Below are 141900 nucleotides of genomic sequence, written 5' to 3'. Positions count from 1 at the left end.
TGTTAGCTCAGGGCTAAGCTTCCTCAAAAAAAAAAAGAAAAAGAAAAAAGAAAGTCCATGTCAGATTTTCTGTAAAATTAACTTGCCCAGAGAGATTGCACATTCTAAAGATCAATTTCCTTGTGTGTCTCCTAGCATTGAGTTTAAAAACGGAGTTTTGGTGCCCAGGCTCTCTGAGGTGAGCTCACCTGTCCTGGAGCTGTGGATTTCCGTGGCTGCCTCCTCCCTGACCCCTGCTCCCCATCCAGAGCCAGGTCTAACTTTGACATTCGAGGCCCCTGTCCTGCCCTCCTTGGGAAATCCTCAGCTCAGGTGCTTGGTTTCTCCGATTTCTGCGGAAGCTCCCTTGTGCCTTGCCTCCAGGGGCCAGTTTCCGGAGAGCATCCCAGGAGGCAGGTCTGTACAGACTTATTCCAGTCTGTGCTTCAGGCCCGGAGTCTGATTCCAGCTCCTCATCTCTCCAATGCCCCCGGGTCTCTGTGACCCCAGGAGCCCACCCCAGGCCCCCAGTGGCCTCAGGGCAGGAGTTCTTCTCATTCAGGCTGTGGCCACGATGGCCAGTCGCTGAGCACTTTGTCCACTGTCTGCCCCACTGAAGGTGTTGATCGTTTTTTCAGCCCGGGTCGTTTTGTTTTCTCTTTCCATATGCTGTGGGTTATCCCTGTGTGTTTTGAAACAATGAAAAAGTTTCAAGGTACCAGACACTGTAGCAGCATCTGTTTTCTTCCGATATTTCTACAACATTTAAACTATTTGCAAACATGTAACTGCTCATTTATTATCAGAAAAGATATCCAAAACACAAACTGGGGAGGAGGGACACGGGCAGCTGTCATCTGACTTGACCCTTAGCAGCACTGGACACAATGACCATAACTGGTCACGCCCTCTGTGACGCAGTTTCTCCCCGGTTTTCACGGCCCCACCTGTGTAGTCTGCTCAGGCTGCTGTAACAAGGAATTGCAGCCCGGGCAGCTTGAACAACAGCGGTTCATTTGCTCACAGCTGTGGAGGCTGCAATCAGACCTTTCTCCTGCAGCCTCTCTCCTTGGCTTGCAGACGGCTGCCTTCTCGCCATGTCCATTCATGGTCGTCCCTCTGTGCACGTGCTCCCCTTGTGTCTCTCTGGATGTCAGCTTCTCCTTATAAAGAGGCCGTCAGATAGGATTAGGGCTCACCCTGACGGCCTCCTTTACCTGAGTCATCTCTTTAAAGGCCCTGGCTCCAAATGCAGTCACATTCTGTGCTACGGGGGGGGTGGGGGGGGGGGGGGGGGGGGTTAGGACTTCAACAAATGGATTTGGGGGGACATGATCCAGCCCATGACACCACCCTGGTTTTCCTCCCGCCCATCCCAGCGTTCTCTGCTGTCCCCCAGGGCTCCATTGGGAGCTCCCTTCTCAGGCCTCACCCCTTGGTGATCCCATCCAACCACAGGCTTTAGATGCGTCCCTCTCCACTTCTATGTACGAGGAACTCCCCCATTTCCACCCCCTGTGCAGACTTCTCTCCCCAGCCCCACACTCAGGTACTCCCATCCCTCTCTGATGTCTCGCCCATTTGGGTGTCAAGTACGCATCGCAGATTTAACTTGTCTAAACCTGATCTGATCATCTCCCCATAGACTCGCCCCTTCTCCTCTAGGCTGATGACAACCCCATCCTTCCAACTGGTCAGGCCCAAACCCCTGGAGTTGTAAACACCTGACTCCTGTTCCTTCTCACTAATAATTAGAGAAAGACAATGAGAAACGAGTGCCTTTCTTCCTAGCGACCAGATGAGGCTGCCAATAAATCAAGGCACAGGGGCCTGTAATCGCAGGTGGCACACGTGGGTCTGAGCTTGGTCCTGTCTCTCCCATCACCTGCAGGAGCTGAGGCCAGAGGGCTTGCAGGGGTCCAGGGGGAGGCCTTCCTGGCTGGTCCATGCTGGCTCGGTGTCTGTCCTCTGGCAACAAGTTCAGCACGTCCCAGCCCTGCAGGGAGGACAGGCATGGTCCCGGAGCTTCTCCGTGGAGCGCAGAGCAGGATCTAACTGGAAGCTAATGAAGTAGAAGCCTTGCAGCCCTGGGAGGGTGCTCACGAGGTCATCACATTTTGCAAATGTTGCATAATAAGGTATTTTAACTGCAGTCCTATGGACGGCTGTCTCTCTGCTCACACTTCTCCACTTCCATCCTGTTGGTGATGCTGCGGCAGCCATGGGCGTATTTGGGTGGGTGCCGTGGGGAAGCTGCCTTGGGGATGCATCTCCGTGGGGATGAGGAATTTCTGTGCTGTCTGCCATCATGTGGAGGTAATTTGTTGTTAAGTGTGAGGTATGGGAAGGGCTGCCGGGAACGTTCCTACCACCCACAGTGCCTGCTGGGGTGCAAGGATGCAGGGCTGGGCATCTCCCCACAATACAAGAGTGTCCTATGGTGCCCGGCACCCTATGTTTTCAGGGAGTGAAATAGAGAGAAGGTTCTAGGTGTGTGAAGCCAAAAGGTACCAGTGTATGGAAAGGCTGAAGTGTCCTTGCATCCTCTCAATAGACATTCTGTGTTTTAATTGTTGTCATAAGAAGTAAACAAAGAGTGTGCACCCTAAATGTAGTTAAAAAGATATAGAATTAATCCAACTTTTGTGTCATTTTTTCTGGATTCGTGATATTGTGGTACTGTTAGCTGTTTAATTTATAATTTATTATGGTTTCTTTTCTCATTTAAAAAACAATGTCTGCTTTGGATCTGCTCTTGTATTTAGAATTTTCTATCTTATTTCTTTTTTTTTAATTAAGATTATGATAGATTACAACCTTGTGAGATTTCAGTTGTACATTATTGTTAGTCATGTTGTGGGTACACCACTTCCCCCTTTGTGCCCTCCTGCCACCCCCACCTTTTTCCCTGGTAACCACCGCTCAGTTCTCCTTGTTTATATGTTAACTTCCACCTATGAGTGGAGTCATATAGAGTTCGTCTTTCTCTGTCTGGCTTATTTCACTTAACATAATACCCTCGAGGTCCATCCATGTTGATGTGAATGGAACAATTTTGTCCTTTTTTATGGCTGAGTAGTATTCCATTGTGTATATATACCATATCTTCTTTATCCAATCACCAGTTTCTGGGCATTTAGGTTGGTTCCATGTCTTGGCTATTGTAAATAACGCTGCGATGAACATAGGGGTGCAAGGGACTCTTGGGATTGCTGATTTCAGGTTCTTAGGATAGATACCCAGTAGTGGTCTATCTTATTTCTTAAAGAGGGCCCTCCAAATCATATGAGCTGCAGCATCCACAAAATATGGGTCTGTCCCTCGTGGGACCTCTTGCAGATCTGCGTCACCCTCTGCCAGCAGCACGCACTGGCCAGGTCTGGATTAAATAGCCGGTCGGTTTGGCCACTGTTGACGCAGGAGAAGAGCTTGAATGAGCCGATACCGAAGAAAACCTGGTCCCACCTCTTGCGGCCCGTTTGGGTTGTGGTTTTATGTTTGGTTCTGTGAATTCGTTTAGTGCTTCTTCTCTTTTCAAACCACCTTCAGATGCATCATTCCCTGGGACACTGATGCAGTGAGGTGGGACAGGCAGATCTCCATTACAAAGTCCCTGCCGTACAGAGGGGGCCACCTGCTGAGGCCGGGGGCTCAGGCGTTCTCGGGTGGCCACCCTGCTGGAAACTGGGGGCCTGGAACCCAAACCCAGATTTCCTGGTAGCTCCAGTCCCTTCCTGGATGCATACGTGTCTAGTGAGAGAGGTCGTCTGAAATTTCCAGTGAGTCAAGATGTGTGCAAGGAAATGTTCTCTCCTCTGGGCCCAGAAAAAAGATGCTCATGAGCCCCAGGGGTTAATGCACCTCTGTAGGTGTTTCTGGTCCAACTGGAAAAACCAGGCAGGCCCAGCTCTGGGTGACTGAAGGCCGGCCAGTGGGAAGAGGAGAAATGTTTCCCCATGCAAGTAGTGAGGGAAAAAGGAAGAAAATAAGCTGACTCATTCAGCAATAAACACAAACCTCCCAGATCCTGGCTGGTGAAAGGACAGGAATGGGTCCTGGGGGGCGGTGTGAGCCCCTCACACAGAGCACCCCAGCTGTGGCCGTGGCCGTGTGGGTCCCAGACAAAGGAGGGTCAGGACTCACGCCAGTCCCTGTCTTCTCTCCTTCTCACGGAGGCTCCAACATCTGCCAGTTCCCCCAAGCTCATCATCGTGTCTCCCAGCTACCAACCCAACCCCCAAATAGGGCAGACGAAAGCGCTTCTTCTAACAGCAGGACCAGCCCTCCCCCCCGAGGCCTAGAAATAAACCTAGAGATGTGAGAACCTGACTGCCCCCCGCCCGTGCTGGGCTGTCTGGGTGCCACTGGACCGCCTCTAGGGCTCACGACCAGGCACAACTTTGCCGCCACCATCTCTGGGGAAGAGGGTGTTGGCCCAGACTGGCACCTCCCCCACGGCGACAGCAGTCCCCTGGGCACATGGCTGCCCAGCTCGACTACAAGATGACACTGAGGGACATACAGTGGACATGGATCCACTCCCGCCCCTCTTCCGAATCCTGGCCCAGCTCCTGATCACCGTGCAGCTCTGAACAACAAGCTCAAACTCTGTGCCTCGTCTATCAGGGAGGGCTAATAACACCTGGCTCCCGGGGTTATTCCCAGAACCTGAGGAGATCACATTCAGGAAGTGCTCTCAAAGCAGCGAGTGCAGGGTAGACCCTCTTTAAACTGAAAAAAAATTAAACCTATTGTCTTGGTCCCTTTAGGCTGCTATAGCAAAAATGTCATAGACTGGATGGCTCAATCAACAAACATTTCTCCCAGTTCTGGAAGCTGGGAAGACCAAGCTCAAGTTGCCTTCATATTTGGTGTCTGGTGAGAACCTGCTTCCTGGTTCATAGATGCTGTCTTCCTGCTGTATCCTCACTTGGAGGAGGGAGCTCTCTGGCGTCTCTTTTATAAGGGTACTAATGTTATTTACGAGGGCTCCACCCTCATGACCTAATCACCTCCCAAAGGTCCCACCTCCTCAAACCATCACATTGGGATTAGGATTTCAACATATGAATTTATCGGCAACACAGACATGCAGTCTCCAGCACCTGTGTTATAATTCCATTATAAATACAGTCATGCACCACGTAACGATGTTTCCGTCAACGATGCACTGAATATGGGATGATGGATAACACTAGTCCTTAGACCCTAGGTGTGTAGCAGGCTGTGCCATCCAGGTTTATGTAAGTACGCTCTGTGACGTTTGCACAAAAGGGAACTCATGATGCATTTCTCAAAACCTCTCCCTGTAGGTAAGTGATGCATGACTGTAATGAAAGTTTTAATTTGAATATTTATGGCAATTTTAATAGGATCAGTATCACAGATTACATTTTCCAAAATTATTGACCCACAAACTCTCCTTTATAAAGTATTTTTCCTGTTGCTTTGGGTGCCATTTTTTTTGCTGCCACTGAACAAGAACCAACATAGCACCAGGAAATTCATTTATCCCCCTCAACTCCTCCCTGATAAAATGGTGCCTAGTTAACATCTTCCTATAGGAAATTACCCCAGCCGAGGATATGCAAAGAGCAATAACGCACGTGGTTTTCCTCTCGCCACCTCTTCATCACGTTTCAGGAGGAGGGAAGACATTTTGCACCTAGAAGTCGAGCTAGTGTGCAGGCGTCAAGCTGTATGTCTACAACACCAACGTCCCGCTGAAATGATGAGTTTAACGTTTATAAAGGACCGGGCAAAAATGCCCAGGTTCTGACACTTGGACACAGACTTCTTTCCCAAGACCTGGCCTTTGGTGTTTCGACTCACTCCCTCTCTTTGGTTCTGTCAAGTTGTCTTCGCTGTTATTCTCTGAAGGCGGAAAGACCCTTTCCCCGTCTCTCCATCTTCTTGGGTGACCTGGGGCCTGGAGGGCACATGCAGAAGAATTTTGACAACTGTCCGGTGCTGTCCAAGTTGGATGACAGAGGGGGCTCATTCAGAATCTAGCAAGCACGGTGCTGTTGCTTTCACGTACCCGGTGTCCTTCAATCCTTCCGATAACCCTATGGGGTAGGTACTGGTTGCCCCATATCGTGAATGAGGTAACTAAGGCTGCGAGAGTTAAGTAACTTTTTGAGATTACGCATCTCACAGATGATGGTGCCAGGGTATAAAACCAGCTGACTTGAAAAATCAGTATTTAACCAGCTGGAACTGAAGGCACGGTTCAACCAGCCCCTCTTTATGGAGCACCCACTTGTCTCAAGTACTAAGTTCATTACTGGGATCAGGAGGTGTCAAGGGGCCACGGTATCTGGCCTTATGGAGCTTCCAGCTCCAGCAAAACTGTCTCCAGGGTAAGGAACTGAGAAATCGTCCTGGTCATTCGCTTTTCCCCCTGCCTCTCTTCCAGCCTTCCACTTCTCTAGCCGACACCACCTCCTGCACTGGGAGGTGCCGCGATGCATTCTCCTCCCATCCCCTCCCCAAGCACCCTCCAAATGCTCTCTGCTGCCCGTCACCCTGCCATGTCCCCCAGCCCCCTTAAACTTTCCACCACTCTCCCCCCACATGCCATCCAGCCACGTGGCCCCGGCGAGACCTCTGGGATTCCCCGCTCCATGCTTCCTCATCTGCGGCATTTCAAAGGAGAATCCAGTTGGTTTTCACTATGACTTGTAAAATAGAAGCCGGGTTGTCAGCTGTGGATGTGGACCCTTTGACTGTTTGCCCAAGGGACTCAATCTAAATCCACTCCTCTTTTTGTCTCCATCCTAAGGGCATATCAGGGACAGCAGGCTGGGGATGAAGTGGGGAGCTTCGACAAGATACTGCTCCATGACTAGAAATTTAAACTTACCATCACAGTATTAGTGTAAAAGCCAGGCTGCAAAGGAGTTGACTTGAACACGTCATTTTTTCCCCAGTTATTTAAAAATTTAAATTAATAAAAGAAAACCAGCAGGACAAATGGGCTCTGGGGCGTGTATTATCCAGGTGGTCCCCCCAGAGGATGGAAGATGCCCCCTAGTGAAGTCACAATGCAGAGCTGGCCCTTACCTTTCCAGGTGAGACCCCACTAGAGGTAACACCCCGTCAGGGGCAGCCTCACAATCCTCAAGCCCAGAGACTACCGCGTGAGGGGTACAGAGTGGGTTCTGGACCACCAGCATCAGCTTCACCCCTGAACCACTGACTCCGGCTCTCCGAGGCCAGGCTCACAAATCTGCGTTGATTAAGAAGCCTTTTTGGGTGATTCTTATATAGAATGAAGTTCGAGAGTTCCTGGAGATATCACACACTCATGCATACATATGACCTCCGAGATGGCATTTTCCTAATCTTCCATGACCAACCCCTCTTCTGGCAGCCCCTTTTTCTGGTTCGTTTATTTGTTTCAGCTGTTTTTATGCTATCAATCAAATTAAGATAAATTGACGCTGGTATCGAGCTATTTATTCTCTTAAATGTAGCATTCAATGCCTACACTCTGTTCCGTGGTGAATTGGCTTCTACAGCTTTATTTCACTATTTTCAAGTTCTTGGGTTGCCTCCTTGTCGTTCCATGGAAGACAACAAATGCTTTTATTTTTTCAGTCCTGTTTTCACTTAACCTCACTGTTAGACACAAGCTGGGGTGGTCACCTAGTCCCGCACAGCGGGGTTATTAATGGCTTCGTATGTGGCTGGGCAGTGGCAGATACGAATTCCTATCTTCTGCTTGCACTTTCCCCCCACCTCCCTTGTTCAGAAGGGAGCCGGCTCTGGACTTTCTTAGGAGATGGAAGTGGCCGGTGGAGGGAAGTGATCAGAAGTGAGTCTTTCTGGCTTTTTGAATCCCAAAGCCTACAGCCTTGGGAGGATTTTTCAAGGAGTATGTTTTTTAGGGAGGCTGTAAAATGAAGAAAAGAGAGAAACGAAGCAGGGGGCCTTTGGGTCTGCAGTGCCCCTTTCTAACCAGGGATTAATTGTTTCAACTTCCTCTTCCTTTTACAGACTGCTGATCTCCTTCCCCCGGGGGAATTTAAATTTACCTGCAGATGCTCCTGCTTCTGCCCTTGACCAGCTGGGACCTCATCTCGGCCCTGCAAGGCCAAGGGAGGCCGCTAACATCATCTCCCACTTTTCTTTGCATTTGTGCCTCTGTCTAAGCTGCTGCCTGGTATCCATTTTTCAATTGACCTGAGTAGATTCATTTGTTTTGAAAATCTAAGAACTGAATGTAGTCGTCCTGATAACTAAACGTGGCTTGAAAAAAGAAATCCAGGGTTAGGACAATTCAAACTGACAATGGTATCCGTGCTGGAAGACCCGGGAGAAAGGAACAGGTGTTTTGTTTGCTGGGATGGATGTATACGCAGCCCGTCTCAAACGCTCGATGCAAGCTTACGAAAGAAAAATGAAAGACCTAAACAATAAGGTGACAAAAATGCAAACAAACAGGAGAGAAGGATAAAGAGGAAGCAAAATGAAGCACGCGGACGCTGGAGCTGAGCCCCGGGCTGTGACAGTGATAAATTTGTTTCTGAGCTTCCTGGGAACCAGGGGCGTGGATGGGGGAAGCAAGCACTCCAGGTCATTGAGAGAGGGAAGCACAGACGTTCGCCGTGGGAAATGATGCTCCTTTCCAGAAGGACCAGATTCTGCACTGCAATCCCCCGCCCGGGCATGGCCAGGACTGCATGTGAGAAGGGCATGAGCATGTAGTGAAAGCCAACAGCAGAGGCAATTTTCCAGGCTGGATTTTCCTTCTATCAATAATATAGGGGGCATCCTCGTTCCTGACTGGCCTTAATATTGCGCCTTAAAAGAGCACGCAGTGTCACCTTCTTCTCTTTCACTCTCTTGACTCCCCAGCAACAAGGCTTTTGTCCCCAGTGTGCCTCTGGAATTGTCCTCACCTGGTCTCTGGATCAAGTCAGGGTCCAGTCTAATCCAACCTCGCATCACAGGCCGGCTGCTTCCTCCCTTGGTTCCCCCATCTCGGGCTGAGCCCACCCATTCTCCCTCCCCAGGTTCTTCTCCTTCCTCATCTCGGGGTCGCGCCCCTGGAGCTCTATCCGTGGTGTGCTCTCTTCCTGGCTATCAACAGCATCTCTCTGCTGGTGACCCCCAGGTTTGTGTCTCCATTCCCTCACCTCCCACTGCGAACTCACCTTCTCCACTTCAGAGGTTTAACTGGCATCTGTGTTAGTTTCCTAGGGCTGCCCTAACTCAAAACCACAGACGGGGGCTTAGATGGCAAATTCTTCTTCTCACAGTTCTGGAGGCCGGAAGTCCAAGACCAAGGTCTCGGCGGGGTTGGTTTCTCTTGAGGCCTCACTGCTTGGCTGGCAGTGGGCTGTCTTCTCCTGTATCCTCACCTGGTCTTTCCTCTGCGTGCGCACACCCGTGTCTCTCTGAGTGTCCAATGCTGCTGCTTATAAGGACATCAGTCATGTGGGATTAGGGCCCACCCTAATGGTCCCATTTTGCCTGAGTCACCTGTTTAAGGGACCTGTCTCCAAATACTGTCACAATCTGACGTCCTGGGGTTAGGACTTTGACATGAATTTGGAGGAGATACAATTCAGCCCATAACAGCATCCTAAACCAAATTTGCCTAAGACCCAGTTCTTGACTTTACCCCCTAAAACTGCCTTCCTCACGTCAGTAAATGGCACCTCCAGTCCTCTAGTTGTTCAGACTAAAACCCTGGGGTCCACTCTGACTTCCCACTTTCTCTCCTCCCCATCCAATTTGCTGGTGCAAATCCTTGCAGCTCCGCCACCTGTCCCCAGCTGCCGTGACGCTCTTGGCACCTATAACGCGCCTTCTCCGGGGACCTCCCTGGTCTGCATGGCTCCCCAGCGATTCAGTTGTAACACAGCAGAGAGCAGAGCGCTCCTTCCCAAACGTAAACCAGTCCAGCTGATTTCTCTGCTCCCTTTCAACACAGAATAAAATCCAGAATTCTTTTCATTGCCCTGAGGCCTTCCATAACCCGCCCCGCTCCCCCTGCCTTCCTTTCTCCTCTCGTATCTTCTTCTTCCTTCTCCCACACAGGGCCCTAGGCTGCTCCTCGGGGCCCCGCCTGCTCCTGCAAGGGCCTCTGCCTGGAGAGCTCTCCCTCCACCGGGTGCACCTGTTGCCTCTCTTGCCTCACTTGGGGGCTTCCCGGACTCCTGTATGAGGAGACCCCTCCTATCATCGCCCTGTCCCCTCATCCCAGTTTTCTTTTTCCTTTTAGCACTTAGCATCATCTGACGCTCCGTATTTCTGGTTTATTTGCTTCTCCCTTCTCTAGTGGGACAGAAGCTACAGGAGGACTCGCAGTCTGTGCTCCCTGAGACCCCGGCACATGGCCTAGCGGGCTACAGGTGTTCCGTCAACATGTGGGGCCTCCCCACAGAGCAGAGGCAGGGCTGTGGGAGTGGGGTCTCCTCTGTTGTTTGCCTCACCGCCTGTAAGCCATGGAAATTAGGAGGGGGGGGGAGCAGAGAGGAAGGAGCAGAGAGGCTGCATCTGCTTGGCCGAAGCTTCTGACCGCAGCCTTCCAGCTGAACACGCTGCTGGGATCCGGCATTGACTGGACCCTTCTGGAACAGCTCGTACAGTGGTATTCAGTCCCAAACATGCCAGGGCCGGCCCCTGGGATGCCTACAGGGCTGCTGAGGCCGTCCTTGCTCCATCTTGCGATGCCCAGTCAGCCAGATCTCCCAAGTTTTAAAGAGAAGCTGGAAAGCTGGATTTTATGTGAAGTCTACCGATTCTGAAATGTTGGTTCAAATGTTTTTCAAATTCTGTGTGTTTCTAGTAAGACATGTTGCCCCTGGTTTGGCCACTGCAACCAATTAAGAACTTCGTTCTAGATCAATCTAATGTGGCTTGACACATTTTTAAAAGTGATTGATGCTTTTGCCTCTGGCCTCTAGCCATATGTTGAAGTCAAAGAACAATTAAGACACAAAACTGTGATTCAATTTTACAACCAAGTATAGGAGAGCAGTGCCCCAGGGTTAGATCTCGTATCTTACAAGATAGAGCAGGAACAGGCAGCCTCTCCCAGAGCTTGTTCAGCACTTTCATATAAACTAGAATAAATCACCCTTTCCTCAAGACATTTTCTGGCATCTGCTGGAAAACTGTCATGTTAATTATTATACACATCCCTCACATCCGCAAATGTGAAAAGCTCCCCCTAGAGTTGTGCAGTACACAACCTGCACAGCCACACGTGACATCCCCAGGTATGGATGTCTCTGTCCAGCCCATGCCAGGCCAAGATTGGTTTGAGAGCTGTCTGAATTCTCCACTCCTTGGGAAAGATGATACCTTGCTATTTGCCCAGCGCTTTCTAGTTTTCAAAGTCTCTCCCCATTCATTGGCAAATTTAATCCTGCCTGATCCAGATATAGGTTATTATGCCTATTTTAGGGATAAAGAGATTAGTTCTCAGAAAAGTTGAGCCATTTGCCTATGAGACTGCAGAGGTAATTAGAGGTGGAGTGGAAGGAGAATCTGAGTACTCTGAGCTGAGGGGTCTCTGGAGGACCCCAGGCTCCGCCGTCAGAGCGCGGCTCTGAACATCTTCTCCCTTAGCCTTTGGGCAGGTTAGTGCTCCCACTTCCACCCCAGCACCCAGAGCCTGCCCTGGGGGTGACCTCCAGTCCATCCCAGAGCACTGCCTGGGGCTCCTGGGAACCACTGTTGCCCGTGAGCAGTCCTGTTTGAAGGACATCGTTGGTAAGGGAGAAGGTTGATTTTTGTCCTCTTCCTTCTCTAGAGCAGAATAATTTCCTGTTTTACAGTAGCCATTTTGTATCCAGGATTTACAACTGGGGACATGACCACTGCCTTATTTCCTTTGTTAGCTTTGCTGAGTAATTTATCACTGTCTTGTTGACATTAAAATTGATCCCTTGTTTTCAGGTGCAGGCTCCCCAGATAACCGATGACACACCACGACAAAGCCAGTTTATTAGTCATGGCGATAAGGCTGGGTTGGCAGTATCTGGGAGAGGGGGCCAGGTGGGATATGCTGGGGCCTGGAATTTGGGGTTAAGGAGGGGCTTTTAGGGGGCAGAGGGCTGGGCGTGGGGAGGGGTTGGTTAGGATCGTCTGTGGATCGTTCCACGACAGCCAGCCGGCATTTTGGAAGCAGCCAGGCAAGGAGTTTGAGGCAAAAGATTCAAAGAGTCTTAGGGTGTAAACTATTGACGCTTTCCCCTGAAGCAGGAGTGGGCTTTTTTTGAGGTTTCTGTAATAAATGGTGAGTCATTGCCTGGCCTCTGAAATAATAAAGTCATGCCAATGAAGATAGTGGAAAACAGTGAGCTGTTTTCGGTATCGGCGCATGGGTGGTTTCAGTTCTTATTTTTTGAAGGATAGTCACTAAAGCAGGTATGGTTCCTAAAAATCAGGGAAAAAAAGGAATTCTGGGTATTTGAATCTTAAAAATATATCTATAGACACATACATATACATAGAGTATATATGCACACACATAGATGTGCACGGGCACATGTGTGTACATATAGGCACATGTGTGTGTATATTTAAATTGTACTTAGTACGTCATACATCCCAAATGAATTGAACTAGAGACATTCAGGTCAAGATGAACTATGCTGCTTATTGATCTGTTACAGTCATTTCTTGAGTGGACACTGGCGGTGACAGTCAAGGACAGTCGCAATGGGGAGCATCCTCGTGCCTGAAGAAACGGAAGGAGGACCAGCGAGGTCACTGCGAGCTGCCGGCCACCCCCGAGTCATTCTTGTTAAGCTCTGCAGTGCGTCGCCCCCATCCCAGCAAAGCTGCCCCCTCGCTTACATTCTGCGCAGGCTCTCACCGGATGGACGTTGTGTTTCTCTGGGAAGAAAGAGACTCAAGGATTTTAGGAACCTTGCCATTAAAAAAACAGAAGACAGGTGCAGCTCCCTAAGTTGACTTCCTGACCCAGAGCCTCGGGGTTTGGGGGGCGGGAGGGGCTGGGGGTGTGGTGGTAAATTCAGCAGCACTACCAAGGTCTGGCTGTTGAGGCTTGGGGGCATCCGTAAGACCAGCAAGCTGGCTTAACCTTGTTTGAAAAAAAGTTGCTTGCGTGGAATTTTAGCCAGAAAAAACCAATCATGTATAAGCAAGAAAAAAAAATACATTTTATGATGAGAAATAGTTGTGAAACAACTTTGAATTTTACATTTTTCAGAACTTATGATGAATGGAATAATATTTCTAATTGTTCTTTTTTCAAGGAAAAAAAGTTATCCAGATCATCGACACCACTGAAAAGACTTGTCTTGGTTGGGTGGGGGTGGCAGGAGGGCAAAGACCCAGGGCTCCCCTGAGGGGTTCAGGGGGGCGCATTGCCTCAGAGGAAGTTTCCAAGAAATACAACTGCATTTCTTAATACAGTATTTCATCTGCACTTGATAGAGCGTAGGTAACATTCATTCTGAAACAAATGATAAAAACTGTGCTACTCATTTAGAAATACATTTTAATAAAGTGCTAAAAATAGAAGTGGAAGATTATTTGCTACCCAAATGAAGCTTAAAATTAGTGCCCTGGGCGTCCGACCACAGCCACGCTGAGCACCTTGCCCTGTACGCCCGTCGCCCTACCTGCTGTGCAGGCAGAAGGAAGGAGGCAGAAACCCGAGGAGCAAATTCATCTCATCTCCCCTCTTAAACCCGCAAGGATGCGCCTGCACTGAGGCCTGACCAAACTCTTCGAATGGGTCTTGGAGGTCTCCAAGGTCTGACCCAGCCCACCTGCAAATGTTTTCAAGCAGCAACATATGCTCTACCAGTGAAATCTTGCATGCCCTCTGCAAAATGGCCCCAAGCAGAGGTGGACAAGGGAGAGCACTGAGACCTGCCTGTGCCTGCCCCACTTGGCCCCCACCCCAGGCATCTCCTCCATGCCCCATGGGACCTGCCCTACCCCGTGCTGCTCCTCCAGCTCCTCTGAGCCCGTGCAAAGTTAGGTTACAGGTCTCCCTGTGTGTGTGTGTTGGGGGGAGCCAGGAAAAGCTGCTCCTTTATGTTCTCTCTGTCCCACACCAGAGCCACGTGCTGCCTGCCTCCTCCCTCACCTTGCCGAGGCTGCCGGCTTGACCTCAGACATACCCCTGGTCCAGGGAACTCCCAGCCCCTGGGAGCAGAGTCCTCATGGGACAGGAAGAGCTGCAGGGCTGCTGGGCCTTGCTCTCCTAGAAAGCATGAAGCTTGAATGGATTCGGGACAGCCATCCCACCTTGCAAAGTAGCCCCTTTGTGCCTCACCGGTCCTGACTTATGTAACCTTTCATTCAAAGGGGTGCTTTTCAGAAAGTCCAGGATGTGGGCTCGAAATATAACTCTGGAGGCTGACCTTTAGCACAGTTTGTTAACAAGAATTTGTTACTGTCGGAGCCGGCGCTGCATCTCTTACACAGTTTAAAGGGTGTGGCAGGTGCCCATATATGCCTAGCACTGGCCCAATGACACTGCCTTTATTGTCTAAAAATGTTGGCATCCAGCAACGTCAAGAAAATTAGTCTTGACATGGTGAAAAAAAGTGTTCCATTCAATAAGGCAGAGGGAACACAACCCATTTGGTTCCTGGGGGAGGGCAGGTACTGGGGGATCTGGTGACAACCGTCATGGATGCTCTGAAATACGAACATGGTTTGACAAGAGACAGGGTTTGAAGTCACCAGGGCGAGGTTGATGATTCATCCATGAAGAGGGGAATTCTAGAATGGATTAAGTCGCATGTGCAGGAAGCGAACCATTTAATATAACTAATTTATATTAAATTAGCTTTAATTTATGGTTCCTGGAGCCTGGGTGCCCTCCTGAAGGTCTAGAATACGTCACCTGAAGGATGTGGGTCGGAGTCAGGCTGGGCGCTCTGCTGGAGCTGCGACGGGTCATGTTTTAGGAGGGGGGTTGTGCTGAGTACTAGTACCACCAGTAGGAATGGTAATAACTGGGTACTAGTAACCCTTTTCTAAACCTTTTATATGTAGTAACTCATTTAATCCCAACTCCATCTCTGTGAGCCTCTACAAAGGAGGAGGGCATGAGACGGGCAGTAACTTCCGTCCTGTGTCAGGGTCCCTGGGAGGCAGGAGGTCTCTGGAGTGTGAAGCGGGGTCAGTCCTTTGGGGAGTGAGGAGGCAGAGCTGGGCAGAGGAAGCTCTGAGCTGTGGTGCAGTCACCACAGAGGCCTCAGCCACCGCCTGGGGAGCTCCGGCTCTGAGAGGGGGCCCTTCTCAGTTGTCCCAAATTGGAAGAGGGGGAGCCCGGGGGGATGGAGGGACGGCTCCCTCCAGGGCAACTAGGGAGTTTTGTAGGTCCGCATGGGGGGTAACCAGGGGCTGGGGTTAGGACTCAGGTGGTGGGTGCGGTGGTGCATTAGTGCCGAAGGCTGGTGTTCGTGTGGTGGGCAGCTAGCAGCTGACTGCGGTGTAATGGAAGAGCCCGCGTTCTTGGAGGCACAGGTTCCATCATGGTCCCTTCACCCCTGTTAGAGGGAAACAGCGTGGCTGACGAATGAGCCTTTTGGCTCAGGAATTCATCATCTCTAGAGGAGAAAGAACACTAAGCAAGAAAAAAGGCAGAAAATCGTAAAAGGCTAGCGCATAGTGTGTCCCCCTGCCCTGGCTGGGACAGGGTGTGGGGGTCTCCAGGGAGGCGGGGGACCTCTTCTGAGTACCGTTCGCTCTCTGTGACAGGGCATTGGCTGGTAAGAGCCCACTGGGCCAGGCCTGAGTCGGGCGGCTGGGATCTTGTCTGACCAGAGCTCTGGGGACAGAAACCAGCTCCCGGGCAGCCTGCCATGGACCTGGAGACTGCACGGCCAGAGAAGCCCTGGCTGGCACAGACAAGGCTGTACTCCCTCCACCCCTGACCGGACCAAGTCGGCCGAGGGCAGAGCTGGGGCCACCAGGACCCCTCAGGACAGTGGGGCAGGGAGTCCTGGTGCTGCCTGCTGGACGGGGTGTGAGGGAAGGCCAGGTGACCACCGTGTGCTGCTTCCGCTCCTCCTCCTTTGCAAGCGGAAGTTTTCTGGCAGTTACCCTGCTCTCCCTCCATCATTATGAATCGAGTGGGTTGGGGACAAAGCTATAACTTGGCCTCCAGAGCCAGGCTTAAGGAGACGGCTGATCTTGGTGAGGGCACAACAGCCAGCACCTGTCCCAGGTCCCTCTCCATGGGGCATCTCCCGTGGAGGAGGACGAGGTCGGATGCACGGGACTCAGGGTGTTGGAGGAAGTCGCGAGAGGGGAGCAGGAGGCCAGAGTGGTCCTCCCTCACTGCCAGCTCCTGTTGGCCCTCCCCACACCCCCCGGCATGCCTGTCCCCCTGCAAATGCTGCCCTCTGTCTGGAGCCAAGGGGCCTATCAGACTGGTCCCTGGGGACAGACCAGGAGCAGAACAGCCTCCCTGCAGGGGACCTTTCCCAAGTCCTGGTACCGAGAGCCCTGGTGCCCAGTTCCAGCCCAGCTGTCCATGAGACGGCCGAGCCCAGAGACCCAGCCCTGGTCTCGGCCCCACCTGTGTGACCCAGGCAGCCCGCCCGGAGCCCCAGTCCTCAGCCATAAAATGGGGAAATCAATGTACCCATCTCTCAATGAGGTTGTTTAAACTCAAGCGTGGTGACTGGCACAGTAAATGTTTAATAAAAGGTAATTGTTATTTTTACAGAGCCAGAGGCCCGGGACATGCTGAGCCTTGGAACCAAGCCTTATAACTTGCTTCAACCATGAAAAAAAATAAATATTGAAAATGTTTTCCTTGTTTAAACAGCCGAGATCTGAATCCACCCGGAGGGCTTGCTGAAGCGTGGCGATTGCATGAAGAGGCTCACGGAGGACCCTCGGTCCCAGCAGGGACATTTGGCTACGGGGCCTCGTCCGTCTCGTAAGGGCACCCCCGAGGCCCTGAGCCCACTCAGAGATGGTTTCAAATGGCTTCTTAAAATGAAAGCGCGGAACACTCCTACGTCATCTTGGCTAGGAATAAATTCTCTGAATCCTGCCTTCAAGGGACTTGTTAATTCTCTTTTGCTCCTTCTGACTGTGGGCACCTGTGGGGCTCCTGGAGCTGGTTAACCTCAAAACTAAAGTATCGAATTACCTTCCGCATCTTAAGCAGTGTGGGGCCAAAGGTTGTCTAATTACTGGCAGAATATGAATTACTCCCATCAAGGGACTAGTTTTCAGGTACATGCATTTTAAAACCAGTTAGTTTACTGGTTATACATACGTCATTTTTTAAGTGATGAAATATCCCATACATACAACAGAATATATAATGCAAAAAGAAGGTATAAAGAAAAAGTAAAGCGAACTCCTATGTAGTCACTGTCCAGGTTAAGAAATAGATTGTCATGGACACCATTACGTCCAGTCCCCCCAGTTTGCATCCTCCTCCCATTGCACCCCCATCCATTCCCATCAGGGGAAACCACAACACTAAATTTTGTGCTTATCCATTTCTGTCTCTTTTTCACAGCTTTACTATATATGTGTAGACCTCTAGACAGCATAGTAATTGATGTCGAAAGTTTAGAATTCTGAATAAATGGAATCATCTGTACGTGTCCCTCTGCAACTTACGTTTTTGCTCAGCAGTGTGGAAGATTCATCCATGGTAATGGGGATAGCTGTGGTCGACCCATTTTCATTGCTGTATTGTATTCCATCATATGAATATACCACAACATATTTATCTCTTTTCCTATTAGAAGGAACAAACAGGACTTTTCTGCCACGATTGTTTTTTTTCCCAGGTTTTTTGCAATAGAAATAGTGTTTCTGTGAACATTCTTGCGGAAGTTTCTGGGCACATCGCAAGAGTTTCTTTAGGGCACGTATTTAGGAGTGGAATTTCTGAGGGAAAGTTTTGCCCATCTTTAACATTACTGCACAATACCAAAAAGGTTTTCAGAGTGGTGGTACCAATTTGCACCGTCCAATTTTGGCCATACATGGTACTGAGTAACTAATTTTTCCAGTCTGGTGTATGTCTCATTTTTGGTTCCAGGTTTTTGGGTGGTAAAATATATATTATATAGAATTTACCATTTTAACCATTTTTTAAGTGCACAGTTCAGTGGCATTAAGCACGATCGCATTGTTGTGCAACCATCCCCACCATCCATTTCCAGAACTCTCCATCCTCCCCAAGTGAAACTCTGTCCCCATTGAACACTGTCTCCATTCCTCCTCCCCCAGCCCCCGGGCGCCCCCCATCTCCTCCTGTCTCTGTGAATTTGATGGCTCTAAGCGTCTCACATGAGTGGAATCATAGAGGATTTGTCCTTTTGTGACTGGCTTATTTCACTCTGCATAATGTCCTCGAGGTGCATCCATGTTGGAGCATGCACTCACTTGTTCTGTGTTCTGCGTACTGTAATGGTGTGCGTCTGTGTATTTTTAAAGGGGTTGGTTAGGAGATTTGACCCCGTGCAGCTGAGGGAGCTACCTGACCAGCCTTTGTGAGGCTCTCGTCTTCACAGCTGATGCTGAAGTTTGAAGGCCACAGACCAGAGAAGGATGCTGTCTCGCGATGCTGTAACAAAGCACGACAGACTGGGGGCTTAACCAGCTAATGTATTTCAAAGATGCAGAAAATATCAAAGATTAGTACAATGAATGGATGTACAACCTTCTCCCAGACCCGACAGGTATGAACGTTTTCCCATATACGGTTTTATCTTGATGAGCCATTTGAAATTAAGTTGCAGACGTCAGGACACTTCACCCCTGGCTATTTCCACAGGCCTTTTCTACGAATGACATTCTCCTACAGAACTACACCACCAACAACACAGTAAACGATACATTTAAAAATTGCATTTCCCAATAAAACTGAAGAAAACCCCCCAAAATTGCATTTCCACTGGTCAGTTGGTGGTAGGAGCATGCAAATTATTTTTGTATACTGCCTCTGTATCTATCAAATATAGATAAACTTTCTTAATAATTCTAATGCTTTTCTCTTGATTCTTTGAGGTTTTGAAGGTACACAGTCATATCATCTTCAAATAATGACTGACTTATCTCTTGCTTTGTAATTCTCCTTAGTTTAATTTCTTTTTCTCATCTGCAACCCTGGCTGAAACATTCAGTACAGTGTTGAGTAGAAGTGATGCTACCAGTAATCCTGTCCATTTCACCATTAAGGATGATATTTTTCAAGATTTTTAGATATCTTTTATCTGGTAAGAAAGTTTCCTTTTACTTCATCTTTGCAAAGGACTTTTATCGTGGACTTGTGTTGAATTTTATTGAATGCTCTTTTTAAATATATTAAGATGGTTTCATGATTTTTTTGTTTTAATATGTTACTGTGTTGAACTATGCTGATAGCTTTTCTAATGTTAAAGCAATATTAGTCTTGTGATAAACCCAAATTGGTCATAATATTTTTAAAATATTGTTGGATTCATTTCCTAATATTTGCTTAGGATTTCACATTTATATTCACGAATTAGATTGGCTTGTAATTTTTCCTTGAACTATCTTTGCTGGTTTAGGCATGGGTGAGTTGGAGAATTTTTGAAAGACCGGAATAATGTGTTGCTTAACCGTTTCTAAGAATTAACCTGGAAAGCCATCTGGCCAATCATTTGGTGGAGGCGTTTACATATGCCCATTAATAATGTTTGCTCATTGTGTTTTTCAAATCTTCTATATTTTTACTGATTTTGTTTGTTTGTTTGCTTGCTTGACCTCTCATGACTAAGAGAGATGATGGTAGATTTGTAGACATCTACTCGTAATTCTATAAATGTTTCCTTTATACATTTTGGAGACTATGCTGTTAGGAATATTCAAATTCACAGCTGTTATATTTTCCAAGTGATTTGTTTATTACGTCATTATAAATGACTCTCCTTATTCTCAGTAAAGCCTTTTATTCTAAAGTTTATTTTGTCCATATTAATATAACCAAACCAGCTTACTTTTACATATGTCTATCACACATATAGCATATGGCTGCCTTAAAAAATTAGACAATTGGATGATCTATGCTTTTAAAAAGAATCCATTCATATTAACCAGACAGTTTGGAGCATTTACATGTATTATGATTACTGATGTATTTGTATATATTTCTACCTTGATATTTTGAGATTTTTATTTGTCTTATTTTTTTCTGGGTTCAGTTTTACTCCTGTTCCTCCCTTCATCCTTTTTTTCCTTATTTTGTTTGGTTTCATGGAGTTTTTCTCCTTTATCTGATTTTTTCTTCTTTGGTTTGGACACTATCAATTTATACTCTATTTTAATTCTTTTTTTTTTTTTATAGATTGGCACCTGAGCTAACAATTGTTGTCAATCTTCTTTTTTTGCTTTTTCTCCCCAAATCCCCCCAATACATAGTTGTATATCTTAGTTGTGGGTCCTTCTGATTGTGGCATGTGGGACGCTACCTCAACGTGGCCTGACGAGTGATTCCATGTCTGCGCCCAGGATCCGAACCAGTGAAACCCTGGGCCGCCAAAGTGCAGCACTCCAACTCAGCTACACAGCCACGGGGCCAGCCCCTCATTCTTTCTTTAATTATCCTTTTAACAAGCATACTCAACAAAGTCTATAGTTGCTCAATGTGTTTATTCTCCTCCAGAAGAGCACAGTCATTATAGTCCTTTAATTCTGTTCTGCCCACTTATGTGCTATTATTTTCCAATATTTCAGTTCTACTTTTTGTTGATGTTGTGGGTTCTTTACCTTTACAAGCTAAACATTATTGGTGGCGTTATTTTATGCTGTCCATACTTGTTTATATTTACCCATATTTTTATCATTTCTTCGACTCACCACTTCCTCTCACATGTCAGACTTTCTTTCTGGGGTTATTTTTCTTCTTGAAACGACAGCCTTTTCGAGTTTCTTTGTTGTGGTCAACACTGTCTTGATTTGCCTGGAAACGTTTTTCCCTCTGCTGTGAAGGATATTTTTACAGGATATAAAATTCTAGGTTGAAAGTCACTTTTTCTCAACCATGAATATTTTATTTCACCATATTCTGCTTTTATTTGGGGGCTAAGTTTTTTGTTTCAGGATGTTTTTTAGATCTTTATTTTAGGAGTTCTACAATTTTGCTATATTATGCTTAACTATGGATTCCTCTTGTTTCTGCTTGGAATTTGTTGTGTTTTAATAATCTAAGGATTTGTGACTTTTATCACTTTTGGAAAATTTGCAATCATTATTGCTTCATACCTTGCTTCCACCTTGTTCTCTCTATTATCACATTTTGGAGGTCTAATTAGACATATTTTTAAATCTTTTTACTCTACTGTCCATATCACTTAGCTTCTTTTTCATGTTTAAAAAAAGGACTTTGTTCCTCTATGTGAATTGTGCATAATTTCTTCAGATCTATATTCCACATCACTGATTCCCTTTTCAGCTATTGAAAATTTACATTGTTTGTTTGTTTGTTTCTAGAAGTTCTTTTTAGTATTTCCCCCTAATTCTGCTAGGTAATTTTAAACAATCTTCCCTTCTTATTCATTTTTAGATTCTCGCTTTTATTTTTTTAACATAGCAAACATACTTATTCTGTCATCTGCATCTAATAATGCCAGTATCTATGGTCTGATTCTATAGTTTGTTGTTCCTGTTTACTTTTTAAATAATTTCTTATTTTAACTGTTTTTAATTAAGTTAAAGCTTACTTTTTTTTTTTGAGGAAGATTAGCCATGAGCTAACTACTGCCAATCCTCCTCTTTTTGCTGAGGAAGAGTGGCCCTGAGCTAACATCCGTGACCATCTTCCTCTACTTTATATGTGAGATGCCTACCACAGCATGGCTCGCCAAGCGATGCCATGTCTGTACCCGGGATTGGAACTGGTGAACCCTGGGCTGCCAAGAAGTGGAATGTGTGGACTTAATCGCTGTGCCACCAGGCCGGCCCCCTAAAGCTCATTTTAATTGTGACTGTGTGGGAGTTTTTCCTGAACTGAAGGGAGTATTAGTCAGGATTCTCCAGAGGAAACAGAACCAGTAGGATATATATATATATATATAAATGTGTGTGTGTATTTGTTTATTATAGGAATTGGCTCACATGATTGTGGAGGCCAAGAAGCCCCACAATATGCCATCTGCAAGCTGGAGACCCAGGAAAGACAGCGGTGTAATTTAGTGTGAGTTCAAAGGTCTGGGAATCAGGAGCATGGGTGTTGGGGGGCAGGAGAAGATGGATGTCCCAGGTCAGGCAGAGAGCAATTCACCTTCCTCTGTCTTTTTGTTCTACTCAGGCCCTCAAAGGATTGGATGATGCCCATCCACTCTGATGAGGGCAGATCTTTCTTACCAGACTATTGACTTAAACGCTAAGTCTTCCTGAGCCACCTTCACAAACACACCCAGAATTAATGTTTTACCAGCTATCGGGGCCCAGTCGAGTTGGCACGTACAATTAACCGTCATAAGCCACATTCCCCTAGAGAGGATTTGAGCTTGCTTCTGCCTTGGGCTTGGGGCGTTACCCATCTGGGACCACTTTTAGATTACATTCTTGGCTTGACATTTTTCTCATCACAAAGGAAGTGGGAATTTGGGTTCAAAACCTAAATTCTCACATGAGGGATTGCTTGTAGCTATCAATTCTCAGGAGAGTGTTCCTTCTCCATTGAGAGCCAAGACTAAGATACAGACAAGCTTACTGGTCATCACCCTTCAGTGGGGTGGATATAAACTAAAAAAAAAAAAAAAAAATTCATTCTTTTCCTGAAAATAGAGCTTTTTGGATGCTGACTCAATGTGGCGGTAGCCTAGCCAATTGCCCCCTTCTGAAGCCCTCGGCTTGGTTCTCCATCCCTACTCCCTCCCACAAAACTCCGCACTACTAGAAGCAGCTGGACGACAGCAGCTGGTGCCTGTCAGTTTGACTCCTTCCTTACTTCCCTGGATAGATGCACCCACTTCACTTTTGTGTCTGAGAATTTCCCAAGTTTTCCTGCAAATTCAGCTGTAATTTGGAAAGATATCGACGATATATACTTTACAAGCCTTTTTGGCTGTTTTGCAGTGTGAACATTATTTCAGGATACTTAGCCAGTCATACTGCTATGAACAGAACTTTACCGCATATTTTTAATATATAATAATATTGTTTTGTTTTCTTTGGATCACAGCTACTCCCCTTGGTACACAATTCTGATTTTCCACTTGTATTTGTGAAAACAGTCATAACAGAGGCTTAACTTCAAAGATGGCTTGATTCAGGGGCTCAATGATGCCATCAGAAATTGGGCTTCTCGTCATCTCTATGCTGTGGTTTTGGATGGAGGGGCTATCTTTATCCTGGCACTAGCTCCCTGGTGATGGAAAACGGCTATCTGCAATTCCTGGTACGGCTTGCTTCTTCCTGCCTCCAAGCACAAGGAAGAGGGTCTCTGGAAACTCCTTTAGAAGGGTAAGAAAATATCACCCACCATGGAGGTAGGAACCTCTCTTCCACTCACTGGGCAGAAGTGGGTTGGGTGTTCATCCCTGAAGCCAGAATTTGGGCAGAGAGTGGAATTAAGCCGCCGAGCCAGAGACTGACCACATGCCCCCCTCTAGCACTTGGATGGCGCTGGCTCCCGAAGCTGGCGGTCCGCTCCTGGGAGGTGTGTATACATCAACAAAAATTCCAGAAAGTTGCCAAGGGAAGGGGAAATGAATGTTGAGAATAGCCATCTACAAGAGGGCTGAATGTCAAGCCACACATCCTACCTGGTGGGGAGGTGAACATTAGGGGTTTGGTGGAACGATGATGTCATTCCTAGAGGGCTCCCAAGACGTTCTTCAAAACAGAAATAAGTGAGTCGCTAGCAGAAGACATCCCGACCCGACCCATTTGCTGGAGATGGTCCTCAAGGGTCTTCTACTAGAGACAACCTGGACAGCACTCACATTTGAGAGATGGGTAGGACCAACACATATTCCCGAGGGTTCCCCTGTCGTGGATCTAAGGGTGGGAGCCAGAAGAGAGGACGGAAGAACTTCCTAGGATGGTCCAGCTCCCAGGGAGACCCGCCCAGGAAGGAGCGCTGAGCCAAAGCAGCACGGGACTCAGAACGAATTAGACTTTCTTCTGCCTCCACCTGGGTGTAAAGCCATCCACGTTAGCAATTTGTGTAGTGCAGATGGCATTGGAAAGAGCTTCTTAAGGACAGGGGGAAAGCCAGGCTTCTGGACTAAAGTTTCTCTCATCCCTTTTCCTCACCCCTGTCCCTTGCTTTTAGTGGGTAAGAAGTCCTCACGCCGCTCCTGGGGACGTTCCGAGGCAGGGGGGTAGGGACTGGACCCGAGGGCAGAGAAAGGGCGCACAGGAGGACTGGGGAGGGTCCTCAGCGCGCGGCGGGGCGTCCTCTGGCTCTAGTGCCTGGGCCAGCGGTCCCGGGAGCCGACTCCTGGGTCCTCGCCTTGGGCATAGAAGTTATGGAGGTCCCGGGGGGCCAGAGCCGGGTTGGCCGCCGACAGGGGCTCGGAAAGCAGCACCTCATGGGGCTCACACGCGGACTCCATCAGCGCTTCTCAAAATCCCCCTCCTTAATCCAAACTCAGTCCTCTGACCGCGAAGTAACCTCGACGGGCGCGGAGCAGGAGATGTGGGGAGGGAGACGCCCTCCTCCCCAGCCCTAAACTGCCCACCAGGGGACGAGGCCCGGGGAATGCCCCGAGTTCCCTCCGGGTCCCACCGTGGGCGGGGGTCAGGTGCGCGTGCCGGGCTTTCCCTGGGGAAACTCCTCCTCCCGCGGCCCCTGCCTCCGCCTCGCCCCGCCCCTCCCCCTCCTCGAGGTGACCCGGGACTAACGCTTGGGGGTGTCGCCCTGAGCACTCGGACACCGCCTCCCGGGATTAAAGCGAGAGCAGGGGAGGGTCGGGAACTCCTGCGGGGGGGAAGAGGAAGGCGCGAGCTCGGTAAGAGGCCGAAGAGGAGAAAGAGAAGGAAGAGGAAGGGCGAGGAGCGGGGAGCGCCAGGCCCCGGAGTGCTGCAGGTAAGCGGCGCGCGGCCGGTTCTCTGTGCGGGGTCCGGGGTGAGGGTCCCGGGCGCGAGAGGGAGGGCCTGGGCGCCGGGAACGACCTAAGCGCCCCTGGGAGGAGAAGCCAGGTGTGAGCAGCGCAAGCGCGGCAGGTGGGTCCTCCGGACGCGCGGGGCTGAGCCAGGCAAAGTGGCCTCCGTGGGGGCTGGGAGGGTGTCGCGCGCCAGGGGCCCGTTGGTGCGCCGTTCCGAGGCACTGGCCGCCCCGCTGGCCCCCTGGATGGGGAAGGTTGCCCTGCGAGTCCCTGGCCAATTGGTCGGAGAAGAGGGTGCCTTGGCGACCCTCGGGGTGGGTCTTCTCGGCCGGAGCCGGCTCCTGGTCCACCTGTCCTCTATGGCCCAGAGCTGGGGACTAAGGGTGCACCTTTTCCCTTTGGGGATGAGGAAGAAGGAGGGTTGTCGATCCCTTCTTTGTTTCGGGAAAATCTCTGCAGCCTCGGAGTGTTACCTGAACTCCTTCTGCTTCTTGGTTCCCTCCCTAAGTGGGGAGAAACTGGAAACTCGCTGAGATGCCGGGAGAGATAGGGCTGGCGCGGCGGGGACGGCGGGGACAGGCTCCTGGAGGGCCCCCGGGAGAGGCGCGAATGGCTCGGCGGCCCCGGGGAGGGACTGCCCGCAGCCCTAGCCCCGGCAGTGGCGATCAGCGCCGGGCCGCCTGGGCACCGGGCACCTGCAGGAACCGGCCAAGAGGAGCGGTCCTTGTCCTGGGCACGCGCTCCCTGTCGGCAGCAAGGTTGGGCTCCCGGGCACTTCCGTCCACCGCATGCCGTCTGGCTGGACTCGGGACGGTGGCTGGGCGCACCAGCCTGGCAGTGGGCGCCCTGCCCGCGGGCCCACAGGCCCTGAGGAAGACGTGCCTTACCGCCCGAAAGTTCAGGCGTCTATGCTCCGGAGGGCCTGGTTGCGGGTGGCCGCTGGCTCTGGCTCGTGCCCGGGCGTTTGCGCGCCCAGAGCCCGGAGCCCGTGCGGCTGAGGGCCCACCCCGCCCGAGAGCGCTGCGCGGTGATCCGAATCCCGTTTGGAACGCACAGGCAGCGGGCCTGGTCAAGAGGAATCCTAGTGGCTCGTTTGGGGGGGAAAGGATACCTCGGAGACCCAAGGTTTGCCTGGTGGGCCGGGGTCACCCAGGGCTCGGCCTCGAGGTTGAGCACCCCTCATTCAAACTCGTGCGGTAGACCTGGGCTAAGATAAGGGGCACACGGGCACGCGCTGATCCTCGCCGTCCTGGCGCGCTCACAGCCTTCGAGAGCCAACCAAATAATGGAAAATTACAAAGGCTGCGAAGTGGAGTTCCAAGGTGTTTAGAAAACCTAAAGTGAGGGGAGGATTGTTGACTTAGCCTGGGAGGTCGGAGAAGGTCCTCCAGATAGTGAGGATGGAGCCAACCTCCCTTGGACAAAACGTGGGGGCTGGCAGTGTGGCGCAGAGTTTCCCCCGAGGCGGAGGAACCCGGTGGTGCCCAAGCTCCTGCGCGCTGCAACTGTGAGTGAAGTGAAGGGAGGCTGGTGCGCTAGGTGATGGCGAGCCCCCAGGAAGGCATGGGGGTGCTGCCCACCAGTGTCCCAGCTTTACCAGACGTGCGCCCTGCCTCTGCCGACCAGCAGAACTTACTGGACCGATGAGGGCAGCTGGAGCAAGCACACCCTAGACACAAGAGTTGGGGGCATCCCCATGGACAGGGCCCTCTGCTTACAGAAAGGTCATTCAACACCTCAGTCTGTTTTTTAGAAAATATCAACTGGTGAGCAGCATGGGCCTCTGTTCTTAGCTTGGACATCTGTTTGGTTCCCAGCAACTTCTGTCTTATTAATACCCCCAAGGTCAGCCGCCGCCTGTCAAGGTTATGTGGTGGCTGGAGCCACCTTAGAGCTCTGCCGCCTCCAACCCTTGGTGGCTCGGCCCTGGGCTCCCTCACCTTAACTGTAGCAGCAAATTTGTCCACACTGGTATTATCATAACAGCAAATGTGGATGTGGCACTTTCTTCCAGCCAGGTGTTGTGTCAAGTTCTTAATAATGTATTTAACTCAATTGTAAGGAAACTGAGGCAGAGAAGCGTGGCAGCTTGCCCACGGTCCTGTAACCTGTGGGGAGAACTGGGGATGAAAGCAGACCGCTGGGCTCCGTGGGGCTTTGGGACGTGGTGTCTGCCCCCTCTCCTTCCTCCGTGGCTCCTCCGGGAGGTTTGAATGTCAGGGGCATAGACTGTTACCAGTGGGGAGAGGGAGAGAGGGAAGCTGAGAACAGCCAGGGATCCTCCTGGGAAGGGGGCTTGCTCCTGGGCCAGGCTAGTTCCTCCCTAACCTGACAGTGGAGCCCCTGCCAGCAGCCCCACCTGGGCTCTGTGCTACCCCCACCCGGTGTGACCTGGACGAGAGTGCCAGGGAGGTCTCAGTGGGGCGGTGTGGAGGACTGACCTCCCTGAGAGATGGGGGCATTGAGGGACAAGACACTGGAGAAATGTCCTGTAGCCTGTGGACGATGAAGTGCATTATGCCAGTAATAATCGTCGTCATCATATGTGTGCTGGCCCCTACTCTGGGCCCAGCCTATGGTGTGGGTCTACCAGGAAGTGTGAGCCAGAAATCCAGGCTGGTGGCTCTCACTCTTTTCCTCCTAAACCTGTCGCAGGAGCCCCCAGGGACCCTTGTCTTGATAAGGGGTCGTTGCCCTGGTTCCAGTTGCTGCATCCGATTCTGGGGGTGGGGCTGGGGAAGTCTATTTTTGTAAGCCCTCCAGAAAACTCCGGATTTGGGAACCAGGGATCAAATCTAAGCCTTGGGCTTGCAAGCAGAAAGGAAAGATGACTGAGTCAATTTAGCCACCGAAGTTGACCCTGCTGCTGAAGAGGGTGGAGGAGGAGCCTGGAAGCACGGGAAAGAGTCCTAGCCAAGAGAAGGGGCATCAAGGCCCCATGCACCTTCCCACCCTCTGCTGCTCCCACTGCTCTGGATCCCCCTGGGTGGTCCCACTGCCCACAATTGCTGAGCCCTTGTCTCTCTTCCTGGCCCCTCCTTGCTTTCCAGGGCGCCTGCCAGGGACCCCCTAGGTGGCCTCTGGGGATGGGGTGCACGGGCATGCTATACCTGAGCGCTGAGATCTGAGTTGGTGAGTCCCTTCCTGGTTTGGTGTTGGGGAGCCCTGAAGGCCATCTGGGGGAGCCCTGGCTTGCAAGCCCCCAGGGGCATGGGCCTGGGTGTGGGGAAGGGGGCCGTCACTGCCCCCGTGCCGTTGACTATCCTGGCCCCAACCGCACGTGGAATCTCAGGGAGTAGCAGAGGGCTCCGCTGAGCACATCCCAGGTTCTGGGGGACAATCTGGAAGTGGAACTTGAGGTCAGGAAGGAAGAAGAGCTGACCCGGGACTTGGTTTGTCCTGGCCTCTGGACAGTGGTCAGAAGAAGAGGAACTGAGACAAGTGGAAGACATCCGAGTCAGCTGTAGAGGTGTCGAGGGAGAAAGGCAAGACACCCATCTTCTCGGGGCGGGGGACAGTCCCTTGGATTGTAAACAGTGTGGACTCTGGGAAGGAAGTGACTCAAAGATGTGCTTTTCACTCTTGTTAGAAGTGAGTCAGGGAGAAGGAGGAAGGCCTTGCTCTGGGTGAAGACTCCAGGTTTTTGTTTGTGGGTACAGAGGCATCCCTGGGGGGGCGGTGTGGGAGAGTGGGTGAGGGCGCAGAAATGTGAGAAGCAACCAGGGCACGTGTGACGGGCACCATGTGTCCGCGGCTGTGGCGCCTGAAGTCTGGAAGTCCGTGCGAGGGTGGAACAGACGGAAGAACTGGGAGCTGGAGGGCGGCAGGACCGAGAAGAGAGGCCGTGGTCGTCGAGCAGGGGATGAGAAAAATATTGACAAGTGAGAGCTGCCTGGGAAGATGAAACTAATCCAGGCTTTGTGGTTGCTTGTTTGCTTGTGGCAACAGACCTAGTGTCAGAGTCCCTCCAAGGTCGTTGCTTTCCAGGGACGCTTCCTGGCACCTGACCTCATCTGAGCCCCAAATCTGAACTCAGGGCGAGCCCGAGCCTGTGTTTTCTAGGGATGACCGGTTCAGAGTTCATTCTTCGAGGTTCTGACCGCGGAAAATAAAACACCATCATGTCTGGCCTAATGGCTAAAGCCCAATTTTGTTCTGGAATGTGCTTGAGAAAACGATCTTCACGTATTGAATCAAACATTTTTCGGTTTGAGTAATTCTGTTCTTCCCAAGGCAACCCGGTCCGTGTTAAACTTTTTCTTTGCTGGAAACTTGGTTTCCTTGGGTTGAGTTAAAGCTGCCTTTCTGCTCTTTCTGTCCGTTTTGATCCTGGTTTCGTCCTTTGGATTTGCAGAGACGAAGCTGAGGCCCTTTTCCACGTAGCAGTCCCTTAGGCTCTGGCGGGTAAATCTTAGCTGCGATCACTGTGTTATTACTGAGTGCTCACGTGTTGGGCACACTGCAGGAAACTCACCCTTAATTCCTGCAACTACCCTATTCATTTATTACCCTTATTTCACAGATCGACTTGGCCGAGGTCTTTAAACTTTCACCAGTGGCCTTTGCTTGGTATCAAGGACTCCTCCCTTCTGGAGGGACCCAGGGGCCTCTCTGGCCCGCCTGCCAGGTTAGATGTGCTGTCAGTTTTGTGCATCTGGACCTGTGAGGTCACCCACATCCTCAACTTGGTGGCTGGTTTTGTCCAGGTGCAGACTTTCCAGCTCTCTCTCTCTCTCTCGCTCCCTCTTAAATTTCGTCTTACTCATTTGGCCTTTGGAATTCAAAAAATATTGGAACACTTTCTTTGTGAGATACAAAGCTAGATTTAAAAAAATAAAAAGAGACCAGACCCAATTCCTGCCCTACAAAGTTTGTGATCTCGTTGGGACAATGAGGCATTCATAGAAAAAGAGACTTGGATGCTGTGGGCAATTCCTCTCCTGAGGTGATCTCTCTCCCTCTCTCTCTTTCATTCATGTGTCAGTTACTGTGCATGCCACTTGTCTGACTGTCTTACGCTTGTTGATGGTGAACTGTTCCTTACATCCACCACGGCCTGTTAACCTTCCTCTGATGGTGCGTTCTATCCTCAGCAGGAGACGAGAGCAGTTTTTCATATAATGGGAGTTTATGCAGAGGGTGAGGCACCAGAGGTTCTCACTGATCATTTATTCACTGGGTACGAAGTGTCTATTGGTGTTGCTTGCTTTGGAGTTTGAAGAAGGGGTGCAGAATCTTTCGGTCAAGGAAGATGGGGCCTCGTCGGCCTGTCACACCTCTAGCATCTCGAAGGCACCCAGTGGGGCTCGCTGAAGGAGCACATGCATGAATGGGGGTGCATGGAGAAGTCTGTGGAGCCTTCATTCTAGGGAACACCCCTGACCCCCGAGATGGGAGTCAGTGTCTGTGAGACAGACCTCATTTGCACTGGTTTGGTGGTTTTCAAAATAAATCTCCAGCAATTGTGTTCTGAGATCTCCAGCGGAAAGACACTCCAAGAAGAGACTGTTTCTGTTTGGAAATAGTTCATTATGTCATGGGATGCAGATAGGACACCACGGAGTCATCCTGTTCTGCAGGTGACTCGAGGCATGACTCAGCTCTCTGAAAGGAAAGCCCAGAGTGGACCAAAACAGCCTCGTTCTGTGGGGTGACTCAAGGGGACGAGGTTGGACCGGGAGCTGGCCGAGAACAAATGGGGGTTTAGGAACTTCCTTGAATGTTTACTCTTTTGTCACTTAAAGGAAAAGTGCTTTATTATATCTGGCTTTCCAGAATGGAGAACAATCATCCGTGCCTTTAAATGACAGGAAAGGACATTCGAGAAACAATGTTGTCTCTCGCCATCTAAGTTCTGTATTGCTCCTTTCAGAAACCAAAAAGATGGACTATCTTGTGTGGGCTTGGAAATGCCTGTCCCGAAGGTGGACCGGACCGAGCGTGGCATCTTCATCCTCCTGGAGAGCAGTGCGTCTCCTTTCAGATCCATTTCTAGAGTGGAACCTCTCCTCCTTCCTTCCTTTGCAGCCAGGGAGGATTATAGGCGGTCCACTCTTGTCTTTTATTCCATAGCCCATCGTAGCAGATCTTCACGCAGTTGGCGTTTCTGGTTCTCAGGTTTTGTGGGTCGTGGGATCGCTGGATGAGAACGGATTATGCTGTGATTACATCTGGGTCCTGTGGCTTTTATGGCCAATTCATGGCCGTGGCCACCTGCAGCCCTTCTTTTCCCAGCTTCCTTGTCTCTCACTGTTAGGGATCTTGAATGAACAGGAAGCATGGATTTCGAGCTCCGATCCGTCACTCCCTTCAGAGGGCTCTTAAGCTGGGAAAGCCGCCAGTAGGATCGAATTTTCATTTCCTGAAACTTCAACCAAACTTATAACTGGTGAGATAGCTCAGAGGCACAGGGAGTCGCTGCCATTGAGAGCAGAGAAACCAGAGAGGCGAGAATGTCTGCTGGGGAAGGACGCTTTTGAAAGTAATCCGAGGAAGGTGCTGAGTTTTCCCCCCGCTTAGACTGGAGGGCGGTGGAGGATGTTGATCTCAGGACGCTCCCTCTTTACAGAGCGGACGTAGAAAAGCTATATTAATGTGTGATAATCATATCACTTAAAGGTTGAAATGTTAAACATGTTCTATAGGGTGACCCCTCCCACCTGTATACTGGTCAGTTTTCTTTCCTCATACCCGGAAAGGTGTTGATTTTTTCATTGTAACTTGAGAGATCTCAAAGCTATCAATAGGAGTGGTTCTTACATTTTATCTTTACACAAAGAGTAAATAAATGATCCTGTGCGGTTTTATTGTGACCTGTTCAATGAGGTTTCCCAAGATTAAAAAGCTGGACTCAACATTTTGATTTATAGCAATTTAATGTTTTGAGTTTTTTTTTTTTAAGTTCAATGGGTCAAATCATCATTATGCTTAGGAGATAGAAAGGCAGCGGGGTGCCGGAGCTGGCTCCGCTGCTGCTCCGCTGGTTTTTCAGAGCGGGTGGTAGCTCGGGAGCACTGCCCAGATGCAAATCTGCAAATCTGTAGACGCCACGCATCAGCCCCCTCGCTCCCGGGCGGGCTCTTCAACTTTCATCGGTTTTAGGATCACTTGTATTTAACAGAGATGGACGTAGCGCTTACCGATGCCAGGCACTGATTAGTTCCTCAGTGTCACCCTGTAGCGGGGCTCTCGTCATCTCCTGTGAACAGCTGTGGGGAAACGTGGAGAAGGTGAAGGCCAAGGTCAACAGGCCAAGCAGTGCTTTGTTCTGGAGAGAGGCACCTCTCGCCTAGAATGCCTTCTAGTTCTTTCTCGATTTATCTTCTAATAACTAACTGGTATGGAAATTTTACAGCCTGGCCATTCTTTCTTCTAGGTCATCTCCAACCTTCCAAATACCTGCCATTACCTGATGCTGCTGATCCAGTCGGCATGGCCTTAAACTCAGTAAGTGGTTAATTATCACTGTCCTGGCCTTTTCTTCCCTTGTTCCTTCTATTGCCCGAGGTGCACGCGGGTCAGCATTTTCAGAGCTGCCTGCAGGGAATGTGTGCGCCCTGTGGATGTTGGTCAAGTCATCTCCAGGTTACAGGTGGGAAGAAGGGGGCAGAGCGCGGCCACCCAGCGTTTGCACAGCTGAGTCTCAGAGCCGTTGGTTGCAGGTGGGGAGAGGTGCATTCTCACCTCGGCCTGGTCTCCTCCTGCTCTGACAGTGGGGGTGGGCAGGGGATGAGGGCGAGGCGTGGGGACAGATAGAGGCAGGATGTTGTTAAGGGGAGTAAATCCTTGGGAAGAAAGAGTGTGCGGGTTACCATCGGCCAGCAGACCATTGTGCAGCCTAGCTTCCTAATGAACTGGGGTGGGTCGTGATTGAATGAGGCACTGGGCTGACCATCCCTCTGCCTGGAAACACCCCCACCGCACTTTGGGGAAAGGTGCAGTATCTTTGTTCCCATCGTATCTCACGGATTCAGCATTCTTTTTTCTTTTTCTCCCCAAATCCCCCCAGTACATAGTTGTATATTTTAGTCATGGGTCCTTCTAGTTGTGGCATACGGGATGCCACCTCAGCATGGCCTGATGAGCCGTGCCATGTCTGCACCCAGGATCCGAACTGACGAAACCCTGGGCCGCCAAAGGGGAGCAGGCAAACTTAACCACTCGGCCACGTGGCCGGCCCCACAGATTCAGTTTATTCCTGGGAATAAGTGCCTTCAGTAAAGAGTTGTGGTTAATAACAAAAATGTTCTCTATCTGAAAAATACACCTTTTGCTTTCTCCACCCTTTATTTGTTACTGGTGCTTATTTTCACTGGATCCGTTTTCAATTTCAAATCTGCTGCGCAGGAGTTCACCGGGACAAGCAACTTGCTGCAGCCTTTCCTAGGTGGGGTGGCATGTTCTGAGGTGTCTCAGATAGAGGTCAGCCATGTGTGCTCCTTTTTTTGCCTCTGGTACCCCGTTTAGATTAAAGATTACGTTCGGTTTTCCTTTTCTGGCTATTGCTCTGGCTTAGAGTTAGAATCTTTGGACTTTTGGAGGAGGACACTGGTGATTTATTAAGCAGAGGTTAACTCTGGGAGCCCGCGTTTGCTCACTGCCTGCTAATCACCTTCCCTGGAGGCCCCATTTACAATTCTCAGCATTAAGTTGCCTCTGCTCAGAACGCTGCTCCCCTCTGAGGTTGCAATCAACAAGAAACAGGTGGCAGAAACTAAAGAGTGGGAAGAAGTTTTGCATGGGGACCTCAGACGCTGGCAAGAGGACAAATGCGGCTCCCCAGAGTGGCCCAGCCAGTGGCAATTGAGGAGAAGGTCACAGGCTGGTGGGGCCTACAGTGGCCTGGTGGGGGTGGGTCTTGCAGAAGTAGGCCTTGAGACGGCAATTTTTAAGTAGAAAGAGGATGAGGAGAAGGGCATTGTAAGAAGACAGAAACCAGCTGAAGTTTGGAGCTGGGAATAAAATGCTATGGCTGGAGCAGTACCCACCAATGGATCTAGAACTTCCTCTCACGGGGATGTAAATACAGAAATCTACACACTTTTCACAAAAATGCACGTGCCGTATAAGGATACTCATTGCCACAGAATGCTAGCAGCCCCCGAGGGTAGACCATTTAGTTGTCTGTTAATAAGAGACGGTGAGTAAATCATGATACATCTCCCTAAGGGAAGAGGAGATAGAAATGGAATTTTCAGAATAACGTGTATGGATGATCCTGTAGCTAAATTTCTTAGCCTCTATGCCTCACGTTCCTCTCTGCAAGACGGGCTTATAAGTCATCCCTCTACCGTCTTAGGGGGTTCCATCAGGTTTCAAAGAGGGCCTGAATGCAGACGCCTGGCAGCACGTGAGTTCTCAAATGTTAGCTGTTGCTATTCTCGTTATAATTGTGATATCGCTGGTTCATAACTTTGCACCCCCATTCTCAAGGTAGACAGTAATGACTCATTCCCAGACTTGTACACATTTTTCCTTTAATTTTTTAATTAGATCTCCAAGTCACTCATTTCCTTTTTCTTTATTTTAAGCAGTGAATAGTAAACAAACAAAAACAAAATCTATTGACAACTAATTGAAAATTCTGGCTGGTTTTTATTCCAGGTTAAGTTCAGTGTTTGGCATGATTATAGGCGCCCTGAAGAAGCAGGAGCACCATTTCACTGTCTTGTCTGAGTGTGATGGGATGGATGTTGAACCTTTAGGGTAATTAGGATTTTACATTATTCATCTTCTTTTGAATTGTCTAGGGATCACCACCAGGTGTTGGACCTTACTACGAAAACCATGGATACCAACCAGAAAGCTTCTATTCCCGGCAGCCCCCTGTGGCCCCTGGTGCCTACGGAGCGTATGAGGCCGAGTACTACCCACCCACGGTACCCCAGTACTCCCCGAGGGTTCTGACGCAGGCTTCGACACCCGTCAACCACACCCAGCCCAAACTCTTATCGGAGACAGTGTGCACCTCGAGTAGGACCCTTTTTGCATTATTTCCTATAATGGAACTTGAGTTTGGGGTCTGCCTTCTCTAGTGGGCTCTCTGTTCACACCAACTCTGTCACTGGTTATCCTCATCTGCTGGGGCTGGTCTGTCTTAGCTTGTCTTTCTCTTCTGCATCCGGGTCAAGGCTATTGGGTGCCGGGTCTCACCTCCTGTCCAGGGCCTCGCCAGGACCTCCGGGCTGCAGAGACCTTCCCTCTTCCGTTAACTCTCCAGTTACCAGCTTTGCCTGAACCGCCCACGGTGGTCTTTCAAGCCAGGCTTCTCTGTACTATTTCTTGCCTGTGTGGTGTATTGATGTAGCAACTTGAATAAACGGTAAGCTCCCGATGCAGGGTAAATGATCGAAGCTTTCTTTGCCATACAGTTGCCCAGATACAGCAAGCCATGTTGCAGACGCTCAGTGAGTGTTTTGTGGCTCGTGGATGAAGTGGCCGGTGTGCTTATTGCCCAGAAGCTCTTGGCTCTAACAATCTTGTGGAGCTTGTGTGTCCTTCGATCCCGCATCTTTCTTACCCTCTCATTCATCTCTTCTTTGCATTTGGTCTCCTTCCTCTCCAGACCCCCTCTCGGCTTTTCATGCAGGCTAGTTTAAGTGTTAAGAGCTACCTGGTACAATTGGGACACCAGTGGACTTGTACAACCAGTGCTGGAACCAGGACAGTGGCTGTACCGATGAACATTTTCATTGATAATGTTTTTATTTGATTTTGTGAGATATGCGTACATGTAAATACAACTTGTGCAGTTAAAGATTAATATTGAAGTGAATTTCCCTGTGCCCACCACCACATCATAAATAATCGAGATGAATGACACCGGCACTACGTCTGCCCCTCCCCAGACCTTGCCCGCTCTGAACTAGAGCTATGACTCTCATAATTCTGCCCCAATGCTTGCCTCTGCCTCCCTCACCCTTCAAAAGTGGCTCGTCCATCCTTCCTTCTCTCCATCAGCTGCCTCTGCTCATGTAATACATATGCATCTTAAAGTTTGGGTTTAAGAACTGAAGGTCAACAACCTGTGATGCAAATAGTTGACACTCGAAACTGCAGGGCCGAATCAACAACAGACTACGTTGATAATGAGGAAGGTAAATGAATAGCAAGTTATAATTAAACTCAACGACAGCAGCGATTGAAAACCAGGACCAAGGTCTGGACTGACCCGAGGCTGCTGACAAATGCCCGTCCACCGAAGGTCAGGTCGGGGCTTCCCACTGCCCACGTGCTAGTGGACAGTGAGAGCTGGGCAGACTGCCACACACTGAGCGAGGGGTTAAGATACCGAATTCAATATCCCTTAGCTCACCAGGAAAATTATTTTATCTTAGGTTTAATGACATACAGGGAAGTCACTCAAAGGAAGAAACTGTCCTTAGCTAATGGGTCCAATTGGTTGTTCGAAATTTCCCCTGTGGGAGCTGCCTCTGCAACTCCACCTTGCCCATGGGAAGACATAATCATCTGAGGCCAAGTTCTGATAAGGTGGTTCGGGCGGCATGTGGCTCTGCTCAGACAAGTGGCCTTGGCCTCACCTGTGAGCCTGTGAGAATGGCAGATCCCTCCCTCTTGCCCAACAGAATCAGCATCTCAGGTGCTGGGGCCGGGAAACGGGTCATCAGGCGCCCCGGGTGATTCCCAAGCCTGTTACAGTTTGAGAACAGACTGTGGAACTTGTAGAATGCGATAACCAAATGAAGGCGTGGCTTTGAGCCCCGATGAGCTGGGGCAGCTCTGGTCTGTCTGACTCCAGAAGCTGAACTTCTTGCCCTGCTTGACTTCCAGAAGCCCAAGTGCACCTGTGTGTACAGGTGTCCCTCCCTACACACTCTACCTCTCCAGCCTGGGCGGCCTTCTGTCTAGGCTGAGGGGGTTGGAGGGTCTGTTTAAATGCCTTCTCCTCCCCTCTCCACCTTTCTTCCGAGGAAAGCTCCCAGGAGCGCCTGTGCCTCGGGCTGTGCTCTGCATAGGACTGCTGCAATGGTGGCATCTGGTGCTGTCCTCTGAAACTTGATACAACTTTTGGCTCACGCTCTGACCGACAGCCTATTGGTTTGTTTTGACTGGAGAACACTGGTGACCTTTTCCGAATGCCTTTATTCTCAGCTGAAATGTGAGCCCAGTGTTCCTGTCCTCAGACCAAAGGGCCAATGTCAATGTTGCCCAATAGAGCTTTCCGCAGTGATGACAGTGTTGTACATCTGCGCTGTCCAGTACAGTAGCCACTGGCCCCGTGCGACTGTTGAGCACTTGAATTTACATAACTTTGTCTAATTGCATTTAATGATAATTAATTGAAGTGCACATAGCCACCTGTGGCCAGTGGCTGTCACACAAGACAGTGTGGGCGTACAGCATCCGTCGCTAAACCGCCTTGAGTAAGACCATTGATTCTTCTATCTTGAGTACCACCGACATGGAGGTGATCTTTTTGAGGACCTTAAGTTTTGCTCACACTTGTAATTACTGAAACAGGGTACTTTTCCTTTTTTAGCCAATTTGTTACGTTAATCATTTATTTGACTATTTTTTTTTAAGAGTTCACTTTAGTGTTTGTTGCTTCCTATCATTTTGTCCTTGATTTTGTTCTCCAAAAAGCATAAAGTTTACTGTTACAGAATAAGACAGACCTCCCAGGATACGTTCTCAAAAGTCCCATTTTTAAGTGTTTAAGGAATTATTTCCCCATGTGCCATACTTTAAAAGCAGTGGATAAAATTGGAGAGCGTAACTTCTAAAAGACTCTGCAGCTAAGCCGTATGCTCACCTCTTCTCCCGCAGAGACTAAGAAAGTGCTGTGCATCCTCCTCAACCTGGGGCTCCTGCTCGTGGCGCTCGTGGTGGCCGCCATCCTGCTCTGGAAGTTCGGTAAGTTCAGAGCAGCCGCCCGAAGCACAAGGGCGAAGTCGCAGCGTGCTGGGCATGCCGTGGTCCTGCTCCCTGGGCTGGGGGACCACCCACCGTCCTTCCTGAAGTCTCTCTTTCTGAACGAGCTGGCTTCTCCTGCCTTCCGTTGGGTCGTGGTGAAGCGTGGATAACCATTCTTGGAAGCAGTGGGTTAAATCTCGCCTGCGCGCTTCCTCAATCTGTGGGTTGTCAGAATCCGTGCCATTTGGGTAGTACCCACACACGGCGGGAGAAGCATTTGCAGTTTACCAAGTGCTTTGGGGCACTAGGTGCCACCTGGCACTCGTGAGCATGAGTTCCCCAACTTGGGGCCACACCTGGTCCCCTGTATCTGGGTTACCGCAGTGGCTGCTGCGGGCCAGGGTGTGCGTGCCGTCCCGTGCCACCTCCTGTGATCACAGCCCAGGCTTTTCCATCAGCCGGAGGCAGTGCTGGCTCACGATGTTTATGGATCACAGAAGTCGCTTGTGTGGTGAGGAGGAAATAGGAGTGCTGCCCCACGCCACGCTGGGAGTCCTTCCCACTGGCCCCCCGAAGTAATGTACCCCGGGGGTTCTCTGTCGCTGACTGCCAGCCCTGTTTCCTTTGATATATGTTGGTGGCAAGGACGCATCCCCTCCTTGTTAAAATGAAGGGGGAAAAGGGTTCTTTCTTCTTGTTCCATGGCGCTCGGAGGGTGGACCATGACCTCCTGCTGGGCACCGGGAGGTTTTCTTGGTCTCTCAGCCTGACTGGTATCTCCCTCCTGTCTCTGCAAGTGGAGAACAAGTGCTTGGGGTCCCGGATAGAGTGTGGCAACTCAGGAATCTGCATCAGCGCCTCCCAGTGGTGTGACGGGATCCTGCACTGCCCCAACGGGGAGGACGAGAACCGGTGTGGTGAGTGGCAGGACTGCGCACGCGGGGCTGTGCACCCGGCCTTGGAAGGTGCCCGCTCTACGCGTATGTGGGGCCTGACAGTGCCAGGCCTTTGTCTGGCAGGTCAATCCATTACGTCATTGAATCCCTACCTAGAGGGTGAGCCTCGGGTCTAACCCCAATTTTCAGATAATGAGGCTCAGAGGGGATGCGCTCCTGACCCGGCGTCACACAGCAGGTGGGAAGGAGACAACAGGGTCAGGGGTCAGTTGGACGTGTGTGCTTCCAACTGCCACAAGACATCACCGCACGGCAATTCACATGAGCAAACTGTTTAACATGTGGAGTTGGAAGGCGTTATGTTACTTTCAAAACAAACCGCCTTTAAAGTTAAATGTATCTATGGTCACAGAGCGGGCACCGGACTTGCTTTTTGTATGTTCTATTAAATTTTGAAGGTGATTTCAAGGGTAGTAAAGGGGCAGTAACAACAAAAATGATGCTTGACTATGAGAGCGATGCTGGCATCTCTCACCCCCGCACCCCTGTCGTATCCTCTGTGAGCTGATAACTTTTGATACAGTTGATGCTGGAGAAAGACAGTGTGCTGCTTCCTGGTGACCCTTCTCTGCGGGTCATCTTGGGGAGGTTTCTTTGCCGGCTCGTCCTCATTTCCAGGTCGTGGCACCTGTGTCTGTTGTGGGTCCCGGCTCGTGGGATCCTGGGGGAGGAAGCCGGGGCCCCGGTCTCCACCTGCGCCTCTGTGGTCGATGCTTGCTGTCTGTCCCATGGGCTCCCAGGGCCCAGCCTCTCGTGTGTCCCTGGAGTGTTTGCACTTGGAAGTGACTCACTCACTCTTTAAACTTTCCACATCATGCCTTGCCTTTATTTTGGTCATGATATATTTGTCACTATTTTCTTAAATAAAGTAGGCAGTTTTTGAAGCTGAGCAGGTGTGCTTAAGATATCAGATGGAATGGCTTTTAATGCAAAGAATAAACTCCAGCAAGACAAACTCGTTATGGTACCTGGAGAGTCTCTCTCTCTCTCTTTCTTCTTAACATTTAAGTTGTGTTTATTCAAATACCTTAAGAGTTAATATACTCAAATAGAAGAACATTCAGGAAGTACTGAAGGGTATGCAGTGAAAAATCTCACCTCCTCCACTGCACTGACACACACACACTCTCATGTACACACTCACACCACACACACTCACGTACTGTGAGATAGAAAATACATCTTGGTCTCCACCCCCGTTCCTGGCGCAGAGCTCCTGAAACCCATGGAATTTCCTGGGTGACAGGACCGTCTTTTGTTCTAATGAGGCGACTCTGGGTGGGCTCCTGGGTGGCTCCTGGTTGGGGGCTTGTCACCAGAAAGAACAAGCCACGATTAGAAGCTTGGAATTTTTGGCCCCTCCCCCCATGATGTTGAAAAAGAAGGGCTGAAAATGGAGTTAATGATCCATCCTGCCCACATGATGGGGCCTCCATAAATCCCAGTAGGATAGGGTTCAGAGAGCTTCTGGGCTGGTGAACAGGTGGAGGTGCTGGGAGAGCAGCCGGAGAGGACGTGGAAGCTCCGCCCCCTGCCCACATGCCTCGCCCCACACACCTCTTCCCTCTGGGTGCTCACCTGTATCCTCTATCCCCTCCTTTCATTAAAAACTGGTGAACAGTAAACGGTTTTACCGAGCTCTGCAAATCGCTCATGCGAATTCAGTGGACCTGGGGAGGGAGTTGTGGGAACTCTGATCTATAGCTGGTCCGTCAGAAGCACAGGTGACAACCTGGACGTGTGACTGGCGTCTGACGTGGGATGGGAGCAGCCCTGTGGGGCTGAGCCCTTAACCTGTGGGATCTGACGCTAGCTCCAGGTAAAGAGCGTCAGAATTAAATTGTAGGACACCGAGCTGGTGTCGTGGAGAATTGCTTGGTGTGAGGAAAACCCCCACACATTTGGTGACCAGAAGTGTCAGAAGTGAAGTGTTCTGTGTGAGAGTAACGGAGACACACAAGAAACAAAGACGGAGAGGAGGAAAGAACTGGGTTGTTTTTCTAACTCACACGCATGCACATGCACACACTCATATATACACTCACACACATGCACACTCATACACACCACACAGACTCTCATATACACATCCCTCCCACACACTGTCATACCACATACACATCCATGCACACTCATACACACACACACCACACACACTCATACACACACACGCCTCTTCACCAGCCAATCACGTTTTTTTTTTAGGGGCAAATAATATGAGTTTCTTGCTTCTCCTTCCAGAGAGTTTTTGCATAAAAAACAAATATGTGTTTGCGTTCTTAATCCTCCATTACCCAATGGTCATCATCCGGGTGACTCCACAGGCTCGATGACATATCCTGGAAGTCATCTCCTGTGGGGACACCATCTTCTCCCCCTTTCCCTCTGCTTCACACTCGGTGCCCCTCTGTGTGGACGTGCCGTTGTTGAACCAGCCCCTTCTTGGGGCACATTCAGGCTCTGCCCACTGTTGGCTGTAACACACATGCTCCAAGCACGTGAGCAAATCAGTAGGAAATGTTCCAGAAGGAAAACCGCTGGGTCAGAGGCTTTGTGACTTTGTGGTTTGCTAGTCCGTCCGCAATTTCGTATCATCTAATTTCAACACTGGTGGTTCACACGAAACAAAGCAGATGAACATGACATTGTGTGTGTATTCTGTATCGGATCAGAGCACACGTGGGATGTGCTTTTAATTTGTCCACCTTGTCGAGTGGAAATTATTTTCCATTGAAATGCATAGCTTCTGACGCTAGTGATCGTTGCCTGTCCTATGGAAAGCGTTCAAGAATGTGTGTAGAGCTTTCTTCCCAAGGGTACATGTCTATTCTTAACCTTCGTTCACTTCCTACATCCATTGTTATGCTTTCTGTGGCCGCTTGAGGAGACGCAGTTAACGTACTGTCTTGTACACTTGAAATTTGCTAAGAGGGCAGAGCTTGAGTGTTCTCACCACACACAAAAAAATGGAAAGAAAAGAAAATGCTAACTATGTGAGGTGATGGATATGTTAATCAGCTTGATTGTGGTGATCATTTCACAATGTAAACATACCTCAAAGCACCAAGTTGTCCACCTTAAATATATACAATTTTTACTTGTCACTTATACCTCAATAAAGCTGAAAAAATTTCCTAACACACACACAAAAAAAGAACTGCGTGAGACCGTTTCCAGCTCTCTGGGCCATCCACCCTCACCTTTTCCTCATTAGCACTTGACTGCACGTAGTTGGAAGGAAAAGAAATCCCTAAAATTATCCACAAATCAAGAAGGAAATGTTTCCCTCCCTCTCTACCACGTCACAGTGTCAGTTTTATCTTTGGGAATACTTTGATTACAGTTACTTTAAAAAATGTAATAAGCTTTATTTTTTAGACGCACAGAAAATCGAGCAGACAGTACGGAGTTCCCATCCCCCCCCCCCCAGTGGTCCCTATTTTTATCATCTTAAATTAGGTGTGGCACATTCATTACAATTGATGAGCTGATATTGATACATTATTATTAACTAAAGTCCTTAAGTGACATTAGGGTTCACGCTTGGTGTTGTGGAAAAATGTATAAGATGTTTGCATGTGGACGGTAGGTTTGGACAAATGTATAATGTAGCCATCATTCTAAGATCGTGGAGAGGAATTTCATTGCCCTAAAAGTCCTCTGTCCTCTGCCTATTCAGCCCTCCAGCCCCAGCCCTGGCAAGCCCTGGGCTTTTACTGTCTCCAGAATCTTGCTTTTTCCAGAATGTCATAGAGATGGAATCATACAGTATGTAGCCTTTTCAGACTGACTTCTTTCACTTCGTCACATGCATTTAAGGTTCCTGCATGCCTCTGCCTGGCTTGATAGCTCACTTCTTTCTAGCGCTAATAGCCCATTATTTGGATGGACCGCAGTTTGTTTATCCCCGCACCGAACACATGGCCAGCTCACGTGGAGTCACTCATCGCAGAAGCATCAGGAAGTAACCAGACCAAGGCTGGTCATTTCATGGAGGAACGAGCCCCGAGATGTTTGGCAAACCGTCCAGTGACTCAGGGGCCACAGATGGGAGGTGACACTGAGGTCTGAGATAACCAGGTCCTCATTTTAAAATTTAAGCCACGTGTATTCCCCCAAAAACCACAGAGCACGGTTTTGCATACTTTTAGACTTTACGGAAGTGATGTCACATGGAACACAACACTTAGCAATTTGCCCTCTTTTATGCAACGCTGTTTTCAAGATGGTTCATGTTAACACATGACCCTCTGGTTAATCCTCCAGTTGGATAGGATTCCGCTCTGTGAGTACGCCGCTCGATGCGTTCTCCCATAGGGTGAAGTTCTCAGAATTCTGGACTGTGGTTACCTCAAGGGAGAGAGAGAAACAGACAGGCTAGGCAGGGGGCTTAAACTATATTCATAAAGTTCTATCTCTTTAAACACAACGGCTGGGGTTGTTTGGGCAAAATGTTGATACTTTCAGTGGCAGAGTCTACACCAGGGGACCTGCCCTGTCTCTGGGCGCTCTGCCAGGACCCAGGCTTTGGGCAAGAGAGGGTCACAAAGTAATTGATTTTTTGTTGTTTTGTGTGTGTGTGAGGAAGAGCGGCCCTGAGCTAACATCTGTTGCCAATCTTCCTCCTTTTGCTTGAGGAAGACTGTCGCTGAGCTAACATCTGTGCCAATCTTCCTCTATTTTATGTGGGACGCCAGCACAGTGTGGCTTGATGAGCAGTGCTAGGTCCATGCCTGGGATCTGAACCCGCGAACCCTGGGCTGCCGAAGCAGAGTGCATGAACTCAACCACTATGCCACTAGGCTGGCCCCACAAAGTGATTGGTTCAGGAGCATTTTTCCAAAAATCGTTTATCTTATTCATCTATTTTTTCTAAAATACTTGTATTGAGATATAATTCACATACGGTAAAATTCATCTTTTTAAAGTGTACACTTCGATGGTTTTTGTATGTTCACAGATACGTGCAGCCATCACCACAGTCACTTTCAGAATATTTGCATCGCATCATAAGGAAATCCTGAGCCATGGCCCCCTCACCCCTCCTTCCGCACCCCCTCACCCCAGGCCCTAAGTAACCACTGTTCTATTTTCTGTCTCTGTGGGATTCCTACTCCAGACGTTTCATGGAAATGGGACTATGCAGGATGTGGGCCTCGTGTCTGGCGTCTTTCACTCAGTGTGGCGTCTTCGAGGCTCACGTGTGTCATAGTGTGTCAGGACTTCATCCCCTCTTACGGCAGAATAACATCCCGTTGTGTGGATAGACCATACCTTGTTCATTTGTCTGTTGCTGGGCTTCTGGGTTGTTCCCACCTTTCGGCTATTGTGAGTAACGCTGCTAAGGAACGTCTGTGTACAGGTGTTTGTCTGAACACCTGTTTTCAATTCTTTGGGGTAAAGAGCACTTTTTATAGGAGAAAGAATAGATTTGCAGCATCCCTCGTGTGGGGTCGGTGCTCGTGGGGAAGAGGGAACCTGGGGCCGCCACCTCCCGAGCCCTGGTGTCCTGGGGCAGGGGGGTTCCAGAGCAAGTGGAACGACCCCGGAGACTCACGGAACCTCTCCCTCCTGCAGTTCGCCTGTATGGACCGAACTTCATCCTCCAGGTGTACTCGTCTCAGAGGAAGTCCTGGCACCCCGTGTGTGAAGACGACTGGAGCGAGAGCTACGGGAGGGCCGCATGCCGTGACATGGGCTATGGGTGAGTTTGGAGCCCTGTGACCCCGGGGGTGGGGCTGCACGCGAACACCTCGGACAGCTCTCCTTCCCTATGGAGATGAGGAAACCAGCAGGTGCAGCTCGTGCCCACCATATTCCCCCCACCGGCTCGCTCCCGGGTGTCTAGTGTGTGTGGCCAGCCGCCGCCCAGCCCTGCCTCCTCCTGGGCCTCCATCCACTCCTGGTTACTCGGGACTGTCCAGTGCCTTGATCACCAGCATCCAGGGTGCTGGCTGAGGGCCTTGAGTGGCTCTTCTCCTGCGGGGCCTCCAGGCAGGGTTGAAGCCTTCACGCCACTGCCCTCCCTGGGTGGGGCTGGGGCTGGCGGGGAGTGGGGAGGACCGGGGAAGGTCAGAGGGATCAGATCCTGCACAGCCTCCTCTGCCCGCGTGCGGGAGGCGCTGAGGGCTTTTGAAGGAGACACTTTATCGTCAGATTTATATGTAAGGGAATTCATTCCTGCCTGCGGCCACAGCATCAGTGCGAGAGGCAGGTAGGACCGTCCCTTCAGTGAGTCCCACCCCGGGGCTCACCAGAGCACCTCTGGGGAGAGCTTGGCAGCCCTCTGGCCTCATGGGGAAAGGCCGTGTGACTTTACCGCCACCTTCTCTTCCTTGGAGTGCCCCCATGTGACTTCTGTGCACTTCTAGAATGCTCTCTCTATAGGCCAGTTTTCAAAATGAATTACCACTTGATAAGACAGTTGGCATCTTAGCTGTATTTTACAACTGGGGCATCTTAACATCTGTAAATTTTGTTAGATGCTACGTGCTGGCACATCCCTATCCTCATCGTTTCTTTATCCTAACCCAAACTAGATTAGAAACCCCACTGACAGAGGACTTTTACCTGACACTTTCGGGTTATCGGATTGAGAAATGATTATAACACAGCGTCGCTTGATTAGAATTTGGGATTTTGTTTTCCAAAATGCTAAGGTGTCCCTCTTAACCTGAACGTCATTGATGAGAAGCGTTATGAGATGGCAGACGATTTGTGATTGCTTATGGCTTAACCATTGTTTTAAATAAGATTTTCTGTCTTTTTAGGAATAGTTTTTATTCCAGCCAAGGAATAAAGGATGACAGCGGGGCCACAAGCTTTATGAAGCTGAACACAAGTGCTGACAATATCGATCTCTATAAAAAACTGTACCATAGGTATTTACTGATTTTCTTTTTTCCTTTGAAAAGTTTTATGATGAGAATGAGTAGGAGACAGAGTGGGGAATCACCATCCCAAGTGGGAGGAGCCTGGGTGCTGAGCAGGACTCATTGCTCTGAGCAGCTCGGGGTTCATTCTCGGAAAGCAGCTGAGGATTATCTGCCATTTCGGTTGTGCCCTCTGCCCGTGCCCTCGATGGCACTGGATGACGCTGCAACATTGAGATCCACTTTATGGGTTTTTCTTTACTCTTCAGACATAGAGATGTACCTACTGTGTGTCAGAGTGTGTCTCTAGGAATCCAAGAGAGCTTTGTGGTCCCAACCGGGGTGACCAACCATCCTGGTTGCCCGGGACTTAGTTTCAGCACTGGAAATTCTGCTTCCCAGGAGCCCCCTCAGTCCCAGGCAGCCAGGATGCTTGGTCCCTCTGCCCCAGGACGTAGTATCAGATGATGCCGTGCGAGGGGTGGGCAGCGTTCCGGCGGCCTGGCAGCGACCGGCTAGTTCAGTTCAGCTGACATTTCTTGTACTTTGAAGCCAAGTTGCAGCCCTGGGCGGGTCACTGTGTGTCCAGTGTGTGGAAATGAACCAGAACAACAGGTCCCAGGGTTGAGGGCTTAACTGGTTCGGAGGCTGGGGAGAGCGGTGGGCTGACACTCCTCGTTTGCTTTGCATGCGTTTAAAATGTTTGCAGTCTCCCTTGGATCATTATTATCATCTGAATGTTCTTTAATGTGAAAGACACACAGTGTCCTTCTCGAAAAGGCTTCCTCAGCTCCCAGGTCCCTGTCACTCATCTGCAGGTGGCCGGCCCGGCCATCACCTCGCTGCCGTGGGCCAGGTGCCAGGTGCTGCTTTTTAGGGGAGGATGAGCTCACCATGCCGCCCCTCCTTTCCTGTGAGTGGGAGGCCGGAAGCAGGATTGCATTCCTGGTGGCCGCCAGCTGAGGTCTCTGGGGGGCTGACTTCTGCCCAGCCGCCACGGAGCCTGGCTGTCCCCAGGAATGTGATGGGGTGAGCCCAGGAGGAGGGGCGTGCACAGCCAGGTGTGCCCATCAAAACAGCCGGGCTGTGGTTGGCCCGCTGGGAAGCTAAACACAGCTGCCCAGGCTCTCGGTCAACGCTGAGTATTTCTCCGTCTTTCTGGGTTACACGGGGAGGGGAGGCTGCCGTCTCTGGCAAGGGCCTTAGGAACTCACAAGGTGGCTGCAGGGTTTGGAGGCCATTGCCTCGCACGTGGGGTCCTGTGTACATGGTGGGGGTAGAGGGGGCGGGAAGACTTCTTTCCTTTTTGCTTCCAGAAGTTGCCCTTTGATACCTAAATCTCTCGGCTCCTCTTGGGCTCCTCTGAGTGACCTCTGGGTGCCCGGGAGCTGGTGACTGCACACTGGCGCCTCCATGTAGAGAACTGACTTTCTTAGAAAACATCTTTTCTTAGTGGGACATGTCTTCTCTTGGCATTGCCCATGCCCCTCAGCCAAAGACCACCAGGACACACCATGTCCTTGGAACCGTGGGGCATCTCAGTACGAGGGTGTCGGAAGGGACTTCTTATAGGACTTGGGCTCATGTAGCATCATTTGGGGGAAGATTCAGGGAAGCAGGGCGTTGCTCCAGACTGGATGCTGTCAGGAAGCGAGGGTGAGCCGTGACTGGGGTCTTAATGCTTTTTTTCTAGAAGGCGGGCTGGGTGAAGCCAGGCTGCAGTGGTGACGAGCAAAGAAGCCGTGGTCCCTCATGTTGGCCAGCAGAGGGGGCTGTTGGGCACCGTGGGGTTCGGACAGACTCCTGCAGTGGGCTTGTTGGTGTCCTGCTCCATCATGTAACAGGGGTCTGGCCCAGTGTGGATGCTCTGTGACATTGTTTGTGCTCCACAGAGCGCATGGCCAACTGTGAATGCCAGGATGTCAGGGGTTGCTTCCCTCCTCCTCAGTATATTAGGGGAAAATCTGCTCTACAACAGCTCGCATTGGTTATTTTCTTTTTCATCCATAATTTCGAATGTTTATGTCCCAAATGAGTAAATTTTCTTTTCTTCTGCTCTGCAGCAAATGAATGATTGTATCATTTTCTGTGCAATAAATGGAAAGCAGTCACAGGAAACCGAAAGTGTACAAAGGGCTTCCTTACAAAATTAGAGGATGATTTTAAATGCCAAGAATAAAAACAGTAGCTGACATTATTGTGTCCTTACTCTCACAACCACCCTATGAGGTAGTGCTTTTATTAGCCCATTCTACAGATGGGGAAACTGAAGCACAGAGAGGTTAAGTAACTTGCCGAAGGTCACCCAGCTGGGATTTGAACCCTGTACTCTGACTCAGTGTCTTCTCTTTACCACCGTCCCCATATAGATTTACTCTACTTATTCGAGTCTTCAGTCATGGACCCTTCAACATCTGGGGAGGCAGGGGAATGAGAACACTAGAATGAAATACTCATTTCTAAGTATTTTGAGAGTTGAGCCTCCTTCATGTCTTGTGACCGGAATTTTCCCTCTTTTTTTATAGTGATGTCTGTTCTTCAAAAAAAGTGGTTTCTTTACGCTGTATAGGTAAGTGATTCTCGGTTCTCCTTTTTGTGTTTCTAAATAGGAAGCATTCTGTACCTTCAGCAGCGCATCCCCCTGTGTCTCTGGGGGATGTGGAGAGAGAAGGAGGTGGGATGGGTTGTGCCCAAAGGCCTCGTGCCCTCTCGGTACCCCAGCCCTGCCCAAGGAGCTCCTTTCCTCAATTTGATGTACTTGAGACACCTTCACCCTTGGGTCCAAGAAGCAGCCGTCCCATTGAGGACAGGCAGGCTCAAGAAACTGACGGGGCTCCACTCTTGGGCTCCCCCCTCAGGTGGAGCTGGAGGCCCTGTGGGTGTCCCCATCCCTGTGTTTGGGTAGCTCAGTTTGCAAACCTTTTATCAATATGGAAAGCATCGTCCCTGTGCTCCCTTCTCTGGACGGACGGCCCCGTCTTGTTCCCATAAAGATCTTGGTCCTGAAGCTCAGCTTTTCAGTTTGAAGAGGGGAAACTAGCAGACGCTCCCGGGTGGGGTCCCGCAGTAGCTTCCCAACCAGGCTCCATTCCAGCTTCTTTAGGCACCAAGACAGGGTGATGCCCGCCCCGCCTTCTGACCCACACCTCCCACCTCGTGGGGGGTGAGACCAGCACACAGGAGGAAAGCCCTCCTTTCCTTCGTTCAGGAATCTTAGGGCCCCTGAGCATTCAGTCCCTCCAGGACTCACGGACATCCCGGGGCCTTGTTATCCAGGACCCGCACCTGGGGATCTGGAATCACACCGTGCCAGCAGGAGTGGTGCTTCCTGGGGGCCTGAGGCGGGGTGGGGTGGGCAGGGCAGAGGAGCATCCTCTCCTCCCCTCAGCCGAAGAGAGACCAGACCCCAAACAGACAGGAACAACAGGTAGCTACAGTCGCCCACCAGCCTGGTGGGACCTCTGGGCAAAAGCCAGCCTGGGCAGATGCTGCGGGCAGGCGCGGGGCGGGCCGCTCTTCTTCTGCTCACGGTTGCGCCTGTCGCCTTCAGAGTGTGGGGTCTCCTCGAAACAACAGAGCCGGATTGTGGGCGGGGCGAACGCGGCCCTGGGGGAGTGGCCCTGGCAGGTCAGTCTGCACGTCCAGGATGTCCACGTCTGCGGAGGCTCCATCATCACCCCCGAGTGGATCGTGACCGCCGCCCACTGCGTGGAGCCGTAAGTCCACGGGGTGGGTGAGGGTGCTGGGGGGCGAGGGCTCCTGGGCTTGGAGGGGGCTGTGTGGCCAAGGTGACATGGAGCCAAGTCTTTGAGCTCTTCAAGCTCCGGTTGCCTTGGGTGTAAGTAGGGATTCTAATGGCACCCACTTCAGGTGAGCTAACACTGGTGAAGTGCAGCCAAGACCCTTCTCCAGCCGGCATGCATTTGGCATCCACTGCATGCAGGGTTCTGGGCACAGGGATGCAGTGTGGACTGGGGGGTTGCTGTGAGCAGAATTCCTTCTGGCTCGCTGTCTTCTCAGCTCAGTCCTACCCCTCTTGGAGCCCCTGCCATCTTGGGAGTTCTGGTCCCTCCTGGATGCTTGTCCTTGGAGATAGCACACACATACACGCTCAGGGACCTCACCCTGTCCTAGCAGAAGGTTCTCTGTGGCCCTAGCTAAGTGTCCTCGGCCACAGGGTTGCCCACACAGACGAGGAGGGAGGGATGGGGGAAGCCATTATTTACAGCCTTGGCTTTTGTGGAAGATACCGTCTCCCCTCCTTTTTTCTTAAACGTAGAGTGTTTGGGTCACATACCTGCTTTGGAGGAAACCACACTGATCAGAGCTATTTTTTCTGGGTTAGAGTGCGGCCGGGCCTGGCTCGGCTCCTGGCCCCGCCCTTCCCCGGCTGTGTGGCTTCCGACAGTGCATTCAAGGTGTCTGACGGTGGTGTTTGCACCTGTCGGCCAGGTGTGCCTGCCCCTCCCGAGGGGGCCTGTGAAGGCAGAAGGAAGCGGTGTTTGTTCCCCAAGGGGGCTCCCTTCCCTCCATCCACCCCCTCTGACAGCTTGAGGATTGGGGATCCTCTTAAAGGGAAACACCCAGATAAGGCGACGCCTTGATGGCTGTTAGACCTGGTCTGTTCATCACTGCACATTTATTAAGCACCTACTGTGTGCCAGGAAATGCTCCAGCATATAGTGGTAAGTAAGACAGACCCAGTCCTGCCAGAAAAGGGTTTGAAACCTCAGGGAGGCATTGAGGCCCAAGAAAACGTGTTCCTGGAACTGTGAGGGCTTGTGGGCTGGCGCAGAAGCATAGGAGGGGCGGGATTCAAAGCATGAGCTGGGCAGAGGGCTGGGGGGGATGAGGCCACGGTGAGAGAGGGAGAGAGAAGAGCCTGAGCCACGTCCTCACCAGTCTTGCCGTGTGGCTCCTGGTGAGTCGTGTCACCTCCGGGACCTGTGGCTCCGTCTTAGTTCCTTTGAAGATGATCGGAATGAGTGTTTTGTGTTTGTGGCTCAGAGACGCTGAGTGGGGCTCACCTTTGTCTTCCAGGCCGCTTAACAGCCCCCAGTACTGGACAGCCTTCGCAGGCATTTTGAGCCAATCTTTAATGTTCTACGGAAATGGACACCGAGTGGGAAAAGTGATTGCTCATCCGAATTACGATTCCAAGACCAAGAACAATGACATCGCTCTGATGAAGCTTGAGGCCCCTCTGACTTTTAACGGTACCTATCTTTCTTCGTGTGGCTCCGGGTGTGTGAACGACTTTGACTAAATCTTAAGGAGGAGGGGTCAACTGGGATTAAAACTTGTGCCGTGATGAACGGAAGGAAGCAATTCACGTTGGGTTAGGGTGCGGGCAGGAGGGGTGGCTGATAGAACAGGGCTCGGCAGAGGACGTCACCCAAAAATGTGCCTGTGGCGTGTTGAGGGAAGCAGTGACCGCTGTGCTTTTCCTCCACTGTAGAGAGGGACGATTTGGTGAAAACTTGGGAAAGTCGAGAAAAGGTTTCTCACCCACAGCACTACTGACATTTGGGGTCAAGTCATTCTTTGTTGTGGGGGTTTTGTCCTATGTATTGTAGCATATTGAACAGCGTCCTTGGCTTCCACCCGCTAGATACCAGGAGCACCTCCCAACTGTGACAAGCAAGATGTCTCCAGACATTGCTAGACGTCCCCTGGGGGCAAAATCACCTCCACTTGAGAACTACTGATCTATGATTTGTAAAGATACTTTATTTTTTCACGTAAATTCTGAAAATGAGATACTTTAAAGTAATAACAATTTAAAATAAACGTGACTTCCCATAGCCTCTTATTTGAGCCTCGATCTGGTCCATCAGAGGGTCTGGAATGTTCCAGCCCCACAAGGGGACAGAAGAAGCAAAATCTCACCTCCCCCCTCAAGGTGTTTGCAGTGAAGTCAGGGAAACAATATAGACATGGGAGAAACAATTCTTGGAGGTCGTCTCCAACACGGGCCTCCGAGGGGCGAGCCGGAAGCGCCCACATGTGTGTCTTTTCCGCCCTCTGCCACCTGGAGACCTTGTGTATTTTTAATTTCTATTTTTTGAAGATTTGAGTTTAAAAAAAATGTTAATTATGTATTTTCAGAAGCAGAGTTAGCCAATAATTCCAGTGATAAGTAGCATAATTTCCAGAGGGGGATGTCTTGCTGTTAGGAGGAGGGGCCGGGCAGGGACAGACAGTGGGAGTGCCAGGGCACGTTGGCATCCGGAACTTTCCTTGGGCGGGGGTGGTGGTGGTATCAGGCCCGGCGATGCCACATGGGGAAGGTGCAGGGGAGACTGTCTTCAGAGGCCTTCCGTTAGACCAGACCAGCTCACGGTGTGTTCTCTTCTTGAAACAGACAGAGTGAAACCAGTGTGTCTGCCGAACCCAGGCATGAGGCTGGAGCCAAAACAGTCCTGCTGGATCTCCGGGTGGGGCGCCACCTACGAGAAAGGTGGGGCTCCTGGGCACTGGGGTCTGCAGGTCCCACGGGACAGAGCATTAGATTCAGAAGTGGGAGGTCGGGTTTCAGTCCTGGTTCTACCACTGAATTATTGGATGACTGTGGGCAAGTTGCCCAGTCTTTGTGCCTCTGTTTCCCCATCTGTTAAATGGGGAAAATTGTACCTACCGTACGTAACACACAAGGTTCGTATTAAGATCAAATAGAACAGGGCCGGCCCGGTGGCGCAGTGGTTAAGTGCACACATTACGCTTTGGTGGCCCGGGGTTAGCCAGTTTGGATCCTGGGTGCGGACATGGCGCCGCTTGGCAAGCCATGCTGTGGTAGGCGTCCCACATATAAAGTAGAGGAAGATGGGCACGGATGTTAGCTCAGGGCCAGTCTTCCTCAGTAAAAAGAGAAGGATTGGCAGTAGACCCTAGCTCAGGGCTAATCTTCCTCAAAAAAAAAAAAATGAAATAGAACAACATGTGGCAACTGCTTTTTGAACCACACAGGCCTTATAGATGTGAGAGGTATGATATTGCTCTGCATCCTGTCGTTGCTAATGGGCCACCCTAGAAGTCCACCTGCCCCTTGATGGCTGAGGGGTGATGGACTCAGGAAGATCGCCTTGTGTGCCCCCAGATGGCCATCTGCAGGCTGTCTGAGCTCTTACCCGTTGGCCCTGACGCCACAGCTATGGGCGAGGAATTAGATTCCCCGGGCGCACGCCCCCACAGCTTCCTTCACTTCTGATTTGCTTTCATCCTAGAGAATATTTTTCAAAGGAAGGGATGCTGGCTGTTCCACTTGTATGAAATGTGGAAGTGCTGAGTGGTACAAAGATGCATTTTATATACCGTTTACATCCGTCTCCCAAAAAGTGCTTGGGGCACACACACAGATCCTGTGAAACAAGGTGAAAAGTCCAAGGACCGCATGATCTGGGCAGAGAGCGCTGGTGGTGCTGGGGATCCTGGCATCTGGTCGAAAGTAGGTTACTGTGGTTGAAGCTTATGGTTGTGAGCAGGGCTTCCCGGCAGCCAAGGCAAAAGGGAAAATCAGCGAATATTTGTGGAGCATCTGCCCCGAGCTGAGATTGCAGCCACGAACAGAATAGGACAGAGTTCTGCCCTCAGGAATTCTCCTTGCCCTGCCGATGGCTGAGGGCATGGAGGGGTCAGGCAAACAAGAAACGAATGACTGAACTAGGTGCTTTCAAACAGCGGGGCGTTATGAGAGCCAGTGTTGTCAGGGAAGGCTTCTTGGAGGAGGTGACGTTTGAGCTGAGATCTGAATGACAAGTCTGTTTAAGGAATAAAGGGCCAGTGTGACTGGAGGATGGTGAGCCAGCGGCCTCGTAGTCTGTAGTGAGAATACTGGCTTCTGTTTCGTGTGAGAAAAGGAGCTGTCAGAAGTTTTTAAACAGGAGAGTGACATGATCTGATGGCTGCGTGGGGGACACGGAGAGGGCGGGGGCGAGAGTATTCCGAACACGACAGAGAGGGCACATTGCCGTGGTCCTTCAAGACAAGGTGGCGGCCCAGGGTGGCGGGCGTGCAGGTGGAGAGAGCAGGCACATTTTGGATGGAGCAGCCAGATCTGCCGATGGAGTGAATGCCAGCTGGGGGGAGAGTGAGAAATGAAGGAAGGAGGGCTTCTGGCTTTGTGATCTGAGCCAGGGAATACGGGGTGGGGAGGACCGGCATGGAGGAGGGCCCGATGACAGGCTCTGTGTTAGGAGGTTAAGCCTGTGGTGCCTAGAAGGTGTCCAGGTGGAGGATGCAGGATGGGAGGGAGGCAGTAGAGACAGCAGGTGCGGGTAATTTGTTAGAGGCGTTTTAATGCGCAGGGGAGCTGAGAAGTGAGACAGTATGTGGAGGATGGTGTGGGATCGAGAAAGGTCGGTCTGTATAAGGCAGGAGACACCGGAGCCCCTTGGATGCTTGGGGAACCATCCAGTGAAGAGGGAGCGAGAACGAGGAAAGTCGATCCTACGGAACCAATGGTCGGGTGATGAGAGCGGATGATTCTGGAGCAGACGGGGTTCCATGGCTCCAGAGGCAGGGAGTCTTTTCCTTGACACTGAGCTCTAGAGCTGCCTGGGAGGAGGGCGTGGGGCACGTGGCCCCCTGTCTAGTGCCTCTCGGTGGCACATCTCCGGGAGGGAGTCCCCTCTTCCCGTGAGAGCTGCCACGGCACTGACAGCTGGCCGGTGTCCTCTGTCTTAGGGAAAACCTCAGACCTGCTGAACGCCGCCATGGTCCCCCTGATCGAGCCCGAGCAATGCAACAACAAGTTCATCTACAACAATCTCATCACGCCCGCCATGATCTGTGCCGGGTATCTGGAGGGGAACGTCGATTCCTGCCAGGTAATGGCAAGTTTTTATTCAACCCTTGGGCCTTGACTAGTTTCTCTGAGTCCATGAGGAGAGCCCTCCCCCTCCCCCAACGAGGGACAGGGTTCCATGTCCCTGGGACGCCGGGCCAGCTCTGGGACAGCTGCGGGAAGTGATGGCTACTGACGGTGTGAAAGCATCTGGTGCTAACCCGCGCTGCCTGCACATCGCTGCTTCCTCTGGAAGGCTTCTATTTTATCAAAGTGTCGGTGGAACAGAAATAAGTATTTTGACATTTTAAAATACGGACAAAAACTTATTTGGTAACTCTCAGCTGATATAGACTAAAATGTGTCACCAGCGTAGTCTCTTTTGGGGATCATGTTTCTATTACCTCGTTGGAGGAGACTTGAAATCCACACACCGGCTCCTAACCTCCCCCCAAGCCCCCACCCCGACCCCCACCCTCTGGTCAGGGTCCATAGGGTGCACTGGTTGTTTGAACTTCTGCTCTGTAACTTGCTGTGTTCCCCAGGGTGACAGTGGAGGTCCTCTGGTCACTCTGAAGAGTAGCATCTGGTGGCTGATTGGGGACACGAGCTGGGGATCCGGATGTGCCCAGATTAACAGACCGGGAGTGTACGGGAATGTGACAGTATTCACAGACTGGATCTACCAAGAGATGAGGGTAACTCTCCCGTCCTCCTTCTGACTGAGTTCTTCAACTTGCGGCGTCAAAGCCCAGATATCTGCGGGGTGTGGTCCTGAGCTGACTGCTGACCCCCCCTCGGCGGGATGCAAACTCTGCCTCCCGTGGCCGTGGGTTTGCGTCAGCATCCTCTTCCCCGTCCCTCCAAGGCCCACCCATCACTGCTGACCAGCATCACTTGCCCGCTGCCCCGTGGTGCTTGGATGAAAAGATCTGGGGTCCAGGGCTAACTGTGTGGGCTTCCTTGTGCCCTGCTGACCACACTTAATTCTGGCTCAGCTGGCTCTGTTCACCCACCAAGACCTCATCGATGAGTGTGGGCTGAGAGCAGAGCGACGCAGGTCAGCCAGTTGAGTCGTGACGGTGCCCCCTCCTTTTCTGGGCCATTGAGTGTGCCCTGGGGCGGAGGAGCAGCCGTGCTTCTCTGGTCCAAGGAAAGCCTGGGACGATGGGAACGGTCCAAGGGTGCCCTGCGGCCCTGCCCTCCCGGACTCCCAACCTGACCGGTACTGCTTAGCAGAGCCCTTTCCTTGGGTGCTGCCCGGACCGTGGTGAGGACCAGCTCTCTGCCCCTCAGGGGCATCAGGGCTGGCAGCTTTCACAGATTTCTGCCCCTTCTGGGACTGGGCTCCTGATGAAAGACAAAGTTCTCTTCTGTCTTCTTTCAAGTCTGCAGAGGCACCCAGTCTGTAGAGGGAGGGTCAGAACCACAGGGCATCGCCCAACGAGGCTGGCCCGTGTCACCCCCAGATGGAACCACGGCAACTATTACCTTCAAGTGACCACAGGGGCAGGCCAGTCTGCACCTGGCCAAGGGCCGGGCACTGGAAATAGACGACCCCAGCTGCGCTGTGGGGGCCTGCATGGTGGAGGAAAGCCTGTGGGGTTGGGCGTGCCCGGGAGGGGAAGATGCTCCAGACACCTCGAGGGAGGCGAGATAGGCCAAGGGGTGGACTGTCTCTCCAGGACATGAGAGAGCAGACGGGCACAGTGTGATGAGCCAGTGGCCCAGCATGGCCGGAGCGTGGAGCGAAAGGACCGGGTGCAGGAGAGATGGTGGAGTAGAAAGCAAGGACCAATTAAACACAATGTGTTTCAGTGGCTAACACAAGCTTGATTTTCCCGCACAAAGCTGCGCTAAATGGCTGGATCCCACACGCCCCGTTCTCCCTGTTCTCTCTAGGCCTTCGCCCACGCTATTCTGTCGCCCTGAGCCCCTTCCCCTCCATTGTCAGCCCCACTCCAGGCCCTTCATGCCGTAGGAAAACACATTCCTCTGTCCTGCTGGGCTTGCTGATTTGGGTGTAAGGGCCTCATGCCAATCTAGGAGAGAAAAATAATTGTCTGCCTTTGTCTTGAGAAAATAATGTCATTTTTTTTTCCTTTTTGAACAGGCGAACAGCTAACCCGTGTGGCCTTTGTCCTCGACGCCATTCCACAAGAAAATGAAGGGGCTGGTTTTTAATTCCCTGTGCATAATGTATTTTTAGCAATGATTCAAAGATCCTCTCATTTTTATTAAATAATGAACTTCTCTGTCCTTGGCACTCTCCACAGTTCTGTGCAGGCCACAGGGGCTCCTCCCCGGGCCCACGCTCCCTGACTCCTTGTCCAGACGGAGTGATGGCCTGGCTGGTGTGGCCTCCAGGGCCGATGCTGAGCAGAGGGATGGAGTCTGCCCCAGGGGATCTTCCTTGTGAGCCCATTCCGGGGGCCACCTTTAGATGCTCATAGGGTGGTGACTTCTCGGCTGCTGGACGGCTTGAGATGGAATGGGAGAAGCCAGGTGGGACCTGCAGGGGTCCCCCGGCAGCCCCAGGGCCTGCCTCCCCTCCAGGGTTTTCACTGATCCCTTTTACTGCCTTCTTAGCAGCCCCGGATGGTGGCTGGAAATAAAGGGACCAGCCCTTTAAGGGCCATGACTTGATAGTCAGTTGTCAGGACATCTCAAACCTCCTTTTCTTCTTGCGGGGTGAGAGTGTCCATGGAGCCCTGGGAGCATGGGAGCCGCTGCAGACACGCTCACCCCTGCACACGGCCGGGACAGGTGGCCACTACGTGTTGAGGGGGCTCGCCCAGGGAGACCAACCTTAATCTCCACCCTCCTCCCTGTCCCTCTTCCTGCCTCCTTTGAGATTGTGCACACCCCTGTGGTCCTCCCAGGGGGCCACCTAGGTGGGGTCCATGCTGACCCTCTGGGGGCCTCTGAATCACTTGGGAATTGAGATCGCCTGGGGAAATCAGGGATGCGGGATTGACGACGCGTCATTTCCTGTAATGTTTCTACAAGTTACTACCTCAGTGCTCCTGGGATCTCGGCTGCGATGCCCAAGGCGTTCCTGCATTTGCCTCTTTGACACTCTTGCTGTCCTTGCCAAGTGTGAGCGGTGGCCGACTAGCGCTGCCTTTGCAAAGTGACTGGCTCCTAAGTGAAGGTACTGTAATGGAGGTGCTGAAGAACAGCGCCTGTGCTTGCGACAGAGGAGAGAAGGCCTGTTTTGGACTCCCTGTGGCCCCTTCCAGCCCCTTAGGTTTCCCCGGGAGGGAAGGGCCGCGCTCAAACTGCCAAGAGTGAAGCGTAAATGCTTCTGCTGCATGATCTGCTTTCCCCGAGGGCCCCCTCCTCTCCAGCACACGGGTTTGCAAGAATGGAATGAATGATTCTCCTGCTGGGACCTCACCTTGAAATGGAAGGCGGTCCAGCCCCTTCATAGGATGCTCCCACTCCACCTGCCTCAGTGGCAGCGGTGTCCCCAGGGGCATTCCGTTCCGCATGGCACTGCCAGGTGGCTGCTCCCCAAGCCGGATTTTAAAAAGCATTATCACAGCGAGAATGTGTTCCTTCTTTCGTGCTTCTTTTTATTTATGTGACCACTGTTCGTCTTCTGTTTTGTATCTTTTATAAACTGTAAAATTCAATTGTGAAATATTGTACAAATAAATTATGCATTTTTTTCCAAATATTTATTGAGCCTTTGGAGAGCTGCGTGGGGAGCAGAGCCAGTCTGCATTTCCTTGCAGGGTGGTGATGCTGGGCCAGCTGCCGTGGGGCTGAGGCGGGGCTAAGGGCGCTGGTCAGAGGCCGCAGGTGAGGCATGGGGGCTGGGAGGATGCCACCGTCTGGTCGGTCCCATCTGCTGCCACAGCCTCTCCTGTCAAAGATGACCTGTGGATGGCACCTGAATGGGCATCACCTACGGCTTCTCCCGGATCCAGACCCTGTGACCCAACTCTCTTCCAGACCTCTCTGCCCAGTGACCTCAGATCCTGCCTGTGCAAAAAATGAGTCCAGCATCTCGTCCCCTGAAGCCGTCTTCCTGGAGTCCGTGTGGCTCCTGGTGGCAGAGCATCTCCCTCAACTGGCATGTACCCCAGTGCCCTGCGGTTGTGACCGGCGGTGGGAGGAAAGATCGGGTGGGTTTTTTCCCCTGAGAACGGAAATCCATTCTCATTCTTTACACTCCCCCAATCCGAGAGGTTCTACGTACGTGTCAGGTGGCTGGAGAAGATGACTGTGGTTGTCTTCATTGTGTCAAGACATGTGAAAGTTATGGAAAAAGTTGAAATAAAAAAAAGTAAAGGAAGTACACATTTTTGTTAGACAATATCCATAAGTACAGTTGATTCATGTTATTTGTGGAAATTACGTTCTATAAAGTCGTGGACACTGAATAAATGAATAGTTAATCATTCCTGGGGACAAACAGGATCAGGTCCCCCTGAGCCCTGGTCTGTGTCAGCTGATTAATAGGTCACCTGGTTTTGGGTGCGTTTCGGTTTAAAGACACCTTAGGGATGTGTATTCTAAGTATGTATGTATATTCTCTGTAAGGCACTTCCCAGCCTTCTTGTGCTTGGGACACTGGGCCGAACTTCCCCACTGTACTCGTGACCATTTTAAACATCGGGATCACCAGCAAAAAGTACAAAAATACCGAAAACAGGGCACTAAATAGACCCTGAAAAGGACCCCCTGTTTGCAGCCTGCGAGATGAAACAGGCGGGCCGGGCGTCGCCTTGCTCCCCTCAGCTGGGAACGTTAAGTGTAGGGAGACACAAATCTTTTGCTGCTCTGTAGATATCCCCAGAAGTGTTGCTAGTATTGATTTGGGGGTTACAAATAAATTTTAGGGGGCGAATTCACAAATGAGGGATCCGCGAATAATGACGATTGACTGTCTGCCTAACACGTCCACGTGGGCAGGGTGGTTGACAATCTTTTCAGTCATATTTTTCATTTTGGAGTCACCTGGTGAATACTTTTACTTTTGGATGAGGTTGATTTCACTTAAAAGATGTAGCCAGAATGCGGAGACTAGGGAAATATTGCTATTTTTGTATTTAAACCTTTATAAAAGACTTCAGTGTGAATACGTATGTATAAACAAAACGGTAATTGCAGTAAAGCGAAAACACGAGCCTTACTAAAAGCTCGTCATCTGTGCTGATCCTTTCATTGCCTCTTACAGCTGGGTCAGCGGGAGAGTTCCCGGCATTGACACGCATGGCCACCTTGAAAGCCTCTTGCTGAGTGGTTAGCGGACAATCCTGCCTTCAACTCAGGTCCCGGGGGCTGTTCCTGCCTCTTTCTCTGTTCTGCTGTGGCTTTCCTCATCCTGCTCCCGTTTCAGAGCCTTTGTCCATTCCAACCAAGGCTTCACCCGGAACCTGACTTATAAAGAGCCCCCACACCCCTGGTTGGAATCGAATCGCCTGGCCACAGCCCTGTGCTGCTTTGGACACCAAGGGAGGGTGACATAGGGAGACGATATGGTGCACGCCAGAGCACATTCTCCCAGGGCACCCAATGTTTTAAGAAAAGTGCTGGAATTTATGTGACTTTTTTTTTTTTGGATATCAGTGTTCAGAAGGTGTTGGAAGAGTATGTGTGTGCACACGCACGCTTTTTTTTTTTTTTGCTGAGGGAGATTGGCCCTGAGCTAACATCTGTTGTCAATCTTCCACTTTTTTTTTTTAAAGATTGGCGCCTGAGCTGACAACTGTTGCCAATCTTCTTTTTTTTTTTTTTTTTCCTTTCTGCTTTTTCTCCCCAAATCCCCTCGGTACATAGTTGTGTATTTTCAGTTGTGGGTCCTTCTAGTTATGGCATGTGGGATGCCACCTCAGCATGGCCTGATGAGCGATGCCATATCCGCGCCCAGGATCTGAACGGGTGAAACCCAGGGGTGCCAAAGCAGAGCTCGCGAACTTAACCACTCAGCCATGGGGCCGGCCCCTAATCTTCCTTTTTTTTTTCTCCCCAAAGCCCCAGTGCATGTTAGTTGTAGGTCATTCTAGTTCTTCTATGTAGGGTGCCACCACAGCATGGCTTGATAAGTGGTGTGTAGGTCCACACCCAGGATCTGAACTGGAAAACCCTGGGCCGCCGAAGCAGAGCACACGAACTTAACCACTCGGCCACGGGGCTGGCAGCTGTGCCACCTCGAAAGTAACACTTAAAAAAATTCACTAATGTAATGGCTGCCTCATTTTAAATGAATTAGCCCCCAGAGCATCAGTGTTTGAGCCCTCCCTTTGCTGTGACTAATCTTATATCTGACTGAAAACCTACCCCACTACTTGAATCGCTCTTCCTTTGGAGGAAAATAAAAGAGGGACCTGAGAAATCGAACGCTTGTCTCTTTTGCTGCTTTTCGTGCCCCCTGGTGGAGGATCTGCATGGGATCCCTGCCTTCCCAAACAAAAGCTGGCGTTTGGGGCACTTTTCTGGCTGGCTGGTCTCACTAGTCTTTGCTTTTGTTTGAGAAGGACAGTAACAGGTGCAGGTGCTTCACGGGATCTTAGAGGATAGTCACACATCCAGAAAGTCATTCGAACAGGTGCCCGGTGTCTCCCACAGCATTTATTAAGCACCTGCTGCATGCCAGACTCTGTGTTCTAGAAAACCAAGTCTTTCTATTTTAATCAGTTCATTCTATGCGGCCCCTCTCCTCACTCTGTTCCAAACGGAGCCCCATCCCATGGGGTCAGCCGAGCCCCAGACTTGCCTGGAAGGAGAGTCCCTAAGTGGACATCATTGCTATTCTAGCTCGTTCTGCACAGATAGATGGACCTTCGAGCTGTGCTGTAGATCAGGCAGCAGAATCTATAGATGCAGGTTCTGATCCTGGTGCTGCCCCTCATGGGTGGGGAGCGGGGCTAAGGTGGTGGTGGGGAGACAGGGCAGGGGGGGTGGTCAACCTTTTGCCTGAGCCTGGCCACCCTCTGAGTGAAGGAATCACAAAAACTGGTCTCCAGGGCTGTCTTTCCTGGAGTCCTGGACACCTGGGACGAGGGAGAGCACACTTCTCCTGGACAGGCCTGGGATGTCCCTAGACACCTGCTCTTGCTGGCCAAAAGGTAAGTGATCGCACCTCGTAGGTCCCCAGCAGATTTACTCCCAGGGTAAATCGCCATTCCCGGGAGCACATCCTATCAGCTTTCTTCCTCCACCCTCTCTAGGAATCTCCAGGAAAACTGTGACAACAGCAAAGAACACTTGGCAACTCTGACACCTCTGACTGTCTCTGGTCCCTGCAGAATCTTCCGGTTCATGGCAGGGACGCTGGTACTGGAGAAGTTCCTCAGGCCAGCCACGAGAGGGCGCCGGCTCCGGGACGGGGGCCTGCCTCCGATGGCTCCCAGGCACAGAAGCAAGAGCTGGCTACAATTAAAGGGACGCATGCCTTGTGCTGGATTAGGGACGCGTGCACTGCTTGCTTGTACCAGCTCTTACAGACGCCCGTGCGTTTCCTGTAAGCATGGGCCAACTGGCTCCTGAGAGAGCGAGGCGACCGGCAGGTGTGCAGTTGGCACCTGGCAGAGGCCTCGAGGCGCTGCCCCACAGCTGGCGTTGATCGGAACTTGTTGAACGCCCATTGTTCCCCTGACACTCCCTCTTATGAATAAATTCTCATATTGGCCCAAAACACTGAGGATCAAAGAGTCCTGTGTGTCAGGAGGGATCTGGGGGGAGGGGCTTGATGGGAGGGGACCATGTGGCTAGTCCACCTCCGCCCTGATGAGCGGCTGTCCAGCTTGGCCCGAAGCCCCCTGCTTCCCGGGGGCGCACAGCTCTCGAGGCAGCCCCTCCACTTCTGGATATCTCTGTGGAAAGTGCTCCTGCGCCCATGTTGGCTGTGTAGAGTGTGTCTTGCTGGGGAATGTTCACTTACGGAGCCTCCCGTTTGGCGCGGCCAGCCACACGCCGCATCTCTCTTCTTGTCCCCTGGCCTCCTCTCCTCTGGGCTCGGGCATCGTGATGCTTCAACTCCCACTTTAAAGGACCTGGTGGCAGGTCCCTTCACACCCCGCCCGGCCACAGCCCGTGGTTCGGTTTCCTGCCCCTAAGCTGGCCGTGGAGGGGGTGTCTGAGAAGGTCCTCACCCCAAGGAGAACAGTCGGGACCCGGCCGTGCTGCTCTGGGGCGGTTCCTGGTTAATACGCCACCTTCTCTGCTTCTCAGACCCCCGCCCTCGCCAGAGCATCTCCTCAAAATCCCGCTGGGCGGCCTCTCTTGATTCGGACTTCTATCTTCTTCACTCCACGCCAGCCACCCAGCGACGTGACAAGTCGGACACTTGATCAGTGCGTGTTAGAGAGACGTCATGCCGTTCGCTTCCCATTCTGTTTCACTTTTGTAACTTTATTCCCCATTTCCCTACCCTTCCCTTGTAAATAACCAGACCATGTTCTTCAGCTCAGCTCATTTGTTCCTGCCCGTCCCAGCCACCGAGGGCAGCGTCAGGGCCTGATCATCTGCTCCACCTGCTTCCTACGTGCTGTCATTTCCAGGCTTCTCCCCAAAGAAGAAGCGTCAGAGAAATGTCTAGTAGAAAAAAGTTTATTACAAATAGATGAAACATGGCATCTACAAGCATTCACACAAGCAGCACTCACACCCCTAAAGCACTGGGTATGCGAAAGGACAACACAAAAAACCCGAAAATAACCGTTCCATGATGCTGCACGCACATCGGTCTCTGATAAAGAGATGGAGAGAGTCTGGAGACGAGGACCAATCCTGGGGGTAGAAAACCATTTCTCCTAACCAGAAAATGGCACTGCTCATTCAGTCTAAAGCATATGCTACATGAAGGCGGGGCTCTAGTCTCAATGCTTGAAACCAAATCGCTCATCACAGCTTCTTAGCACATCCTTATCCACTAAAGGACAAGCACAGACAGTGACCACCAAGCCTGACCCCTAACCGCTCGGGTATCTGTGAATGGGTAACTAATGATGGTGTGGCTGTTGGGGAGAGAAGCTGGGCCTCCGCTCCCTGGAGATGTGCATGGAGACACGAGGCTGAGACAGAGAGCCCGATTTAACCCGGGAACTTGGCTAACCGGCGCCGAGCCTGGGCCAGCCGAGCAAGCCGCTCCTTCAGGAACTTCCTCTTGTCGCAGGTGTCGTTGCGCTCCTTCAGGAGCCAGTCGTAGGTGTCCTTGTCCTGCAGGAGCTGCAGCATCGACTTCTGCAGCTGCTGGCCGAATGTCTGGAGGACGAAGAACTGGATGATCAAGGGGATGTGGGTCGAGAGGCGGTTGCCGGCCTCCTGGAAGAAGGAACAGTGCACAGAGGGTTGAGCGGACATTGCAAAGAGACTCTGTCCTCACCATGTGAGCACCAGGAGGGACCTGGACCCGGGGAGAGCAAGGTCCCCGCCTGCGTCTCAAACCCATCAGCATCCTCTGTGCTAGAGGCAGCGAGGAACCATGCTGGGTGCAGAGAGCACCCCGGCTAGGAGTCAGGGCCAACCCCGACTCTGCCTTCCCACTAGCTTTCCCCAATGATGAAATGGTTACTTCTGACGGAAGAGGGTAAAATGTGCTCTAAACAGACAAATGGACAGACTGAATAAAAAAAACTACGTCTTCAAATTATTTACAACTCTGCTGAAGAGATTTTATGACTTTTTTTTTTTATCAACAAGAAAATTATTTAGCAGAAAAGAGGCTAGGCTATCAAAAGCCAGAGAACGGAGCCCTCGGAGTTCTGTGCATGTGGACAGTTAGTTTCAACCCTTCCTTCTCCCTCCCCACTCCCATCGATTAGAGAAAAGTTTCTCGTTCCAAAGACAGGTTGATCTCGCAGGAAGCCGACACACACTGGGACCTTAGCAAGTTCCGAGACCCCTCTGTGCTTCAGTGTCTTTCTCTATAAAACATTAGCACCTGGCCTCATGTAATGGTTAAGAAGATTCAAAGAACTAAAAGATAAAAGTTTGGAAAGATGCCGGGCCTGGAGCAAGCACCCAGTGGATGTTAACTGAGAGCGTCTGTGAGATGGAGATGGCCCATATGCTATGTGTTCCAGGACGAGCATGAGTAAGGGACATGGTCTGTCACCAAACGCAAATGGAGGAAAGGAGAGAAGGAGCAAGCAGATGGAAAGCATTCAAGAGGGATGTCGGGGGCCACAGGCATTGAGGTTCGATGCTGGAGAACGGACACAAGCTGAAAGGAATGGCTAAGATCTAGAGGGACGCCAGGTACCCAAAATATCTCTTGAGACTTCCGGTATGAACATGGCGGCAAGTCATTTTCTCATTCTCCTGGAGATCATCCAAAACTTCGAGGGTTTTGGCGGAAGTGGGAGACAGGTAATGCACAGCCTCTGACCCACGTGTAACAAAAGCAGTGGTGGTCAGGCCAAGCCACGTGGAGGAGGGGGCAGAGGAAACGTGGGGAGGAGCAGCGAGTGTCAGATGCAGAGGGAAATCCTTTCCTGAGGGGGATCCTCATGGTAAGCAAGTGTTGGGTTTGGGGAGATGAGGAGGTGGGTCCCAAAAGGACTCACACAGATGAGCCAAGTTTGCAGGAAATCATCTCTTTGGTCACTGAGAAGAAATTTCTGAGTGGTGAAAATCAGCTCCTCTGGGCCCTTTCCCCAGTGCCCATGGGGACATTGTGCAAATCACTGACGCTGGGAAATGCATCTCATCTAATGATGAGGGTGCTCGGGAGAGCAATAGCTCCAAAGATGTGCACATCCTCCTCAGGGAATCTGCAAATGTGTCGCCTTACACGGCAAAGGGGAACTGAGGCTGCAGGTGGAATTCAGCGTGCTAACCAGCTGACGTTAAGATAGGGAGATTATCCTGGGTTATGGGTGGGCCCGATGCAAAGGAGGGAGGCAGAGGAAGATAGATTGTGCAAGAAGGTGGGAGAGAGGGAACATGTGAAGACAGAGGGAGGGGCCCCGAGCCAGTGAATGTGGGAGGCTTCTAGAAGCTGCATGAGGCAGAGAGACGGATTCACCCTAGAGCCTGGAGGAGGAGCTCAGTCCTGCTGACACCCTGATGTTAGCCAACGAGGATCAGGCTTAATGGGGACCAGCGGCATTCTCACTGGAGTCAAGGACAAGACCAGGCTGCCTATTAGGGCCACTACTGCTTCTAGGTGCACTAAACAGACCAGACGAGGCAAGAAAAGGAAGTTTGAGGCCTAAAATTGGAGAGAGAAGGGGAGCGTAGAGCAATCGCTATTTGCAAAGGGATGATGTTCATTGGGAGAACACACGAGACTCAGCTGTAAAACCACTACAAACAATAAGAGAATCCGCATGGGGAAGGGGTATAGCATAATACACAGAAATCATATCTACTAACAACAGACAGAAGATATAATGGAAGAAAAGACTCATCTATCATAGGGACAAAAATGAGAAAATACACGGGAATAAACTCCAGAAATATGCACCATCTACCTAAAGAGAACTTTAAAATGCTTCTGAGACTCCCCCAAAAGGGGATCCTAAAAATGGAAAGACCCATGATGCTCTGGGACAGGAAGACTCGACGTGATAAAGATGGCAACTCTCCCTATGAGGACCTATTAACTGAACATGATCCCAATAAGGAGACCGACAGTTCTCTTTTTTCATAAGGAACTGGATAAGCTAATTCTAAAATTCATACTGAAACTGGAACAAATGAGGAGAGGCAGAAAATTTCTGCATAAACAGAAGTGGGAGCGTAGAGTTGCTCGGCCATGCTCACAGCAGTATTCTTCAGATGAATGGGTGGATGGAGAAATAGAGACACAAAACGTGGTTCTGGGAGGTCTGCGTGCATGGCTGAGTTTGAGAAGCACTGCCTTAAGCATCCAAATAGTGAAGTGATGGAGGTTTCTGCTAAACCAAGAGACTACCATTTGCTCTCACTGTCTAGACGCTTACACATCCCAAAGTCCTGACTGAGCTGTGCATCCTTCCCCAGGATAAATTAGATCGCCCTTCACATTATTTGAAATGTACTGTACAATCAAAGCATGCATCTTTATGAGTAGCTTCTAAGTGGCAAGCTGCCACTGCATTCCAATGCAAGGGACTCACCCACTCTCGTCTCACTGAAAATTCACACGAACCCTATGAGGAGATGCCATTTTATAGAGAAGACAACTGAGGCTAAGAGGTTAAGTAACTTGTCTAGAGCAATAGAGCCAGTGAAAACCAGAGGTAAGTGGCTCCAAGCCACAACATCTTCTCATCTATCTGAGGTCAAGTTGCTTCTACAGAGGCTCACACAAGGTGGAACGATGGAGCTGGCTGACGGTCACTTACAGAGACAATAAGACTACAGAGGGAGGCATGTGGAAGAAAAGGAAGAGAAAGGAAAGCCGCCTTTCTGAGACACTGGTGGACTCACGTGCTGGTAGGCGTTGAGATGCTCCAAGATTTCTGCCATTGAGGACTCTGTGGAAGTGTTTTGACCGCAGACGTTGATTGTTTTTTTCTTCTTCTCCTCCTCCATTTCATTCTCTCTGACCTTCTGTAACGTGCCCCGGTAAACGTGGTCTTGGCAGTAGACGATCTTCTCCATTTGGAAGTGGAGTCGGATCGACTTCTCAGCTTCATTTTCTTGTTCTAATTTAATGTCTTCAAGTTTGGACTAGAGCAGAAGAGAAATGCCACAAAATTTCCCTCAAGCAATGAATCACTGGGTCGGAGGAAAACAGGTCTTCTGCAAAGTCCGCAAAGAGCAAGGCGGCAGAGGGGCAGAAGCTCCCGGGGGGACCTGAGCCACACAGGTGAGCAGACCCCTCAACCCCAGAGCCCAGGGACCTGGCGGGCTCTGTTCTCAGGCCCGAGGCTCAGCTGCTGTCTTTCCTCTTATGGGCTTTTCCCTCTGACGAGGAGGAGTAAATTCCCCATCGGAGCTCACAGGGGTAAGACGAGGGCCAAACTGAAATCAATCAAATTCTCAGTGTTTCATGTTCCTGGGGTTTAGAGAAACCGGCTGCCAGAAAACCAGGGAGGAGATCTCTCACGCAGAAAACAACTGGACCCCCAAGACCTCATCGAATGCAATGCACAGTGCTAGGGACATCCTAAGCATTTGCTTCCCTGTTTGTTACAAACTTGCGAGGAAGGTTCTCTTAGTCGCCTTTTGTGGGTGAGTTGGTAGAGGCCCAGGCGGGTTAAGGAGCATACCCCCAGACCCCCGGCCAGTGAATGGCAGAGCCGGTCTTCCCGTCTAGGCTGGGGGCTAGGGACTGAGGGTTTGTGTGCCCCCCCCCAAATTCACAGGTTGAAAAGTGAATTCCCAATGTGATGGCATCTGGGGGGGGGGGGGCGCCTTTGGGAGGTGAGTAGGTCATTAGGGTGGAGCCCTCATGAATGGGATTAGTGCCTTATAAAAGAGACTCCGGAGAACTCTCTCTCCAGCCACCCCTCTCTCTGCCACGTGAGGATACGATGAGAAGGCAGCCACCCACAAGCCAGGTGGTGGGCTCTCATCAGACACCACATCTGCCAGCCCCTTCATCAGGGGCTTCCCAGCCCCCAGAACTGGGAGACATAAACACCTGCTGTGTGAGCGCCCCAGCCGTGGCACCTGCTGCAGCAGCCTGGGCTGACAAAGGCCCCTGTTTCTGAGTGGGCTGAGTCTGGTCTCTGGGCTACTGGAGGTGGGGGCATCTCCTGTCCTCTTTGCTCTCTCTCTCCACTCTTGAAAGATACTATTTTTGTATTTGGCTTCCTGAATGAGTTTCTGGATTTAGGGCCATTTTCTCCACATGGGACAACGTGCTACCCTAACCATGGCTCTCGTTTGTTCCTGTGACTTTAAATATTTTATTTCTGACTTCTCTCACTCTGCTCTCCCTCTTTTAGTCTTTTAACTAGACATCACTGGTAATATCATTAGAAAGATTCACCAATGAGCCTGATTATTAGCTTCTCCAAATATACAATAAAGTCGCAATGGTCTTAATTCAAGAAATCTATTGGCCAGTGTCAGGCTTACATTTTTTTTTTTTTTTAAATAACATATGGTTGGTTTTACCTTGGTGGTTCTGTGGAGGTTGAAAAATTCACTGAAATTTTTTTCTGAAACTTTTGTGAAGGTATCCCGGACCAGATCTGGTGAAAGAAAAAAAAAATGGTCCAGTATTGGTAGAATCATTCATAATCTTTATAGACCACAAAAAATAAGAGGATAAAATGGCAAGAAACAAATTCTCTCTCTCCTTCTCTGCCTTCATTCTTCTCCTCTTTTCACTAAAGGAGGAAGGTGTGATTTTTTGCTCCAGAACTCTCCGGAAGAATTTTAAAACCTAAATGTCCCCTGACATATTTATGTGACATCTAAAATTTTCATCCTAAGTATAAATAGTTGCAGAGAATGTAATTTCTGCTAAGTTATCAAGGTATCACTATTTTACAGGCAAACACTCATTTTTAAATATACCAACGGAGTCTAAATGTCCACATCATCCATTTGAAAAGAAATACATGGACAAGCTCCTATTTAAATAAAAAAATTTACAGTATTTCTTTTTAATTTTGAAAGCTATTTCATTTATTTTTGAAATCCATTTGACTTCCTCACAGAATTTTATCCTAATATGACATACTGTATCTTTATGCTTGAAAATCTTTTATTTGCTCCATATCCTATCTTTCTGAAACAGAAGTCAGTATACATAGTTTGGTTTTTAAATTTTTTCTATACATCTCTAAGTACTACAGATTTTCTTCAGGACAGAATTAAGAGTGCACAATTGATCAACACAACACAATTACAGAGTTTGGTATATAATTAAGCCTATTGGTATATATTACATATACAGATAATATAATATAATATAATATAATATAATATAAATATATATATATAAGCTTATATATACATATATAAGCCCATTTGGTATATTTTAAGCCTAAAGGTAAATTTTACTAGAAACTCATCTCTTAATGAGCTGTTATGACACTGTCCCCTCACCTCTACTAGGCTCATGGGTCCGTGAATGATTATTACATGTTGCTAACACGAGACACTTGAAGCCTGATGAGAATGGTGTGAGCCAAGGAGCAGATGAAGAGACGAGATTCAACAGCATCTCGGAGACCAAGGAGCAAAACACTTCAGGGAGAAGGGAGTGGTTCCAGCCTACAAAATGCTGCATTTCTCCTCGACGGGCTGCTGATAGCATTTCCTATCCACACAGTCATTCCAGCAGCCCAGAGTCACACAACACTCGAGAGCGCCCGAGACACTCCCACGGCACACAGTTATCCAGTCGTTCACCTCACTCCTCAGAGATTGCAAATCAACAGAGGATTCTGAGACTGGGAAGGAGTCCCAGCAGTGGGGCAGAGTGGAGGTGTGGTACAACAAGAAATACATCCTTGGCCTGTGTCCCCGGTTCCTGACACGGGGCTCCTGAATCCCTCAGAATGTCTGGGGGATGGGCGCGTCTCCTGTTCTAACGAGCTAACTCTTGGTGGCCCTAGACAGCTTCAGAATGGGGGCCAGTCGCCAGGAAGACCAAGCCATGATGAGAAGCCCGAGCTCTCAGCACCACCTTCCCCGCCTCCCCGAGGTCTGGTGGTGGGGGGAGGGGAAAGGGACTGGAGATTCGGTTCCTAAGTGATCAGGCCTACGTGATAATTGATTACACCTCCATAAAAACCCCTGAACGACAGGGTTTGGAGAACTTCCAGGTTGGTGAACACATCCACGTGCCAAGAGGGTGGTGCCCCCAAATGCACAGGGACAGCAGCTCCTGCCCTTGGGACCTCCTGCCCGCGGACCTTGCCCCGTGTGTCTCTTTCATTTGCTTCCTTTGTATTATCCTTTATAATAAAGTGGTGAAGGTAAGTACAGTGTGTTTCTGAGTTCCATGGGCTGTTTTAGCAACTTATTGAACCCGAGGGGGGAATTGTGGGAACTCTGATGTACGGCTGGTCGGTCAGAAGTACAGGGGACATGAACCCGTGACCGCCATCTGAAGTGGGGGCAGTCTCGTGGGACGGAGCCCTTAAGCTGTGGGGTCTGTGCTCGCTCGGGGCAGTTAGTGTCTGAACTGGACTGAACTGTTGAACACCCACTTGGCGTCTGGAGAATCAGGGAATTGGCTGGGTCGTTGGTGATGGAAAACACCCCTGGAGGAGAGCTCTGAAGTCTGGCTCTGGCTTCAGTTCAACATCTTCCCTGCCCTAGAAACAAAATGCTTAAAAGCAAACCCAAGAACTCACCACTTATCCTGTGCAGCATATCAATGGCTGGCTCTTCCAGCAACTGGATTTGCTGTTTGATGATCGTCTCAAATGTCCTGTAATTCACAAATCCTGGTAGCTCTCTGCCACGATACTGATTTTCAAATGTCCGGATCTGTCTACGGATAGCTTCGCCACCTACGGTAGGAAAGAAGGACTCTGAATTATTTTATAAAAATAACCTTTGGGGCCGGCCCAGTGGCCTAGTAGTTAAGTTTGGTGAACTCCGATTCTGGGTTCAGATCCTGGGCATGGACCTACACCACTCATCAGCCATTCTGTGGCGGCATTGCACATACAAAATAGAGGAAGACTGGCCACAGATGTTAGCTCAGGGCTAATCTTCCTCAAGCAAAAAAAAAAAAAAAAAAGGAGGATTGGCAACAACATATTAGTTCAGGGACGAATCTTCCTCAGCAAAAAAAAATAATAATAATAACCTTGCAAGTTTTTCCAAACACAATACCATTCTGGATTTTCTGAAAGTACAGAGTGGCAAGCAAATTGAAAAACATTCAGGGATTGCAACAAAGAAACAGATCTCAAGATAATTTTCCTTAGTCATCTCAAGACGGCAAGCAACAAACCACGGTGTGATGCCAGAAAGCAGTGGACGCTTGAAGGTGTTCTTGAAAAGGTACTTGAGCATGAGATTATGTAAATCAAATTTGATTTTTACCAAAAAAATTGCATCATAGGATATCATGACCTGCAGGCCCTTTAAAAACTAGACATGATCAGGGACACATCGAGAATCAGCTAACATCACATATTCACGTGCTGTCACATGAGTAGAAAGTATTTATAAATCAAAGGGGATGATGGAGTAGCTGGGCACATAGATCTTATTAGTGTGACATGCAACACTGTTTACCCCACTTTCTTTTTTCTTTTTACTTTTGGAATTCTTTTTACTCTTAACAAACTAGACTATGGAGAAACACCGCCATTGGGGGTGGAAACTCAGAAAGCCTCTGGTTCTTCTTTTTTGAAAAAACAACCAGGCGTGGTAGTCTGGTCAGGGGATATTTTCTCATAGGAATTTTTAAAATTAAGATATAATTCACATACAATAAAATTAACCTTATGAAAGTCTACAATTCAGCTATTTTTAGTATATTCACAAAGATGTGCAACCCTCACTTCTATCTTATCCTCAAACATTTCCATCACCCCAAGGAACCGCATGGCCATCAGCCATCACCCCCCATTTCCCTCTCTCTCCAGCCCCTGGAAACCACTAATCTACTCTCTAGTTGAATGGACTTGCCTCTTCTGGACACTTCGCATGAGTGGAATCAGACAACATGTGGCCTTTGGCGTCTGTTTCTTCCACTGGGCATAATGTCTTCAAGGTTCCTCCATGTTGTCGCATGTATCAGTCCTTCACGCCTTTCCATGGCTGAATAATATCCCATTGCCTGGTGTTACAGGCTGAACTGTGTCTCCTCAAAATTCCTATGCTGCAATCCTAGCCCCCAACGCCTCAGAACGGGACTGCTTGGAGAAAGGGCCTTTAGAGAGGTGAGTGAGTTGAAATGAGGGTGGGTCCTGCTCCAATCTGACCGTGTCCTTATGAGAAGAGGCGACTAGGTCACAGACACGCCCCGAGGGACAGCCATCTGAGGACACAGGGAGAAGACAGCTGTCTACAAGCCAAGGAGAGAGGCTCGGGAGGAACCAACCCTGCTGACACCTTGATGTTGGACTTCCAGCCTCCAGAATTGTAAGAAAATAAATCTCTCTTGTTTAATAAGACAGTAGGTGACGCTTTCTGGCAGCCCTAACAAACTAATACCCATGGATACACTGCATTTTGTTTATCCGTTCATCAGTGGATGCAGCTTCAAGTTATTTCCACTTTTTGGCTATTATGAACAATGCTGCAAAGAACACTCACATACAAGTTTCTACATGAATGTTTGCTTCCATTCACTTGGGTATACACCTACGAATGGAACTGCTGGGTCATAGGGTAACTGTATGTTTAGGTTTCTCAGGAACTGCCAGAATGTTCCCAAAGCAGCTACGCCATGTTACATTCTGTCCGGCAGGATATGGGGCTCTGACGTCTCCATACTCTTATCAATATTCCTTATTATCTGTCTTTTTGATGACAGCCATCTTAGTCAGTGTGAGATGCGATCTCATTGTGGATTTTGTTTGCATTTCTCTGATGGCTAACCATGCTGGGCTTCTTTTCATGTGCTTATAGGCCATTTGTATATCTTCTTTTTGGAGAAATGTCTCTTCCAATTCCTTCTCCATGTTTGAATTATTTGTCTTTTTGTTGTTGAGTTGTAAGAGCTCTTTATATATTCTGGATACTAGATCCTTTCAGACATGTAATTTGCAAATATTTTCTCCCATTCTGTGGGGTGTCTTTTCACTCTCTTGATAGTGCCCTTTGACACACAAACGTTTTTGATTTTCATGAAGTCCAATTTGTCTATTTCTTTCTTTGTTGCTTGTGCTTTAGGTGTCCTACCCGAAAAACCATGGCCTAATCCAAGGTCACGAAGATTTGAACTTGTGTTTTCTTCTAAGAGTTTCATAGTTTAGTTCTTACATTTTGGTTTTTGATCAATTTTGAGTTAATTTTTGTATAGGGGGTGTATAGAATTTTGCATAGACTTAGGGGTCCAGATCCATTCTTTTGCATCTGGGTATCCAGTGATTTGCAACTGATAATTTGTTGGGAGGAATTTAGCATTTAAAAAAAATGAGTTATTTTCTCACGGGCTGCGTGCCATAAAATGCAGCCTGAGCAACACATAGGAACTGCTGGAAGTTGAGGGCTGCTGCCTCCCTGGGAAGGGGGAGAGCAGCCCTTTCCGATGCGAGAACACACCACACCGCCGGCCTTCACCCCTCTGCTCTGGAATGTAGCAGTGGTAAGCAGCAATGGGCACTGCGGAGACGTGGCAAGTTACTGCCCCAGCATGAGCTTCAAGAATATTTTTCCATCCAGGAGAGCTGTTCTTTACCCAATCCTGCCCTACACGCCCTCTGCTGAGGAACGAGCACACTCAAAGTTGTGGCCTTTGAATTATGTAAAAAGTTGTAAGATTTATTTTCCCGCATTCATACTCAAAGCCAAGGAGAAGTGCCCACCTGAAGCTATACTCAGCTGGAATAAATTATGCATGCCTGCCACGTTGCTGGGATAAAAGCAAAGTCGTTTGAAATTTCTCTCAGCTGCTATAGCTGTATCATTGGTCAGTATACGATTTCCTTTAGGCTACTTGACATATTAAAAAATAGATTTCAGATCACATTTTCTACCTTTTTCAGACTCTTGATGATTTGACAACGCCAGCGTGGCACCTTGTACACTGTTTTATTTTCTGGTTCATTATTGAGACTGTCAAACCCATTAAGATACACATCTGGCTTCAAGGCCAAGCTTTGAGACCAAGACCAAGATCGACTCTAGGTGACTTCAGTGGTGGCACCATTTGTAACACAAAGGGGATGATACACATGCCACGTCCACCTGCTCATGATGATGGGAGGGCTGATTCTTTGAGAGGCCATGATTGATGTGGGCCAATTAATGTGCATTTTCTCTCCGGGTGTCCTCTGAAATCAGTAACAGATGCCTGCTGGCCCAAGTACAGTGACGTGGAACAGAGCAAATGTCGCCTTTGCATCACCACCTCCTTACTCCGGCCATCCTCACCAGCCACATCCCCCGCCTCCCTGGCCTCCCGCTCAGCCCAGCATGCCAGGTTTACGACGGTGCCCTGGACTCACCTTTTCGGAAATTGATTTCAATCACCACACTCCATTTCTGGAACTCCTGTCGGATTTTGTTAAACAGCCGAGTGTCATTGGGTCCTACAAGTTCCTCCCCTTGTACGAAAGAGGTGATGTTCTGATTAAATGTAGTAATTTTCTGTCAAGAAGAAAAACGAAAGTACAAGTGGAGATATTTCAAACACAGACATTGAGGTGGTCTGGAGGTCGTGCGTGTGCTGAGGGTGGGCCAGTCATTCTTTGCTGCCTTACGGGCCACTGTGGGATGAAGGGAAAGGAGAGCCTTTGGCACCAGACCATCCAACTCTCCCCTTATTGCCTTCTAGCTCTTGGGCGAGTGCACCTGATGAAGGGTCAATGAAGTGGATGTGACCATCCATCACGCTGACTGTGCACACCCCTCATTCCATGCGCTCTGTCCCTCAACTCTGGCCCCTTTCTGATACTAAGTGGGCAGAATGAGTCGGGATCAGCTTCAGGAGAGTGAAGAAACAAGTGCACGAGGCACACGGTCCCTCCCCGGACCACGATGTTGGATTCTCCAGTCGAGGCAGCTGGCAATACTCACCTCTATCAGGAAGAACGTTTTTTCAGTTTCATCTTCTGGGATGTCGGTGCCATATTTTTGTAACTCGTCTGATAGATTCTGGTAACTTTCCTTTATTTGATTTTCTAACAGGGGCAGAGATTTCTGAGGAAAAGAGAGAAAATAATGAAAATCCACAAAAATGGACAGGGAATGAGAAGGCAATCCCAGGCCTCCTTCTGCAAGGCACAGGGCAGCTGCACAGTCCTTCCGACCTCCTGACTTCCCTTGGGAGGAAAACCCTCCAGAGGGAGGGAGGGCGCATTAACAGGCACCGTTGTCCATCCAGGCCTTCCCGCCTTCCCGCTCCTGTGGAAGCAGCCTCAAAGCCATGCTGAGGCTCCCACTTCGCCTGCTTCCTGGGCCCCGTCAGAGCAACGCAAAGAACATTTCCTTCTGTGATCAGGTTATCTAAGCTCTCTGCAGGGAGCTTAGAAAGAGCCGCTTGTCTAGTGGGTTCTGGAAAAGTGGCAGTGGGAACAATCTGAGATTCAACAACTTTCACGTTGTTGTTAACGGTCAAAGTTATCGGGGACTTCTGTCTCTGATAATAATATGGTGGACAGCACATGCTGGCTCACCTTTCCACTGCAGACACCTAGAAATGCTGGCTATCATGTCAAAAGCATCCCTTTAAATGTGTCAGTGAGCTGGCAGGTACATAATAGACACTTAGAAGCCAAAGCCAGGTGCCAGTGGGCACCCAGGGGTGTGCGATGAAACCAGCAGCAAAGCCATTTTGGCCTCAAGGGGATTTGTAGGAAAGAAAACTTGAACTTACATTTCAGAGCCTGACTTGGCACTGGGGCAAAGGATAAATCCCTGTGGGGTTTGCTCAAAGCGGGCATCTAATGAGCGAGCGCCCTCTTTCTGCATAAAGCTCGGACCCCGAAAAGCTATGCTCTCCTTGTAATGCTAAGCCAGGAACACCCCCGCCCTCCACCCCGATCCCTGGGGACTGAGAGAAACGCCTGAACTCTGGTGCCGAGTGGAGGGGAAAATAAAACCTGCTAAGAATCAGTAATCAAAAGCCAGCCCTCAAACAGGTTTGCTGTTGCTGCCCAAATTCATGCTCCCTGAAGGGTCCCCAAAATCTCAAGCTGAGAAGCTAAAGTGGTTCAGGCTGGAGGCCCTTCCAGGGGTCTGGCAGCAGCAAACGCTGCGTCTCCCTGGAGAAGCCCATCTTGAACCCGGGTTTCCCTAAATACCTACAGATCAAGTTCCGAGAAAGACAGGCTCAGAGTCAAAACTCCAACCCAAGTCACTCTGGGTGATGGCCAGCAGAACCCAACGCACCAAGGCCTCTGACAGTAGAATCATCGAGCACAAAATGTAACAGGAATATGTGCAAAGAAATCTTTTAAAAGGATTGAAAAGGTGAAAAAGCAAGATACTCTGTCTGGGCAGATTTGAAAAAGAACCACAGAGAAATTTAAGAAATGAAATATATGATCATTACAATGACCAAGGTATTATGACAGTGGTTGACAAGAATAAAGAAAGTTAGGACAGTGTTCATAAGATTTTAATTTTTAATTAGGCCAAGGGGATACAGTCTATCAGCATCCCACTCAATGTGTGGTTGGTCCTCTGACGAGCAACATCCACACCACCTGGGAGCTTGCTGGAAATGGGAAATTCCAGCCCGCCCTCCAGACCCACTGAATCTGAGCCTGCATCTTAACAAGATCCCCAGGACATCTGTGTGCACCCTGATGTTTAAGCAGCTGACACGGTTTAGCTTTGCGTTTGCAGGATTCTATCCAGAGAATGGACAGCTCTACCCGCGCTTACACTGATGTGCGTGATGAGTTCAGTGGTCAGCCTGTCCGCCAGGCAGGGGACCGAGGCTCTTCCTTCCTCCAGAAGGCCCCTGCAAGAGAAGACAACGTACACGTCCATCTTCATGAAGCCGGAAAAGACAAGTCGGCCTTCTGCGGCTGGGGAAAGTCAAGGCAAATCCAGTTATTCCCAACTGGATGGAATGTCCTGCAACTGGTACCCAAGAAACGTTCAGAATTGGACTGCATAGAATTGTGACTGAATTTTAGTAATTTTGGGTATTTCAAAAATGGTATAGAATGATCCCTTCCAGCTGATATATTAAATGGGTCTCAGGACATCTGACTAGAGAATGGGTCTTTGTAAAAACACACATAGTCATCTATAGATATGCTTTCATAACACACACACACCCCCTTCTGTGTGTAATATACGTATAAGTACGCATAATGCATACTGGTACGTGGGCTTCATAAAAATACATTGACTCGTATTGACGAGGGGTGTGTCTGAACACTGAGCTGGGGGACACCCCCCAAGACAAGAATTTGACCCATGGGCTGCCTGGAGGAAAGCCAAGCTCCTTCTCACTTTTTCTAAATTTGTGTTCTCAAAATGAGTCACTACAGGGTTTTCTACATTTTAAAGGAGTCTTTAGGGAAAAGGGAGCAGAGATGCCTATGTTCGAGGGCACGCTCACACCTACGTTTCAGTTTCCACACTTGTCAATTTTTAAAAATTGTGGTAAAATAGACGTAATATACAGCGTACCATTTTAACCATCTTTAAGTGTACAATTTAGTGGTATTAAGTACATTCACATTGTTGTGCAACCATCACCACCATCCATCTCCAGAACTTTCCCATCTTCCCAAACTGGAACTCTGTCCCCATTAAACACTAACTTCCCACCCTCCACCCTCCCAGCCCCTGGCACCTCCCCTTGTACTTTCTGTCTCTATGAATGTGACTCCTCTAGGGACCTCAAATAAGTGGAATCACACAGTGCTTATCTTTTTGTGACTGGTTTATTTCACTCAGCATAATGTCCTCAAGGTTCATCCATGTTGTAGCGTATGTCAGAATGTCCTTCCTTTTTAAGGCTGAATAATATTGCACCATATGGATACAACACATTTTGTTTATCCATTCATCTGTCAATGGGCACTTAGGGTGCTTCCATGTTTCAGCTATTGTGAATAATGCCGCTATGACCATGGGTGTACAAGTATGGGTTCTGAATTATACACATCTGCAGGCTTCTGGGAGAACTGAGTGGAACAATGCGTACAGAGCACAGGCATCTTCACCTGCATACACACGTGTGCACTCAAGTTCTCAGTGAACGTGTCGCCTTCCTCTTAACATCTCCTATTCATGTTGTTATCGGCATCTTCCTGGCACAGCACTCTAAAGTTTGTTCACACCGTGATCACTTCCTTGGGTTTGTTTACATAAATCCCCTGGTTTTCAATGCTGGATTGTTCCAAATTTTCACGATTATAAACAAAATCTGTGCTGTACCTCCTTTAGCAGACATCACTGCACACATCTCTGATTACTCTCCTGAGTGGAATTGCCAGAAGTGGAACCTGAACCATGGGGATTTGCACGTTGCTAAAGCACCAAGCAGAGGCGGTGCTGGCACATGCCCCCAGCCGCAGGGGCTGAAGGCCCACGCTCCTCCTTTCCCACAAACTCGCCATCTTCTCATTAGTTTAAGTCTAACCAACTTAGCAGTATTTTCCTTCTCAAAAAATTTCACTTTGGCATTAAGGTTAAAAAAAGGTCATTATCCTGGGATTATAAACTCTCTGTCTACATTTTCTTCTGGGATGCTTATGGCTTCTTTCTTGTATTTAATTTTAAACTTCAACTGATATTTATTTTGGTAATAACATGTTAACTAAGGGCACAATTTAATTTTTTCCCAAATATTAAACAATTATCTCAATGCCACCAATTGATAATCAAACTGACGGAGCCCATGGATTTGAAATGCCACAGGTATCACAGATCAAAGATCTGTATCTGGGCCTGTTTCTGGGCTTTCTACTTTTTTCTATTGTTTTATTTTTGTTTTTATGCTGGTTCCAGCACCATACTATTTAAATCATCGTAGCAAATCCCCTCCTCATTTTGATTTTTTTTAATTGAGTTTTTGCAATACTTTGTGAATTCTTCTTTTGTTCTTCCAGGCAAATCCCACGGTCACTGTCAAGGAGCAAACACATTCACGCCTTTAGCGGGAATACCTGCTCCTGGACACCTTCCTCAGTGAGGACGGAGGTCCCTGGTTTTGGTTTACCCTCAGGACCACACAGCCGGGCGTACCTGAAATATGGGTTTTCCTCAAAGAAGGCCTTCTCTTTCCGCAGAGCCTCAGCCAGGCTCAGTCGGTCCTGGATGTCCTGCTGGCCCCGGCACTTGACGATCATATAACCCTTCTTCAGGTGGCAGATGAGGTTTCGCACCACGTCTACCACCTGCTCCTCGGTGCCTTTGTCCACCAGGTCAGGCTTTGTCAAGATTCCTGAAGCCAGAGGCTTGGGGTTAGAGACGGCCCACGGCTTCGCGGGAGTGTCAAGCAAAGGTCAGTTTGCCCACCTTGGGGGAGGAGAGTTCCCCGGCCCGCGGCTTCCTCCCACCCTTGCTTGAGGGCAGACAATAGTCCCTGCAGAACCAAGGTGCAAGGGGCAGCCCCTCTCGCTTCTGTCCAGTGCAGGAGACAGTGTGCCCTTCACCCTCCAGCAGCAGGGGGGCACTTCCTGGGCTCACTTCACCCCGGTCTCAGCCCTCATGCCAAGGAGACAGCAGCATGGACTCATCTTTCTATTTTCCTTCTGCCCGATGGAAAAGTTCATTCTTTATTACAGGGGCTCCCAAACTTCCCTGTGCAGCAGAACCACCCCAAATGAGTCTTAAAATACAGTCTTAGGCCCCGCCCCAGAGATTCTCATTCAGGTTTGGGGGGGCTCACGGGACTTTCCTTCCTAAAAATTCTCTGGTTAGTTCTGGTGCAGCAGGGGCCTGGCCCACACTTTGAGAAACCAAGGTCCCGCCAGGACTAGCGACACCCTTTGCGGGGCCCACTGCAAAATGAAGATGCAGACCCGCTCGTTCAAATATTGAGGACAGCAGACGGCAGCAGCAGAGCATTAAACCAAGGACAGGCCCTTCTGTGGGCGGGACCCTGGGTGACTGACCAGCTTGCACACCATGCAGCCAGCCCAGGCCTAACCCTAAGGTTTACAGTGTCCGTTAGTGCCTGCTGCCCTGGCCAAGAGACTCCCACCCTGGGCGTGGCAGGCAGCAGGACAAGGAAAGGATGAAAGCCGACTGCTGAGGATGGTGGAGCAGGAAGGTGGGAGCGGAGCACGTCCTGCAGCATCACTGAACACTGCTACAAAGGTGGGCTGCTTCTGCTCAAACCTCTTGTTATGTGGGAAAATAAACAGCCATTTATTTCAGCCACTGTACCCAGGTTCTCCGCTACTTACAGCCAAATATATTCCTTTTTAACATAAAATTTACCATTTTCACCATTTATAGGGGTATAGTTCAGTGGCAGTAAGCACATTCACACTGTTGTGCAGCCATCACCACCATCCAGCTCTAGAACATTCCATTTTCCCAAACTGAGACTCTGCCCCCATTAAACACTAGCCCCTCATTCCCCACTCCTCCCAGCTCCTGGCACCCAACCTTCTACTTCCTGTCTCTGAATCCAACTCCTCTAGGGACCTCATATACGTGGAATCATACAGCACCTGGCCCTCTGCACTGGCTTACTTCACTCAGCTTAATGTCCTCAAGGTTCCTCCATGTTGTAGCATGCATTGGAATGTCCTTCCTCTTTGAGGCTGAGTAATATTCCATTGTATGGATACATCATATCTTGTTTATCCATTCATCTGTTGTGGACGCTGGGGTCGCCTCCACCTCAAATGCGTTGTCTTAACTGGTAGAACTGCTTTCTGATTTTGCCCTGCCCCCTGAACCCAGCATGCCTATTATAAGCAGGTAGACAAGGTTTACGAGACAACTTGTAGCCAACCAAGAGTTGAATGTGGCCCATTTCATCTGGCCTCAAGCTTGGTGCAGAGCCCCCACCCTGCGTGTGTGCTAAGAAACACTCACTTGGATTCAAAGAATGCTTTCCTACTATCGGACCACCGACCATTTTCAGGTTCCTCCCTCTGCTTACCTATGGTCCTGTCTCCCTCGGGGTCCACCTCCTGAGCCATGCTCAGCGCCTCCGTGGTGGCAATGTCCACGTTACTGGGGACAACCACCAGGTTGATCGTCTCTTGCCTCTGGATGTACTTCCTGATGAGTGTCTTGATCTGTAAGAAAATGAATGCGCTGCCTTGTAAATATTCCAAATGAGAGTTGAGACAGGTCCTGACCCTGTATTTGCTTCAGGCCCTCAGAGTCCTGGGAGTGTTTCCTCAAAAGAAGTAACTGCAGAGAAATGAGCCAACAGCACTAGCCTGGCAGCACTCCCTAAGCCAGAGTTATGAGAAACTAAACTACGAGGTTTTAGCTCATTAACTATCCCCTAAGACCTCAAGTCTGACGGTCACCATGAAAAAACAGGATGCCAAAAGAATGACTTGACTATTCCTTAAAACTTTAATCCATAGGGTAAGATTCATTGACATGGAAATATCATTGTGCTTGCTTCTAATCCTCTCTTCCCGCATAAAACTCCCTCCTGATACATGGCAGTGGAGATATGCCACAAAACGTAACTATAACCAAAAACGAGTCACAGGCTAAAACACTAACCACAGGCAAAGTGCATTTCCAACTTTGCCTGTTTGTCTCACTCTCCCCAGAGAAGCTTCCATCCAATGTGGAGGAGACTGAGACCATTGTGCTCTTCAGATTCCCCACTCGACACCTCCTAACTGTCGCTCTTCAAACTCATCCCTGAACTTACTGCTGCTCTAACACAGCCCCCTTGACTCCCAAGGCTAAGATGAGGACGGAGCCTGAAGTTTTACCTGACGTCCGATGTCGGCTGGCTGATTGCCCACGGCCACCCTGGTGATGCCAGGAAGGTCGATCAGGGTCAGATCCGGGACATGAGGAGAGCTGACTTCCAGAGTGACTAGCTCCTGACTGATTCCCACTCCTTCCCCAGCAAGGACATTCTGGGCTAGAGAAGAGGGAAAAAGGAAAAACTGAAGAGAGCTTAGGATAGAAGTCTCTCATGACAGCAAATCCTCTGAAAGCACTTTCTGGCTGCTGTGATCCACGGATAAAGGCATATTTGGAGCAGATCCACTTTTCTGGAGCTTCAAAGGATGACTCAGTGTTCTCCCTGCTGGTGGCCAGAACTGTCTGCAGAGACCTAGTGCAAACATCTCTAAAGATGACACTGACCTGTACCGGTCCAAAGCTCAGCAGAGCCCAGAAGTTGCTCCTGGTGTCACATCTAAATCTCTTCCTTTGATGTATTAGGAAATTAACAAGGAAGTAAAATTAAAACAAATAAAACTACATGAGGATTCCTAAAACATGACCTGGAAAATTACAGGGGGGAACATGCTTATTTCAGGCAAGATGAGCATCGGCAAGGGATTTCATTTTGCTCCTTCCTCCTAAATAATGAAAATTTCAAGATAAGAATTTATTTCATCAAATTGTTGGCTAATCCCACTTTACTTCTTTCTACATCCAGAATGCATTTTTGATATGTTCTATACCGGTCAAGAACCTAGAATGGAAACAATAGTAACAATGGTACGTGTGGCATAATCTACTGATTGTTCCTCCAATATCGATTGATCAGAGACACTGTCATGAGATTCAGGCCGGCCCATGGGATACATGTGAAAATGTTACCTACAACTTCCAGAAAATGTGCTTAAGAGGCAAGGATATGCCCTTTGCCAATGTTCAGCTGGCTGCAACGTGGACTTGCTGACTAATTCATGACGGGGCCTTGGAGTGGAGGCCACACAGTTTGGAGAAACAAGAGAGGAGTCTTGGTTCCTGACACTGGAACCCCCAACCCAGCTCTGGTCTGCCCACCTCCAGACTTTCACAGGACAGAGAAGTAAACTGACGCGTTGTTGAAAGCACTGTGTTAGCAACTTGCTTGCACAAATGGCTTTGACATTCCCTTCCATCTCTGCATGCATGCTGCCTTACATGGTGACTTTGCCACTTCTCCCATGGAGTGAGAGTCTGCCCCTTGAAGCTGGGCTTGACCATATGACTTTATTTGGCTAACAAGACATCACAAATTGTATTCCAGTAGAAATCAAAAGCACTTATGCTTGGGGGCTTGCCCTCTCTTGATGCTGGGGACCCTTCCACCACCATGTCAGAAAGCCCAGCCTAGCTTCCTGGAAGATGACAGACCACATGGAGAGAAGGCTTGGTCCTTTCAGCCGAGGGTTTGGATACATGACTAAGGCCACCCCAGACTGTTGGCCCCAGCCCAGCCAGCCCGGAGGAAAAGTAGCACCCAGCTGATACACTGAATCATGAGAAATGAACAGTTCCAATCCATTAGGTTTTGAGATTAGTTTGTTACACAGCAAGGGCTGACTGATACACACAGTGATTTTGAGTTTTCTGACCCAGGCAGCCAACCTAATCCCAACAAACACACAATAACATTTTGACTATAACATTATTTAACTTTTGTAAAATGGTCAATAAATGTTCATTAGTGCATCCACCTTTATAGAAGTCAAACCCATCCTTTCCTACTGCTGAGTATCACTTCAGGCCACTTTTGTACCATTCCCAGATGGCTGAAACTTAACTGCATGACACGCTAGAAAGAAATTAAAGTCAATAAGGAAAGAGTTACTTATTTACCTCATTAACGCTTAGCGGTAACTAACTGTGTCACTACTTTGTCCTGATCTACTTCAAGTGCTATTTCTCCTTCTGGATGTTTCAAATTGATAAAATGATCTCCGTGGTCTGCATCTATTGAGACCTGCCATAAATTAGCCTAAATTAGGATTATGCAAACACATGGATTCTGTTCTTGGAGGAAAAGGCCCACTTGTTCTGAATAGGCTTCAGTGGTGATCCAGTCAGCATTTGGAAGGACTTTTAACTAGAACAAGGGAGGGGGTTCCCTAGCCCCCCACCCCAATTCCTCTTCCATCAGATCCGGGGAGTGGGGAAGCCCTTGAATAAGGGACAGATATGCCATATTTGGAGGCAAGCTTTAAAATTTAAAATTCACATTATTCTCAGATACTTACTTACAGACCAAGCAATAAACTACTGGTGTCATATTCTGTCTAAAGCACTGGTCTTAATGAGGGTAAAAGAAGAGAAAATACAAGGGAGCTGAGGGCCTGATGCAGAGGAGGCAGGGAAGGAGGGAAAAGGGGAAGGAGGGAGGGAGGGAGAGAAGGAGAGAGGGAGGGAGAGAAGGATGGAGGGAGGGAGGGAAAGATGGAGGGAGGGAAGGAGAGAGAAAGAGGGAGGGAGGGAGGGCAGGAGGAAGGGAGAGTTCCCAAGGCAACAGGACAGGCCTAGAAATGGAAGAGTGGAAAGAATGAGAGGCAGAACCCGCCCACTTCACACGGTTTGACCAGACACTCAAATAGGTGCTGACGTAGGAACATGGGTACTTACCTTTTCTGACTTGCTCTTCCACATCCAAAGCATTTGAAATCTCAACCTCGATATCCCGGTAGCTGACTTTGCCTTTCCACTCATCTTCTTTCACCAGTCTTTTCAGTTTCAGCACCAGAGGACATCTTGTCACAATACCTATGAGGCCACGTCCACATCAACTCTATACTCTGCTCTTAGAAGTCCTATATGGTGGCCTTAGACTAGCAGTTCTCAGACTTTTACATAATCACCTGGGGAGACTGCTAAAACTGAAAACTTGCTGGTCTCACCCTCTGATACTGATGCATTACGTCTGGGGTGGCATCAGGAAGATGCATTTTGCATATGCATCCCAGGTGATTTTCTGCTCTCCAATGCTCGAAAGAGGCCACTTCTTGCTTCATCCCACTGTTCTGCCTTCAGCTCAGGTGGCAAATCGCAGTGGGAAAACCCCAAACGGAGGCAAACATTCTCCACCACTTCCCAGTACACACACTCCACCCTGGACAGGAAGGTGTGCTGCTCCCACCAGGCCACCTTACCACAAACCCCTCCTGGAAACTCCTTCTAAAACCCACCCACCTTCCACGTCTGACCTGTATTCCAAGACCCGTCCCAGGTCTGCCGTCTCCCCTTGAGCCTTCACTGACCCTTGACCTTGTAGCTCAAACAGCACCACTAACCAGCGCACTAATCTTCACCTCCCAGATGGAGGGTCACCTCAGGGGAAGGGGCTCAGGAAAGACATCCACGTGCACACAGTTCTGGGCTGGGGGCCCAAATGCATTTACTTAGTCCTTCCACAAAGTGCTGGTTACATACGCTCCACATTTGTCATTGTGTGAACATCATTGAGTATTCGTACACAAATCTAGATGGTGTAGCCTACCACATGCCTAAGCTCTATGGCACTAATCTTATGGGACCACCACGGTATACGCAGTCCATCATTGACTGAAACGTCATTATGCGGTGCGTGGCTATACTCCGTTAAGGCAGTCCAAGCTGACTAATTCACACGGCGAGTACTTACCACTGCCTCTGGGAAGGGCGACCCCTGAAAGAGCTTCCAGCACGGAGCTCTTGCCCGAGCTCTGGTCCCCGATGACGGCGATGGCAGGCAGGGCCAGGTCCTGCTCCACACCCAGAGCCCGCAGGGAGTCGATGAGATCAATGCATGGGCGTACCTTCTCCTCGTACTGGCTACACAGGTTTTTCTCAATGCTCTGGAGAAAGCAGAAGGGGAGAATTCTGTCACGGCCTGCAGGTCACGTTCCATCAAAGATGGACAACTTCAAACAGCCTAATATGCAGGTTACTGGAGCTCTCAAAAGGTGGTGGGAGAGGGACAGAAAAAAAATATTTGAAGAAATAATGGATAAAATTTTCCCAAACTAGAAAACTATTAACTCAAAGATCCTAGAAGCTCAATGAATCCCAAGCATGAGAAACATAAAGTAAATGACATCAAGGTACATTATACTCAAATAGCTCAAAGCCAGTGATAAAGAGAAAATGTTTAAAGCAGCCAGAGAACATGTTACACACAGAGGAACAAAGACGAGCTTTATAGCAGATTTCTCATCAGAAACAACACAGGCGAGAAGACGGTGGAACAATCTTTTTAAAGTACTGAAAAAACCATCCACCTAGAATTCTATACCCAGCAAAAACATCTTTTAAAAGAATGAGGAGAATAAAGACCTTCTCAGACATATAAAAGTGAACGAATTCATCACCAGCAGACCTGCACTACAGGAAAGGTTAAAGAAGTGTTTCTGGCGAGAGGAAAAGGATGCTGAATGGAAATCTTAATGTACACAAAGGAATCTACACCAGAAATGGTAACTACTACACTCTTAAAATTACTTACATGCCTTTAAAAGATATTTGACTTTTTGAACAAAGATAATAACAATGTATTGTGGGGTTTATGATATAGGCAAAATTAAAATTCATGACAAAAACGGCACGAAGGCTGAGGGGGAGAAACGAAAGCTTACTATGGTAAAGTTCTTGTATCAAACATGAGGTAGTATAATGTCACTTGAAGGTAGACTTCATATGCTAAAGACGCATAAAATAAACTCTAAAATAGTTATATTTAATAAGCCAGCAAAGGCGATAAATCGGAATCATGAAAAAAACTTGATTAATTCAGAGGAAGGCAGAAAAGGGGAAAGGGGAAATGAAAACAGATAGGACAAATAACAAACGAATAGCAGAATGATCCTCGCAGACCTGATTATATTAACCATCACAGCACAGGTGTGCGTCACGGAACAGCGAGGATGCATTCTGAGAAACACACCGTTAGGCAACTTTGCTGTGTGAACATCAAGGAGTGAACTTACAGAAAGCTAGACGGTGTAACCTACTCCACACCCAGGCTCTATGGGACCACCGCCACATATGCTGTCTGTCATTGACCAAAACGTCATTATGCAGTGCATGACTGTAAATAGAAATGGTCTAAATACTCCTAGAATAGTCAAAACGACTTTGAAAAAGAATAAAGTTGAAGGGTTAACATCACCTGACTTCGACAATTACTATAAATCGGCAGTAACCAAAACAACATGGTGTTCATATAAAAATGGAGACAGACCGATGGAACAGAACACATGCATATTCCAGAAATGAACCAACATATACATCAACAACTGATTCAACAGTGGTACTGGGACAATTGAATATCTATACGCAAAAAAAAAAGAATTTGTATCTAGATTTCACACTATGTACAAAAAATAACCCAAAGTGGACCACAGACTTCAATGAAAAACCTCAAACTATGAAAATTCTAGAAGAAAACATAGGAGAAAATATTTGTGACTGTGGGTTAGGCAGTGATTTCTTAGATACAACCCCAAAAGCACATTCGGTAAAATAATCAATTGATAAACTGAACTTTATAAAAATTGAAAACACCTGATCTTTAAAAGAGACTGTCAAGAGAATGAGAAGACAAGCCACAATCTGGGACAACAAGTTTGCAAAACATATATCTGGGGCCGGCCTGCTGGTGTAGGAGTTAAGTTTGCACTCTGCTTCAGCGGCCTGGGGTTTGGGGGGTTGGATCCCGGGCATGGACCTATATAGCGCTCAACAAGCCAAGCTGTGGTGGCATCCCATATACAAAAAACAGAGGAAGCCTGGCACAGATGTTAGCTCAGGGACAATCTTCCTCACCAAAAAAACAAAAAAATATATATCTGACAAAGGACTTGTACCTAGAGTACATAGAGAATTCCCAAAACTCAACAACAAGACAACAAACAATCTGATTAAGAAGAAAATACAAGAAAACCATTTTGTTTATCTTTTATCTTTTTCTTTCTAACTGCTATTTTGGGAATGCTTTACAATATACATAAATTTTACTAGAAGAGTTCCTTTATATTGTGGTGAGAAGCTCTTTATATTTGGGGGCAGGTGCGTCTTTGCTTTGAGGGGCTGTCCTGCACATTGCAGGAGGTTTAGTAGAATCCTGGCCTTGTTCACTATTCATGACTCAACCTGAGTTGTGACAACCAAATGTCTCCAGACACTGCCATACGTTCCAAGGGGCAAAAGTGCCTCCAGTTGAGAACCACTGCCTTACAGAATGCACGAGCACAAAATTTCACATACGGGGAATGTGGACGAATTTCAGCAGAGAAGGGGGTACTCACTGAAGGATACCCTTGACCAAACTGAGTGGGTCTCCTTGAACCCTCTTCTCTACCAGGCCTCTCCTCCGCCTGCTGAGCCCAGACTTAGCAGAGAACCCTGCTAAGCCAGTTCATCCAGCATCCCTTCGCATTTGATAGCTCCTCAAGTTCTTTGCCCCATCCCCCATCCTAACCGCATCCTCTTAGCAATTCTCCCCCCCCCCCCCCCTGGCTGTAGACCCCCCCCCCCCCCCCCCCCCCGCCTGTCCTTGTATTCCATGTTGAGCTTAAGCTCCCTCCCCTGTTGCAACAGCCCTGAATAAAAGCCTCCTGGCCAGTTTTTAACAAGTGCCCAGAGTAGTTTTTCCATATCACAACATTTAAGAAAAGTCTGGAGCACACACCTCCACAGGGAAAGCCCCATGGTGACCGTGCCCGAAGCCTGGCTGTGCCTTTGTACCCATCGGCAGCCCCAGTCTCAACCCTCCTTATGGCTTCTTCTTGTTTTCATTTCTTTATGTCATCCATTCACAAGAGTTTATGAAACATGAATAATAATCAGCAGATATACCTGTACCAACCACCTGGGCTAAGAAAACACATATTCCCAGTACTGAAGACACTCCAAATACCCCTCCCCAGTCCCCTTCTTCCTACTACCCCTTGCCCCCCCCCAGGGTCCCTCTGTCCTGAGGCTTGTGATAACCATGTTCTTGTTCTCTACAGTTTTGCCACCTATTCATCTTTCCCGCGATAACACATTGCTCATTGTTGCCTGTTTTGGAACTTTACATAAATGGGATCACACTGTATATTTCTTCTGTGACTTGATTCTTTGGTTCATCCTTGTTTTTTAGACTTGCAGAAATTAAGAAAAGAAACCTTAACTAAATTGGAGTGGGGAAGGCCTGGAGGAGGAGGTCTCATGTCCCATGTATCACAGATGTCAACTACACCAAACAGAGCAAGAGGAACGTTTGCATCTTGGACAGGAAGTACAACTACTTTACTTCTGAAGGAAGATTTCTCTTCCCACCCTGCAACAGCCCAGCCAAGGAGAAATGCCACAGCTCAGCCAAGGAGAAGCCGCAGCAGCTCAGCCAAGGAGAAACACCACAGCTCAGCCAAGGAGAAATGCCACAGCTCAGCCAATGAGAAATGCCACAGCTCAGCCAAGGAGAAATGTCACAGCTCAGCCAAGGAGAAATGCCACAGCTCAGCCAATGAGAAATGCCACAGCTCGGCCAATGAGAAATGCCACAGCTCAGCCAATGAGAAGCTTCTGCCACCCTGAAATGTTACTTTCTCCCAATGGACTTTCCTTTAGAACAGGCCCGCCCTCTCCCCCTTTTTCTCTATAAAAGCAGCTCCCCTCCTTTCTTTTCTGGATTTGCCTATGGTTTGCTGTAGCAAATTGCAATTTTTTTGGCTATTCCCAAATAAACTCATTCTGAGATAACATAACAGGTAAATTAGCTTTTTAAGTTGACAGGCTCAACCATCTTGATGCCTGGAACTCCGGTCCATTCATTTTCACCACTGTAAAGAATTCTGCTGCATGAGCATGCCACAATCTGTGTAGGCATCCCACCACCCATCCACCCATGGGCACTTGTGCTGATTCCAGGTTTTGCTACTATAAACAATGCTGTTATGAACATACTCTCCAGTGGATACATGCAAGAGTTTGCATAGTGCTTCTTAAACTTTTGCATGAAGTAGAATCACCTGGAGGGCCTGTTAAAACACTGAGGGTGGGCCCTGCCCCTGGAGTTTCTAGTTCACTAGGTCTGGGGAGGTCTGTGTGTTGGGGGAGGTTATCATTTGCATTTCAAACATCATTTATATTTCAGCATCCTAGGCGATACTGATGCTGGGGGTCTGGGGACCACACTTTGAGAAGAAAGGTCTACCCCTAGAGGTGCAGTTGGCAGATCACAAGACACACCCTCTTCAACTTGACTGGAAAAGGCCAAGCCACTTCCAAGCAGGTGGGTGTGAGGGGTGTGAGTTCTTAGTGCCCCAGGCTCTGCTGGTTCCAGCAGGCAAGAGACGGACATGGGAGAGAAACGCGGGGAAAGGGAAAGTTACACAGGGTGCTGGAAAGACGGGTGGACCTTCTTACTTTTCCATGTCCTTCAACATTGTTTTTAATATTGTTTAAAATATTGTTGAACATTGCTCATGAAAATGGAGTCAGCTTGAAGACGCTGACGATCCATGGTTTTCAAACATGTAATAGCAATAAATTGGGCAATAAGTACCCAGACTCTACCTGCATGTATTCCTCTCAACAGCCACACTGAGTAAACGCTATTATTCCCATTTTGGAGATGGAAAGCCAGGCTTACACACCAGAGAGGAATAACCACCCAGGATCATACAGCTGGAAGTGTCAGCCTTGGGATCAAAGTCAGGTTGGACTGATTCCAGAAGCCCAGTTTGGTTCCCACCAAAACTATGTCTGGATTCTGGGAAAAAAAGACACCACATGGCTTCCTTGTGATGGAATGTCACAACGACATCTCAGAGGTTTGCAGCTGGAGACTGAACCATGACATAGGCACATGATAACACAGCGCTCCTTGGACCCGGGGCCTGGCCAATGCCCACCTGAGCCAACCAGCATCTCGCCTGGTTCCCCAGACCAAAATTGCACCCCAACCAGCATCAGCTAAGGCAAAACATCTGCATACAGCCGCAAGGAGGGTCGAAGCAGAATGAGTAGAGGATGCGCACGCTGGCACGGGAGAGATGGGGAAGCAGACACTGCTGTGCAAAAGGGCAGCCTGAGATGGACACAGCTCATGGCCGCACGGATAGAGATTGTCAGGCAGCAACTTACTCTTTTCTGATTTGTCTCCTGTATGTCAGCATTTCCATTTAGTAATTGTTGCTTGGATACGGAAGCTGAATCAGGTCTCGTCATTTTCGCTTCAGAATGAACCATCTTCTTCCTTTATCAGTTCAGCTTAAAATCAAGCAGATCAGGATTAACACGATTCAGAAGCCGGGTACATGCAGTCCCGGGAACCAAACCCACAACTAGACACACCAGGACACACTGTGAGCTCACTAACTCTTTATTGACTGAAAAAGAAATGACAGGAGGACTCCAGCGAACCATACATTAGATGAAGACAAATGCTGTGTCCCAGATCAGTGATCTTCAAGAATACGCTTCCATACCCCCAACGATTTTCTTTAAGTATTTCCTGTTACAATTTTAGGTTGAACATCAAAAAATGTTTTTACTATAAATTTAAAGAGTTGCAAACGATGCAATTCTGATGCAATTTTTAAATTTACATTTAAAAATAAAATTGTTATAGAACTCTTTCCAATGTAGCTGAGGGAATCTAAATATTATGGCAATTTGAAACCCAAACCTATAGTTAAAAAAAAAGTATGAACTCCAAGCCTTGTACTCTGTCCTTTTGATCGTCAACTTCTTATTTTCATTCCATTTCCCCCATGTAAGTATATCTTAATGTCACTCATTTTATTCTTGAAAGCATTTAATTGACCACTTTATCATACTTGTCTGCATTCAAAAGCTACATATGCATAAATTTGAACTTCATTTAAAAGTTTTTCCAGGACCACAAGTCTCTAAATATTAAATTTTATACACTAATAATCTTGGATGAAAGTAAATGAAAATATTTCTCCTATGACTTGAAATAAATGTTATAAAAAAACATAAAGCACTTACTTATCTCCAATATAGCTTCCTTTACTTGACGATGGACCGCTGACTGCTTGGACAGAAACGCAGAGCTGTTCTCCACCTCCTTGAAATCATGCAAAACATACAAATTAGGCCCAAACCCGACCGAGTAAATGAGCGTATTCATCCGGATATGTTCCCACAGCTGAGAATGGTGCAAATGCAGAGGGCACGCGCTTTGAGGCAGAAATGTAGTTCCCAGAATCCTTTTTGTAAATCTTGACTATTTTAATTCTAAGACAGATGGATGAGGCACAGAGCCTTGCTGTAAATTTACTGCCTGAATCAACATTTTTTTATGATGCTCTCTATGCTTCTTTTCACAGGACCCTCCCCCAAGAGTTGTGCAATCTTTGTCAATATTGGTGCAATTGAACGGGCAAGGTGGCTAAAAACAAACAAACCAAACCAAAACAAAACACGAAAGGGAGAGAAGGATACATTTGGTCCTTCATAAAGTGGGAGAAAGGTGATTTTGAAAGGCGATCAGTCTTAAAGAGCACTTATGCAATTTGGCAATCTGGAAATTTATGCCCAAACCCCCCTCACGCCTTCCTGAAGACTCAGTGCCCAGGGGGTCCCAGGCTGGGGCCCCAAGTTGAAGACCACCGCTGCCTCAGTTGGCCTTACTGCGCCCAGCCAGGTGGCATCCTTGGTCTGCAGGGCTAGCATCCCCCATGACCAGAGGTCCAAATTGAGTCAAAATAGGACTTTGTGAATGTATTCCCTGCCTCTGCGTGTTTCATAAAACGACAATCCTTGAAAGCAAAATCTTGTGGATTTTGTCTGTACATCTCAAATGTCTGTACCTTTCTTGGATCATCTTTGAAAACCAGTTTGGATTTCAGGAGCAGGGCAATCTAGTCATTAAAGCCAGTTTCTTGCTCATTCATTACACTCAGCATCCAGCTGCAGTTGTCAGACTGAACTGAATGCATTCGCCAATGGTGGCCGTGGTAGAGTCAGGCAGTGGCCACCCTGAGCCTTCTGGCAGGCACACCACCTCCAACCTCTCTCCTTTCCAGCCCTCATCCTCCTCCCTACTGCACACCCCCAGGGCTCAGGGGTGGGGTTACTATACCAGGCTCTTCTCTCACGCCTCAGGTTTGGGTAGGGAGGGGAGCAACTGCCCAGGTGCAGCACACTCCTTCCATTCCTGCCCAGGCCAAGTGTGTCCCCTCAAGTTCCCATTGTCCATGGAGGTGGCTGGCTGGCTGCCCCTCCACTCCAGATTTTAGGGAGTGCTGGCTGCCTACAGCTTCCAGAAGTGGATGCCACCTACCACGGTGTCACTGGAGAATACCTGCCCTGGGGAGTGTGAGTGGCATCAAAAGGTTGTCCAGTGGATTTCTATCCTTGTGGGAAAGCTTCCTCAGCCCAAACCAAATAGAGGGTTGGGAGGGAGCATTCAGCACCCCTCAACTCCTACAAGCACAATCTCTACCCCTGGGACCACCTGCAAGCGCATCCTAGAGAATGCCTGGTTCATAGAGTCTGTAACTTGCCCAACATAATTCAGTCTAGTTTTAAAAATAATCTTTGAAGGACTTAGATTTGCTTTTTCTCCTGAAAGTGTTTTGCCTTCTAAAAGCTCACCGACATATGAATTTTTTATGATTAAAAGGGAAAACATCTTGTACTTTAGACCTAATGCTCTCCATCGAACCACACTGACTGTCAGGAGGCAGGGAGAAGGGAAGCCGGGAAGGAAATGGGACGTACGTCCACGGAAAAGGGTGGGGAACTCCCTGCCAGCAGGTCTGCTCTAAAATAGAAAGAGGAGGACGCGGTTAGACATTTTAGGAGTCGTTTGGGACTGATAACTGGAGGTTAGCATCACCTGACCTTGCTTCCAGCAACTTGATTTAAAATTTGCCCAAATAATTGCGAGAATCCCACATGCACAGCTCAGCGGTCACCCGCGGTGGAGAGTGCAGGTCTCAGCATCGCCCGGCTTCCTTCTGCCAGCCCCCACGACTGTTTTACGTCTCTCCATCCCCCCAAACTACGTGCGTCCACCCCACTCAGTCGCACCCAGCTGCACAAGCTACAGGAAAGACCCTAGTCATCTCCCCATCCCCTGGGAGAGAGAGCGTACACCGCACAGGGCACTTCTGCGCATGCCTCGTCTCTCCCACCAGCCCTTCCTTCCCACCGAGCGGCTCTGGTACCCAAAACGTCCTCGCCAGCCGCGACCCTCCGTTCGGACTTGCCTGTATTCAGCAGGATCGGTGAAGACCCCTTGTCTCTGCGCTTCCAAGACCCCCCCCCCCCTTCCCCCGACTGTTGACTTGTTCAGTTTGCCTCGCTAGCAGGAAATATAAAATGATATCAAGCAATGATCGGCGTCTGGGGTGGGCTCCTAGGCCACGCAGCAGTGGATGTGAAACTTTCTCAGTGCGTCCCTCCCCCCCGGTAACCGGCTTCCTCAGAGACCCCTGGGCCTCCATCCCCTCCACCTTCCCACCTCCTCAAGCAAAAACCTGCAGATTAGGGAGGCTGTTTTTGATGTCACCCAGGCGCCCTGGAAGTAGAATCAAGCGCGCTCTGAGCCCCGGCCAACAACGCCATTATTATTATTATTTATTATTATTATTAATTATTATTATTATTACTACTAATACTAGCCCCTGCAATGCCCACATCCCGGAGCACTGGTCTTCGCAGCCAGCGGCCCAAATGCTCCTCTCCGAGCCCCCCTGGCCGGCTGGAGGGTGCGCGGACCCAGAAGCAAGGCACTCACCCGTCGTCACGCAGCGACGACTGCCGGGCGCCGGCTGCTCCTCCGCTTTATACCCCGCCCGCCCCCGGTCGCGGAGAAACGAAACTCCGGGGACGCGGGGGCCCCAGCGGAAGGGCCGCTGGCTAGGAAACGAAACCAAACCGCTGCTCGGCCCCCGGAGCGGCAGCCTCCCAGAGGCGCTGCGTGTGCGCGCCCGGCGTCAGCAGCAGCCGCATCCCTGGGAGCTGGAGGGAAATGCAGATTCTCGCCACCGTCCGCCCCCGCCCCCGCTGAATCAGAAACTGGGCCGCAGGGCCCAGTAACCTGAGTTTGATCAGGTCCTTGTGACGATTCTGCGGCAGTTTGAGACCTGCTGCTCTAATAGCCTCGAGTCATGCAAAGCGGAACGCAGCCTTGACCCTAGCCAGTCCCTTAACCCCTGGCCTTCTGAACAGATGCATTGATAATTGCGGGTCTTAAATTCCTGCCCAGGGTTCACTGGGGTCATTCGGGTACCCTTAGGGATTCTCAAGCATTCTGTTAACGGCGGTCCCTCCCTCCCCCTCCACATGCAGACCCGCATCCTCCTCCTCCCCAATTCTCCTGCTCCACTTCAAGCCTTCCCTGGAGGTGGGCTCATCTGATCTCTCCAGGATGGAAATGGGTGGAAGGTGGGGGGCTGAGGTCAAGCAGACCCAATGGGAGTGGCCCTCCCTGTGGGGCCTGTGTGCGTGAGGAGTAACACTTGCCTTTGGAAGGGCCTGGCACCCCACCTCCTTCTCCTGAGCTCCACTCAGAGTCCCTGACAACACTTCCCCCCAAATACTCCTCTGACTGTGAAGGTTTGCCCCCAGTCAAAGGCCTGGAACCTGCCCGAGCTCTAAGTTCTGGGGTCAGGGAAAGCCTGCAGGGAACCGAATTCAATATGGCTGCCCCCAAGAGAAGGGGAAGAGGCCCCACAGCCAACTCGCCGGGCTGAAGTTGCCTGGCTCTGCACGGTTCCTTGCTGGGGTCTGGGCAACCCCATCCAGGGGGCCTGGTAGGGGAACACACACTCTCCCTGTAATTAGAGAGGAAGTTTTGCGGCCACTCATCCCTCTCGGCCTCAGCTACTGCACAGTTAGGAAGAAGAGCCACCCCATTTCCCAGTGGGCTGTGAGCAGCCTGGGGTGGAGCTTTCCCAAGGAGCAGAAGTGCCCCTGAAATGGAGGGGAAAGGCATGCATGGACATAAGACTCAACTCTGCGCAACGATCCCAGCCCCTTCAGACCGCAGGAGGCTCTCCCCAGCGACTGCTGTTCAGGAATGAATTCAGAAAGAGCCATAGGCAAAAGTGAAAGCCAGGCGGGGCCGCAGCCTGCTCCAGCGCCAGGACGAGGGCAAGGTGAGGGAGGTGGCGGTGGTGCCAGATTTGAGGAGCCACGCATCTCAGGAGGTGCAAGTGCCCCCTTAAATTTGGCACCCAGACACTTCACAAGCCTCCCCGTGGTGCCTCCCGGCCTGAGATTCTGGTAGCTCATCGTTTCTACTTTGCACATTACCTGGCAGTTCCCTGAAGAGCCCAGGGGCTTGGCTGGGGTGTAATTCAGTAATAACACAGTAACAGCACATAGGTTCTGAGTAATAGTATGTGTGGTCTCCTTCACATCCACCCTGTGAGGAGAGTGAGATCATCACTTGCACTTTACATATGAGGAGTCAGCTCACTGCTGGGTCCCTAACGAGCCAGTGGGAGAGCGAAGATGGCATCTAGGTTTTGATTCCCAGCTTTGCGCTCTGTAGCATCTTCTCGCCATGCTAAAATCGACGAGATGCAGCTCCTGTCCTCAGGAAGCTCCCAGCCTTCCACGTGAATTGCTGACAGGTTCCTTCTCTACTCAGGAAACATTGACTACTCTTTAGTCTATGAAACAAGTTTGGGACTCTTAGCTCTTGGGAATTGTCCTCCAGGCTCAGCACCCAGCTCACCATCCCTGAGCACGACGCACGCTTCTGCTGGCCTGTCCTTCCCCCCGGTTCCCGGACACATTCTCCTCCTCTGCCAGGTCCCAACTGTGATGTTCCCTGTCTACACAGCTGCCCCTGGGAGCCCCTTCCAGACCTGGGTGTCGCCTCTTCTGGCCCCCCACCACCTTAGCTCAAGCTTAGATGCTCTTCATCTCAGATGGATGTTCTGGATGGTCGGGGATGTGGCCACCTGCTCCATGAAGCTGTCAGCTCCACAAAGGCAGGCCAGGGCCTTATGAAGCTTGTATCCCCCCAGTGCCTACCACCTACCAACAGCAGGTGCTTAGTAAGCGTGGGCTGAATTTAAGTGGCCTGATGTGCACAGCCACTTCAGCCCCTGGGGCTCCTGCCAGGGCACTTACTAGTGTTTCCTACCTCCATTACAACCTATCTGACAAAAACACAGCATCCCCATGGCAGCATATTAGTGGCCAAACAATCACACTGACCCAACCCCAGCTGCCTGCGCAGTCATGGATGCCCAGGGCTCTCCAGGTCTCTTCAGTCTTTCTCCAGCCCCCTCCCACCTGCCTGGCCTGACCCAGACTTGCCAGGAGAGCTGAGCTGGTATTAATGGAAAGCCATACTTGGCAAGCTTCCAGACATTGGTGCCTACCTTCAAACAGTGCATTTGCTTAAACATCTGGGAAGCAGAAAGCACCCCTGTTCAATGCTGCAGGGCACCCCACTGCAGGGGTGGGAGGGGGTGGAGTGTTCCAAACTGCTCAGCTTGGTGTGCAGGACCTGCCTGTGCCCAGCCTCACCTGGCCCCGCTCGGTTGTAAGGCTCCTCACAGAACCTCGCCCAGCTCAAGGGCACTCCTCCTCCTACACCTGCGCCTGGACTTCTTCCCAGAACGCGGCCTCCCTCCGTGCTTCTCCAGGGCTAGCGGACTTGCTTCCTGGGAGCCCCATGCTTCCCGCCCCACCCATGGAGCAGGGCCTCATCACGCTGTCTTGGCCTCTGTGAAGGCCCTTTCTGCCACCAGCTGTCAACCGGGCGGGATCAGGTCTGTGGTGTTTGCTATTGTACTCAGGATCCAGCACAAGTCCTGGCATAGTGTTTCAATATTTCTAGAATAAATGAATGAATGAATGAATGATGAGTCGGAGGACTGTCTCTGGTCCTGCAGACGTGGTCTTCAGATGACCTCTGGAGAGTTACCTTGAGCCACTGGGTTTCCTTTTTGTCTCCTCCCCGCCTCTCCTCCGGATGTCGCGTTTCCCAGTCAAAGCAGGTTTTGTTTTGGTTTCTTTTCTCCTTTTCGGTTCGCAGAAACGAAAGTCAGGCGGTGCAACCTGCGATTCTTGAATCCGGGGGGCGGGGCGGGGGGCGACGGGGCGGTGCCGGGTGGAGGAGGGGGCTCCCAGAAGAGGAGGGGGCGGTGCCCGGAGGAGCCTATATACCCGGGAGGAGGCTCTGGGCCCGCGCTGCCGCTGCGACATGGGGTGGCTCCCTGGACACGGTTATGCCATTTTTGGGGCGGGGGCGGGCAGGGACGGACGGCAGCCCCGGAACCCTCCGGGTACCGTGTGCACGTCTGACGGCGTCAGGGCCAAGGGGCTGAGCGGCGCCGCGTCTGTCCCTCCCGCAGCGCAAGTCCAGGGTCCGGAATCATTTGCCCCGTTTCGTTTTCTCCTCTGTGCTTGTGACACAGACCCAGGCTTCTCAGAGGGTAGTCCTGGGAGCAGCATTGGCTTCAGCTGGAAGCTTGTTAGAAATGCAGGGTCTGGGGCCGTCCCAAGAAGCTGAATCAATCTGCATCTTAAGGGCATGGGCCAGGTGGTTCGTTTGCGATTCAGGCGTCAGACGCCTGGCGCCTGCAGGTTGCTATTTATCTGGTCCTCTTGGCAAGGCCCGGGCCCAGCTGAGAGCCCTGCCCCAGGGGACAGATGCTGAAAGTCTGGTGGAGCCAAGCTGTTGGCCATGGGCCCTGGTTTGGTGTACACGTGGCCCAACCCGCAGTCCCTGGGGAAGGTCCGTGGCCATTACAAAATCATTTTTCCGGCATAGGGCCAGCTGTCCTTCTGGCATTCGCTTGATGATCAGCACTTTGTGAAAGTTTGTTTTTCCCATAGGAAAGACGGTAGCACGTGTCACTTGCCTTCCGGGACCTCTCCCAGGCGGTCATGGGAATTGTCCCAGACTGTTCTTTTCCGGCAGTTCTTCAAATTCCAACCCGGGTTGCTTCGTTTTTTCTGTGCCTGCAACTGGGCTCAGTGTTTTATAGTATAGGAAGTGGCAGGCTTGCTTTGGCAGCCCATGTGTAGGAGAGGAAGTGGAGAGACTCCAACACAGTGTCTCTCTGTTAAAAATGCTGTCTTTGGTTATGGAGCATCCATGGAATATTGACCCTGTCAGGCACTGGGTCAATTTGTTTACACACATGATCTCCAATATTGCAAAAATCAATCAAATGAGAAATGGAAACTTAGGGTTGTTGACTCAAATAAATCATAATCAATCTATAAATCAAAATTGGGGCAAGTTTATTATAAACCAACCCAAAGGACCATACAGCCCCCGAGAGTGCTCCAAAGAAGTGGGGTGCACAGAGTGGTTAATACCATCTTGGAACAAAGAGCATACATCACCTATGATAGGAATGTCCCTTTTTTTTTTGAGGAAGATCAGCCCTGAGCTAACATCTTCTGCCAGTCCTCCTCTTTTTGCTGAGGAAGACTGGCCCTGAGCTAACATCCTTGCCCATCTTCCTCTACTTTTTATATGTGGGATGCCTGCCACAGCATGGCTTGATGAGCAGTGCCATGTCCGCACCCGGGATTGGAACTGGTGGACCCCGGGCCGCTGAAGCAGAATGTGCAAACTTAACCACTGCGTCACGGGGCCGGCCCCAGGAATGTCCCTTTTACAATAGTCAGGAGACTGCTTTGCTGGCTCAGCAGATCAGTGGTCGCAGGGTGAGCACAGCAGGTCAGTAATTAATCCTTAGTTCCCAGGAAGAGATGCTGATCCTTAGGAAGTGCTGATACAGGGGGAAGTGTCATCCCTCTCTTTAAGGACATCATTCTTGTCTTTGGGATATAGTAAATGTTTAAAGCATGTGTATGATGCATCTTCAACAGGCCATGTCAGGCCTTTTGGAAAAACAAGGTCAGGTCGAATTAGTTTTAAACCACGTGGCTTCCTCATATGCTCCAGTGTATCCTATTGCTTGTCATTTATTCATCAGGGTGGACTCTTCTGCCCCCTTCACACAGCTAGTGAGAAATGGAAACTGAGTCCTTTGCACACTTTCAGGAGCCATCCTGTTCTCTCTGTTGCCATTGCGATTACCTGCCAGCCATCACTCATTGCTCCAAAAAATGTTACTGAGCAATGGCTCGCCACCCGATGTGCACAAAAGGCAATACCATAGCACACGGGGTTTTGAAAGAAGCAGCAGTTTATTTCACAATCAACGGTAAGGAGACGGAAGGACAGGCTCTCAACTCTGTCTCCCCATCCAGGGTATGGGGTAAGGCTTAAGGGGTCAGGGAGGCAGGTGGTATGCAGAAGCGCTGGCAGGATGTTTTGATTGGCAGATCAAAATTTTCTCTTCTGCACATGTTCCTGGCTGGCTTGCTGCTCCTGAAATATGGCTTTTAAAACCGTGTTGTTAAGATGAGCTCAGTTATGGGAGGTGACCAGGAAAAGCACAGTAAACAGGGGCAAAGTTGTTATGGAGAGTCAAGCCATTGCCTTCTCCATTGATTAGAGTTTCCAAAGACTTTCAGTCCTCCTTCCCTTCCTGGCACAGAGAGGGAGGTGCCCTTACAAACGGGGAGTTCTCTTATAAATGCAAATTTCCCTTACAAATGGGTAACTTCTACTAAGTTTTCAGAGCTTCTCCTATGTCTGCTGTGTTTTAAATAGTCATCAGCTCAAAATAGCCCTTCTGCCAAAGAGGCGTATTTTGGGATGGCAAATTCTGTTCCTGGTCTCGTGGTTACAGAAATATTTCTAAAGTGTCTCCTGTGTGCCGGGCACATGATAGGAGCAGACTTCTTTTACGTCGAAGAGTCGCTCCCACACCTGTCCGTCATCACAATCACTGGGGCAGCTTTAAGAAAAATTAATTTCATTTACGAAATGTCATCCTGATAAGTCTATAGACCTTTCATTTGGACTGCCATGTTGTGGCAAAGTCCCAACGTGGGATGTGGCAGAGAGCTGATGTCTTTGGCCAACAGCCACCGAGGGCCTGAGGCCTGCCCACGGCGGGTGAGTGAGCTTGGAGGCTGTGTCAGTGTCCTGGGGCTGCTGTAACAAGGTACCACAACCTCAGTGGCTTAAACAACAGGAGTCTTTTCTCTTACAGCTCTGGAGGCTGGAAGTCCAAGGTCAGCTTCACGGGGCTCAAGTCTCAGTGTTGACAGGGCAGCGCTCCCCCTCCGGAGACTCTGGGCAGAATCCTTGCCTTGCCTTTTCCAGCTTCTAGACCTGCCTTTCATGCTTTCTTTGGCTCATGACCTCTTCCTCAAGGCCAGCAGGGTAATGTCTTCAGATCTCACTCTCTGCTCCGTCTTTACACTGACTTCTCCTCTGCAGTCAGATCTCCCTCTGTCTCCCTCTTCTGAGGACACTTGTCATTCCCTTTAGGGCCCACCTGGACAACCCAGCATAATCTGCCCGTCTCGGGATCTTTAACTTAATCAGATCTGCAAAGACCCTTTCTCCACATAAAGTCACATTCGCTGGTTCCAGGGAGTAAGACCTGGCTGTTCTGGGGTGCCATTGTTCAGCCTGTTGGCACCACTCATGTAAACAGTAATCTTTACATATTGAAGATTTTGTTCTAATTATCTTTAAACTAAATTGGGGTATAAGGCGTTGCTCTGGTCTCTGACGCATTTCCAGTCTCTTGAAAACAGAAACTTCCGTCACAAGGGAGGAAAAATAAAAGATTATCAGGAGCCTGGAGCAGACGTCCATCCCACTCGGAGACCAGCTCCTATATAACTGGCCTGGAGTCTTTGTTCTGTGAGATGAGCTTTAAGGAGGCTAGTCTGCCATCTTCCATCTTTGCTGGCAAACATGAATAAACCCTTTCTATTCCACCGACTTGCCTCCTGACTTTTTGGCTAGTCTTGCGGCAAACAGAATGAGCTCATTGCTCAGCAACAAGCGGACCTCAGAAGCCAGCCCTCCCTTCTCGAGCCCTGAGAGTGCGGCTGCCTGGCCCACAGCTGCACTGCGGCTTCATGAGAGACCCCGAGCCAGAGGCATCCAGCTGGGAAGCGTGTGAATTCCTGATCCAAAGAAACTGAGATAAGAAATTCCAGGGGTAATATTTGAGGCAATTTGTTATGGAACAGTAGATAACAGATACACCAAGTCACTATGCATGACAGAAGGGGCATTTTAGGGCCTCAAGGGGTCAAAATGAGATGGGAAATCCAAATTTGTTTATGCTACCTAGTAAATATCTTTTCACAGGTACTCCTTGGTCTTATCACTGCAGCACTGATTGAAGGGAACACACCCCCCTTCCATCCCCACCCCAAAAGGGCAACTTCCACCCTGTGAGGAATCTCTAAACACAGCGAAGGGGGGTTTGGAGTGTATGCACAGGCAGATCACCAGACACTTCCATCCAAGCGGAGCTCACCTGCAGGAGCAGGTCTGCAGTGACCAGGGCAGAGGACACAGGAAGGTCCCACAGCGCACAGTAGGCTGTGAGAGACTGAATAGACACACGGACAATGGCCAGACCATGAATGAGAACAGAACTCTGCCCCAGCGCCTGTGGCAGCCTGCCCAGGAAACCAACCCCTTCTCTACTGTGACTAGCCCAGAAGCCAGGCTGCTGTAAGTCAGCTGCGAGAAGCCAGACCGCTCCCTCTACCAACAACCCAGGAAGCCCAACAAGAACCCCGGTAACAATCAGACCCAATGCCCAGGACTTGATTGACAACTGCCACCTTTCCTAGTTTTTTTGTCCCTACTTGCAATTTAGGACCACCCAGAGAAAGCCAAAGGTGCCCCCCTAACCAATCACGTAGGATGCCTGCTTCTAGTGAGCTGCCCACAGCTTCCCCAGGCCCCCAGCCTCTGACCAGGGCCCACCTGAGCCTCCCCTTTGCCCCACTATAAAGCTTTTCCACTCCTCTGCCTGCCTTTGAGTCTCTGCCAAAAGGTAAGTGACAGTGGCTGGCCCCTTTGTGATAGCCAGCTCTGAATAAAGAACTTTGCTTGTTCTCATTTGGGCGATCTTCCTTTATTTCTACGCTTGTTAAAAACACAACCCCAGATCCACAGTAACAATGAGGGAGGAAACGGTATGTGCATATGTGTATTGTGCGTATATGTGCATACACACGTGTGCATGTGTAGGGTGGACGTGTGAGGGAGTGAGGGAGCCTGGGATAAGAAGGAAGTGCAAGGAACACATCTGTTTCTTTGCTCCTTTGTTTTGTTCAAGGAGCAATCTCCATGGATGTAGGGAGGGTGTGGCAGTGTCCAAATCCTGTTTCCTCTTCCTCGTGTCTGCTTAGTTGGACCACATTTCTCAGCCTGCCTAGCAGTTAGGTGCTGCCGTAGGCTTGAGTTCTGCCCACAGAATGTGGGAGGAAGTGATGGACACCGCTCCCCAGGCCTGGCTCCTGGAAACTCACCTCAAAATCATCTACACTCTCTCTGCCCTCACCTGCTGGCCACCTACTGTGGGTCTGGTGGAGATCAAAGGCCCCGTGATGGTGGGGCCACTAGGTGGAAGGAGGCTGGTGCCCTAAGGGACTGTGTGGCTTGGAACCTGCCAGTCTGCTGTGGGCCCCCAGGATGTGAGTGAGGAAGACACTTGGATTGTGTTGAGCCCCAGAGATCTTAGGGTGTTTATTGCAGCAGTTTGCTTATTCTGATGAAAATATAGGCCATCCACCCACCTCCACTCTCTGACCTGCTGGGTGGAACTGTGTCTCCCGAAATGACATGTCCAAGTCCTAATGCCCAGAGCGTGTAAATGTGCCCTTATTTGGAAGTGGAGTCTTTGCAGATGTCATTGAGTTAAGGATCTTGAGATGAGATCATCCTGGATTTAAGATGAGCTCTAAATCCCACGACTGGTGTCTTTAAAAGAGAAAGGAGACTGAGGTTTGATATAAGGAGACACAGCAAAGAAGACTATGTGCAGTTGGGACAGAGACGGGAGTGAAGCATCTACAAGCCAGGGAATGCCCAGGACAGCTGGAGCCACCAGGAGCTGGGAGAGAGGCCTGGGACAGATTCTCCCTCAGAGCTCCAGAAGGAACCAGCCCTGCCAACAACTGACTTCAGTCTTCTGGCCTCCAGGACTGAGAGAACAAACTTCTGTTCTTTTCAGCCACCTACTTTCTGGCACTTTGTTACAGCAGCTCCAGGAAACTCATACACCAGGCCCCAAGCATCTTCCTTAGAGGCCTGGCACCTGGGTTCTGGGGGCCGTTCTGGGGGCCGTCCTCGGGTGGCAAATGGGAAGCTTTGGTTGAGGCTGTGTGCATGTGTACCTATGTGTGAAATGCATTGACCTTTTAGGGGATGCTCTAAATATACAATTAATGGAATAAATATTCAACATAAGACTTTTTCTCAGACTTTATTTACACAACAGCATTTATAATTTGGAGGTTAAATAAAGAACAATGAAACAAGAGCAGTGGATCCTGTCTTCTAGGGGACCTTCTCTTCAGCTCCACCACTGACTGTTTGTCTATGTGACCTGACTCATAAAATGAGGAGGAAGAACCAAATTTAAAAAAAAAAAAAAGTAAGGGGCACTAAACTTAGATCAATGTTTTGTTTTTAAAATGTTCTTCTCATAATCTTTAGCTTCAATATTGCAAAAGTTCTTTAAAACCAGGGGAACTTTATATAACAAGGATCCTCACTTTTGCCACTTTTATGTAACATAGTATTAGAAGTTCTAGCTTGAGCAATTAAGCAAGATAAAGAAATAAAAGGCATCCAAATTGGAAGGGAAGATGTACAATTATCTCTTTTTACAGATGATAAGACTTTATATGTAGAAAACCATAAAGATTCCACACACAAAAAAATGTTAGGACTAATGAAGGAATTCAACAAAGTAGCAAGATAAAAAATCAACACATAAAAACCAGTTGCATTTCCGTAAACTAACAATGAACAATCTGAAAAGGAAATTAAGAAAACAGTTCCGTTTACAATAGCATCAACAAGAATTAAGTACTTAGAAATTAACTTAACCAAGGAAGTGAAAGACTATTACACTGAAAACTACAAAACATGGCTTAAAGCAATTAAAGAAGACATAAACAAATAGAAAATACATCCTATATTCATGGATTGGAAGACAACTTTGTTTAAATGCGAATACTTCCCAACGTGACCTACAGATTCGATGCAATCCCTACCAAAATTCCAGTGGCAGTTTTTGCAGAGTTAGAAAAACCCACCCTAAAATTCATATGGAATCTCAAGGGCACCAAGTAATCAAAACAATCCTGAAACAGAACAAAGTTGGGGCTGACCTAGTGGCATAGTGGTTGAGTTCATGTACTCTGCTTCAGCAGCCAAGGGTGTGAGGGTTTGGATCCTGGGTGTGGACCTACACACTGCTGGTTGAGCCACATTGTGGCAGCATCCCACATACAAAAAGTAGAGGAAGATTGGCACGGATGTTCGCTCAGGGACAATCTTCCTCAAGCAAAAAGAGAGAGATTGGCAACAGATGTTAGCTCAGGGTAAAACTTCCTCACAAAAACAAAAACAACAACAAAAAAGAATGAAGCTGGAGGACTCACATATCCTGATTTTAAAACTTACTACAAAGCTACAGCTATCAAAATAGTGTGGTACTGGCAGAAAGATAGATACATAGATCAATGGAACGGAAAGGAGAACCCAGAAATAAACTCTTGCATATATGGTCAAATGATTTTTGACAAGAGGGCCAAGACCAACGGGGAAAAGAGAATCTCTTTTCAACCAATGGTGTTGGCAAAAGTGGATATCCACATGCAAAAGAATGAAGCTGGAGTGTTATCCACCACCCTATAAAAAATTGACTCAAGAAGTATTAAAGAGCTGAACGTAAGAGCTGGCTGGAAGAACCTTAGAAGTGAGGGCTGCTCTAGGGACCTCGAGGGTAAAGGAGAAAAGAGGTCTTTGATGGAGGGGAAGAATTGCTGGCCTTTTCGAATGCCTGCTTCGGGACAGGTAGATTGTAGAAATGGTTTCACTTAACCCTCCTAAAATTCCTGTGAGGTAGGCATAGCTTAGCATGAAGAAGAAAATAAAATTAGCCATAATCCTCCAGTGTAGAGATGACCACGGGTGTGAAGCTGTATATATTTTTTTAGAAGGCTTTTCCTTATTAAATTTCTCTTCAAGACTTAACATAGCAATGGGAGCTCATGGCAACCAGGGAAACAAATGAAAATTGATTTCACTGAGGCTCATTTCTCCTGGAGGGTTGGGGAACATGATCACAACAAACCACAAGAAGCAGGTAGCATGACTGAATTCATCTGAAAGTGACGAGCTGAAGGGCACCATCCCAAACAGCCAGAGTGAGAGTTAAGGCAGAGCCTCAGGCGACCTCCATCATTCATTTGTTCAATGAGATATCATTTATTAAGTAGTTACCAAGCACTAGGTGCCATGCAAGATTCTGGGAATACGAAAGAAGAATACGATACTGACCTTATCCCTCCAGGGTCTCAAAATCTAATGGAGGGTGTGTGGAGGGAGACAAATTAACACAGCCCCATGGCGTAGTGGTTAAGTTTGGTGTGCTCCAATTTCATGGCCTGGGTTTGTGGGTTTGGATCCTGGGCGCAGACCTACACCACTCATCAGCCGTTCTGTGGTGGTGACCCACATATAAAGTGGAGGATGATTGGCACAGATGTTAGCTCAGGGCTAATCTTCCTCAGCAAAAAAAAAAAAAAAAAAGGACTCAGCCACCTCTACGTGGAGGTTGGGGAAGACCTCCCAGCAGAGGTGACAGCTCTGAGTGCATGTGGACTTTAGATATGAACTCTGGTGCTGAGTGCAGTACGGAGAAGATGGGCCCCAATAGCAACAGGAAAGTCTGGCCCCAAAGGAGAAGCCGCTTCTTGTACCGCCTTCCCTTAGAACGAACACACATAAGAAAAATCCCAAAAGTGCTGCTGCCCTTCCATGTATCTACCCCCTTTTAACTGGAGAATTTAAAGAGAGCTTGCCGTGCCTGAGCGAGCCGGTAAATTTTCTGCTTCAGGAATCTTCTCTTGGTGGAGGTCTCGCTCTGTTCTTGAAGCATCCAAGAATAGTGCTCTTTGTCGTACAGTAACTGCATCATGGCTTTCTGCAAACAGTCGCTATTGTCTTGCAGCATAAAATACTGGATTATGAATGGGATCTGGTTGGCAAGACGCTGGCTGGTTTCCTGGAAGAGGAGGGTAAGAAGAGTGGGTTGGCCACGTCCATGTGGTCCCATCCACCCCTACCCCGGGGATCAGGATCAAACCACAGGAACGTTCCATTTGGGTTGCCTGATTTTTACTACACAGGTATTTCCTCTGGCACTAAGAACCCACGTGGTGGGGTAGCAAACCCATAACCCCTTCTGGGCATCCTCGCCTTTCCAGGAAGTCCCCCCTCCAACGACTTCACCTCCCGTTGAGACTTCCTGGCCCCATGATGGCCCCGCTCCCTTCTGGAGCAGATCGGGACCTGTTTCAATGCTTCCCTCTCTTCATCAGCACGTCCAGTTTGCCTGACAGGGGACCCCACCCCTGGGTACTCTACTTTCTATTCTCACTAAGAAAAGGCTTCAGGAGTCAGGCTTCTTTGCAGTTTAAAAGCTATCTTCCTTTCTATGCACCCTAATTCTTCAGCCCATGGACGGAGGGTTGGAAACCATGTCACAAAATCAAGGGAAAGGAATTTTCACTCCTGTTTGGTGGAGCTGGTGAGTTTGAGGCACTTCAAGAGCTGACTGCCTTCTGAACATCCAGGAAAGCTAAATTAATAAACAGTAAAGTTAGTGCGTCTTGCGTTTTGCTGTGTTCTGATAATAGTAATTTTGCAATTCATGCAGAGCATACAATATAAAGAGCTATGGGGTAGGAATTAATTCTGAGTACACGCTCTGCCACATTGAAAATCTGATTTGGGGCAAGTTCATTAGAAGTGCTTGATAGGGTTACTGTAGAATTATAAATGAGCTAATACACGAGCAGTAACAGCTTAGTGCATCATGGTGGTCCCTCCCTTCTGCGCTCAGCTAAGCACCTCTCAGCCAGCTCACTGACCTGTGCGCCCACACACTCACCGAGAAATATGCATTCAGGTGGAGCCCGATTTCAGTGATGGAGGAAATCTGGGACAGATCATTTAAAAGAGGCGATTGCAACTTTAGATTCTGTGGAGGTGTTCCCTTGGCGCTAAAAGTCTCTGCTCGGATTTTGCTGAGAACCACGCCGTAAATCTGGTCTTGACAGAAAACCAGCTGCTCCATCTTGAACTGAAGTCGGATCAGATTTTCTGCTGTTTCCACTTGTCTCGTTCTTATCTCCTCAATCTTGCTCTGTTTGGATAAGAAAGAGAAACACATTCCTTTTTTCCCCCCTGTTGTTTAGTCAACTTAGGAAATACTACTATGTTGAACACAGAATTAAAGATAATTTGAGGTCAAAGAAGGCCTGAGACTTTAATGGTGATTTCCAGAAGGTGCCTACTTCACCCCTCCTTCTTGTCCTCATCAACCTTATTTTGTGACACTACCCCATCACTTGCCCATCCCGCCTTCTCTTCTCCCGTTCTTTCTCTCTGCCTTGACCTCCCCTTCCTCCCACACCACCATCTTTCTGCTTCCTCAGCTGTGGTTTAGTCGGCATTTTTACATCCATTGCTCTGGTCTCTCTAGTTGGCTAGAATCCAACCATTCCAGAACGACTCCGGCACCAAGGAACACAGCGCGATGACAGCTTGATATTTTCGTTTCCCAGAAATCCTGTGACTCCTGTGTCACCCACACAGTCAAAGGCAGTCTGGGAAAGGAAGGGATGACATGGTGGAGGGAGTCACTTCCTGGCTTTTGAGTTTCAAACAGACTTTGGCACACTAAAGGCAGAGACAGTGGTTTGAGAGAGAGACAGGGCCTGTGAGTTTCACAGGGGGCTGCTTTTTCTTCTTTTTCGGAGGGTATGTGGTAAATGACAATGTGTATGGCAAATCCCCTCGTAGGTTTAGGGCCTTAGAGCAGAAATGGTCTGTGTGGCACTTCCCAAGAGGAGTGACATGGTGGAGGGGAGGGTGGGGGCTGGAGGCCCCGGAGAGCTCTGAGCCCCAGCGTGATATAGGGAGCTGTGCCAAGACTTCTTAGCTATCCAAGGACAGCGCAAAGGGATGGAGGCCCTTGGTGGGTCCTGGAGTTTCTTTGGCCCCATTTCGGTGTGTGCTTGCAGCAGCGTGCTCCGGTGCCCTGTCAGGGCTGGGGAAGAGCTCAGGAGATCCAGCCCTGCTGTCAGGAACACTGGGGACCCAGGGGGCCAACTGCTGAGCCTTGGGGAGGATGGTGTACATCTTGGAAGCCACCAGCCTGGAGAATTGGCGATCGAGGACCAGGCATGTCACCCATCCCATGATGAGTCACCCCAGGACTCAGACACAGCCCTTGGGAAAGTTGGAGGGGTCAGAGTGAGATTAAGCTGTCAACAACCGGCAAAAGAGAAAGGAGAAATAGTTATATTATGGTGAAATGACAGGAATTCTTTTTCTTGCTCACCTGCATTGTGGAATGAGAGTCTGACCCGTCAGCCTAAGCCTGGGCAGAAGAGGATTTTTACCTAGAGCCAAGGTGGGAGCCGGAATAGCCCCTCTTCCCTTTACTGAGAGAGGGATCCAGGAAAGAGTTTCTAAGTTGCTAAGTGGAAACTCACATAGCTATGGCACTATTTTTAAGTCAAACTTATAGAAATTTTGGACTAGGAATACTAGACAATGCCATTCTTTGTGCTAGAAAAAGATTCAAAATACCAACCAATCACTAGATAGGGTCATATGTTCAGGATACCATCACCAAGCCTAGGGCCCGCTATGCTGCAGAAGACTAACTAGGCAGAAAAGATAACCAGCCCCTGTACATTGTTCCATTTCTCCCATTGCGTGCAGACCGACTCCCGAGCAAAGCAAAATGGCAGATGCTTCTGGAGTCGCCAGCCCAGCCAACCTGAAATTATAGCCCTGGCCACGTATTTCCAAAGGACAGTGACTATCCAACTTCTTTGAAAGGTTAGACCCAGATAAATCAGCCAGTAGTAGAGGTGACCAGCAAGTAACCTGTGGGTGCTTACCTGGGCTATCTGATTAAGGTTGGAAAATTCGCCAAAATGTGTTCTGGCTGTGTTGATGAAAGTTTGCCGGACAATTTCTGACCAGAGAAAGAACAAGACATCAGTAAATTGCAAGCAGGAATAAAATGGGTTAAAGACACAAGGAGGAGAAATTAAATCATGATACACTGACTCCATTCTAGAGCTGAGCTCCCCAGAACTGCAGACCAAGAGATAAGGAAGGGATGGTACGTAATGCCAGGGAGACAGGAAACCTACTGTCACCACCCATCCTGAGCGGGTCCTATCAAGCTCCTGTCCTTTCATGAAGTGGGTGTTTTCTCCAGGGTTAGCATCTGACATGCCTCCCATAGCTGCATGGAGGGTTACGTAAAATTGGACAAAACTCATGGGCATTCTCATTCTCCCCTCAAAATGCGCAAAGAAGATCTGCAGGCTATTTGCTAATTCCCTTCCAATCTTTGCCTCTGAGGCACTGAGCCCTCTGGAAGGTGGTAGGGACAGTGACTAGAAAGGCACTCGGGAGGGCTCCTCACCTTCGACCTTCTGGAGCATGACGAGCGCGGGGTCGACCAGCTGTTCGATGTACTGCTGTACGATGGTCTCGAACGTCTTGTAGCTGACAAATCCAGAGAGTTCTTTGCCACGATACTGCTTTTCATATTTTGAGACTTCTTGACACATAACATTTTTAACTGCCACAGAAAACAAACCACCACGGTAAATTCTAATAATTCCAAAGATATTTTAAAGGCAGGAATATTTTCTTTTAAAGTCTTGCTTACCCGCTGCACCCTATGGCAGTGTTTCTAAACAGAGTTTCATCGTAATGAAAAAAAATATTCACGGTCTGATAATGCCAGTTTGAGAAATGCTGAGTTTCAAGAAACAAAAATCTTATTCTGTGAAAATGTGTTTCAATTGAGAGTCATCACCTTGAGAGAAAAGTTTAGTCTTTTTAATTGGTAGGAAAAAAATCTGATTAGTTAAATGAAAATAGAAACAAAAATTCCTATAGCACTTACAGATCTCCCAGGAATACTTCCAGACTACACTGGAGGCCCCCTACCACGGGAGTGAATAATGCTGTTTTTATCAAGTGCCAAAACAAACAAAGATACAACATGCACTCACACGCGTGCGCATGCACACGCACCCGCCTGGCCTCTGGGCTGGAGCAGAATGGAAGTTGGAATTCTGCCAGGCGGAGCAAGAAGGTTCTTGTCAAACCATTGACCTCTCTGGTCTTGGATGAGAGATGAAGAGAAGGGGGAATGGAGTAAGTGGAATTGTCTAGCCTCAAAACAGAGAAGCAAGAAGCAAGTGAGAGGCAGTGGAATTGTCTTCTGTTGAGTTGGGGAGGGCAACGCTGCAGGGCGAAGGGTCTTGATGGCTGGGAAGCAGTTGTAGATTACCAAGGGGCCCACAGTCTTCTGTGTGAGCATGTTCAGCTCTTTGCACACTTTTTATTGCCAGAAGTCGCTTCTGGTCTTGGTAAATATGACACACTTTTAGGTGGAGCCCTGTCCCAGGACTTACCTTTTTCAATATTTTCTGCAAGTACGAGTATCCAGATTTTAAACTCCTCTCTGATTTTGTTACACAGGCGGGTCTCTTTCTCCTTTACGATTTCTTCTCCTTCTTTTAACTTCTCAATGTCTTGATTAAACAGTTTAATTTTCTGAAAATGAGATAAAGTCGTAAGTCTGTGCTACAATCACATAAAAGGAGCGGGGAGCTGGGGCAGCAGGGTGTGGTGTTTGGGGCTGGGGGCTGCCAGGAGCTCAGATCCCCACCCAACCACATCATCTCTCAGGTGGGACAAGGCAGCTCTGCTGGCCATCTCGAGGGCCACCTTAAGATGTGCTGGGCCACCAGGAAGGAAGTAGCCATCTACAGGGATCTGGTGACAGACAGCCCAGCTTCTGTGCCTGAGTATCACATGGAGTCCCTGGTAATGCTCACCTCAATCAGAAAGAACATTTTATCAGCTTCGTTGCTGGGGATGCTGGCGCCACACTGGCGCAGCTCCTCTGTCGCCCTCTGGTGGCTCTCCCTTATTTGATTATCCAACAACGGAAGTGATTTCTGAACAAAACAATAGCAAACAATGAAACTGTGCAGCCCGATGATATTAACTGACGGATTTCTTAGGTATCTGGGCAGAATCCCATTTGAAAGCATCCAACAGGAGGTGGAATTTCTATTATTGTGTGAAGCTTGATAAGATGGAGGCCTGTTAAGGAGTCCGAGGAGGGCTCTGCCTGCGGTGGGTGTGCACACCAGCTTGAAGGATCTGGTGCAGAACCGTTATGTGACCGGAGTGGGGAGGAATCGGGTGATGGCCAGTTTTTGGTTTTTGTCTGGTTTGGCTCAATGCTTTGTATTTAGAGAACAAGTACACTTGAATATAATGTAAGATTTCTTGAGTAAAACGTTCTGTTGGTGATAATTTTTTGAGTATTATAAACTGATAAATGGTACTTCGGTCAAGGAGAAGTCTTGGGTGTTGATGTCAGGCTGAGTATGATCCCACCCACTCAACGATGCCGATGATAATAATGAAGATGAGGAGAAGGAAGGAGGCAGAGGGCACCACGGAGGGCTGTCTCTGAGCCAAGCATCATTCCAAGCATCTCCACATCTCAGCGAAGCCCCATACTACAGTACAAAGCACCTGGCTTTACTGCCTCCTTTTCATGAGAAAGGACCCCAAGGCTCAGAGAGGCAAATTGCTTGCATATCATCGCTGAGCAAGTAAATGGCAGAGTTCTAATTCGCACCTGGCTCAGCATCCCCCAACTCGTGAAGACACCTGAGTGAGCAGCAGCCTCAACTGCTGCTTTGGCGAATGAGTTCCTTGCAGCCAGCCAGGCAGGATGAGTGCCCCGGGATTCAGAGGCAGTTCATGGATTAGCATACCAAGAAGTTGCTAAGGTCGCACAGACTCTTTTTCTTTTTTAATCTATAGGTAGAAAGGTATTAAATTTTTCCCTGATGTTTCAAATTATCCCTATCATAATTGAATCTTGACATAAATTTTTGAAATTACTTTATTGCAAATTTTAGATTCAACTTTTAATGTACAATATTAAATGTTTGAGAAATGTGTTATCAGAAAAAGTTATCAAAATGCAACTTCATTTTGCAAAAAAGATGTTCTTCTCAGTGAGACAGGGATGTATCTGTCAAAGCCCTCTCCTGCAGTCCATGGGGATTCCTCTGGAATTAGTACTCCTCTAAGTGTGTTCCCTGGGGCACCTGGGAAGTCAGAAGCGCACAGTCATGGGCCCCACCCTAGACCTACTACGCTCAGAAATTCTGAGCAGTCTGAGTTTAAACAAACTTTCCAGGTGAGTCTGGTGCACACTACAGTTTAAGAACCACTGGCCCCTTCCAACCAAATATTTTTTGAATATGTGTTTCACGGCTCAAAAGAATTCATTGCTTTTGTCTGACCCAATTCAGCATGGACTGGAATCCAGGCCCTGGGAGCAGCGCTGCTCTAAGGGCCAATCTTCCATCTTCCCGTGTTGTTCATCCTCACGCATGAAGTTCAGGCAAACACTACGAATATTCTATTTCTCAAGAAGCCCGAAACCAGTTCTCCTATCTTTAACAACATCACGAGAACTTTGGTTTCCCTTTTTGAGAATTAGTGAAAACTGAACATTTATTTCTCACAAGTTTGAGGTTGGGAAGATTTTTTTTTATACTGTGAAGCATTGACAATCTATTAAAAATAGAAAACTTTGCTAACTTGGTGTGTGGCTTTTTCCACTGCCTGATTTTGTTTCCCTTTTTCCAAAACTCTCCTGGGAGCGTCTGACCAAGAGCGGTTTGGTTTCCAGAATGTGCTGCTTAGGGCAGTTCAGTGGATGTCGTAGCCAACTCATGACCCAGAGAGAGACTTGGGCACCTGCGATGTTGATAACTGGCCACCCAACCCCTTGACTCACGTTGATGTGCGAGATGAGCTCGGTGGTAAGTCTTTCTGCCAGACGAGGCACCGTGGCCTTCCCCTGCTCCAGGAGAGCTCTGAAATAAGACACAGCCCACAGGAATTCAGGAAGGACGCATATGGCTATTTTTCCAGGACTGGGTTTTATGCTCAGTTCCCTGGGGTGACATGTGCCATCAGAAAAGCCAGGTAGTGCCTGGGAAAGACAGTTGCTGTTGACGGAGTGAGCCCATCCCTAAGCTATACATTCATTGTCTCTTTTTATCATTCCAACAAACTCATGAAGTAAGTCATCTTTTTATTTACAGGTAAACAAAATAAACCTAACTTCATAGAACTTTAGCGACTTGTCTAAACCAATATTTTATTTCTTGTAACAAATATTTCCCCCTGAATAGCCAAATCAATTTTGAGAAAGAAGAACGAAGCTGGAGGTATCACACTTCCTGATTTCAAAGTACATTACAAAGCTACAGTAATTAAAACAGTACAGTGCTAGCATAAAGCTAGATATATAGATCTATGGAACAGAATACCGAGCCCAGAAATAAATCCAGTCATATACAGGTAACTGGCCTTTGACAAGGGTGCCAATAATGCACAATGGGAAAAGGATAATCTTTTCTACAAGTGGTGTTGGGAAAACTGGATATCCACGTGCAAAAGAATGAAACTGATCCTTATTTACACTATACACAAAAGTCAACTGAAAATTGACTAAAGGCTTAATTGTAAGATCTGAAACTGTAAAACACCTAGAAGAAAACATAGGGGAAACTCTTCATGATATTGGTCTTGGAAATGATTTCATGGATATGACACCAGAAGCACAGGCAACAAAGGCAAAAATAGACAAGTGGGACCACATCGAACTAAAAAGCTTCTGCCCAGGAAAGGAAACAATCAACAGAGGGAAAGGAAACCTACGCAATGGGAGAAAATAATTGCAAACCATATATCTGATAAGGGGCTGATTTCCAAAATATATAAGGAACTCCCACAAATTCAATAGCAAAAAATCCTAACAACCCAATTAAAAAATGGGCTAAAGACTTCAAGAGATTTCTTCAAAGAAGACTTACAAATGGCCAACAGGTACATGAAAAGATGCTCACTGTCACTAACCATCAGGGAAATGCAAATCAAAACCACAATGAGATATCACTTCACATCTGTTAGGGTAGACATTATCAAAAAAAAAACACAGAAGACAAGCATTGGCAAGGATGTGGAAAAAATGGAACCCTCGTATACTCTTGGTGGGAATGCAAGATGGTGCAGCCACGATGGAAAGCAGCATGCAGGTTCCTCAAAAAATTAGAGATGGAACTACCACATGACCCAGCCATCCCACTTCCGGATATTGATTCAAAAGAACTGAAATCAAGATCTCAAAGAGATATTAGCGCTCCTATGTTCGTTGCAGCATTATTCACAATAGCCGAGATGTAGGACAGCCTAAATGTCCAGGGACAGAAGAATGGATAAAGAAAATGTGGAAGATACGTGCAATGGAATATGATTCAGCTAAAACAGAAGGAAATTCTGCAATGTGTGACAATGTAGATGAACCCTGAGGACATTATACTGAGTGAAATAAGCCAGTCACGGAGAGACAAATACTGCACGGTTCCACTGACATGAGCTGTCTAAAATAGTCAAACTCGTGCAGTCAGAGAATGGACTAGTGGTTGCCAGGTGTTGGGGGAGGAGAAGATGGAGAGTCGGTAACCAATGAGCATAAAGCTTCAGTTAAGCAAGATGAGTAAGTTCTAGAAATCTACTGAACAACATTATGCCCATGGTTGACAAGACTGTATTGTGCACTTAAAATTCTGTTAAGAGGGTAGACCTCATGTTAAGTGTTCTTACTGCAATAAAATTAAATTTAACAAATGTTTCCATGGTGTCTACTGAGTGCCAGGCGCCATTCTAAGGGCTCTCCAAATATTAACGTATTTAATCACTGAACAGCCGATCTTCGAGAAAGGCAAAGGCCGGGAGTGGTTAAGTAGCTTGCCCAGGGCTACACACCGGACAGTATGACTGCAGAGTGTTTGCTGTTGATGCTAATTCAGGGAGGACCCCGTAGGATCGTTTTTCCAATGCTGCTCTGAGTGGCTCTCCCGCAAGGGCTGGGTCCCAGTGTGTGGGCACTCGAGGATTTAAATGCCTACCTTCAAGGACAGGCAGTTCAACATGCTTTCTCCTCCAAGACTTAACTTTCCCACAGACCTTGGGCAGTGGTTTTCAATGTGTGGTCCCTGGACCAGCAACAGCAGCCTCAACTGGGAACTTGTTAGAAACACAAATCCTTGCCACCTCCTCGCCCGACCTGACCGCAGAAACTCTGAGACAGCGCACAGCTGGCTAGATTTCAACAAATTCTCCAGGAGATTCTGCTGCTCATTCGGGCTTGAGAACCATGGGTTTGACTATTATAGACTCTTTTCTCTGCTCAGCAGGCAGAGTTTCCCTCTCCTGTGACCCCCAATGCTATTGAAAACATGCGCTTCTTTCATTCAGGGCGGGAGCAGAGAGGAAGAACGAAGGAATTGGGGTGGTATTTATGGAGCGCTGGCTATTGGTGCACCAGAACCCTTGTGTGTGTCAGATTATCAAACCCTAAACACAGTTCCGGGAAGTAGTAGTAGCAGATGAGAAAGCAAAAGCTCAGAGAGGCTGAGCCATTTCCCAGGGGCACGCAGCAAGTAGCAATTCATGACTTTCCCTCTGTATCTCTCCTTAAAGCAGGGGTGCCCTCTGCATCTTATCACCCTGCTCCCACGTGGTTCAAGGATAGCAAGCTCCTGAATAAAATGAAAGTGAAAAGTGCCCAATTCAATGAGAGACATCCCAATGTCCTGCAAGCTGTGGTCTCTACAGGATGGTTTATAGGAAATAAAACCAGTTCGTTTGCAGGCTCTCAAGAGGTGGAGAGTTCCATTAAGCAGGTTTAATGTGTACCATTTATGATGGTTCATACAGGTTTCTGGAGGTTAACCGTAGCTTAACATAGGTTGACATAGGTTTCTGGACTGGTGTTTCTCGGCCTGTTTCCACTCACTATTTCTTTGATCTCATTACTCTTATCTATAAAAATGGGAAGGACCTCACTTGCCATACGTATCTCTTAAGATTTTGTGGGACTAAAGGGCCAGCGCCATGGCCGAGTGGTTAAGTTTGCGTGCTCTGTTTCGGCAGCCTGGGGTTTACTGGTTCGGATCCTGGGTGTGGACCTACATACTGCTCATCAAGCCATGCTGAGGCAGCGTCCCACACAGCACAACCAGAAGGACCTGCAACTAGAATATACAACCATGCACGGGGGCTTTTGGGAGAAAAGTTTTTTTTAAAAAAAAGAGGAAGATTGGCAACAGATGTTAGTTCAGGGCCAATCTTCCTCATCAAAAAGCATTAAAAAAAATTTTGTGGGACTCAAATGAGAAAGCAAGTGAAAGCCTTTTGGGAACCACAGTGCCCTATCCTCTAAGAAATGCCATATTACCATTGTTAATCAGCACCATCAGAGTCCAAGAAAAAATGATTTGTCTAAGGAAACCAATAAATTTAACACTCAAATAAAGACAAGGCTAGGTTGTGCTACCTTGTGTAATTTTTATATATAATTTGGCAACCATCTCGGCTGACTCTGGCAGGCGAGGCTGGCTTCCGTGGAGTCCAATTCCAGGGCTGTCCTAAAGAATCTCACCTGAAATACGGGTGTGTTTGAAAGAACGCCATTTCTCTCTTGGTGGCCTCCGCCAAGCTCAGCTTGTTGGTGATGTCCTGCTGGCCCCTGCACTTCACGATCATGTAACCCTTTTTCAGATGGTAGGTGAGGTTCTGCACCACATTCACCACAACTTTTTCCGTGCCCTTGTCCACGAGGTCTGGTTTGGTCAGGATCCCTGTGAGATGGTTAAAGAACCACAAGGGAAAGCTCAGTTCTCTCCTCACGTATATTTGAATGCTGCCGGGCTATGGGATCCCTCTTTGGCCGGGACCAACAAAGTCTTCTTCAGCCTTAATTGCCCAGCGCCTGACAGCCCATTCATTCATTCATTCATTCCATCGTCACCCGTCTTATCTGCATTTTTATTTGCTCACCCACTGGCTCAACTCATTAATTCCCTTGTATAATTTACTTGATCAATGTTTCTTGGGCACCTGCTGGGTTATGCCCTCGTTCACCTAGGGCAGGTGAACTGACCAGCTCCAGCAGCTCCATCACCGTGTTCCCAAGACCACCTCATTCCCCACTGTCAGGAGGGCCAGTGCCATCTCTCTAGCTTCTCCCATCACAGACCCACCCTGCCGCTTTCCTTGGGCGCCTCCTTTGGTATTCCCCTCCCTGCCTTCCCCCTCACTCTTCTGTCCCTCACTTTCCCACTCACATTGGATTGAAAGCTTCGAATCCCGAGCATTTACTTTTGCTCGTGTTCTTTGAGTGTCAAATAGCCACTGCATTCTTTGCTTGATTATGTTAGAAACCTGAATGTCACCTTTTACTATTTTTGTCCTTATTTTTAACTTGCTGTTATGTCTGACCATCTGGTCTACCACTTCCTGAAATCTTCCGGGCACCTCAGCAGTTGAATTTCTCTCTCTCTGTTTTAAACTCCCTGTTACCAGAAGCTGTCATTTAAGAGAGATCTTTACACTCACTAAAAGGTTTGTGTGAGCACAGACCGTCATGTTACTAACAGAGCCAAGAAGTCTCTGAATCTACTCTTGCACCTTCCATTGGTAAAGGAGAGGACCTTCCAATGGGAGGGGAGACCGCAGCCAGGAAGGCCATTCCCTGGATCCAGCCGTCATTCATTGTACTTTATTCGGAGAAGAGGCAGTCAGATAATACAAATTGAAGCTTGCAATTAGAATTCACCCTAGCTGGGGAGAGAGGACCTTTTCTTACTGTGCCTCAGTTTGAAACAGGACTCAAGTCAGAAAATCCACATGCTTCCATCTACGGCATCCACTCATAAGCATCATTGAATGCCCCAACTATTGGGCCACAGAGAAAGGCAGTGTCAGCAATTTTTAGATGCTTTCATTTTTTTCTCTTTTTAAATTAATTCATTTCTGATTATATTACACTTACGTATTGAATTAACAAATGCTTATTAATCACACCACTTTAGGTGTTAAGGAGGTGGTAGTAAATGAGATGGCAGAATCCCTGGTCTCATGAATGTCGCCCCATCTTCTAGTGGGAAAAAGTCAGATAAATTAATCTAGTAATATACAAGAAATAAAGGAAAGTATCTGATATCAAAGTGCTATGAAGAGAATTAAAATAAAGTGAGATGCTGCCAAATGACTGCAGGCAGGAGCGGATGGTACAGTTTTAGGTTGGGTGGACAAAGAGGGCCTCTGGGAAGGCAACAGGTGGTCTGAGATCTGAATGAGAGGAAGGAACCAGCCCAGTGAAGATGGACAAAGAGCATTCCAGACCCTTGGGTGAGAGGGAGCTGAGATGACTGAGCCAGACTGGAAAAGCGCTAATATTTAGTGAGAATTGTTGATTATCTGAGTTTGTGGATAATTAGAGGACTAGAAAACTGACTATTAATAAGAAGAGTTACTAAATTTATGCAAAGACATTAATATCCCAATATATCTATCTGCTGGACAGATGATATTATCTACTTTGGCCACCAATAAGGCATCTCTAATGACTTATGATCACAAGAAGAGAAAGAATTTGGACTTACAATGAATGACTGGTGACCCAAAGCCTGAGTTTTCTCTCTGGTTCAGTGTGTCGGAGATGCCTGTGGAACTCAACAGCTAAGAGGGCACAAGGGTAGTTGGCATACAGTAAAACCTTATGTTTGAGGTGCAGTCCCTTAATATTTATTTCTATCTTTACTGGAAAACCAGGCATTTGTTTGGGAAGAAACAAAAAAAGGTAATTATATCCTGAGCATCCATTTTGTCAGGGGAAATGACCTGCAAATTTTCAGGAAGGTAAACTCTATGGGCAGGTGGACTAATTGATGAAGAAGTGATATTGAAGAAAAATATTAAAAATTTAAAAATGGCAGCTATCATTTTCCGAGAAGATACTGTGTGCACACACGGAACTACCATCACATACAATCGTCCTTCATGTAATCCTCCCAGCAGCCCTAGCGAATAGGTGTGACTGTCGGTACCACTTTGCAGATGAGGGAATCGAGGCTAGGAGAGGTTAAATACACTGCCCAAGGACATGTAGCCAGTAAGCAGTAGACTATGGCTTCAAATCCAGAGACTGTGCTGTTAAACCAAGTCCCCTACAGTGCCTTCCAAGGTGACATTTTTTAAAGACGGTTAGGAGAACCTGGTTCCCCATGAAGGGTTCTGCCTGTGTATGAATTCTGCGGACATTCACGCTCCGATGCAAGCCTGGCGGTGTGTTCATGAGGCCTGATGAAGGTCTTCTCCATGCACCACGGGGTCCCAAGAGCTTCAACTGTGGATGGCAGAGCTGATGGGCCCCTTTGTCCTCTCTAGACCATTGTGGGAAAGCAAACAAGGCAGTTCTCGTCCCCCATCCAGAATGGCTCGTGAGTGCAAATGAGGGATGAGAGGAAGGAGGCTGCAGAACCCCCAAATTCTGGCCATGTATCTAACCCTGACTGTGAGTGAAGACGACTTATTTGCGGTGCGTGAATGAGCCCTGGGCCCACGGGGCTTCTGCTGTGAACAGCACTTGGATCCAATGCAGGATGTGGGCGTCTCTAACAATGCTACGTTCCAGGATCTTCTAAATGTAAGAGGAGTCTCCCCCATCCTTCCCATCTTCTGGAAGCTTGGTTCTGTCCTCTTACCTATGGTCCTGTCTCCCTCGGGGTCCACCTCCTGAGCCATGCTCAGCGCCTCTGTGGTGGCGATGTCCACATTACAGGGGACCACCACCAGGTTGATCGTCTCTTGCCTCTGGATGTACTTCCTGATGAGCGTCTTGATCTGATGCCAAAGAACCACACAGGAGAATCATACATCTCTGCTCATCCAACAATGCGACCCCACAGGTGTGACTGTGAAAAACCAATGTGTTCCCAGAGCGTGAGCCTGTTTCCACACCTCCGGGCTTTGCTTGGCCTGTCCCTTCCTCTGGAATGACCACCCAGCTGCCCTTACTGAGTTCTCTGTGGATTTCCCACCTATCATACAAATCCCATCACCGGTATTTCTTCTTTCCTGAAGACTCTCTGATTCCTGTAGCCCGATGGGACCTCTCCTCCCTCTCTAGATCTCTCCTGCTATGCTTCTAACTGACGCCTTCTATGAGAGTGATTTGCATTTGTGTTGTATCAGCCCGAGAAGCCCAGAAGTGCCTTTGTGGTGATCCGTGACACTGGTCCCAATATCCCCATGAGGAGTCCAGCGCAACACCCCAAGTGGCAGGTGCTCAGTGCCTGCTCACGACAGAATTATCTGATACCAATACTATCTCTACGCATGTTTATTCCTCATATTAATGACTTTATCTGCAATTTAGTCTTGGAAGGGGTCTAGCTCATTCAAATTAGAGAAATCCAATAAAATTTCTGAGAATTTGTAGGCGAAAGAGAGATGTGGGCAACATGAGCCTTAAAATACCAAGTTTCAGTATTATGTTTTCTCATGGACAATACAAACAAACATGGAAAGGCAGACACCTTGGGACATATTTCCTTATATTTTGGCACAATTCACACATACCTTTGCTCATCTGATATCCCATCTAATTATTTTAAGTTGCACACAGAAGATAATACTGCATTACCGCAAGATAGAAAATTTGTATCATGTAAGTACAAACTAGCACCATATAAACAATTAGACACTGGCATGAAATAAAAATGACATATATAAGCAGGACAAATTAGGTCTCAGCCAAGGGAAAATTTAACTGAGTAAAGTTATAATGAACCTCTATAAGCGAGTATTAATGTTAATTGTCCTCAAACTAAAAGTTATCTTCTTGGTGCTCCTTCCCTCTGCTACACCCATGTGACCATCCTGCTGATGTCTGCAAGTGGCAGACCATATAACCCAGGGTTCTCCACCTCAGCACTATTGACAAATTCGGGTGGATAACTCTTTGTTGTGGGGGCCATCCTGTGCACTGTAGAATATTTAGCTGCATCTCTGGTCTCTACCCACTGGACGCGGGTAGCAATCCACCGTTCCCAAGCTGTGACAACTAAAAATGTCTCAGACGTTGCCAATGTCCCCTGGGGGTAAAATAGACTCAGACTGGGAACTGCTGTGGATCTTGGGGACTGATAGCTGCTCCCCAGAATGTCTGCCTGGAGAGCAAAGTCTCACAAAGAACACATTCTCATCATGCAGCAAACAGTTGCTACTGGGAGCCCACCAGGCACTAGGCTCATTCTAGGGTCTAGAGAGTCAGCAATGAAGATACAGGCAATGTCCCGCAGGAGTTTACACCCCAGGAGGGAATATAAGCAGTAAACACTCATTACGGAGGACAGATGGAATCGGAAGGGCCAGGCACGGGGTATTGGACATCAGGGAAGGCACCACTGAGAGGGTGGCACTTGAGCAGAACCCTGAAGGAAATAAGAGAATGTGCCATGTGGAAATCTGGGTGGGGAGAACATTTCAGGAAGAAGGAAGAGTAGATGCAAAGATGGAGGGACCAGGGTGCGCTGGAGAGTTCCAAGACCACCAAGGACTCAGCTGTGGCTGGAGAGGGGCCAGAGATGGGGGCGCAGTGATAGGAGAAATGGCCAATGAACTAGTGGGGCCAGGTCCCATTGGACCTTGGGAGGTTTTATGCTGATTGACATGGGAGCCATTGGAGAACTTCAAGGAAGGACAGCAACCAACCTGTTCTTTGAAACGCGAGAGTTGTATTGGGAACGCACTTGGGATGGGGGTGCTGCATGAAGGGCAGAAGCAGGAAAAGCAAGTAGGAGGCCAGTGCAGACATGATAACTCAGTAAGAGATGGTGGTGGTTTGGGCTAACATGTTGGTGATGGACGGGGGAAACGTGGTTGGACTCCGGATGTCTTTGAACGTAGAGTCAGTCGGGTCTGCAGCCGGACTGGATGTGTTGTGTGAGAGAAAGAGAGGCGGCAAGGCTGACCGGGGCGACGGTGACCTGAGCCACTGCAAGGATGGAGGTGCCATTTCCTGTGATGGAGGAGACTGTGGGAGGGTGGGTGTGGGTGGGAAGATCAGCTGCTGGTTTAGGACCTGTTGAGTTTACCATGCCTATTAGACATCCAGAGGGAAATGGCCAGTGAGCAGCTGGAGATGGGAGCCTGGAGTTCAGGGGAGAGATTTGGGCTGGAAATAGAGATTTACGAGTGGTATTTAAAGCGCCGAGACTAGATGAGCTACCAAGGGAGGGTTTTGATATAAAGAAGAGATCTTTGAGGTACTATACCATTTGCAGGTCAGGAAAATGGGAAAGAATTGACAGAGAAAAAGTGGTCAAGGGAGGAAGGGAGGGGGAGAACCAGAGTGAATTTGCCCTGAAGCCAGTGAAGATGTTTTTCGAGGAGGGGGTGATAACTTGCATTTGGAAATAAAAATATTTAATGCGCTGAAAGCGAATGAGAAGTAAAGACTGAGGAAAAGCAAAGCGCTTAAGCATCCCGGAACACGAAGGAAAGCCTTAGAATCATGGTGCGCACATTTTTCAAGTACTTTAGGCACCTGTGATATTTTGCCATCTCAACCAATTTGTTTTGGATGAAATTGTTTGAGATCAAAGTGTTTTGTTGGAATCATCTGGACACCATTAGAGGACGGATGGAGTGGCAGGAGGCAGCTGCTTGCTCTGACCCCATCTGTGCATCTTTCTCACATCCCTGCCAATTCGATGGATGGATCAGGACCCTCCTAGGAGGGTAAGAAGTATGGATGTAGTGGCTGAACTCAGTAAGGGAAATGAGCTAATTACACCACCCCTAGAGAGACCGAGAATGGCGCTCTGGATGTTGAGGAAGAAAGCGTAATTTAACTGCCCAAGACAGTGGAGCCAGCAGACACCCCACCCAGGGGGCTCCTGGCACTGCCATACCCCAAGTTTGGCTACGGTTGAGCTCCCCACACTGGCAGTGTCCCCTATAAAAGGGAAGGGGGCAGGCAAGTGACCCCAGTCGTAGGACAGGAGGGTCTTGTCTTCTCCTCCTCCATCCTAGCCCTCCGCTCCTTGGACCGCGCCCCTGCTCCTGAGCCCATCCTTGTCTCCTTGGCTTCCATGTGAGCTGGCTTGGCAAAGCTTGACAAGGCTGGTCTTGGGATGGCCCAGCCCAGAGATCATGTGCCATTCAGGCATCTCAGTGAGGAGCGTGTTCTCAGGTAACCTGAAGTGGGAAGGTCAAAGGAGCAACAGGCTCAGTGGCTGTTGGTGAGTGTTGGGTTGTTGCTGTCCTGCAGCTGTCATCCCTCTTCATGGTGCTGGCCTTCTTGCCCCGGACCAGAGATCACAGTCTGTGCTCTGATTGACTTACACAGTGTGAATTTTTTTTTAAAAAAATTATTGCTGAAATTGGCAGATTTGATGTAAAAATCCAAATTCCTGGCTTCTTTTGAATATCACAACAGCTAGTGACAGTGGACCCACATTCTCGTGTGACAATGTCAGGCAGGGCGTGAGTTGTTCCATGTACCTCCTGTCCCACAGAATCAGTTTCTCTTGTTTCCATGACCTGCCAGGCCCCTCTCAGAACCTGAGTAGGAGACCCCTGCCCTGGACAGTCCTGCCGGTCTCCTCCCCAACCACTCAAAGTGAGGGCTGGGGAGAGGCACCTGAGCCCTTGGGCTGCTGGCAGAGACCTCCCCAACGTCGGCCCATTCCCAAGTTCCAGACAGGCTCACCTGACGTCCGATGTCCTGGGGCTGATTTCCCACGGCCACCCTGGCGATGCCGGGAAGGTCGATGAGGGTCAGATCCGGAACCTCAGGGGAAGTGATCTCCAGACTAATGAGCTCGTGGCTGATGCCAACTCCATTCCCAGCTACAAAGTTCTGGGCTACAACCACCAAGAGAGGAGAAACTCAGAATCCAAATTACAGCCCATGTGAGAAAAAGCACTTGTTCTTAAAGGTGACCGCTTGTTTTCAGAGTATAGGCGCTTCGGAGAGTCCCTGGTGCTTAAGAAACATTTCACAGAAGTCTGCAGAGTGATCTCTGAGGCCACTACGGTGGTAGCATGTACGTAAACCCTCGGAAAGTCTGTAGGAAAATATACTGACGTGTTCTCAGTGGGATGGCGGATGCACCCTGTTCTCTTTCTTTACGCTTTTCAATATTTTCCGTGGGAATTGTGGTAGTTTTAAAATATATCCACCAATTCTTCAATATTCCTCCCTTCAAAAGGTGGAAGCTTGGGAGTGGGCTGGATGCAGGGACTTGTTCTTAACAGCAGCTCTGAGGAGTGGCCTGAGATTCTGCAATTCCAACAAACCCCCAGGTGATGTCGCTCCTGCAGACCAGGAACCACCACGCTGGGAAGCCAGGACCTAGGGCCCCTGTTAACATCTTGAAATGAGTTGAAGCCCAGGAGTGTCTAGGTGAGGGGAAGGTGCCAACGGCAAAAATCAGATATGTAGGACACCCATGCCAAGGACAAGATGAGGACGGGGACATGTCTCCAGGGAAGCCTGGAGACATGAGGATGACGCTCCCTAAGCCCACCCCAGTTACTTGCTTTGTGTCAATACCTCCCCCCTTCCTTCCCTTCTCAGAATTTGCCTTTGGATGTTGCATGGAACAGAAAGTGAATCCTGGAACATCAGGGCCAGAAGACCCTTCTTTCTCCAGCAGCCTTGCCTGGGGGTCATCAAGCCTACACTTGGACACAATAAACTCACTGGACCGAACAACTTATTTGTGACCAATTCTGTGGCACAATGGCTTTGGGATGGGGAGAGGATCCATTCTGATAGACTCCAAGGCCTTAGGTAAAGGGCCCCTGGGAAGGTCGCATGGTTGTGACCTACAGGAGTGCACTTGATATTGGCCGTCATGTCAGTTCTCCTACATTAAACCCAGCATATATGGGGTTAAAACCAAAGTACTCATTCCCTGCTTACTTCCTGGCTTCCTGGCTCCAGCATCCACTATCCTCCATGGAGACAGACAGCAAAGGTCACCCACCTGCAAATTCCCTTGTCATCCTCCTCTGTAAGCAGCCTTACAAGGCCAAATGCAGGCTGGTGGGAAAGCTCCAACCAGCAAGGCCACTGATGCCCCCCTACCACCCTACATGCAGCCACGTTCCTTGCAACCTTTAAAAAACCCCTTGCCTCCGATCTTTTGGGGAGATGAGAAGAGATGAGACAAATTTGACGGCTCATTCTCGTCTCCTGGCTGATGTCTCCCAAAATAAAAACCTTTTCCTTGCCATAAGCCTGGCATTCCAATTTTTATTTGGCCCCTCTTGTGCGGTGGGTAGAGAACCTATGTCTGTAGCTGGTAACACACCGACATTGTAAGTTACGAAGTGCCTGCCCCAGGGGCACTGAGTGGGCTCCCCACAAGTGGATGGCTGGACCTGGGTCAGATGAGAAGAGAAATGCTGGTGTCATTCTGGGACGCCAGCAATGAAATCTGTGGGCAGTTACGCATTCCACCTACATTTGGGGACAACTCTGAATCGGAAAACAGGGAGGCAGCTTAAGCAACACTTCCAGTTAATTGCCTAATCCTTTAGCGCTAGAACAGGGGCATGTTGAAAACCAGGGTTACTCCTTCTAAGCTTTTCCTGTTTTAATTATCGTTTCATAATCACTATTTAAGACATGATTTTTGTAGTTTTTTGTTGAAGCGTAACATATGTACAGAAAAGTACCCACTGTCCTAAGTGTGTGGCTTGGTGAGTTTCACAGGCTGCACACACAGGTGTAACCAACACCGGGATCAAGAAACAGAACACAGCCGGCCCCTAGAGGCCCAGATACTCCCTGCGGTCACTAGCCCTCATCAAGAGTGACCACAATCCTGACCGCCAATAGCATTCATTCCTTTTGTCATCTTTATACTTTAGACTTGGTCGAGACAAATGAATTTGCTGCTGCGTGACCACTTTTGACCCATAAGAACAGCAATTTCATGTCGTCCCACCTAATTACAAGTGGAATTGTAAAACATGGACTCCCTTATGTCTAGCCCCTTTCACTCAACCTTACGTTTGTAAGAGTCACCCTTGTTGGTGCTTGTAGCTGAGGGCTGTTCGTCCTCATATCTGTGTCTTATTCTACCCTGTGGCCATGCGGCATTGCCTGATCCAGTCTACTGTGGACGGACATTGGGGTAGTTCCCAGGGTGTTGCTAGCACAAGAGTGTTGCAAGGAACATTCTAGAACCTGTCTTTTGGTGCACATTGTGGCTGGGTGCATACTCAGGAGTGGAGCATTGGAGCATCATAGGGTGTGCCCACCTCCAGCTTTAGTGGATATCGCCAGTTTTCCAAAGTGGTTGCACCAATTTACACTCCTACCAGCAGGGGACGGAAGTTCTGAGATGCTGTTCTAAAGACGCCTTAGCCACGGCCTGCTCATCATCCATCCTTACACAGAACATTTGCAACGCATGCACCCACGGTGTGCTGGAGCTCTGCTAGAGGCTCCGAGAGCACACAGCCCTCCTGGTCCTGCCCACAGAGAGTCAGGACAGACATCAATGAATGCTGCAGGGTGTGCTCGGCACCATGGCAGCCCCGGGACAGCCGTGGTGGGCACAGCTGGGGTGCAGAGTTTTTGTACGTTGAAGCTAAAACTTGCCAACTGGGGGCCTCGAGCAGCTTCTGTATTCAGGGGTAAATGCCAGACTGGGGGCAGGACTCCTCCATTCTGGAAGGGATCCCCTCAGTGAGCTATCTGAGGCCTGGAGACACTGGGTTCTTGGGGCGCTGAGCCCGGGAAGTCACGGAAAGGCCTCCCCTTCAGATGCGGAGTTTGCTATTTAATGATGTGCAAAGCCTGGCTCCCTGGAACTGAGGTTGTCGCTGCAGAGACTCCTCTTAGGGTCAGGGCTATCTTTTGCCTGCCTGGCTGAGACCAGCAGGGGAGCAGGAAAGGGGAGAACCTGCACAGGGAGGGCTGGGCAGGCTCAGGGATGTGGGCGTGCAGGGCTGTAGAGGGGGTGACCTCCAGGAGCTCCTCTGAGGGGCTACGGAAGTGGACTCCAGGAGGAATTCGGCCTCTTTATCCTTCTATCCTTACCTGATGCTAATCTCACGCATTGGTAAACTTTCTTCAAAGGCTGAGTGTTGGCTGTGCTTCCAGGAATGATGGGTGGGTGGGGTCGGTGTTTGGGGGATGCTGCATGGGAACGGGGCCACAAGGCGGCCAGCCATCATTGTGTCTCAGGACAGTGGTGACCAGGAGATCTGGGCTGGGGGCTAGGGCTGGGGGGTCCTGCGGGGGACACTTCCTGAGGAGGGACAGGTAAACTGAGACCCGAAGTCAGAGTAGGAATTAGGCAGGTGAAAGGAGGGGGCAGTGTGGGCGGCAGGGGGGCCAGCATGTGGCAAAGCCTGGCAGGAAGAGAGTGTGCTCCCTGGGGGAGCTGAAGAATCCCCACTGATCAGGAGGAGGAGCAGCCGGAGCCGGGACGGTGAGGGAGCAGCCAGGGAGAGGCACCTGTGGAGCCCGCGTGGGTCCTACCTTTGCAGATCTCCTTCTCCACCTGGGAGGGCTCCTGCAGCTGGACCTCCATGTTCCTGTAACTGATCCTGCCCCTCCACGTGCACTCCTGCAGCTGCTTCTTCAGTTTCAGCACCAGCGGACACCTGGTTACGATTCCTGAGAGAGATTCCCAAACACCCTAAGTTTGCTTTAAAAAGAAGATTCACAGGTGTCCTTCACTCTTACCCGCCAAGGAGCTGCCCTAGGGTCCCCAGAGGCCTCGTCTGAAATTTCTGACCCTCAAGGGCCCGCTGGTACCTGAAGGGGGCCTGGACTGGGCAGGTGCAAAGGAGCGTGGGCTCGGGGACTGCAAGCAGTTGCAGCTGGTGCCAGCGCCCCGCTCGGGGGTCATCGAGCACCTCCAGGCTGACTGTGGCCACAGTCGCTGCCTCGCTGCCCGGTAAGGCATGCAAGCAGAAGTCGAGGCTCCCGCGCACCTCAGAGCTGGGCCAGCACCCTGGGCATGGGCGGGACTTGTCTTTGTCCAGGTGGCAGCCGGGGGACGGGAGCAGACAGAGATGTGGAGCAGTGAGGTCTGCCCAAGGGCCATGAGCCCCTCCCAAGGCTCCCCCCGAACTCGAGGGTGGAGGGTGCAGGGAGGAGGTGGCAGGAGCCTGGGGGAGATGCTGGACGTTCCAAAGGTGGGGGTCCACAGAAATCCTAAAGGTGTCTGCTGCCCAGCAGGAAGGTAGGAAGCTCCCGGTGCAGCTGGAGCTAAGAAGGCTAGAATAGCCCCGAGCTGTTGGGGCTGGGGCTCCTGCTGTGCAGGGCTGTGAAGGAGCGCTGCCTATGAGCCAGCAGTTATCTCCTGGTCCAGCCTGAGGACTTGCCCAGGGTCACATGCTTGCCCCTGGCCATCCCACATCCAGACTCTCCGCTCTGTTGTGCCTCTCCCCAAAATCCCGAACCCAGAGCAGTGAGGAGGAGCGCCTGCCCCAGACTCTTACCCTCTCAGGCATCAGGCGCCCAGGCTGATGGGATCTTAGAGGACAGCCCGGAGCAGAGGATGGGGCTACCTGTGGCCGGGAGGGAACACGGGCTGGGCGCCTAGTGTGGCGGCTCTTGTTGGGGGCCTTGGAGGATCTGGGCAGAGCTCCAGCTTCCCACACCCTCCTCTCTGCCCCAGAGGCAGCCCTGGCAGGACAGTGTCTGTGCCTCCTGGCCCTTAGGCTCTGGTTGGGTTTGGCTGGTGGGCAGCGCTGGCAGGAGGTGGGAGCAAGAGAGGGAATCAGGACGGGGCCTCCCTCTACCCACTTTGGGGATACCACCTCTTTCCTTCTTTTCTTCCTCTATAATTATCTTATTAAGTCATACATGTACCACAGCATCTTGACTCTGCACACACAATTACAGGAAAAAGTGTCTTATCATGCCGTGATCCTGGCTAACAGCTTTTCAAAGCATTGAGAAAATTATTCGAAAAGACTACATATGTCACCTGAAACTTATAAATTTAACACGATCAAAGAAGAAATGCTTCTGCACTCTCACAGAGACCACTAGAAGAACCCACAAGGTCCCCAGATCTTGACTGATACAGGCCAAGCGGTGGCTACGGCCGTGTGAGAGGGGACTGCACAGCACATCCAGGGTGGCCAGCCCAGGAAGTGCCCTCTAGACCTTAGCCGTCAGGGCCTGGAGGAGCTGTCCTCCTGCGGGCCTTCCAGCAGTCTGTCTCTGAAACCACTGGTACCTCAGGGATGCTCTGTGGCTCACAGGTGGCTGGCTACTCCCTGCAGGTAATGCTGGTCCATCCGTGCTTACCGCTGCCTCTGGGAAGGGCGACCCCGGAAAGAGCCTCCAGCACAGAGCTCTTGCCCGAGCTCTGGTCCCCGATGACGGCGATAGCGGGCAGGGCTATGTCCTGCTCCACACCCAGGGCCCGCAGGGAGTCGATGAGGTCGATGCACGGGCGCACCTTCTCCTCGTACTGGTTGTACAGGTTGTTCTCGAGCCCCTGGAGGAGGCAGAAGAGAATTCACAGCCTTGGCAACTGATAGGGCTCCCACCGCCGTGGGGAGGCAGAATCTGTGCATCTACTGATGTTGGTTGCATATGGGAGGGCTGGGAGGAGGATCTGGGTTGCAGGAGGACTCAGTTGTGCCTCGGGGAGGTCCCTGTGACCTGTTCCTATTGAGGCTTAACTTCTGCTGACGTGGCAGATATCTGGGGCTGGGTTGGGGGAGATTCCTGGCTGAGCAGAGAGAAGGTACCAAGAGGTGGGAGCTCCCAGCTGGAAGGAGGGAGGAGCTGGGCACTGGGGCTGCTGAGCTGAGGTAGGAGGGAGGTGGGGGGGTTGGCAGTGGTGACAGCAGTAGGAGTAGCCCAAGGAAAATCTCCGGGGAAGGAGACTCCGGTACATGGAACAGAAGCCCCCAGACTCATGCTGAGGAAGGGCATTGCTATCCCAGAGACTATGTCCCTGGTGCTTGTTGGCATGCCCAGGAGAGCTGGGGGCCACCAGCTGTGCTGTTGGAGCGGGTGGGCTCATCCACAGCCACTCACCTGTCCTTCCTTTGGCTGGCGGCTGGAATGCGCCTGTCCTGAACGTTGGCCCTCCTGACTTTCCTTTGTCCTCTGTTGGCCCGTTTCTTCTTCTGGCAGCGGAGTGTTCAATGCCAGAAAGTTGAAATCCTTGGGGATCTGCATCGAGAACTTCTCTCCCACCTGCCCGTTTGGGGGAATCGTCATTTTTCCTGCTGCTCCACCAGGGGGCGGTGGCCGTTGCTGGGAGAAACTCATTTCTTTTTTTGGATGGTGCTGGGAAGACAATGAATTCTTCTTCTTGTGCCGCCCAAACCGGTGGGCCTTGGGTATTAGCTGTCGCCCAGCCAGAGCTGGTGGGCGAGTTCCTGTGCTTCAGGACCTCCAATCTTCTTCACAAGCCCTGCAAAGACACAAGGTGGGAGAGTGGCCCAAACGTCACCAGATGGTCCTCCCCTAGGCCGCACATCTGCCAGCCTCGGCTCACCCAACCGCAGTACCACCCCTGCCTCCCCCACAGACACAGGCCCCCTGTGTGAGGAGGGGATGTTGGCGCAAAGGGGCGCAGAGAACAAGTGGGGTCTCTATGGGTCCCCAGGGCTTCGGGACAAGGGGCAGTGGATTCCACCTTTCCACAGGAGAGTGAATGTTCCTCTGTCACTTATGATGGGCTCCATGTCACCTGTGGCTCAGGACGGGACAGGAGACCCTTAGGCGTGGAGAGAGGAGAAGCGGCATCTCTCAGGCCCTCTGGAAGCCGGTGCCCCCACCCCGTGCTGTCACCGTTCCTCACCCAGACCCGGTTGGGCTGCTGGGAGTCTAGGAGGAGTGGGTGTTTGGGTGTCTATGGCTCTATGGATCAAGCCAGCACTGTCAGAAATCTCTGGCATGGGGAGTACTGGCCTCGCCCAGCGCTGCTCTCAGAGGCTCACTGTATCTTCACAGCAGCCCTGCGTGTCAGCTCCTTATCTGCATCTTCCAGGTCAGGAAGCTGAAGTGCCGGAAGTCCAGTTACCGGCCTCAGTCAGCACTCAGAGACCCAAGCCAGGCGACACTGGGCAGGAACCTCTGCCTACTCTGACTTACACGGCCCCTCCCCTCCAGGAACACAGTGGATGCAGGAGGTTGAACGGTTTCCCCTCCCCCCCACCCCGCCCCTCAAATTCATGTCCACCTGGAATTGTGAATGAGACCTTCTTTGGAAAAAGGGCATTTGCAGATGTCATTAAGGTGAGGATCTGGAGATGAGAGTGGGCCCTGAATGCATGAGAGACAGCAGAGGGAGATTTGAGGTGCTCAGACTCACAGGAGAGAGGGCCATGTGGGAACAGAGGCCAGGACTGGAAGGATGCTGCCCCGCGCTGAAGAGCACCAAAGGCTGCTGGGAGCGTCTGGAGTGAGGAGAGAGGCCGGGAACCCGTTCTCCCTCAGAGGCTCCAGGAGGAACCAGTTCTGCTGGTGCCTTGATCTGGAACTTCTGGCCTCCGGAGTGGTGAGGGTGTAAGAGTCTGTTGTTTTAAGCTCCGCAGTTTGGGGAATTTGTCACGGCAGCCCCAGGAGACAGCGTGGGAAAGGACCGCAGTCTCAAGGCTGCCTCTTCCCCATCAGCTGGCCTTTGGGAAGTCCACTTTCGCTCATTGTCCAGCCGAAACCCCTCAGCCCAGCCCTTCCTGCTTTGCTCACAACGTCGTGCATGGGTGCCCTTCTCTACTGGGCCTGCTTTCTTTCTAACCACCCCCCTATCCCCGATCTCATGAGTCACTATCTTTTCTAAAAACCACTGTGAACTTTTTTCAGGACAAAATCTCTAAAAAATGTAGTCCCAACCTACCTTTCAGTGTTTATAGCATCTCTCTACACATCTTGCCTTTCTTTACACTGGACACGCACATTCACAACTTTGTGTGTGCCATGGCCTACTCAAAAAGAAATGAGGTTTCATTCATTCCATCATTCAGTCATTCAACAAATATGTGTTGAGGATGTTACGGGCTGAATTGTGTCCACTCCAAATTCATATGTTGACGTCCTAACCACAGGACCTCAGAATGTGACCTTGCTTGGAGATATGACCTTTCTAGAGGGGATTAAGGTAAACGAGGTCATATGCGTGGGCCCTCATCCTACACGCCTGGGGTCCTTATGAGAAGAGATTAGAACACAGACACACAGAGGGGCGACAGCAAGAAGACAGCCTTCTGTGAGCCAAGGAGAGAGGCCTCAGAAGGCACCAACCCTGCTGACCTTGATCTTGGACTTCTGTCCTCCAGGACGGTGAGAAAATAAACTTCCGTGGCCTAAGCCACCCAGCCTGGGGCACTTTGTTATGGCGGCCCTAGCAAACTAGTACAAGGACCTACTATGTGCCGGGCACTTTCTGCTGTGGGGGTAAGATGGTGACCAAGTCAGATAAAGTCCCTGCTCCTGGCACATAGATTTTAGCAGGGAGACCCCCAAACAAATAAGCCAACCCACAAAGAACTCTACAATAACATAACTCCAGGTGAGGCTGGAGCATCTGGAAGAAAGTCGGGCAGTGGGTTAGAGGTCACGGTTTGGGTGTTATTTTCCCTGAAGGACTGTCAGGGAAAGTCTGCTTGTGGGCACATCTGTGAACAGGAAGTGGAATGAGCAGACGGTCTAATCTCTGAGGACCCAGGAAGGAGCCTTCCTGGCAGAGGAACTGCAAGTGCAAAGGTCCTGAGGTCAGAATGAGCTCAGGGAACAGGAAGAAGGACCGTGTGACTGTGGGCAGGGAGTGAGGGGAAATGATCGGAGTTGTGGGTTCTTTGGTGGGAAGGCTGTGAGCTGGGGAGTGACGCGATGGACATCCATGCAGGTAAGGAGACCAGGTGCAATAAAGGACCTGGCCGGCTGTGGATAAGGGGCGAGGGCGGGAGGCCAGGTCACACACAGCCAGAGTCGTGCAGGTATGGGACCAACAGCCACGCCCCAGGACTCAGCACTCCCTCGAGACCAGAGTTCTCCTCTGTGCCCAGCACTGTTCTGAACACTTGACACGCTAACACACTGAATTTGTCACCACCACCCTCTGCTCCTTAGGTCCTTGTATCCCCAGCCAAAGAGGTGGAAGTTCAGGAAAGTCAGGAGCTCGCCTGGGTCCCTGGTGTGGGTGGTGGAGTTCAAAGCCATGCAGGGCTGGGAGCTGGAGGATGGCGCCCAGCCCCAGGCGAGAAAGGAGCAGACAGGGAAGACAGGAGAGGGGGTGTCCCACAACCTGCCCCCCGTGGCCGCCCCACACCCCTCGGGCTCACCTTGGGGCTTCTCTGAAGCTGCGGTGGGGCCTGCCTGCACCCACCTGGCTCCCAAGCGTGCCTGAACTGGAAAGAGGCAGGTTAACCCCCTGGGGCAACCTCTGACCCATGGAGGCCGTGACACTGCTCTCTTCGCCCACCTCTCAGATGTGCAAGATCCTACACGTCTCCTTAGAAGGCCCACACGGGATGGAACCTAGTTGCCCTCATGGGGTCAGCGGCTCACACCTTCCATCTCTGGGTCACCTGTCCAGACCCCACTCCACCCCCCTGGCATCCCTTCCCGAAAAGTCTATGCACATACTCCTGTCTTAGGCTCTATTTTTTTTTTTTTTTTTTTGAGGAAGACTGGCTGAGCTAACATCTGTGCCCACCTTCCTCTATTTTCTATGTGGGGATGCTGCCACAGCGTGGCTTGATAAGCTGTGAAAAGGGCTGCCGGGGATGCGAACCCACGCAAACTTAACAGCTACACCACTGGGCCGGCCCCTCAGGCTCTATTTTTGATGGGGGGTACCACTAAGCTAAGGCCAAGAGAATCAGAGATGAGTGGTTGCACTATCTCTTTAAGATAAACTCTGTGATCTGATTTCAGGATAAGCAAATAGAAACCAGGGTTAGTTCTGATATCTTCAGCAAGGGGGCGTCTGAGGCCAGGCCAGCTGTGTGTGACCTCGGGTATGTGCTGGAATCTCCCTGGGTGTAATTTCCTACATCTAGAGAATGGGGATCCTGACACCCCATGAGGACGTTGTGGGTTAAAGGCGTTTGTTTATTGAAGGTTTAGCCCTGTGCCAGGCACCACGTGGCTGCAAGAGTGGAAGCTGGTGCCAGCACCATCACGCTCTGCTTCTCGCCATGCCACCTCCTTTCCCACCACCAGAGCCCAGGGAAGGGAGAGCTGAGGGGAGGCCCGGGGGCTCGGGGCTGGTGGACAGGGGGCTCTCCCGGCTCTCTCTTGCGAGGTTCTGCAAGGCACTCCCCGAGGGCTGCCTGGAGGAGGCTGTTCCTCTCGCTTTCTTTTCTTTTTTCATTTTAGAGTCCAGAGAAGCCAGGTAGGACTGGAGAATTGGTGCCAGGATTTTTGTCTGTCTTGAGGTCCCCTTCCTCCTGGGGGGCTCAGAAAGCCAAGCCCAAAGGCAGCCCCCTTCTGGGGGTGGAGCTCCTGACCTCTCTCTGACCCTCTCCGCCTCGTCCTGCTGGGGGTGTGCCCTGGCCTCTTCCCGCAGTGCTGGGGCCAGACCCGACACTTGGGTTCGGGCTATACGGAGGCAGGGAAGGCCTTCTACTTTCGCTCTTCCGAGCGGCCAGCCCTGCGACCTGGGACCTTACTTGGAGGGGGAGCCCCGGTGGAAGGCCTGCGAAAGGCCATCGGTGGGGAAGGAGCCCCCTCACCTCTGCCTGTGCATCTGCAAAGTCACTCTCTCTCTGTGGACGATCACCTGTCACCTGACGAGAGCAGGCACTCTGTGTCTTCTGCACAGTGGAGTCCCAGCTTCCCTGATGGCCCCAGACAGGGACACGCAGCAGGCACTCACTCCATATCGGATGCAGGAGCAACCGAACAAAAGGATGGGTTCATTTCCCGTGGTGACCGGGGAGGCTGCTGTTCTAGGGCAGGATTTAGGTATCCCTGGGTCCCTCCTTGGAAACAGAACTAGTATGGTGCTCCCCTACCCCCGCCCAGTCCTTCCATCTCAGTGAAGGCCGGCTCCAGCCTTCTAGCGGTTCCACCAAAATGTCTTCCCATCCTCCTCATCCCCCCCGCAGCCTCCTCTCTGTGCTCAGCCCACCGCCTGCCTTTAGCAATTTGTCGACTCGACCGTCCGAATACTCAGAATCCAGCTGTCTCCCACTGCTGCCACCTCGATCCAAACCACTGTGGTCTCTCAACTGAATGCTGACCTGGCCACCCGGCCTGGCGACTTGGACCAGAAACAATGACTGACCCCACATTCTTCAAAAGGGCACTGCTCGTGGGGAGCCGAAGTGGAGACGCCTTCTCCTCCAGGAGGCCTCCCAGCCAGGCTCTGCTCTGGCATCCTTCACTCTGCCCAGCCTTCTCTGGGCGTGTACGCAACACACTGACTTAGGCGTGCCAACTCCCAGAGCTGTCCACGGGGCAATCTGTCCCCCTCTCAGGCTATCCCCTAATCCAGGGCTAGGCCCTCCCCTTCCGCTTACAGGCCGTGGCAGAAGCAGCTAACTTAACTATCGTTTACCCGCCCAAGAGTAGCTGCTTTCCCACGACTTGGTTTCCTTGCACGTTACACCATCCTAGTTACTTCTAGGCCATTCTTCCTCTATCTCCTCCTTTAACCTGATCTTTTTCTGTTTGTTTTGGATTCCACATTGCTCAGATCCTAAGCCAGCACCTGAGTTCCCATTTATAGATGAAAGGCAACCTCAAGATTATTTAGCAGCAGCTCGAGAGTGAATTACACCAAAGTCCAATCTCACAGGCAGCCTGCTCGTCCGTCCTGGTGTTTGACGTTGTACAGGAACGGCTCTTCTTCCCCGGGTGGAGCAGGCATTCCCCGCACAGGAAGCACTGTCAGGCCCACATCAGAAGTGCCCCGGGGCCCTAAGCATTTTCATCCCTGGGTTGGGGGGCGGGGTGGGGGTGGGGGTGGATGGAAAGCTCTCAGAAAGCCCCTCCCTCTGATGGGGGCCCAAAAGAAATCATGGTCATTCAGGGCCGGTTTGCATTTCCCAGATTTTCTTCATTTCTCTGGAGTCTCTGAAGTTCAGCCTTTGCCATGTCCAGCACTGGATGGTTTTGTACATCACCACGTCACCACCGCATGCTGCCCCCCACAGAATCATCCGTTTGACGAAACAGCCGCTTCACGTCACGCCCACCCTTCAGCAAGTTGTCAAGAGTGACTGTGATCCCACGTAAAAGATCTCTGCTTATTTAAGTAAAATTGGCCTCCAGAACATGTCGACTTATTGCCTTAATACAAGGAAATTAGATTAAGATTATATTAACCTCCTTTATACAAACATACACCAAATTACTTTACAGAGGGCCCAGCATGAGGACTTTGCTCTCCTGGGGAATTAATCTCTTTTGTTAAAGAGCTGAGGAGACAATCCCTCCCCCGTACCTTGGCCTTCATGGGGAGGAGGCTCAGAGACAAATTTCCGGCTGTCAAAACTGCCCTCAGCTCTTGCAGGCTGCTGTCGTGATCCTCGGCTCCGGTCCCCAAAGCCTTACCTGGTTTTATGGTTTTATTGCGGTACTTTTAAAACAACATGGAGCAGGGCATGCAAAAGACAGTCTTTGGGAATCGCTACATTCTCTGCCTTTGCTGGCGGTGGTGGGGGGAGCTGGGGGGTCCAAGGCAGGGGAGAGGTTGCAGCTGAAGGAAGAGACAGAGAGGCCCGGGAGAGGCAGTGTGAGAAATACTGACATCTGGGTTTCTTGTGTGGCAGGATGCGGCGGCAGGATCCTATCAAGTTGGGAGCATGGAATTGTCTTTGACAAGATGGAGAAAGAGAAGAGACTCAGAGCGCAGCAGCACAGCATAGCAGGGAGGAGAGAGATGGCTGGTCTGACACAAGGATCACTGAGGCCGCCCCAGAGAGGGGGTTTCTTTCCTACCTTCCCTCTCACTGGGCAGGACCCACAGCATCCGAGAGGGACCCTGCCTGCCCCCACTTCCAATCTAGATCCATGCAGGGGCAATGGGCTGGAATCCACTTACAGGAGCCCGAGCCAGCAACCCAGAGGAAGAAGTGGCCTCAAAGGTGGGCAAAGGGATGGAAGAGCAGAAAGGACCATGGCAGAGGACAGGAGGAGAGAGATAAGGGAGGAGGGCTCCCTGATGCTGAATGAGGCGGAGTCGAGTCTGGACCGAGGGAAAGCTGAAGGGAACAGGAGAGAACTGTTTTGCACCATCCCTGGGCATCCCTACGTGGGTCTTTGATCACCTACAAGGAAACGTCTTTGCCTGGACGCTGTGCTGATCTCCGTCCAGCAGGAGGACAGAGTTGGGGGTGTGGTTGGACCGAGTATAAGTCATGAAACCTAGAGCTCTCTGCCTGCCTGGCCACAGACTCCACAAGCTCGGGAGTGCAGCCTGAGCTCAGTCTCCCTGCCTCCCCTAAAACTTGACTCTCCCCATGTTTCTGTCCATGGTCTGCCCAGTTCTAGAGCAGCTGGGAGAGTGGGAGATGAGAAAGCGACTGCATCTCAACATGGACAGCCTTACAGCCGGGTCCACAGGGACAACACCCCCTCTGTTGAAGGCACCCCCAAATTGTGATGAGATTACCTACGTCCCAGATAAGCCCTTGAGTGGTGTGCAGTTGAAAAAAGGGAATTAACCAAGACGGTAATGCTATGTTTCCCAAACTGGGTGCCAAGGTGCCCTGGGGAACCTTAGCAGACACATGGGAGTACTATGGGGTATTTCAGATTTCCCAGGGTTATGCAGAGACATCTGTTGGACACCACACAATCTACTATTATTAAGTTGTTTGGAACTAACTAATTAATCAATAGAGCTATTAGGTATTCTTTTTGGTCAGGGACACCATGAACGAATTACTGAGATGCTCAAGGCACCTGAACAGGGGAAGTTTGGGAATCTCTGCTGTGAGAGTGAACGCAGAGGGAAGTGGTGTGAGGGCATGTGTGTGCCAAGAGGCCAGGAAGGAGCAGGGGAGTAGGGTGATGGGACAGACAGATGGACAGATGGACAGAGGGACTGGGCAGGGGAGAGAGGCCAGGAGGAGGGTCAGGAGGAACTCCCAGGGGCTTGGTGGCCACGCCCGTCTCTCTTTACGCTCTTCATGTGCCCCCTACAGTGATATGTGCTCTAGAATCTCATTTACATTATCCCTATTGTTACACAACATGGGAAGTGGAGTTCAGACCTGTTAAGTAACTAGGATACCATCCCATAGCTAGGAGGCAACAGACAGGGGATTCCAGTGAACAAGATATTACCTTGATAAGGAGGACACAGTAAAGCTATTCAGATCTGGAAACTGCACCTTGGAGTGCCACCATCAATGATGGCTAGACTTCAGACAGGCAGTCTTGAAGACCAGCCCCTCCATGCTGGGTCTCTTGCTTTGGACTGTTTTTGCTTCTTTTGTGTTTTGCGCTTCCCACATGCTTCATTAAGCCCCAGAGGAGTCTCAGTAGGTCTGAGTGGCCTGAACTTCAGTGCCCTGGGTCCATCGCCTGGCCCGGGGCCTGGCATCCTGGACCTGCTGTGGCCCAGGCTTCTGCCAAGTTCCACAGCCACACAGGCTCATGCCCGCAGAACCGAGAACACTGCAGTTAACTAGGAAACTTCTCTCCCTTTGACCTGGCACCTTGTGCTGAATCTGGATGACCTCTCAGACAGCCCTGTGGGCATATTTTGTCTTCCTTCATACTAATTAGGAAACTACTTTCTCCTAAAAGCAGAATACAACAACAAAAATCTGGCTTACTGAGATTTCATCCAGGAAAGAGGAAGAAGGTGTTACTATTCAAGGATGCACGTCTAAAGCCTCACTCTTGCCTCGGCTTGACTGTGTGGTTCTATGTGAAACACAGCGGAAGAGCTACAAGTCTGATTATCTTGCAAAATCTGCCAGAATTGGTCACATGTCATGGGTGACTGTGTGGCCTGGATTTCTTCTTCCTGCTGGCGGTGTGACCTGGAGAGGCCACCCCAGCATCCTGAGATAGTTTCCCCCAATAACGCCAAGGATTGCTGGCAACAACCAGAATCTGGAAGAGGCAAGGAAGGGTTCTACAGAGTCTCAGGAGGAACCGAAACCTGCTGACAGCTTGATCGACTCCCAGCCTCCAGAGCCGCAAGAGAATCCAATTCTGCTGTTTAAGGCACCAAGTTTGCTGTGCGTTCTTACAGCAGCCCCAGCAAGTTAATGCCCTGTGGTTTGTACCCAATTGGTTCCCCTAAATGCCTCTCTTTGCTGGGAAGACGTGGCATCAATGACTCTCTCTAAGTAAAAAACTGAAGGCATAATAATTTAACTCTATATGTTACACCAGGGAAGAAACAAATGCTAGCAATCAGGTGCCCTCTCGCTCAGCAGAGCCACTTTTCTAGCACCACTGAGGGTGGCCTGTGCCACCAATAGCACAAGCAAGGGGGCTTCTGAAGCCCTGAGCCCAGGCTTTGGGGCTCCAATTCTGACACCAATTCCAGTGTGTATGTGTGTGTGTGTGTATGTGTGTTCCACACCACCAATCAATTAACTCAATTCTGACACTATCTACCAGAGATAGCATCAGATTCCACAGGGGAAGGACTCAGTCCCACAAGACTGCTCCACCCCCCCCACTCCCTATCCTGCCCACTTCGGACGCCAATTGCAAGTTCAGGTTGTCACCTGTGCTTTTGACCAACTGGTTATAGATTGGAGGCCCCCACAACCCCCTCCTTGAGTTTGAATAATTTGCTAAAGCAGCTCACAGAACTCAGAGAACATTTTACTTACTAAATTTCGGGCTTATTATAAAAGAATATAGCTCAGGAACAGCCAGATGGAAGAGATGCATAGGGCAAGGGGTGGGGAAAAGCGTGGGGCTTCCACGTCCTCTCCAGGCACACCGCTCTCCCCACACCTCCCCATGGTCACCACCCTGGGATCTCTCCTAAGCCCGTCCTTGTGGGTTTTTATGGCGGCTCATTACATAGGCATGATTGATTAAATCATTGGCCACTGGAGATTTATTCAACCTCCAGCCCCTCTCCCCTCCCCAGAGTCAGGGGTGGGACTGAAGGTTCCAACCCTCCAATCACAGGGTTGTTTCTCCTGGCAATCAGACCCTATGTTTATCTGCTTTCCAAAAGTCACCTCATTAACATAACAAAAGACAGTGCTCTCTTCACTTAGGAATTTCCAAGGGTTTTAGGAGCTCTGTGCCAGGAAAGAGGATGAAAACCAAATAATATCTTTCTTTTTTTTTTTCAATATTGTGTATATGGCTAAATGATCACCACAATATGTCTAGTTAACATCTGGCCCCACACACAGTTGCAACATTTTTTTTCTTATGATGAGGACTTTTAAGATCTACTCTCTTAGCAACTTTCAAATATGCAATAGAGTCATTAACTCTGGGGATGCAATGTCCAGTGTGGTGACTGCAGCCAATATATTTCTTATCACAATATCATAGGGGCACAAAGCTCCCACCCCACCCCCAGCTGTGTGCATTCCATGGACACTGAGCAAAGGTGTCCCAAAAGCCACCCCCCTTTGTGGCTACAAGGCTTTTGGCCAGATTTGGGAAGAGGGGGCCACCCTGTGCTCCCAGACTAGCCACTTATCTTCTAGAATCTACCCTCTGCATGCAGGGCTGGCTGGGGGCCAGCAGCAACAGGCATTTCTGAGTCTCAGAGGGGCAGGTGCAGAACCTTGTCTTTATGGCTCCTGTTAAAAGGGACTTCTACTGCATGAACACATCCCCGCACCAGCCCAGCTCTTACCTGCGCACCTCCAGAGCAGAGACCAGGCAACTCACTCTCTCCCTTCCTCTGCCCTCCTTTTATGTGGTGTATGAACCACCCCCTCATGCACTGTTCTCCCTTGCCAACTGCCAGAGAAATGAAACTAATGGCCAGACCACAGAAATGAAACTAAAGAGGCAACATGATCCCCAGTGACTCACGCAGTGGTCCTCAGGCTAGACCTGCTTCCGAGGCTCCCTGGGGCATGTGAACACACAAGGGGGCTG

General features: G+C 49.7%; 3 protein-coding genes across 7 annotated transcripts; 1 reads left to right on the top strand and 2 right to left on the bottom strand.

Annotated features, from left to right (window-relative positions):
• Positions 1-24818: 24818 nt before the first annotated feature.
• On the top strand, positions 24819-58148 carry LOC124231503 (transmembrane protease serine 2-like). Of its 4 annotated transcripts, XM_046648317.1 has the most exons (14): positions 24819-24964; positions 32359-32429; positions 34733-34955; positions 37770-37856; positions 38654-38773; positions 44390-44516; positions 45583-45693; positions 48210-48253; positions 49235-49400; positions 50725-50900; positions 52049-52144; positions 54367-54509; positions 55012-55164; positions 56580-58148. In XM_046648317.1, the coding sequence occupies exons 2-14, from the start codon at positions 32415-32417 to the stop codon at positions 56589-56591; spliced, it is 1473 nt and encodes a 490-aa protein (XP_046504273.1). In that variant the 5' UTR covers positions 24819-24964; positions 32359-32414; the 3' UTR covers positions 56592-58148. The 4 variants fall into 4 exon arrangements, with proteins under 4 accessions (XP_046504273.1, XP_046504272.1, XP_046504274.1 ...); XM_046648316.1 differs by lacking the exon at positions 56580-58148 and having other exon boundaries at positions 55012-56573; XM_046648318.1 differs by lacking the exons at positions 34733-34955; positions 56580-58148 and having other exon boundaries at positions 24876-24964; positions 37770-38773; positions 55012-56573.
• A 4864-nt stretch (positions 58149-63012) lies between these two features.
• LOC124231550 (interferon-induced GTP-binding protein Mx1-like) lies at positions 63013-97793 on the bottom strand. Of its 2 annotated transcripts, none has more exons than XM_046648343.1 (15): positions 97692-97793; positions 91784-91862; positions 90914-91039; positions 85449-85641; positions 84434-84571; positions 81826-81980; positions 81024-81162; positions 79151-79349; positions 76829-76907; positions 75017-75139; positions 74446-74587; positions 70669-70827; positions 68474-68550; positions 66836-67078; positions 63013-63742 (listed from the first exon to the last, which is right to left on the bottom strand). In XM_046648343.1, exons 3-15 carry the CDS (start codon positions 91016-91018, stop codon positions 63512-63514), a joined length of 1983 nt encoding a protein of 660 aa, XP_046504299.1. In that variant the 5' UTR covers positions 91019-91039; positions 91784-91862; positions 97692-97793; the 3' UTR covers positions 63013-63511. The 2 variants fall into 2 exon arrangements, with proteins under 2 accessions (XP_046504299.1, XP_046504298.1); XM_046648342.1 differs by lacking the exon at positions 97692-97793 and adding an exon at positions 94542-94722.
• Positions 97794-106393: 8600 nt separating this feature from the next.
• Positions 106394-141678, bottom strand: LOC124231392 (interferon-induced GTP-binding protein Mx2-like). The gene is made up of 14 exons (XM_046648178.1): positions 141653-141678; positions 130936-131317; positions 130195-130387; positions 128410-128547; positions 124618-124772; positions 120605-120743; positions 117499-117697; positions 113785-113863; positions 111791-111913; positions 111365-111506; positions 110362-110520; positions 109826-109902; positions 107803-108057; positions 106394-106914 (listed from the first exon to the last, which is right to left on the bottom strand). Exons 2-14 carry the CDS (start codon positions 131170-131172, stop codon positions 106684-106686), a joined length of 2127 nt encoding a protein of 708 aa, XP_046504134.1. The 5' UTR covers positions 131173-131317; positions 141653-141678; the 3' UTR covers positions 106394-106683.
• Positions 141679-141900: the final 222 nt, after the last annotated feature.

Source organism: Equus quagga, chromosome 21 (genome assembly GCF_021613505.1).
Source record: "Equus quagga isolate Etosha38 chromosome 21, UCLA_HA_Equagga_1.0, whole genome shotgun sequence".
Classification (NCBI taxonomy): Eukaryota; Metazoa; Chordata; class Mammalia; order Perissodactyla; family Equidae; genus Equus; species Equus quagga.
This window is presented reverse-complemented; position numbering and strand designations above follow the sequence as displayed.

Coding starts and splice junctions, on each gene's coding strand:
- LOC124231392 (XM_046648178.1), bottom strand. CDS start 131,172: ATGAGTTTCTCCCAGCAACGGCCACCGCCCCCTGGTGGAGCAGCAGGA. Junction 120,744..124,617: donor CCCAGGACATCGGACGTCAG/GTGAGCCTGTCT, acceptor CTTTGGCATCAG/ATCAAGACGCTCATCAGGAA. Junction 113,864..117,498: donor CAAACACACCCGTATTTCAG/GTGAGATTCTTT, acceptor GTCTTATTTCAG/AGCTCTCCTGGAGCAGGGGA.
- LOC124231503 (XM_046648316.1), top strand. Junction 44,517..45,582: donor TGCCGTGACATGGGCTATGG/GTGAGTTTGGAG, acceptor CTGTCTTTTTAG/GAATAGTTTTTATTCCAGCC. Junction 49,401..50,724: donor GCCGCCCACTGCGTGGAGCC/GTAAGTCCACGG, acceptor TTTGTCTTCCAG/GCCGCTTAACAGCCCCCAGT.
- LOC124231550 (XM_046648343.1), bottom strand. CDS start 91,018: ATGGTTCATTCTGAAGCGAAAATGACGAGACCTGATTCAGCTTCCGTA. Junction 84,572..85,448: donor CGCCCTTCCCAGAGGCAGTG/GTAAGTACTCGC, acceptor GTGGCCTCATAG/GTATTGTGACAAGATGTCCT. Junction 76,908..79,150: donor GAGGAAAACCCATATTTCAG/GTACGCCCGGCT, acceptor CTTCTCTTGCAG/GGGCCTTCTGGAGGAAGGAA.